Genomic DNA, 144179 nt, shown 5'->3' on the forward strand with positions numbered 1-144179 from the left:
CCCTCATCCTCGTCACTGCCAGCACTGGATGAACTGGCGGAGGGATTACTATCAAATCTATAATGTAGGTGAGAGGGGGGGAGGAGAAAACAAGTCAGGACAAAACAGGAACCTAATGCTCAGCAGCAGAGACGCAGCTACATTTACATAACTTACTCTTCCGCAACTTCATCTTCCTCCTCCCCAGGATTAAACGACTCGTCTACAGAAAGACAAACGCAGCAAATGTAAGAGGAGGAATCCAAAGTACATGTGACAGAGGGGACAGGTCGCAGCCTCACCGGTCTCGTCTCCAGAGTCATCGCTGTCCGCGTTCTCTCGGATCTTTCCTTCCTCCTTCATCCTCTCCAGGTAAGCGTCATGCTGCTGGTCGTCGTCAGAGTCAGCATAGTCGTCATACGCCTGCTTCACGCCCTAAAAGAGATGCAAGGGAAGGCCACAGAGTTATGGGAGTGAGACACCAAGGCCTACATCAAGCCCCGTGCACACAACGGTATGGGGGATAGTGATACGGGGACACCATCTGGGGTGCAAAGCGCTCATCCCCTCCTCCCGGCTGTGTGCATGAGGCCTGAGACTGGTCATTTTATTTAGGAGGGGTCACTGCACACCAAGTACTCAGCTATACTTTACATAGGACTGCACCTATTACTGCACACCAAGCCCTAAGCTGTACTTTACATGGGACTGCACTAGGGATTCATATTTCTCACCCGTTTTTAGCCTGAGGACGGGTGACTGCTTTACAGAAGAGGAGCAACATGGCCAATCTCCTGAGACGCAGATTATGAATGAGGAGATGGGAAAGGTCAGCTGCAATACCAGAAGGAGCCTGTGGACAGGGGAGGCGCTGCTCCTTTATACTAATCAGGTTGGAACCCTTTTATAGGTTGCACAACTGACTCTCCTTTGTAATGTTTGCACTTCCTGAATTCTCAGTAGGGATTTGTGTGAATGACATCATGAACCCCAGAGTTACCCCACATTTATGACCACAGGATGTGCACCCACACCCTGACCAAAGAGCTCTGCTTGCTGTCTGGGTAACGTCCTGGTGCAGGTCAGGTGAGTGCAGTGTTTAACGGTCTCATGGCCGTGTCCCTACACATGTAGTGCAATGCAGGAAAGCCGTGCAGCCATGCAGAAATCACAAAAATGTTCACAAAATCCACTTCTATGGGTCATGCAGGAATACTGGGACCTTTTGGGGACCTTGATGAGGCAGCAAGGTAGCAGTGCCCTCACACTACATGCGGACACACAGCAAACGTACAACCTGGGCCGGGGGGCGCTGACCTGTGACTTCTAACCCATGAGAGGAGAAGAGGAGACAAGGATGAGTACGGAGGAGCATGGGGGGCACCGGGGGCAGCCGCACCACCTGACACTCACCTCTTTCAAGCCTCTGTTCTTGATGTTCAGTTTCTTTGCATTAACAAAGTCAAAAAGTTTCCCGTATTCTTCCCTGGATGAGAGAAATCACTCAGGTTACGCAAGTGCTAAACATTAAACACAACAGCATAAAATTACTTCTGTAACAAATCTATCCTCACACTGCTGTGCTCTTCCTGCAGCCAGTGTATTGTCTTTTGTATATGTTTGTGTAAGGTATTAGTAGCTGCAGGGCTATGATATGTGAATTTATATACCGTATTTTTCGGACTAAAAGGCGCTCAAAAAATCCTTTGATTTTCTCAGAAATCAAAGGTGCGCCTTATATATGAACCATACTGACAGACAACAGCTCCCTTGAACTGTGCACAGGTCTGCCACCTGCTGGTCATTCATCCATATAATCAGGTGCGCCTTATATGTGAACCTAGACGTTTAGCAGGCATTTATTGATGGTGCGCCTTATAATCCGGTGCGCCTTATATATGAACCGAGACGTTTTAGCAGGCATTTATTGATGGTGCGCCTTATACTCCGGTGCGCCTTATAGTCCGAAAAACACTGTACCAGGAAAGTACATTCTCAAAGTACACTGAAGACGTGTCCTCACACTGCTGTGTTCTGTGCAGCCATTGTTATGTATTATCCCTGGAGAGATGTGTAATCATACATTTATGCATGTTGGTAGCAGTAAAAGGACTGTGAAATATGGATTTATGGTGCAGAATTTTAATGTTTGCAAATGCACTGGGAACATGACCTCACACTGCTGTGTTCTGTGTTCTCAGCAGTTAGTGTTATGATTACACATCTCTTAAGGGACAATGCATACCTTTGTGTATGTTGTAAGTAGCAATAGGACTGTAAAATGTAAATTTATGTACCAGGATTCTAGCTTCTCCAGGTACACTGGGGGTGTATCCTCACACTGCTGTGCTCTGTGCAGCCATTATTATGTATTGTCCCTGGAGAGATGTGTAATCAGACCTTTGTATGTGTTGTTGGTAACAGAAGGACTGAACAATGTATTAATATTTCAGGACATCAATGAAGCAAAATGGGGCACCCTCACACTTCTTTGCTCTTAGCACTGAACTGTTCCACATCGCTGACCCTCTAGTGTGCCAAAGCACAGAAGTGTGAGGACAAGGCCCATAGTGTGATCACACAGTTTGTTACAATCATAAAGCAACTCCGTAAGAAACCATAAGCGCTACCCGAAATATGCCCAAACTTATGCCAATTTAAACTGTAATGCAGGACGGTCGCCAGCAGGGCGGCTCTCATCTACAGAACAAAGTATGTATGTAATACCGTCTGCAGATCCTCAGCAATCAGGGCAGGCGTACCACGGAGGCTCACCGGAGCGGCGCGTGCAGGAACAATTAAGAAAAAGAAAGGATCCCCCAGCACAGCGTGTCTCCGATGTAAAACTTCAATTTTATTTGTATTACCTATAAGAACAGCATACATGGTCCAGACTGCCGCGTTTCGAGCGGAAGCTCTTAATCATAGTCTGAATGATTAGTTAAGAACATAAAATAAGTAGAAAAAAAAAAGTTGCTAAAAACAGCCAAAAGATTTCTATTACTAACAGGACATCACATATCAATTAGGTATCAGGTGTGGAAAAAACCATGGAAAAAAAGAATACGGAAAGGATTATAGAACATAGAACAAAAATACAAAGCGCTGAGCCCTGCGGATTATACAGAGTTCTAAATACAACTCACATATAAAAAAGTATATTAACAATAGTATCGATTCTTACAATGATAACATTGTGACCATCTAATAATATATAATATTTTTCTGAATTGTGTTTATTCCCCAAAAGTTCACAATCTAAACACAATTCAGAAAAATATTGTCTATAATTAGATGGTCACAATGTTATCATTGTAAGAATCGATACTATTGTTAATAATATACATTTTTATATGTGATGAGTTGTATTAAGAACTCTGTATTATCCATAGCGCATTGTATTTTTGTACTAGGTTCTATAATCCTGTCCGCATTCCCTTTTCTGTGTTTTTTTCCACACCCGATACCCAAATGATATGCGATGTCATGCTAGGCCTCATTCACACGCCCGTCTGTGAGGATGTATATGTGGCCGCAAATTTACATCCCCACATGTGTGGCACCGTTCCGCGCCCTACACCGGGAAAAGATAGAGCACGCCCTTAGTAATAGAACTCTATTGGCTCTTTTTAGCAACTTTTTTCTACTTCTACTATATGATGTTCTTAACTAAACACTCAGACTAGCCCTGTACGTAGGCAGTCTGGCCCATGTATGTGGTTCTTATCGGTAATACAAATAAAATTGAAGTTTCGCACGCAATGCAGAACATGCAATGTCACAGCTGATTATTATACAACTAGGGAAACCCTACAGGTCCATCTGTGAGTCGCCCCCTAGTGCTGAGCTGTGGTGCTGCAGCTATGGCTTTGGTCCACTTCACATCTCCATTAGGTCTTCAGTTATAGTGAGCCAAGTGCAGCAGTGGTGGAGCACAGAACCGGCCTCTCCATTATATCTTATGTCTGCAGTTACAGACCCGCAGCACACGCCGGCTCCAGCGCTTTCTCAGGGAGAGCATACGTCACAGACCAACACAAGAGCATATTCACACCAACCTCTCGATGTTGCTGAACGTGTACTGTGATCCTTGCTTTGTTTCGATTTCAAAGTCAAAAGAGCGAGTAGTTGTGGTGCCACGTGCAAAGTTCACACAATTTATTTCATCAAATCGGATGTGAACGGGGGGTTTGTGCACGTAGATGAACCCCCGCTCCAGGGGATACAGCAGTCCTGAGCTGGCCTTGTACGAGCAAGTGATGCACTGAGCTCCAGAGTGCCTGTAGAAAACAAAGAAGAGAGCATAAGGACGCTGCACTGGAACTAAGCATCTAAGAAGGGGACATGAGCACGCTGCACTGGAACCAAGCATCTGAGAAGGGGACATGAGCACGCTGCACTGGAACCAAGCATCTGAGAAGGGGACATGAGCACGCTGCACTGGAACCAAGCATCTGAGAAGGGGACATGAGTACGCTGCACTGGACCCAAGCATCTGAGAAGGGGCCATGAGCAAGCTGCACTGGACCCAAGCATCTGAGAAGGGGCCATGAGTACGCTGCACTGGAACCAAGCATCTAAGAAGAGAACATGAGCACGCTGCACTGGAACCAAGCAACTAAGAAGGGGCCCATGAGTACGCTGCACTGGAACTAAGCATCTAAAAAGGGGGCATCAGCACACTGCACTGGAAAATCACACTTAAGAAGGAGGCATGAGCACGCTGCACTAAAGATTTTTTTTTTTTAATGAAATTTGTGTGATCATTTTCTTAATGAGCTTATTTAGAATCCCCCTGCGAATACCACCCATTTTTAAAAGAACACTCGTCAAACTATTAAAAACTGTATTACGAAATTTTTTTAACCCTTTGAGCGCTGCAATTAAAATTGAAATTTAGAATAGTCCAATTTTGTGGGTAATACATTCATTCAGCCTTAAAATTTACACAAGATAAGAAATTTACCAAAAGATGAAAAGAGAAAAACAATCTAAAAACGTGTTATACAGAGACCCCACACTTGTGGATGTTACTTGTTGTATGGGCGCACAGCGAGGCGCAGGAGGGAAGGAGACCTTGCAGCTGCCAGTTTTGTCCCATAGAATGTAGTGGATTTTAGTTCTCATTGGCCCCTTTTGTAGGCTACAAAATTTTAGTTTTTCTGTTGGGGCCATGTCTGATACCCTTTTGGGGTGGCTGTGCCCCATTGCTGAAAGCGTGTCAACTATTTTTGGGTGGCGGAGGAGAAGAATATCATCAATTCTGTAATTGATTTCCGACTTTTTTTTGGTGTTCAACATATAGCCTACAAACCTTTTTGTCTTTAATCTATGTGTCAGCACGAAAATGTGGACACCATACTTTTATGTATAGATATTTGTTCTTACATTTTAATAAAATTGCTAAATAAAACACAACATGGGGAAAAAAATCTTTCGTTTTTGCATTGCCGTAACACTTATGTTTCATTTCTATAGAGTTGGATCATGGCTTGTTTTTTGTGGGACATGTTGTACTTTGCACCAATATCATTCTGGCATGCATCACTTTTTATCCCATTTTTTGTAGGATGAAATAGGTAAAAACGTATGTGTGGGTATTGTTATGATTTTAACTTTCACATTATGTCATTTTATGTGTTAAGGATTATGGGCATTTTTATTCATTATTTTATTTTTAATGACCCGACTTTACAGGCACTGCCTGTGGACAGCCCCGGGGTCCCAATCAGACCTCAGAGCTGCCACTGAAAGGATCACCGCCCCCTGAAGAGGGCGCAATCGTCGGGGAAGAGACCTACAGAAGGACATTTAAATGCCGCGCTCACGCTGACTGAGGCATTAAACAGGTTAAATACCCCCGAACAGAGCTTACTCCGACTGTGGGCGTTATAGCTGCCACCCAGTGTTTCAGCTCCGATTAGGAGATGAACAGTCATCAGCTCAGCGACAGATAAATATGTCACAGAGTGTTACTCTCCAGAGCTCAGTGACAGATTTATCTGTCGCTAAGCGCTAAGAGGTTAAGGGCAGAGGGTGATTGATCCCACTCCCTGCACCAAGGCTTTTGAGTGTGAGGATATAGTGATGGCAGCTGTTCACCCCGGGCATAGCAGGTAAAGGGTGTTCTAGTACCTCAAACACTGACTATTCATCAGACAAAAAGAAGAGATCCCAGGGGTTTTCCCACTGGGATCCAACGTTCAGAAAGAATGAATCGTCAGGATGAGCTGAGAGGAGGAATGGTGCCAAGGAGAGAGTTACATCAACCATTGGCCGCAATAAACACAAATCTAGAGATTGACAGCCATGGATCTGGGGGAAGAGAAGGGGAAAAAACCTGTAGACCCGAGTCCGAGCAGGAGCCTCTCCTCACCCTTGGAAGTTTCCTGGCACTGTGATCTTGCGGTTTACAAGAGCCTTCATGACGCGACTAACCATCTCATAGAGACAGCCAGACATGTTCTTCTTCAGCTTCCCTTCAAATCTCTTCTCAACTTCTTCTCTGAGGGGAAAGAGATTTATAAAAAAAAAAAAGGAATTAAATAGTAAAAGAAGCCTAGTGGAAAATATGGGAGCCTTACACATACAGGCGGTCCCCTACTTAAGAACACCTGACTTGCATACGATCCCTAGTTACAAACGGACCTCTGGATGTTGGTAATTTCCTGTACTTTAGCCTTAGGCTACAATAATCAGCTGTAACAGTTATCACAGGTGTCTGTAATGAAGCTTTAGTGTTAATCCTGGTTCTTATGACAATCCAACATTATTAAAATCCAATCGTCACAGAGACCAAAAAAAATTTGACTGGGGTTACAATAATAAAGTATACGGTTCCTACTTACATACAAACTCAACTTAAGAACACACCTACAGAACCTATCTTGTATGTAACCCGGGGACTGCCTGTATATAGTTAATGGCCTGCGCAGAGCATCCCCCCCATACACCATGCAGCGGCCTCCATTGACCAGCAGTGCAGATAACTAGAGCACTAGATAACTGGAGGTCATGGATACACATTGTAAAGAGCGATATTCTGCAGGCACAGCACATCGCATAGGACGTGTAACACTAGGACCGGCACTTACTCGCTCATGTTCAGGGTGAGGGTGATGTCCTCGTCTTTGGAGAAAAGCAGGATTAAGAAGTGATATCGCGTCTGCCCCTGCTTGATAGGAGGATCCAAGCTGATCTGTGGAGAAGAGATATTACAAGAACATTGTATTCTAGGTAGCCACAGAACATGCTCCTTAGTCGATAGGTTGCCCCAGCACATGCACCCCAGTAGATAGGTAGCCACAGCACATGCCCCTTAGTAGAAAGGTAGCCAACAGCACATGCCCCTTAGTAGAAAGGTAGCCACGGCACATGCCCCTTAGTAGAAAGGTAGCCACAGCACATGCCCCCAGTAGATAGGTAACCCCAGCACATGCCCCCCAGTAGATAGGTAACCCCAGCACATGCCCCCCAGTAGATAGGTAGCCACAGCACATGCCCCTTAGTAGAAAGGTAGCCACAGCACATGCCCCTTAGTAGAAAGGTAGCCACAGCACATGCCCCTTAGTAGAAAGGTAGCCACAGCACATGCCCCTTAGTAGAAAGGTAGCCACAGCACATGCCCCCAGTAGATAGGTAACCCCAGCACATGCCCCCCAGTAGATAGGTAACCCCAGCACATGCCCCCCAGTAGATAGGTAGCACCAGCACTTGCACCCAAGTAGATAGGTAGCACAGCACATGCTGCCCAATAGATAGGTATCCACAGCACATGCCCAAGGTAGATAGGTAGTCCTAACACATGCCCCCAGTAGGTAGGTAGCCACAGCAAATACCTCCCAGTAGATAGGTAGTGCCATAACATAATTGCCCCCAGTAGATAGGTAGCTCTGGTACATGACCCCAGTAGATAGGTAGTCACAGCAAGGGAATACTCACCTACCTGCTCTCCCTTCAGCGTCTTCTCATAACTCCTGCAGTCTTCTTTATGACTCAGACGCCACTGCCATCGTTGCTTGGATCATAGAGAAGAGTGGGTGCAGCTCTACTCTATGACACAGGTACTGTCACCTAAGCAATGGTGCGGCGATGGCACCTTGGTCACACAAAGGACGCAGGCAGTTGTAGCATCCCTGCCTGCATCCAGTGATCATTGTTGTGTGTGTCTTAGATGTACACACTGCTGATCGCTATTAATCAATGATTTGTCTGAGAGCCACATACAGCCATCAAAAGAGCCACATCTGGCTCCCGTTTATGGCTTTTACTCCGCGCTCCTCCTTTTTGGCACCTCCACTTTATTATTTAGGTCGGTAGAACCATTAGGGCACCAAATTTAAATAGGTTTTATTGTGTTTCAGTAGATTTTAAAAATTAAAACCTTTGGTCCACCAAAAAAATAAATCACTCATTTTGCCATATTCTGGGGCCGATTTCTGTTTCATACTTTGGTGTGGACGTGACAATGATATTTCACTGCTACTATTGTGGGACCGTACAACCTTTTTATTAAAAGTTTTCTAGGTTGCAAAATGGCAAGAAAGTCACGTTTCCGACATTTGGCGGGCATCATCTGTAACGCGGTTCACAGCCGAGAATGTCCGTTTTTATGTTTTGCTGAATTGGGCATTTTGAGTGTTGATGTACTCAACTTGTTTAAATTTTCCTCGGTTGTAAGGAGGTGGGGGATGGAGGGATTTGAGCCCTATGGTAGAAATTAATCCTGATATCTACTACTGTATTGCAGTATATGGGGATTTTCCTGCTGATCTATAAGAATGTGTCACCGGGACAATTATAGATTGTGCTGGATGATATACTGGGGAGTCACAGCAACAGATCATGCCCAAAATGGAAGCACCCACGTGCCGCTGGGATTTAAATGGTTAACTCTTATGATCAGTGCCAATACCAGTCGCGGGTGTTAGCTGTCTTCATACACTCACTGCAGCGCCATTGGTAAACATGATGCAGCACGAGATGTCCTGGGCCAGGAGCAGGTGACCTGTGTGGCCCATATACACAGACTTACCACAAAGAACATCTGGCGCTGGTCCTTATGCGGGAGGAGGAAGAGCCGCAGCACGGTGGTGTACGGGATTTTGTAGTCAAAGGTTTTCCCGTGCAGGTGGAGGAAGGTGGGGTAGATCCGGATGTCGTAGCGGCCACGAGGAGTCAGACACTGCAACTCGCGGAAAATGCAGACTGCATCGCCCGTCGCCTGGATGACGTCTGCCTTGGAGAGGACGTTTTTAGCAAAGGCCTAGAAGCAGAGGAGAAAAAAAAAATGTACTTAATCAGTAGAAATATGAGCCTAGTGAGTAATGAGATAAACATCCATGGAGTCATGTCATCCACCTACACTGCTACACACAAGGATTACAGAGGAGCTGCCCAGGACGTACAATACACGACCCCTCCTAAGGTGATCAAATGAAATCTCCCATCACAACCCATCACCAAAACCAGGGACATTACTCATATCTCCAGGCACTGGGACTGTGGTGTCTTCTTATATCTCTTATCCATGGCCTCCTTCCTTCTAAAACCAACTTCTAATATTATGCGAACAAGCCAGAAGGGGGGCCTAAAGGGGTATTTCCAGAACCCTCCGTGCTGTAGCTTCACAAGCTGTTACAATGTCCCCCCCCCTGCATTAGCAACCTGTGAAGGTGACAACCTATGAAGCCACAGCATGGAGCAGCTCAGGTAACACCCCCCAGAGCCCTACTGACTTATTAGTATTAATATTAGAAGGAAGGAGGCAAAAAGCCACCAGAGTCACAGCGCCTGGAGTAATGTCCCTGGTTTATCAGGATGGACTGTGATGTAGATTTCCACTATTACCAGTTTTTTACCCCAGAGAAAAAAGTATGAAAAGTACTTTCTCTAAAGTAAAATATTGCCATTTACCAATTGAAAACAAAAAAGTAATATGTAAATGAGCAGGAGAGTCCCTTTAGATGTGTCCACTACCACGCTCCCGCTTCTAACTAGTATAGAGCCAAGACAGAGACTTCACATAATAGAGGGAATTCTAGGAAGGACATTTCGTTTGTACCCGAGGGGCTGCTTGTAAGACCCCCCTGACCAGAATGTTATTCCCGATCCTGTAGAAAGATAAATTAATATGGGACGATCCTTTTTACGTCAAAACCTGTTGTTACCTCTACTGGATCTCCTCCATCCTCTTGCGTGGGGGGGACATAGAATCGAATCTCCATAAGGGAAACATCAGAATCGTCGTTCTGGTGGAACTCCAGCGTCACCTCGTTCTTCCCGGTGGTGCACTGAGACACGTTACTCAGCGGGAGCTCAAACGCCGGCTGTTCTCCAATATCAAAGGAGAGAAGCTGCCCTAAAGACAAGAGGAGGAAGAGTCTACACATACACGAGCTGGGGGTCCGCGGCAGCAATGTGACTACACGTCTAGTAACTCACCTCCAAACCTTGCACTGCCCCAGTTCCATCCCTTCACACACAGATCTTTCTCTACCAGGTCCACGTGGAAGTGCGTCTTGAAGAAGTCGGAAATCTTATCGTACTCCTGCAGTGATGAGACACAGCATGCAGGAGGTGAGGCACTTCCCAGATGGCACAGAGGGGGGCGCTGCATTTATAGTATCTAAAGACCATCAGTGCCATATGAAAGCATTACAGCTGCTTATACCACGTCTACCTACAGGCGTGCGACCTCATAGATCAATGGTACCAATACCCAGCAACCCCTCACTGCTCTTTCGCTGGCCGAGTATGATCGCGTTCTATACTATAGCAATGCTGGCACCTATAGGACTGTATAGTGGGATACGTCACAGCCTGCAGCAAGTAGGTGAAAGTCAGGGCTCCTCCCAATACACACGAAGCTTCTCCTACTCTGGGAGCACAATACAGTGAGCCATGAAATGTATAGGGTGACACAACAATGGACAGCGGGACGAGTCACACAAACAGAGTAGTCACATTAAGTTCACCTGTAAAGGTCAGAGGGGACTTTAGGCCAATCCTGAAATTTTACACACAAGCCAAATATCCTTAGCAGTGTGTCAGTGCAGTCCGGTATGTTGTATGATGTGTGTACTTACCCCCTCCCTGAAGCCGTCATACTTGAACACGTGACCTGCACGTGTCACTAGTTTAATTCCATGGCCAAGCGCTACCCGGCGCCATAGGCCCTCCGACAGATCCGCAGCAGCAATGTTCTCCACCTTCCCTGTCTTACTATTCTTGTACATGAGCCCGGCCTTGGAGAGACGGAGGCGGCCATCATTCTGTGACGGGAAGACAAGAGACAGGTGAGGGGACAGAATGTCATCGCTACAATGTCACAGCTGCCGGCAGTGCAGACAGAAGGCTACAATGCCACAAGTGACACACACACGGTGTCTATAGGTGGCGGCGCTCTACACACACACACACGGTGTCTATAGGTGGCGGCGCTCTACACACACACACACGGTGTCTATAGGTGGCGGCGCTCTACACACACACACACGGTGTCTATAGGTGGCGGCGCTCTACACACACACACACACGGTGTCTATAGGTGGCGGCGCTCTACACACACACGGTGTCTATAGGTGGCGGCGCTCTACACACACACACACGGTGTCTATAGGTGGCGGCGCTCTACACACACACACACGGTGTCTATAGGTGGCGGCGCTCTACACACACACACGGTGTCTATAGGTGGCGGCGCTCTACACACACACACGGTGTCTATAGGTGGCGGCGCTCTACACACACACACGGTGTCTATAGGTGGCGGCGCTCTACACACACACACGGTGTCTATAGGTGGCGGCGCTCTACACACACACACACGGTGTCTATAGGTGGCGGCGCTCTACACACACACACGGTGTCTATAGGTGGCGGCGCTCTACACACACACACGGTGTCTATAGGTGGCGGCGCTCTACACACACACACGGTGTCTATAGGTGGCGGCGCTCTACACACACACACGGTGTTTATAGGTGGCGGCGCTCTACACACACACACGGTGTCTATAGGTGGCGGCGCTCTACACACACACACACACACACACAAACACAGTGTTTATAGGTGGCGGCGCTCTACACACACACACGGTGTCTATAGGTGGCGGCGCTCTACACACACGTGTCTATAGGTGGCGGCGCTCTACACACACACACACACGTGTCTATAGGTGGCGGCGCTCTACACACACACGTGTCTATAGGTGGCGGCGCTCTACACACACACACGTGTCTATAGGTGGCGGCCCTTTACACACACACACGTGTCTATAGGTGGCGGCCCTTTACACACACACACAGTGTCTATAGCTGGCAGCGCTCTACACGCACACAGTCTTTAGCTGTCGGAGCTCTACACACACAGTCTATAGATGCCGGAGCTCTACATATACACTGTCTATGGGTGTTGGTGTTCTACACACACACCTATAGACAGTGTGTGTGTAGAGCGCAGGCACCTATAGACAGTGTGTGTGTAGAGCGCAGGCACCTATAGACAGTGTGTGTGTAGAGCGCAGGCACCTATAGACAGTGTGTGTGTAGAGCGCAGGCACCTATAGACAGTGTGTGTGTAGAGCGCAGGCACCTATAGACAGTGTGTGTGTAGAGCGCAGGCACCTATAGACAGTGTGTGTGTAGAGCGCAGGCACCTATAGACAGTGTGTGTGTGTAGAGCGCAGGCACCTATAGACAGTGTGTGTGTGTAGAGCGCAGGCACCTATAGACAGTGTGTGTGTGTAGAGCGCAGGCACCTATAGACAGTGTGTGTGTGTAGAGCGCAGGCACCTATAGACAGCGTGTGCGCGTAGAGGGCAGGCACCTATAGACAGCGTGGGCGCGTAGAGGGCAGGCACCTATAGACAGCGTGGGCGCGTAGAGGGCAGGCACCTATAGACAGCGTGGGCGCGTAGAGGGCAGGCACCTATAGACAGCGTGGGCGCGTAGAGGGCAGGCACCTATAGACAGCGTGGGCGCGTAGAGGGCAGGCACCTATAGACAGCGTGGGCGCGTAGAGCGCAGGCACCTATAGACAGCGTGGGCGCATAGCGCGCAGGCACCTATAGACAGCGTGGGCGCATAGCGCGCAGGCACCTATAGACAGCGTGGGCGCATAGCGCGCAGGCACCTATAGACAGCGTGGGCGCATAGCGCGCAGGCACCTATAGACAGCGTGGGCGCATAGCGCGCAGGCACCTATAGACAGCGTGGGCGCATAGCGCGCAGGCACCTATAGACAGCGTGGGCGCATAGCGCGCAGGCACCTATAGACAGCGTGGGCGCGTAGAGCGCAGGGACCTATAGACAGCGTGGGCGCGTAGAGCGTGGGTGGGTGTGCGCGCGTAGAGTGCAGGCACTTATAGACAATGTGTGCGTAGAGCGCAGGCACCTATATATAGTGTGGGTGGGCACGCGCGTAGAGCGCAGGCACCTATAGACAGTGTGGGTGTGTGCGCGTAGAGCGCAGGCACCCATAGACAGTGTGGGTGTAGAGTGCAGGCACCTATAGGTCGCGGGCGTAGAGCGCAGGCACCTATAGACAGTGTGGGTGTGTGCGCGTAGAGCGCAGGCACCCATAGACAGTGTGGGTGTAGAGTGCAGGCACCTATAGGTCGCGGGCGTAGAGCGCAGGCACCTATGGACCGTGTGGGTGTGCGCGCGTAGAGCCCAGGCACCTATAGACAGTGTGGGTGTAGAGTGCAGGCACCTATAGGTCGCGGGCGTAGAGCGCAGGCACCTATAGACAGCGGGTGTAGAGCACATATACAGTGTGTATACATAGCGCGCACACATAATATAGACATATGGCGTCGGTGATGACAGTACACGTCCTGCAGCCGCGGTGTACGGCTCTTACCATAGATCCCTTCACCTCCTGGTAGATGTCGTTAAACTCCAACGTGTCGGCCATTGTGTCACGTGCTCCGCGGCGCCGGGCCTCCCCTCACTTCTCTTCCCGCCAGCGCACGCACGGAGCTGCCGGAAGTGACGCTCCCGGAGAGTTCTCGGCCAGCAGCAAAGCCCGTGTCGTCACTTCCGCTCATAATGCACGCGGACAGCGGCGGCCATGTTGTGGTTGGAATCGTACGCCTCGCTTTACAAGGAGGACATTATCGTATCAGTCTCTGCTATACACTGGCATTTTTTATCTTCCACATAAGAACCTTCCAACTACCGTCATAGAATATGAGCACACCCCTTACACCTCAGTCCTTACTATCCCTAGAAAGATTTCCTTTAAAGACTCTTTTTTTTATTTTGCCTTCCCAGAAACACCCCTCATATTGTGCCCCCCTCTCTTATTTTGACACCCCAGAAACCCCGTTATTGTGGCATCACAGGACATTAATAAACACAACATATACTCACCTTTCCCGTTCCCTCTCAGCAGCTCCTTCTGCTGTGTGATATCAATACATAGCGGCTGCTACACACAGCACAGGCACATTCCTCCCCCCAGGCAGGACAGCGGGACAAGGCCCAAAAACCAGGACCATCCCACAGGAGGTGTGAATTATAGGTTGATATTATTATTATATAATTATTAGTTGAGTGTAAGGTGTAAATGTAGCCTTCACTCTTTTGTGTCACTGCAGTTTTCCTGCTCAGATTGTAGGAGCAGGACCTTGTCTCCAGCTGTTAGAGAGAAGCAGATTCTCGTGGGTTTATTAGAGCTGCTGGGCCTGATCAAGACACATGCCCCCAGGAGAGGTCATGTCACCCTGTAACTGGGACTCTTATAGATGGAAAACTTGGAAAAATAAATTAATACGGTATATAAGCCGACCTGAGTATAAGCTGAGGCCCCTAATTTTACCACCAAAAACTAGGAAAACCTATTGACTCGAGTATAAGCCGAGAGTGGGAAATGCATTGGTCACAGACTCCCAGTATATAGCTAGCCAGCCCCCAGTAGTATACAGCCAGCCTGCCCCATGTAGTATACAGCCAGCCTGCCCCCTGTAGTATACAGCCAGCCTGCCCCCTGTTGTATACAGCCAGCCCAGCCTGCCCCCTGTAGTATACAGCAAGCCCAGCCTGCCCCCAGTATTATACAGCCTGCCCAGCCTGTCCCCAGTAGTATACAGCCAGCCCAGCCTGCCCCCTGTGGTATACAGCCAGCCCAGCCTGCCCCCTGTGGTATACAGCCCAGCCTGCCCCCAGTAGTATACAGCCAGCGCAGCCTGCTGAAAAACTCGACTTATACACGAGTATATACGGTAAATAGAATTTTTTTAACAAAAAGTTTCAAATGTTTTTTTATCACCTCATTGAGGACATATAAAGTTAAAAAAAAACAGACTAAATATAAATTAATATATAAATATAGAGAAATAAGGTTCTGCTACACCACTCACTATGTCAGAGAGTATATATTATTTATTTAAAAGACGTACAATAAAGCTTTAAAATAAAAACCAGCTATACCATGTAGACTCGGCTATAAGCCCACCCAAGTATAAGCCGAGGCCCCTACTTTTACCACATAAAAAGTCTCCCCTCTTCCGGTTTTACTAAGAAAGGTTCATCATAGACTGCTTGAGGGGGTGACCCTCAGCAGATGGTTTGGTTAATATGGTTGGTTGGTAGCCACATCGGCTCTCGCCACTTGCCAGGAGGTTAGTGGCTTGTGGATATGGTAAGTGTGGCTTGCACGCTGAGCGTGATTTATGAGCAGTTTTTAATTACAGGCAGTCCCTGAGTTACGTACAAGATCGGTTCTGCAGGTTTGTTCTTATGTTGAATTTGTATGTAAGTCAGAACTGTATATTTTATCATTGTAACCCCAGCCAAATATTTTTTGGGTCTCTGTGATAATTGGATTTTAAAAATGTTGGGTTGTCATGAGAACGAGGAATAACAATGAAGCTTCATTACAGACACCTGTGATAACTGTTACATCTGATTATTGTAGCCTAAGGCTAAAGTACAATAGATTACAAACATCCAGAGGTCCGTTTGTAACTAGGAGTCGTCTGTAAGTCGGGTGTTCTTAAGTAGAGGACCGCCTGTATTTTGTTTGTAATTATGCCGGATTTAGATGTTGCTTGTTAATATCGAAAGTGATTTCCGCTCTGTTGTCATGTACTCGACCACTTCCTTTATATAAATGGATCGGTATTTGGAGAATTTCATGTTGTATATTTTATTATGTCCTAATAAAGTTTATGTTTTACAGATTTGTTACAAGAATAGAATAAAGCTGCGACCAGCACTTTTCCAACAAAAGTTGTCTGTGTACTTATTTAGTTAATGTTTTGGTAGGGAGGCCATTTCCCCCTAGTCTCAGCCCTGTCCTGGTCATGAAGTCAATGCAATAGGAACCATACAAGAAAGAAGACATAGAGAAAGATTACCAAATGCCAAGGCTGTGGGGAGGAAGTCAGAGCCCACACGTTTTATCACAGATGTGTGACTTCCTCAGGGGTAAGTGAGGTAGTACTGAGCATATCCCATATATATATATCATCCATGGTGGAGATCCCCCCACACCAAAAATTATCTCCTCCCCCTCCCTGTACAATGACCTCTATATACATAACACTGACCCATCATTACATCACTACTGACAATAGATGATGTCACAGCTTATCCCCTCCCCCTCCCTGTACAATGTCCTCTATATAGATAACACTGACCCATCATTACATCACTACTGACAATAGATGATGTCACAGCTTATCTCCTCCCCCTCCCTGTACAATGTCCTCTATATAGATAACACTGACCCATCATTACATCACTACTGACAATAGATGATGTCACAGCTTATCTCCTCCCCCTCCCTGTACAATGACCTCTATATAGATAACACTGACCCATCATTACATCACTACTGACAATAGATGATGTCACAGCTTATCTCCTCCCCCTCCCTGTACAATGACCTCTATATAGATAACACTGACCCATCATTACATCACTACTGACAATAGATGATGTCACAGCTTATCTCCTCCCCCTCCCTGTACAATGACCTCTATATAGATAACACTGATCCATCATTACATCACTACTGACAATAGATGATGTCACAGCTTATCTCCTCCTCCTCCCTGTACAATGACCTCTATATAGATAACACTGACCCATCATTACATCACTACTGACAATAGATGATGTCACAGCTTATCTCCTCCCCCTCCCTGTACAATGTCCTCTATATAGATAACACTGACCCATCATTACATCACTACTGACAATAGATGATGTCACAGCTTATCTCCCCCCCCCCCTCCCTGTACAATGACCTCTATATAGATAACACTGACCCATCATTACATCACTACTAACAATAGATGATGTCACAGCTTATCTCCTCCCCCTCCCTTTACAATGACCTCTATATAGATAACACTGACCCATCATTACATCACTACTGACAATAGATGATGTCACAGCTTATCTCCTCCTCCTCCCTGTACAATGCCCTCTAAATAGATAACACTAACCCATCATTACATCACTACTGACAATAGATGATGTCACAGCTTATCTCCTCCCCCTCCCTGTATAATGACCTCTATATACATAACACTGACCCATCATTACATCACTACTGACAATAGATGATGTCACAGCTTATCTCCCCCCCCCTCCCTGTACAATGACCTCTATATAGATAACACTGACCCATCATTACATCACTACTGACAATAGATGATGTCACAGCTTATCTCCTCCCCCTCCCTGTAAAATGACCTCTAAATAGATAACACTAACCCATCATTACATCACTACTGACAATAGATGATGTCACAGCTTATCTCCTCCCCCTCCCTGTATAATGACCTCTATATAGATAACACTGACCCATTATTACATCACTAATGACAATAGATGATGTCACAGCTTATCCCCTCCCCCTCCCTGTACAATGACCTCTATATAGATAACACTGACCCATCATTACATCACCACTGACAATAGATGATGCCACAGCTTATCTCCTCCCCCTCCCTGTACAATGACCTCTATATAGATAACACTGACCCATCATTACATCACTACTGACAATAGATGATGTCACAGCTTATCTCCTCCCCCTCCCTGTACAATGACCTCTATATAGATAACACTGACCCATCATTACATCACCACTGACAATAGATGATGTCACAGCTTATCTCCTCCCCCTCCCTGTACAATGACCTCTATATAGATAACACTGACCCATCATTACATCACTACTGACAATAGATGATGTCACAGCTTATCTCCTCCCCCTCCCTCCTGTGCAATGACCTCTATATAGATAACACTGACCCATCATTACATCACTACTGACAATAGATGATGTCACAGCTTATCCCCTCCCGCTCCCTGTACAATGACCTCTATATAGATAACACTGACCCATTATTACATCACTAATGACAATAGATGATGTCACAGCTTATCCCCTCCCCCTCCCTGTACAATGACCTCTATATAGATAACACTGACCCATTATTACATCACTAATGACAATAGATGATGTCACAGCTTATCTCCTCCCACACCCTGTACAATGACCTCTATATAGATAACACTGACCCATCATTACATCACTACTGACAATAGATGATGCCACAGCTTATCTCCTCCTCCTCCCTGTACAATGACCTCTATATAGATAACACTGACCCATCATTACATCACTACTGACAATAGATGATGTCACAGCTTATCTCCTCCCCCCTCCCTGTACAATGTCTTCCATATAGATAACACTGATCCATCATTACATCACTACTGACAATAGATGATGTCACAGCTCATCTCCTCCCCCCTCCCTGTACAATGACCTCTATATAGATAACACTGATCCATTATTACATCACTACTGACAATAGATGATGTCACAGCTTATCCCCTCCCCCTCCCTGTACAATGACCTCTATATAGATAACACTGACCCATTATTACATCACTAATGACAATAGATGATGTCACAGCTCATCTCCTCCCACACCCTGTACAATGACCTCTATATAGATAACACTGACCCATCATTACATCACTACTGACAACAGATGATGTCACAGCTTATCTCCTCCCCTCCCTGTACAATGACCTCTATATAGATAACACTGACCCATCATTACATCACTACTGACAATAGATGATGTCACAGCTTATCCCCTCCCCCTCCCTCCTGTGCAATGACCTCTATATAGATAACAATGACCCATCATTACATCACTACTGACAATAGATGATGTCACAGCTTATCTCCTCCCCCTCCCTGTACAATGACCTCTATATAGATAACACTGACCCATCATTACATCACTACTGACAATAGATGATGTCACAGCTTATCCCCTCCCCCTCCCTGTACAATGACCTCTATATAGATAACACTGACCCATCATTACATCACTACTGACAATAGATGATGTCACAGCTTATCTCCTCCCCCCTCCCTGTACAATGACCTCTATATAGATAACACTGATCCATCATTACATCACTACTGACAATAGATGATGTCACAGCTTATCTCCTCCCCCTCCCTGTACAATGACCTCTATATACATAACACTGACCCATCATTACATCACTACTGACAATAGATGATGTCACAGCTTATCCCCTCCCCCTCCCTGTACAATGACCTCTATATAGATAACACTGACCCATTATTACATCACTAATGACAATAGATGATGTCACAGCTTATCTCCTCCCCCTCCCTGTACAATGACCTCTATATAGATAACACTGACCCATCATTACATCACTACTGACAACAGATGATGTCACAGCTTATCCCCTTCCTCTCCCTGTACAATGACCTCTATATAGATAACACTGACCCATCATTACATCACTACTGACAATAGATGATGTCACAGCTCATCTCCTCCTCCTCCCTGTACAATGACCTCTATATAGATAACACTGATCCATCATTACATCACTACTGACAACAGATGATGTCACAGCTTATCCCCTCCCCCTCCCTGTACAATGACCTCTATATAGATAACACTGACAAATCATTACATCACTACTGACAATAGATGATGTCACAGCTTATCTCCTCCCCCCTCCCTGTACAATGTCCTCCATATAGATAACACTGATCCATCATTACATCACTACTGACAATAGATGATGTCACAGCCTATCTCTTCCTCCCTGTACAATGTCCTCTATATAGATAACAATGACCCATCATTACATCACTACTGACAATAGATGATGTCACAGCTTATCTCCTCCCCCCTCCCTGTACAATGACCTCTATATAGATAACACTGATCCATCATTACATCACTACTGACAATAGATGATGTCACAGCTTATCCCCTCCCTGTACAATGACCTCTATATAGATAACACTGACCCATCATTAAATCACTACTGACAATAGATGATGTCACAGCTTATCTCCTCCCCCCTCCCTGTACAATGTCCTCCATATAGATAACACTGATCCATCATTACATCACTACTGACAATAGATGATGTCACAGCTTATCTCCTCCCCCCTCTCTGTACAATGACCTCTATATAGATAACACTGATCCATCATTACATCACTACTGACAATAGATGATGTCACAGCTTATCCCCTCCCCCTCCCTGTACAATGACCTCTATATAGATAACACTGACCCATCATTACATCACTACTGACAATAGATGATGTCACAGCTTATCTCCTCCCCCTCCCTGTACAATGACCTCTATATGGATAACACTGACCCATCATTACATCACTACTGACAATAGATGATGTCACAGCTTATCTCCTCCTCCCCCTGTACAATGACCTCTATATAGATAACACTGACCCATCATTACATCACTACTGACAATAGATGATGTCACAGCTTATCTCCTCCCCCCTCCCTGTACAATGTCCTCCATATAGATAACACTGATCCATCATTACATCACTACTGACAATAGATGATGTCACAGCTCATCTCCTCCCCCCTCCCTGTACAATGACCTCTATATAGATAACACTGACCCATCATTACATCACTACTGATAATAGATGATGTCACAGCTTATCTTCTCCCCCTCCCTGTATAATGACCTCTATATAGATAACACTGACCCATCATTACATCACTACTGACAATAGATGATGTCACAGCTTATCCCCTCCCCCTCCCTGTACAATGACCTCTATATAGATAACACTGACCCATTATTACATCACTAATGACAATAGATGATGTCACAGCTTATCTCCTCCCACACCCTGTACAATGACCTCTATATAGATAACACTGACCCATCATTACATCACTACTGACAACAGATGATGTCACAGCTTATCTCCTCCCTCTCCCTGTACAATGACCTCTATATAGATAACACTGACCCATCATTACATCACTACTGACAATAGATGATGTCACAGCTTATCTCCTCCCCCTCCCTCCTGTGCAATGACCTCTATATAGATAACACTGACCCATCATTACATCACTACTGACAATAGATGATGTCACAGCTTATCTCCTCCCCCTCCCTGTACAATGACCTCTATATAGATAACACTGACCCATCATTACATCACTACTGACAATAGATGATGTCACAGCTTATCCCCTTCCCCTCCCTGTACAATGACCTCTATATAGATAACACTGACCCATCATTACATCACTACTGACAATAGATGATGTCACAGCTTATCTCCTCCCCCTCCCTGTACAATGTCCTCTATATAGATAACACTGACCCATCATTACATCACTACTGACAATAGATGATGTCACAGCTTATCTCCTCCCCCCTCTCTGTACAATGACCTCTATATAGATAACACTGACCCATCATTACATCACTACTGACAATAGATGATGTCACAGCTTATCTCCTCCCCCTCACTGTACAATGACCTCTATATACATAACACTGACCCATCATTACATCACTACTGACAATAGATGATGTCACAGCTTATCCCCTCCCCCTCCCTGTACAATGACTTCTATATAGATAACACTGACCCATTATTACATCACTAATGACAATAGATGATGTCACAGCTTATCTCCTCCCCCTCCCTGTACAATGACCTCTATATAGATAACACTGACCCATCATTACATCACTACTGACAACAGATGATGTCACAGCTTATCCCCTCCCCCTCCCTGTACAATGACCTCTATATAGATAACACTGATCCATCATTACATCACTACTGACAATAGATGATGTCACAGCTTATCCCCTCCCCCTCCCTGTACAATGACCTCTATATAGATAACACTGACCCATCATTACATCACTACTGACAATAGATGATGTCACAGCTCATCTCCTCCTCCTCCCTGTACAATGACCTCTATATAGATAACACTGACCCATCATTACATCACTACTGACAACAGATGATGTCAAAGCTTATCCCCTCCCCCTCCCTGTACAATGACCTCTATATAGATAACACTGACCCATCATTACATCACTACTGACAACAGATGATGTCAAAGCTTATCCCCTCCCCCTCCCTGTACAATGACCTCTATATAGATAACACTGATCCATCATTACATCACTACTGACAATAGATGATGTCACAGCTTATCTCCTCCCCCCTCTCTGTACAATGACCTCTATATAGATAACACTGATCCATCATTACATCACTACTGACAATAGATGATGTCACAGCTTATCCCCTCCCCCTCCCTGTACAATGACCTCTATATAGATAACACTGACCCATCATTACATCACTACTGACAATAGATGATGTCACAGCTTATTTCCTCCCCCTCCCTGTACAATGACCTCTATATGGATAACACTGACCCATCATTACATCACTACTGACAATAGATGATGTCACAGCTTATCTCCTCCTCCCCCTCCTGTACAATGACCTCTATATAGATAACACTGACCCATCATTACATCACTACTGACAAAAGATGATGTCACAGCTTATCTCCTCCTCCTCCCTGTACAATGACCTCTATATAGATAACACTGACCCATCATTACATCACTACTGACAATAGATGATGTCACAGCCTATCTCCTCCTCCCTGTACAATGTCCTCTTTATAGATAACACTGACCCATCATTACATCACTACTGACAATAGATGATGTCACAGCTCATCTCCTCCCCCCTCCCTGTACAATGACCTCTATATAGATAACACTGACCCATCATTACATCACTACTGATAATAGATGATGTCACAGCTTATCTCCTCCCCCTCCCTGTACAATGACCTCTATATAGATAACACTGACCCATCATTACATTACTACTGACAATAGATGATGCCACAGCTTATCTCCTCCCCCTCCCTGTATAATGACCTCTATATAGATAACAGTGACCCCTTATTACATCACTACTGACAATAGATGATGTCACAACTTATCCCCCCCCCTCCCTGTACAATGACCTCTATATAGATAACACTGACCCATCATTACATCACTACTGACAATAGATGATGTCATAGCTTATCTCCTCCTCCTCCCTGTACAATGACCTCTATATAGATAACACTGACCCATCATTACATCACTACTGACAATAGATGATGTCACAGCTTATCTACTCCCCCTCTCTGTACAATCACCTCTATATAGATAACACTGACCCATCATTACATCACTACTGACAATAGATGATGTCACAGCTTATCCCCTACCCCTCCCTGTACAATGACCTCTATATAGATAACACTGACCCATCATGACATCACTACTGACAATAGATGATGTCACAGCTTATCTCCTCCCCCCTCCCTGTACAATGTCCTCTATATAGATATTAGTGACCCATCATTACATCACTACTGACAATAGATGATGTCACAGCTTATCTCCTCCCCCTCCCTGTACAATGACCTCTATATAGATAACACTGACCCATCATTACATCACTACTGATAATAGATGATGTCACAGCTTATCTCCTCCCCCTCCCTGTACAATGACCTCTATATAGATAACACTGACCCATCATTACATCACTACTGACAATAGATGATGTCACAGCTTATCTCCTCCCCCCTCCCTGTACAATGTCCTCTATATAGATATTAGTGACCCATCATTACATCACTACTGACAATAGATGATGTCACAGCTTATCCCCTCCCCCTCCCTCTACAATGACCTCTATATAGATAACACTGACCCATCATTACATCACTACTGACAATAGATGATGTCACAGCTTATCTCCTCCCCCTCCCTCTACAATGTCCTCTATATAGATAACACTTACCCATTATTACATCACTACTGACAATAGATGATGTCACAGCTTATCTCCGCCTAAAAGGGTGCAATAATTGCACAAAAGCACGCCATTCCTTACCATGCATAGGAAAAGCAATGGTAAGATTTGTGCGTAATTAGTCCAAAAAAAAAAATCTGCATTTGATAAAGAGCCAAAACTACAAAAACAAATGAGGTGCAAAAAATAAAAGGCACCAAAAGAGCTCAGGGAAGGGGGAAATATTAAAAATGACTCCAAATAAATACAGGTTAGAAACTGTGATAGGTTTAACTCTCTGTTTTGAGGAGTAAAAATGTCAAAACTGCTTATACATTCCCTTTAAGTGCACTTTAGTTTATTCTTAATATCAATAAACATTTTTTTGGCATTGTAAAATCTATCACGAATATCTATCAAAGACACTTAATCATAGATCGTGGCACAGTGACTGTGGCTACTTCTAAAATCAACCTTTTAAATTATGCTACTGCAGCTTCACATGCTGTTACACTGTGCAGGTGCACTTCACGTTCTCCCACTTTGTGATGGAACTTCCTTTGCGGCATTGAGATTACATCAGACAGAGGTAGCAAGGGAAGGGGAAGACGGACTAACAGCCTGTGAATCTGCAGGATTCAGAGGGGCACTGGGAACACCCCCTGCAGCCCTTCAGGCTTGTTAGCATAATTTTAAAAGTTGATTTTAGAAGGAAGTAGGCCGCTGAAAAACAAATATATGAAGATACCAAAGTCCCAGTGCCTGGATCTATGAGTAATGTCCCTGGTTTATCAGGATGGATTTTTGATGGTGAATTTGGCAAGCTATGAAGTGATGGTGAGATGATTATAGATCGGCCTGTCCCTCCGTGTTATCTCTCAGACCGCTCTTCTTTCTCCATACCCGATAAACATTGACTGGGTGACCAAGCGTCAGGAACATCAGGATCATTAAAGAAATGTTGACCTAGAAAACGTAAAGGACACAATGATGAAGGACAAGTTGGAGATTTGTGGAGGCTACATCCTACATAATTGTATACGTACATAGAAGGGGTCTCCGTGCAGATACGTCCGAATGATAGAAAATGCAGGATACTGCAGTAGTGATACCACCGCCGACAGAGACATCACCAGTCCGTACAGCTTTCCAAAGTGTCTGGGGGGGAAGCTACAAAACACAAGAGGGGAGCATGAGAGAGGAAGCATAAGGATCCTGAGCCCCGGTGCAAAATCTATCCGAATTCCCCAACTATGTGGAATAGTCTTCTGATGTGGTGACAAGGGGCGTAACTAGGAGTGGCAGGGCCCTACAGCAGACTTCTAAATGGGGCTCCCCTTAAAAATATACATATCTTTATATACACACACACATATATATATACTTATATACACACAAATATGGCTCTACAAACATACTTACATGTATACACTCATATACACATTTACGTAAGCTCCTGTGATCAGGGCCCTCACTCCTGTTGTTCCATGTAGCTGTTTGTACTCTGTAATGTGACATTATACTTGTATATGACCCCTCTGATTTGTAAAGCTACGGAATATGATGGTGCACAAATACATACATGTATACAACCTCCTTGCCCAGGTATTTAAGAATAGTCAGCACCACATTTGTGTTGCACGCGGCCGCTTTGTGGCGCAGCTGCACTATGCGTCATGCTATACAAATTTCTGCACTGAAGGGGGCGTCACGACACATCTAACAAGCAAAGTCCGACAGCAATGTGTTGCACGCTCCGTGTTAAAGGTGCACTGAAAAAAGGTGGTGCACTCTTCTGGAGCAGTGCAGGTGCGCCAGATTTATGAAGAACAGGAACCAGAAATCCTGAGGCTGGCGCCCCCTGCGCTATACACAGGCAAACTGCACATAGTACAGACTGCACTGTTCTTAAATGTGCCCCACATATAGTTCTAACAAGGTCGGCTCCAGGTTTCAGTAGGCCCCTGGGCGACATACTGGCATGGTTATTTTATATAAATCCCCCTCACCCCCTATCAGTGGGGTAACTAGAAGCTGATGGTCCCCAGTGCAAAGGCCCCCGACTATAATGTATGGTTTATAGTAATAGTCTTCTCATATGGGAAAGTGACACCATAAGGGCCCCCTAAACCTCTTGGGCCCAGGTGCGATCGCAGCCTCTGCACCCCCTAAAGTTACGCCCCTGCCCCTTATGGATTCATTAGATACAGCCCCCCTATGTAGGCCCCCCGGCAGCTCTGGGCCCCTGCACTTGCACGGGTAAACCCAGTGCTGGCACCGGCCCTGAGTTTTAAACTATAGTTATACACAAATACATACTGTACATGTATACACTCTTATACACACATTTATATAATGTACTTATATACACACATACATGGTTCTACACTATAGTTATACACTTATACACTAACACTCATTTATTCACTTAAATGCACATATTTATGCAGTCATTATTGTACACACATATATTGTATATATATATATATATATATTATATATATATATATATATATATATATATATATATATATATATATATATTTTGTTGCACATCCAGCCTAAACACACACATACATACAGTAACATATACAGACATACATGTTGTGCACATGTTCATTGTTATATACATATTATAGTGTACAATGTGCAGCATAATATGTATATAATGTTGCATATCCTCCACTCTTTAGTGTGTCAGGTTGGATGATGGGCCCCCCTGACACTGCGGGCCCCATAGCAGCTGCTATGGCTGATACCGATGTAGTTATGCCCCTAGTGGTGACCATGGTCTAACATCACGCTTAAATAGCCAGACAAATATGGGTTAATGGTGACTTACGCTATCGATAAAAAGGCAGCATTTCCCCCATACAAGAAGGAGCGGTTGAGTACTTGGAGGATAAACGTGGGATACAGAGCCGGAAGCTGCGAGATGGAGGCGCAGAGAGAGAAGAGGATGCACTGGATGGTGGTCAGTAACAAGGAGAGGACCGAGGAGTGGAGGTCATCCAGGGAATCTGAAACTGAGGGATATAATACAAAATCTAAGAAGTTGGATTCAGGATGACAGTTCTCAATAACGAGACGGCTTATGGCGTGATTAAGGGACACAAAGCAATTTGTGGGACACATGAAAATACTATGCCCACATTTATTAAAGCCCCTGCTCCAGTTTTTTGTCACACATTCCTAACAGTATTTATACAAAACTCTGCACATAAAGGGTTGTTCAGTCGGACCGTGCGCCACATTTATCATACCGTGACCGACAGAATTGTGTCACACGCCCCATGTTAAAGGTGCACCAAAAAAAATTGGTGCATTCTGTGGGAGCAGTGCAGGGGGCGCCAGATTCATACAGAACCTGCACTAGAAATCCTGAATCTTAACGCCCCCTCCACACCACACAGGCCGAAGGAGCCATGTGAGGAGGTAGCTCCTCCCCTCAGCTGGCCCCAACACTCAGACGAGAGAAGAGGAAGTGGGACTGCTGTGGGGAACGGCGGAAAGTGAGTAACAGGGTTTTTTTTGCTTAATACCCTGGTATATGGGGACTAGGGACACAATACACAATACAGTATGAGGGAGGATGGAGGACAGGAGGCCACAATATGAGGGAGGATAGAGGACAGGATGCCACAACATGAGGGAGGATGGAGGACAGTAGGCAACAATATGCGGGAGGACAGGAGGCAACAGTATGAGGGAGGACAGGAGGACACAGTAAGAGGGAGGATAGAGGACAGGAGGCCACAATATGAGGGAGGACAGGAGGACACAATATGAGGAGGATGAAGGACAGGAGGCCACAATATGAGGGAGGATGGAGAACAGGAGGCCACAATATGAAGAGGGTGGAGGACAGGAGGCCACAATATGAGGAGGATGAAGGACAGGAGGCCACAATATGAGGGAGGATGGAGAACAGTAGGCAACAATATGAGGGAGGACAGGAGGACACAATATGAGGAGGATGAAGGACAGGAGGCCACAATATGATGGGGATAGAGGACTGGAGGCCACAATATGAGGGAGGATGGAGAACAGGAGGCCACAATATGAAGAGGGTGGAGGACAGGAGGCCACAATATGAGGAGGATGAAGGACAGGAGGCCACAATATGAGGGAGGATGGAGAACAGGAGGCCACAATATGAGGAGGATGGAGAACAGGAGGCCACATTATGAGAAAAATGGAGGACAGGAGGCCACAATATCAGAGGGATGGAGGACAACAGTAAGAGGAGAATAGAGGACAGGAGGCCACAATATGAGGGGGAAAGAGAACAGGGACCACACCATGTGAGGAGTAGTGGGGTTAGGAGAACAGATAGTATAAGTTTCAGGAGATAAATAAAAGTGAAAAAACAAATGTAAAGGGAGGATAAAATTAAAGAAGGGTTTTATATATTGCCCCATTGCATTAGGGGTTATTATACGGGACCATAGGGGGTTGGCCACAGTAAGGAGCCTTATATTATGTGCAGGTCAATTAAGGTTGATATTATAATATGCAGGTCTCACTGCTACAGAACATACCGTGAAACAGTGAGAGAGAGTTCTGTTATATCATTGGCTACTTTATGTCATGTGACCACGGTGATGTTGTCTAAGGTCCCGTTACATTTGCACTGTCTTTCCATGTTTGTGTCTTATTAATTATTCCCGGGGGTGATCACAGTAAGGGAAAATAGTTCCCAAATGTCTGAATCACCTTTGGTCATCTCATCCTGCAAAAAATGAGACCTTACACATCTCTGTAGAACTTGGCGAAAAGAAGACTTTTTTTGTACAAATAAAAATAATAAAACCTAAAAATTCAAATCATAAACATGTTAGGTATCACCGCCTCCCAAAATACTGTATATACTCGAGTATAAGCCGACCCAAGTATAAGCCGAGGCCCCTCATTTTACCACAAAAACCTGGTAAAACCTTCATTTTGTTTACTCGAGTATAAGCCGAGTTTGGGTTTTCAGCACATATTTTTGTGTTGAAAAACTAGGCTTATACTCGAGTATATAAGGTATCCCATCTAGCAAATATTACAGTTATTTCTGGCCTTGAACCCGTGACGGAAAAGAACACTCAAATTTCAGCGACACCATTTTTTCGACATTTTGCAACATATAAAAAAAAAAGTAACAAAAAGTGATCAAAAGTTTGTACAGTCCACAAAATAGTAGCAATGAAAACATCTCCGTACACCAAAGTATGAAAAAGTTATTGGCGTCAGAAGATAGCAAAACGAAAAAACAATTCTTCATACACAAGGTTTTTAATTGTTTTAAAACACAATAAAACTTGTATAAATTTTGTATCCCAGTGATTGCACTGAACCAAAGAATAAAGGTGAGGTGTATTTGGAAAGTTTTAAAAGCCGAGGCCACAAGAGAACAATGCAAATGCATTTTTTCACTGATTTCCCTGCAGTGCAAATCTGTCTTTGTGCCCTCTCTAAGCATTTGTATTACAATATTATTATGTTTTAAAGGGAACCTGCCCCCACCTTTGTGTATCTGTGATATGTACAGGAGCACAAAGGTGGGGGCTGAGAGCTGAGGAGTCTGCAGCACAGACAAGTCACATGTTATTTTTTGAAATGCATCAAAACCAAAGCCCAACCCCTGGGACTACACAGAGGATTCTGTCAGGGTGCAAGGTAAGTTATAACACACAATTATATTGTAATGCAAATGCTTAGAGAAAGCAGAAAGGCAGATGTGAACTGCAGGTGTGATGGGCTCCTGTAACCTGTCTTTCGTGAAAACGAGGTCCCTGGTGACAGGTTTCCTTTTAAAGGGGATGCAGCCGATCCCACACCTGCACACACGCTATAGCCTGAGCGGTCTCTGGAAATAGCACAGTTCAGTACAGCCAGCAGCAGGACACATCAGGTGGCCCAATCCTTCCGATGGATTCGGTGGGGGGGGAGGGTCGGCGCGTTCATCATACGCTGGTGCATGATGCATTGGTGTATCACAAAGGTCCCCCTCTGAGTGCCAAACTGAAATCTTTATGAGCTGCCCTCTTTACACATGATATGTGGGAAGAAGCAGTAATGGATTAAGTGTCCCATGGGCTCTGGACTGTTCACACGACTAGGGTCCCTCAAGCTTCCAAACCAACATCGTGCCCCAAGGCCTAATCACCCCTGCCCCGCCACCGACATCACCGTAGCCCATCTGGCCAAGGGGAGAAGAAACCGGAGGTGAGTATAGACCTGAAGCCGGAGGGGAGTACATAACCTGAAGCTATTTGGCTGCGGTGATCTTCATGAACCCCATGGGCACCCGCCAATAAGTGAGAGTATGAAGTGAAAGTATGATGGAGGACATACCTTTATTTTTCCTTTTGTGCCTGTCCATTATGAGTCCATTCCAAGGAGCACACAAAACCCCACAAAATTGTGATATGGCAAAAATGTTTGTATATTTACTCACTGAAATACAGAATATACAGATAACATCACATCTTCACTTGGAATGGTAGATGTCAATGACAATGTCCATAAAGTGCCACATATCATATTATACACACCGAGATGTGGGTCTCCTCCACTTAAGCGTGTAATTGTGGGGTTGAGGGTTCCTATGAATAAGTAGTGCCTCAGCTGCATAAGAGAAAGCCAGATCAGGTGCCACCCGAAAAGTGATGACAGGGCACAACTGCGAAAAGAGACCTCGTTGTCTGTATAAAGAAAAGACAATGGTTCATCTGCTCAAGATACTGTAATAGAATAGTATACAGGAATCATCTATGAGTGTTCTATGTCTGATCTATAGATTATTATCTACCGAATGCCCAATGATTTCTGTCACTCACGTATAAAGCATATGTGGTCCATTCCAGACCTGCGCCAAAACCAGTCCATGTCACCACTCATATCTCACAAGTCCATCTCAACAATCCCAGCTCACGAGCCCCATCTCACGAGTCCATCTCACCACTCATATCTCCTGAGTCCATCTTAACAGTCCCATCTTACTACGGTAGTTCCATCTCACTAGTCCATCTCACCAGTCTTATCTCACCATTCCCATCTCTCAAGTCCCCTCTCACTAGTCCCATCTCACCAATTCATCTCACCATTCCCATCTCTCAAATCCCATCTCTCCAGTTCCATCTCACCAGTTCCAGCTCACCATTCCCATTTCTCAAGTCCCATCTCACTAGCCCCATCTCACGAGTCCCATCTCACTAGTCCCGTCTCACTAGTCCCATCTCACTAGCCCCATCTCACTAGCCCCATCTCACTAGTCCCATCTCACTAGTCCCATCTCACTAGCCCCATCTCACTAGTCCCATCTCACTAGCCCCGTCTCACTAGTCCCGTCTCACTAGTCCCATCTCACTAGCCCCATCTCACTAGTCCCGTCTCACTAGTCCCGTCTCACTAGTCCCGTCTCACTAGCCCCATCTCACTAGCCCCATCTCACTAGCCCCATCTCACTAGCCCCATCTCACTAGTCCCAGCTCACGAGCCCCATCTCACGAGTCCATCTCACTAGCCCCATCTCACTAGTCCCGTCTCACTAGCCCCATCTCACTAGTCCCGTCTCACTAGCCCCATCTCACTAGCCCCATCTCACTAGTCCCATCTCACTAGCCCCATCTCACTAGCCCCATCTCACTAGTCCCATCTCACTAGTCCCATCTCACTAGCCGCATCTCACTAGCCCCATCTCACTAGCCCCATCTCACTAGTCCCATCTCACTAGTCCCATCTCACTAGTCCCATCTCACTAGCCCCATCTCACTAGTCCCATCTCACTAGTCCCATCTCACTAGCCCCATCTCACTAGCCCCATCTCACTAGTCCCATCTCACTAGCCCCATCTCACTAGCCCCATCTCACTAGTCCCATCTCACTAGTCCCATCTCACTAGCCCCATCTCACTAGTCCAATCTCACTAGCCCCATCTCACTAGTCCCATCTCACTAGTCCCATCTCACTAGTCCCATCTCACTAGCCCCATCTCACTAGTCCCGTCTCACTAGCCCCATCTCACTAGTCCCGTCTCACTAGCCCCATCTCACTAGTCCCGTCTCACTAGTCCCGTCTCACTAGTCCCATCTCACTAGTCCCATCTCACTAGTCCCATCTCACTAGTCCCATCTCACTAGTCCCGTCTCACTAGTCCCGTCTCACTAGCCCCATCTCACTAGTCCCATCTCACTAGTCCCGTCTCACTAGTCCCATCTCACTAGTCCCATCTCACTAGTCCCATCTCACTAGTCCCATCTCACTAGTCCCGTCTCACTAGCCCCATCTCACTAGTCCCATCTCACTAGTCCCATCTCACTAGTCCCCTCTCACTAGTCCCATCTCACTAGTCCCATCTCACTAGCCCCATCTCACTAGTCCCGTCTCACTAGCCCCATCTCACTAGTCCCATCTCACTAGTCCCATCTCACGAGTCCATCTCACTAGTCCCATCTCACTAGTCCCGTCTCACTAGTCCCATCTCACCATTCCCAAGAATCAGCCAGCATTTAACCTATAGTAATGTGCAATGACATCTTCTTCACTTTGGGACTGACGAAATCTGTTACTGGACCTCAGATCCAGCATCATTTTGGCCCCATAATACAAAATTATTATTGATTCTATTGAATTGCAATAAAGTCAACGGGATCCGATATATTTTGTTTTCATCTGTAAGAAAGATCTCTTAAGGATCAACCAGCCACAAAACCATGAGAAAACACTTGTACCTTTAATTGATATATAAAGCAAAAAAAGGGGAGAGAAATGCGCTTCTTGTGTAGTTCGGTTTTACTAACCCTTATTATAGATATCTTGGCTTGTTCACCTGCTGTGGTTGTGCTACTAGGCACATCCCCTGCAAACAGCCCTAGGGATATGGTCCTGCAGCCGCAGCCGCATCAGCTGATCCAACAGTGGTGAATTCAATAGAAGGTAATCTGTCTCCTCCAGACTCCTCTGTTTCCTCCGGACTTCTCTGTCTCCTCCAGACTCCTCTGTTCCTCTCCAGACCCCTCTGCGTTCCCCCAGTTCCCTAAATTCTTACTCCAGACCCCTCTGTCCTCCTTCAGACCCTTCTGTCTCCTCCAGAACCTTCTGTCCTTCCCCAGACCCCTCCATCACCTCCAGTCTCATCTTTCCCCTGACTCCTCTGTTTCATTCAGACTCCTCTGTCTCTTGCAGACACCTCTGTCTCCTCCAGACTCCACTGTCTCTTGCAGACCCCCCAGTCCTCCTGCAGACCCCTCAGTCCTCCTGCAGACCACTCTGTCTCCTCCAGACTCCTCTGTCTCCTCCAGACCCCTCTGTCTCCTCCAGACCCCTCTGTCTCCTCCAGACCCCTCTGTCTCCTCCAGACCCCTCTGTCTCCTCCAGACTCCTCTGTCTCCTCCAGACCCCTCTGTCTCCTCCAGACTTTTCTGTCTCCTCCAGACTCCTCTGTCTCCTCCAGACTCCTCTGTCTCCTCCAGACTCCTCTGTCTCCTCCAGACTCCTCTGTCTCCTCCAGACCCCTCTGTCTCCTCCAGACCTCTCTGTCTCCTCCAGACTTCTCTGTCTCCTCCAGACTTCTCTGTCTCCTCCAGACTCCTCTGTCTCCTCCAGACTCCTAGTGAATCTGCAGGAGTCTGCACTAGTGAATTCTTCTGATATTATCCTTTGGTTCCGGATGACACTTACCGTGGTTTTCGAGACTCTTGGTGGAAGTATTTCTTGTTTTCTGCACCGTTTCCTCCTTATTATGTCCAGGTTTTAGAGATTTGAATGTTTTATGACTAAGTTTTGCACATCCCACACTGAGGAGAACAATGAATACAGCTGGAGAAGATGACATCATAAGGGATGAGATTCCTTTACAAGGATGCTATATACATATATATATGTTCCACCTTCTAAGACAGCTGATCAGGTGATTGCCATTGTGAACCTACCTGATATTACATGGTCACTTGTCTACGGAGAAAATTCTTCACAGTTTCTTCTTCTAGACAGTCCTTCTATGCTGTGTAAGAGGCCTGCACTTTAGCTATGCACAAGCTCATCCTACAGATGTATCCACCATATACAGTATATGGCATGTAATTTCTTACATCCTCTCCCTTAGACAGTGATGGCGAACCTATGACACGCGTGTCAGCACTGACACGCGTAGCCATTTTTGGTGACACGCGGGCGGGTCCGCCTCCTTGTGTAATGTGCTGCCCCTGTGTTAATGTCCAGCATGGGCCCCTGTGTTTCTGCCCCCTGCTTACCTGTCTGGCGCCGCGTTGGTCCGCCCATCGTCTACAACTCCTCCGGCTCCTCCAGGCTGCAATGCGCGCTGCTCGTCACGTGACTGAGGCGACCTGACGTCAGTCACGTGACCCGAGACGTGCAATGTAACCTGGAGGAGCCGAGCCGCCATTATCGTCAGTAAAGCTACAGGGAAGAAGACATCACTGGGTAAGTATATAAGTTTATTATTATATTATATTTAAAGGGAGGCGGCTAGGGTATTTTAGTAGTAAAAGGAGGCGTCTAGGGGTATTTTAGTAGTAAAGGAAGGCCGATAGGGGCATTTTAATAGTAAAGGGAGGCAGCTGGGGCATTTTATTAGGAAAGGAAGGCCGCTGCTGGACATGTTATTAATAAGGGGAGGCCGCTGCTGGACATGTTATTAATAAGGGGAGGCCGCTGCTGGACATGTTATTAATAAGGGGAGGCCGCTGCTGGACATGTTATTAATAAGGGGAGGCCGCTGCTGGACATGTTATTAATAAGGGGAGGCCGCTGCTGGACATGTTATTAATAAGGGGAGGCCGCTGCTGGACATGTTATTAATAAGGGGAGGCCGCTGCTGGACATGTTATTAACCCCTAGGGGACTCAGCCTATTTTGGCCTAAAGGACGCGGCCCCATTTTACAAATCTGGCCTGTGTCACTATAAGTGGTTATAGCGTGGGAACGCTATGAGATATCCAGGGGATTTTGAGATTGTTTTCTCGTGACACATTGTACTTCAAATTAGTTTAAAAATTTGGATGAAATCTTTTGCGTTTAGTTATGAAAAAAACAAAATTTGGCAAAAATTTTGAAAAATTTTTTATTTTCAACGTTCTAAATTCTCTACTTTTGATGCAGATAGTCAAAGCACCCAAATAAATTCATAACTTACATTTCCCAAATGTCTGCTTTATGTTGCCATGGTTTTTTAAGATTCCACATATTTTACTAGAATGTTATGAGGCTCAGAATTTGGGTGCCATTTTTCACATTTTTTGTAAAATCGCCAAAACCCGTACTTAGATGGACCTGCTCAACTTCTAATTGACACTGAGAGGCCTAAATAATAGCTAGACTCATAAATTACCCCATTGTGGAAACTACACCCCTCAACGTATGAAAAACTACTTTTAAGAAGTTTGTTAACCCTTTACGTGTTTTATAGGGGTTAAAACAAAACGGAGGTGGAGTCTGCAAATTGTAATATTTTTTCACAATACACTCATTTTGGGTGGAAAATTAAACATTTAAAATGGATTAAATGAAAAAAGGCTCCACAAAGTTTGATACCCAATTTCTCCCGAGTACACGGATACCCCATATGTGCTGGTAACCTGCTGTATGGGCGCACGGCCGGGCATAGAGGGGAAGGAGGCGCCATCCAGATCAGATTTGCTATGTCACATTGTACAGGCTATAATTTTTTTCTTTTTTTTAATGAGGACCTATAGGGCTTATTTCTTTTGCCACATGAGATGCACTTTTCTAATACATAATTTTGGAGCCTCTATAGCTAATTGGTGAGATTTAATTAACTCTTTGTTGGTGGAGGAAATGAAAATCATCAATTTTTAGGAAAATTTCTATTTGTTTTTTTTTTTGGCCGTTAACCATACCATAAAAATAGTATATTATTTTTATTCTATGGGTCGCCACGATTATGAAAATACTTCATTTATATATATTTTTAATTTTTTACCATTTTTACTGAATAAAAAGTAATTTGGCAAAATTGTTGTTAATTTTAGCATCACCGTCTTTCATATGTATAACTTTTTTATTTTTCACCTCACAAATCTGTTTAAGGGCTTATTTTATGCGAGAATGATTGTTCTTTTTAGTGGTCTTATTTTAGATTGCGTAACTTTTTAAAATCAATTTTTTTAGAGCATTTTTAAAGGGCATTAATAAAAAATCATCTTTTTCAGAGAGTTTTTTTAGGTTGTTTTTTACGGGGTTCACTTTGCGGATCTAATAACGATTCTGTTTTATTATACAGATTGTCACGGACGCAGGGATACCAAATATGTGGGGGTTTTGTGTAATTTATTCAATTGTACTGAATAAAAACTAATTTGGAGAAAATCTTATTCATTTTAGCATCACCATCTTTTTATATGCATAACTTTTTTATTTTTTGGCTGACAAATCTTGTTAGGGGCTTATTTTTTGCGAGAACAGTTGTTCTTTTTAGTGGGCTTATTTTAGAGTGCATAAAATTTTTTAAATCACTTTTTAGAGCATTTTTATAGGGTATTAATAAAAAATTATCTTTTTTCGGAAAGTTTTTTGCGTTTTTTTCCTCCGGCGTTTACCGTGCGGGTCCAGTAACAATTCTGTTTTATTATGCAGATTGTTACGGACGCGGCAATACCAAATATGCGGGGGTTTTTTGTGTTTTTATGTTTTTTATACTTTATTAAGTTTTTTTATGGGAAAGTGACATTTTAGGGGCTTATATTTTATGTATTTATTTTTTATTTATTATAATGTGTAGTGTTAACTGTTTTTGCATTTTTTTACTTATACATACTTGAACTTAAACCAGTGATGCTCTGATACACTGCTTGCGCATGCTCAGACAGTTTGCAGTCAGACCCGGAAGGGATCTGGCTGCCATGGAGACCGGGCAGCTCCGGGGCACATGCCAGTCCTCGGAGCTGCCCGGAAGGGGATCGGATCCCCCAGTAAGCGGCACGGGGGATCCGATCCACAGCAGGAACACCCTTACACGCCGCGGTCATGCTTGACCGCGGCGTGTAAGGGGTTAACACCCGCGATCGGAGTCGGCTCCGATCGCGGTTCTTACAGCGCGGTGTCAGCTGTGATAGACAGCTGACAGCCGCTGCTTCTGGTACCAGCTCCGTTCGTGAGCCGGTCCCAGAAGCTGGACGTTATACTACGTCCCGGTGCGCTAAGTATCTAGCCCCGGGGACGTAGTATAACGTCGTGGTGCGCCTAGGAGTTAATAAGGGGAGGCCGCTGCTGGACATGTTATTAATAAGGGGAGGCCGCTGCTGGACATGTTATTAATAAGGGGAGGCCGCTGCTGGACAAGTTATTACAAAATTAGGTTTATTTCTAACGGTGACACAGCACCCGAGTTATGCTCGGTTATTTGGCGAATTTTGACACACCAAGCTCAAAAGGTTGCCCATCACTGCCCTTAGAGGTATTGAAGTTTTCTACGTCTTTCCATCCTGCCTTTTTCACCAATGTATAGTGGTCAAACGGAGGCAACAGCTATGCTTCTGTCTGCCGCTAAATGTCAACGTATGCGATCAGCATATCCTGAGCACTTCCCCCTCCCTCTGACTGCTGTAATCTCACATAGTAGAAGAGGAAAGTGTTTCCGCACAGTGTAACAGCTTGTGAAGCTGCAGCCCGAAAGAGCTGTGGTAACACCCAGGAGGCCATGGATAACAAACATAAGAAGATTACCACAGTCACAGTGCCTGGATCTATGAGTAATGTCCCTTGGTCATATTTTTAGATTGTGGTTAAATATATAAAAATAAACTACGATGATGAACTCACCCATATCTGTAACCTTCAGGAACAGGGAAAGGGATATGAGTGTCTGGCATCAAAAAAAGTGTCCTTAAAATGTGGAAAATGCTACAACATGATATAAACAGAAACAAATCCTGCAGCGAGATCCCATTCTGGTAGAGAACCTAGAACAGTACACAAGTTTAGATGACACCAATGATTGTTTTATGTATACAGCGCCAATGCAGACCGATGCTTCAGACCCTGTAGTCACATTCTATATGTAGGGGCATTATTTATGTACACAGCATAGGGTGGTCATATACATATAGGGGCATATTTAGAGACAGTGGGGCAGATTTACTTACCCGGTCCTGTCGCGATCCCCGAGGTGCGTTCTCCGGCGCGATTCTTGATGATCGTGCGTCCTTTTTCCTGCATGTGTCGCTTCCCCGCTCAGGTCCGCCGGAGTTCATCTTCTTCTTCCCAGTGTATGTGAATCCATGTCTTGTGACACAATTTGAATTGTAAATCCCGCGCTCAGTCCGAATCAGTCGAGTTGTCCGCCGGCCACGCCCCCCAATTTGTGTCGCATGCAAAATCTGATTGCGTGCACCAAAAACCACACTAAAATGCGTCGCAAATCGGAAATAGTCGGGAAACCCAACGAAAATGTGCCGTGCGGACCCTTAGTAAATGTGCCCCAGCAGGTTACTGTCCCCGTGCTGGGGCCCTCACTGCTGCCGCCGCCTCTGCTGTGAAAATGCAGCGGCGGGGCTATCATAAGATTCATACTAGCTGTAGATCCGACTGTCTGACTGTCTCTGTCACTGACCGTCTCTGCACTTACCACCTGTGTCTCCGACCATCTCTGTCTCTGACTGTCTCTAGGAGTGACTGTCAATGACCGTCTCTTTCTTTGACCTTATGACTGTCTCTTTTAGTGACTTTCTCCCACCGTCTCTTTCAGTGACGGTCTCTGCCTCTGACTGTCTTTTTAAGTTACTGACCTTCTCTGTCTCTGACCGTCTAATTTTCTACAGTATCTGTCTCTTTCCTTGACTGTCTTTGACCTTCTCTGTCTCTGAAGTCTCTTTTATTGACTACCTCTGACAGTCTCTTTCAGTGACAGTCTCTTAATCAGAGCTCACATTTCATTTATGCACAGCTGTTTATAAAATTACAGCTGATTGGTTTCGATGGGCAGTTTTACCTCAGACACTTCTGATAAATCTCCCCCCCCCCCCCTATCTCTGTATCCCTATCCATATTACCTCACACATAGGCATCTTATACTCATTGCCTATAGTAGCCAATCACAGCTCAGAGCCCATATTAATGACTTGTGGCAGAACAGCAACCAATCACGGCTCAGCTTCCAACTGCAACAGCAGCCGCAGACAATGGCTCCTGTATATGGTGGGTAATAAGTGGATTTTGGAAAGAGCAGGGTAAAAACCGAGTCTATGATGTTCCCTGAGTCACAGAGAGCGGCTGTGCAAAATTGGTTGATTCTAAACACAACAGTGCAGATTACTTTAGCGGACATGCTGTACATACACATACACCCACATACATACACACACATACATACACATACACCCACATACATACATACATACACATACATACATACATACACATACATACATACACACACATACATACATACACCCACATACATACACACATACACCCACATACACACACACACACACACACACATACATACATACACCCACATACATAGATACATACACCCACATACACATACATACACATACACCCACATACATACATACACACATATATACACACACATACATACATACATACACACACATACATACACACACACACACACATACATACATACATACATACATACACCCACATACACATACACCCACATACATACATACATACACACATATATACACACACATACACACATACATACATACATATACACCCACATACATACACACACATACATACATACACACACATACACATACACCCACATACATACACATACATACATACATACATACACACATACATACTCTCAGCTTTATATATTAGATTCTTCACTGATCACTCTCTTACCTTCACAACTAGAAATATGACAGAAGAAGAGTCAAACGCCCCATTGTACAGCGTTATTATGGTAGAGCGCTGAGATCCAAACAAATTTCCCACCTTTTGAAAGAGAAGAATGTTTATTCATTCATTGTTATTCTGTGGACATGTATCCTACAAATGTATTGAGGCATCAACAATCCTTTAATAATAATAATCTTTATATCTATAGCGCCATCAAATTCCATAGCGCTTTACAGATTATGGGGAACATACAAAGACATTACATAGACAAAACAACCTGTTTATTCAAATCTGTATACAGGCGGTCCCCTACTTAAGAACACCCGACTTACAGACAACCCCTAGTTACAAACGGACCTCTGGCTGTTGGTGATTACTGTACTTTAGACCAAGGATACAATAATCAGCTGTAACAGTTATCTCAGGCGTCTGTAATGAAGCTTTATTGTTAATCCTGGTTCTTATGACAACCCAACATTTTTAAAATCCAATTGTCACAGATACCCAAAAAAATTTGGCTTCGGTTACAATTATAAAATATACAGTTCCGACTTACATACAAATTCAACTTAAGAACAAACCTACAAAACCCATGCTGTACGTAACCCGGGGACTGCCTGTATTTAATTTAAAATGTAACTATATGACTAGTGCAGATGATAATCAAAAACTTTGTAATATACATCAGTGAAGAAATCCGTCCATGTGCCCTTTTTCTTCCCCTGCTTTTCTTCTTTGTGTAAGCAGTTTGTGTAAATCAGCTTTGCGTTCTGTATCCACTGACAGCAGATGGATAAGGAGAAGCTGATAAAGTTTCTAATGGCTTATCTCTTTATAGTCAGTCTACAACAGGAATCTACCTATTATAGGAAATCTACCACTAGTTGGTAGAAAAATGAAATTACACATACTTACCTATAGCTGTCTTCTCCACGATCCTGGAGCTGGTCTTCATTAATTCAGAATCACTTTAAAAAGCAGCTACAGAACGCAGGGCGCTTTTTAGAAGAAGACATGCGCAGTCGGTGCATGCGCAGTAGCTCTGGCTTTGGAGCAGTGACCGGGCAGCCACGGTCCTGCGTTCTGCACAAGCGCAGAACGTCGGCTTCACGGACGAGGGCGCACAGCTCCTCGTAGCTGCGCGCCAAAGATATGCCGGTAGGAGGATCAAAGAGGCTGCTGGGCCGTGGAGTAGCCGGGCCGTGTAGCCTCAGCTCCGGCTACTAGTAGCCTCTTTAGAAAATTAGCATATTAGGGCACTAAAAGTTAGAAAAAGATACAGGAAACGTGAGGATTAGCCCTTAAAAGAGCTATCCTCACGTCCAATCAAGGCACCTACCACCCGATCTACCTTAATAGGTAGATCCGTGGTGGTAGGTTTCCTATAAATACTGACACTAGGACGCTCATCCCTCCTCCTATCCAGCACATTGATGTGTGATCCCCCAGGCTACGGCCAGGCGAGCATACAACATTGTGAAGGTTCCCTAAGACTGCTATAGGTCCTGGGCTGTATGAATATTACAGCCCCTACAAGCTCCTATTCCTCCTACATCTGGTACTAGGATCAGCTTCTTGGAGAATGGAGGATGTGTCTCTTCTGGTTTCAATCTGCTGTTTCAGGACCTTTGATGGACCTTCCAAAGGTCCTGTAATGGCTCTTGTGTAAATGAGTATGGAGAGAAGAAACAGATATATGAGGATTTCATGAGTGATTGTTCTTCTCAGTATAAAATTTGGTGGGTGGTGCGGGCAGCCATGGTTCCCGAAGAAGACTAGTATCCCAGGGATACTGCCCAAATTGCCTAAATTCGAATCCACTACTTGGCTCAATATAGAAGCATACTAACCTGCATATTAGTCAAAATTAAGAAAATCCCACCAATTGCCAGCAAAGAAAGAGCAGGAAATATGAGCACCGCAGTATCTGGTGAGATAAACACATGAACAAGGGTTAAATGTGGTTAAAATCTGATAATTTTAAAGGGTCTTCCCAAATTTCAGGGTCTACCACGTTGTTCTGGGTGGTGGGATGTTGTCCCAGGTCACAACTAGTCTATCTAGTTTTGTCTCCCTGCTTCACCATTAGAGCAGATGCTAGCAGGCACAATGGGGCACATTTACTTACCCGGTACTATCGCGATTCTCGATCCGGACAGTCCGACAAGGAGTCACTAAGATCGTGCGTCCGATTTCCAGCATGTGTCGCTTCCCCGCTCAGGTCCGCCGGAGTTCACCATCTTCTTCCCGGTGTATGTAAGTGCATGGCTTGCGACACAAATTTAAATGTTAAATCCCGCGCTCAGTCCGAATCCGAATTGAATCATCCGACGGCACGCCCCCCCGCTTTGTGTCGCGTGAAAGCCGGCGCGATTGCGACACAAAACGATCGCATGCGGCACAATCCCCGGCGCGATCCCAGAAAAGTCGGGAAACCTGGCGAAAATGCGGCCGTGGGACTCTTAGTAAATAAGCCCCAATATGATGATGTCATCACGACTACCGGCTTCAGAGCCGCATACAGAAGCAGCTGAGACGCAAGCGGCACTGCTGCGGGGGAAGGGGGAAAGTTCCGAATTTTTATATTTAAATCTATTTCTTTTTTTAAATTCTACAGTATATAGGAAAGGGGGAGTTTAGAGGGGTAACAAGGGATTTGTGTGTGTTTTGGGGTTGTATACATAAAGAGATGGGATTATGAGTGAGGGGAGGGAAGAGTTAATAAAAGGGGGCAATTGACCCCTAGCAAAGGGGGCATTATAAGTGAGTGGCTACAAGGAGGAGCCACCTAAAAGGGTTGGTAGTAAATGGCCGTGACCACATGGTGGGGGCCCTTTGTCAGTCATAAATTTTGTAGGGTACCGGAAGGCCTTCACCTCTGGAACTTGTTTTCCAGGATTCCAGATCTTTAAATGGACGACATGAGATGATTTTTATTTTACATTAATTTGGAATAAAATGTGGAAGTGAAAGCAAAAGGGGTTACTATAGGAGAGGGCAACTTTATCATAGGCACATGACACCATGGGGTCAGTTATATTTAGTCTGGACATTTGTGAGGGTCATTTTCTATTTTGTCCGAGTTTTGGACTTTTTGTGGGTTTTTTGCAACTTTAAAAAGAAAAAAGTTGTACAAAAGTCACAAATTCTTCTGCAACCCCTTCTAAACTTTCTCCTATGCCCGCTCGAGAATGGAGTCAATTTGTGCACAAATTGCGACTTTGTCATTCATCCGCATCTGGATTTTTTTAATAAAAAGGCGCAACACTGAGAAACTCAATGGGGCTTATTTACTAAGGGTCCCTCAGACGCATTGTCATTGTTTTGCGCCGAATTGCCCTGGGAATTTAGCGCAAGCAGTCGGATTTTGGCGCATCGGTGCCGGCTTGCATCGGGGGAAATGCACCAAAAAAGCTGCAAATATAAGCAAAAAAGAGAACAGCCTAAGGCTATATTCACACTGCCGTTGCCCACCCGTACCGGACCGTAGCGGGCAACGGCAGTGCACGGGGAGAGGAGGAGGAGGTGAGCGCAGCTCACCCCCGCCCCTCTCTATAGGAAGTTATGGCGCACGGCGCCGTACTATGGAGAAAGATAGGACATGTATGGAGCCGTGCGCCCATTGACGTCTATGGGGGACGTATATCGGCCGTATATACGTCGGCCGTATATACGTCCCCCATACGGTAGTGTGAATGTAGCCTAAGATGAATTACCCCCAATGAGAATAAGCAGGGGGGTAGAGGTGATATAGGGGGTGTAGAGGTAGCAGAAGGTCCTAAAGCCCTTCTACCACATAATACCTCACTATACAGGCGGTCCCCTACTTAAGGACACCCGACTTACAGACAACCCATAGTTACAGACGGACCCCTCCGCCCACTGTGACCTCTGGTAAAGCTCTCTGGATGCTTTACTATAGTCCCAGACTGCAATGATCGGCTGTAAGGTGTCTGTAATGAAGCTTTATTGATAATCCTTGGTCCAATTACAGAAAAAATTTTGAAACTTCAATTGTCATTGGGACATAAGAAAAAAATGTGTCTAGAACTTCAATTATAAAATATACAGTTTCGACTTACATACAAATTCAACTTAAGAACAAACCTCCAGACCCTATCTTGTACGTAACCCGGGGACTGCCTGTATACTTTTATTGCACTAAATGGCCCAGATTGTCAGATTTTATACTTAGACAAGGTTACAGACTTACAACCTTATATAAACCATACATCTAGAATGACCTACCTGCTGTTGAAAATGCAATGAGGAGGGTGGCTGTAGTATATAGGCAACTAGAGAAGAAACAAACAGACTAGTAAGAGATATATTTGCTCCAAGATCATGCACAAAGGGAGTCCTGGGGCTAATTTGAATACAGACTTGAGATTCAGAAGCTGTACAGGGTACAAGTCTGTAGCATCAGGCTCTATTCACTCTGTATAGTGCCACCGCACGGCCACTATGGGATCCACCAAACCAATGGCTTCCAGCTCCATCCCCTGAATATGTTCCAACACTGCCTGGAACAATGGTGGACGCCCAGCAATATGATACTGATGCCCTATGCCCACTTCTTCTTATCATCTGTAGGATATACATAGACTGCTAGAAACATTTACTGTATATATTCGAGTATAAACCAACCTGATTATAAGCCAAGACCCCCAATTTTACCACAAAATAACTAGGAAAACTTATATAAACTTAGTATAAGTCTAGGGTGGATAATGCCGCCACTACAATATAATAAAATGCCCAGCAGAGCCCCCTGATCAATGAAGTGTCTAACAGAGCCTCCTTAGTAATAAAATACCCGGCAGATCCCCCTCAGCAATAAAGTGTCCAACAGAGCCCAACTCAGTAATAAAATGCCCGGCAAAGCACCCCTCATAGATAAAATGTCCAAAGGTAATGTCCTCTAAGTAATAAAATGTCCATCAGAACCACCCCAGTGATAAACCGCCCTGCAAAGGCCCCCCATTAATAAAATGTCCAACAGAGCCCCTCTAAGTAATAACATGGCCAGCAGAGCCCCCCTCAGTAATAAAATGTCCAGCAGAGGCCCCATAGTAATAAATTGCCCAGCAGAGACCCTCTGTAACCAAATGCCCAGAAGAGCCCCTCTCAGTAATAAAATGTCCATCAGAGCCCTCCCTAAAAATAATAAACTTAGTGCTTATCTCTGATGCTCCTTTTCTCCTTGCATGTAGCAGCTTCTTCTTCTTCTCCTGGCTCCCAGCATCCTTTTGGCAGTGCGGGCAGATCCATGTCTATGCATTCTGCCCACAAACATGCTATGATAACACGCCACGCATCATATTATGTGTGCAGGCACAGAGCATAGACGTGCCTCTGCCCGCACTGCCAAAAGGACGCCGGGAGCTGTGAGAAGAAGAAGCTGCGATACTCGAGGAGAAGAGGAGCTTTTAAAAAAAATATATATATATATATACACTCACCGGCCACTTTATTAGGTACACCTGTCCAACTGCTCGTTAACACTTAATTTCTAATCAGCCAATCACATGGCGGCAACTCAGTGCATTTAGGCATGTAGACGTGGTCAAGACAATCTCCTGCAGTTCTCCCGAGCCTCAGTATGGGGAAGAAAGGTGATTTGATGCCTTTGAACGTGGCATGGTTGTTGGTGCCAGAAGGGCTGGTCTGAGTATTTCAGAAACTGCTGATCTACTGGGATTTTCGCGCACAACCATCTCTAGGGTTTACAGAGAATGGTCCGAAAAAGAAAAAACATCCAGTGAGCGGCAGTTCTGTGGGCAGAAATGCCTTGTTGATGCCAGAGGTCAGAGGAGAATGGGCAGACTGGAACAAGCTGATAGAAAGGCAACAGTGACTCAAATCGTCACCCGTTACAACCAAGGTAGGCAGAAGAGCATCTCTGAACGCACAGTACGTCCAACTTTGAGGCAGATGGGCTACAGCAGCAGAAGACCACACCAGGTGCCACTCCTTTCAGCTAAGAACAGGAAACTGAGGCTACAATTTGCACAAGTTCATCGAAATTGGACAATAGAAGATTGGAAAAACGTTGCCTGGTCTGATGAGTCTCGATTTCTGCTGCGACATTCGGATGGTAGGGTCAGAATTTGGCGTCAACAACATGAAAGCATGGATCCATCCTGCCTTGTATCAGCGGCTCAGGCTGGTACAACACGACAGCCCCTTGGTACAACACCACAGCCTACCTGAGTATTGTTGCTGACCATGTCCATCCCTTTATGAGCACAATGTACCCTGTAACATCTGATGGCTACTTTCAGCAGGATAATGCGCCAGGTCATAAAGCTGGAATCATCTCAGACTGGTTTCTTGAACATGACAATGAGGTCACTGGACACAAATGGCTCCACAGTCACCAGATCTCAATCCAATAGAGCATCTTTGGGATGTGGGGGAACGGGAGATTCGCTTCATGGATGTGCAGCCGACAAATCTGCGGCAACTGTGTGATGCCATCATGTCAATATGGAGCAAAATCTCTGAGGAGCTTCCAGCACCTTGTTGTATCTATGCCACGAAGAATTGAGGCAGTTCTGAAGGCAAAAGGGGGTCCAACCCGTTACTAGCATAGTGTACCTAATAAAGTGGCCGGTGAGTGTATATATACTTGAGTATACGCTGAGTGGGGCATTTTCAATACAAAAATTGTGCCGAAATCTGAATATGTGCACTTAACGTTGGAAATGTGGGGACATCTAAGAGGACATGGAGAGAACTTCTTGAATTGTGACTTACATGGCAATAAACCTTGTCACCGCCGTCCCATATCGATCAAATATAAAACCGCCTGGGAAGGTCATAGCGCTGTTCATGAAAGCCGCCACCGTAAATATGAGGGAGAAACGCTCATCCTGAGGAGGGCAATCTAGAACAGAACGTATATTGTAAGCTTTATGTCTTCTATGACTGTCATAGATATGGACTGTGTATAGTTTCATCATATTATTTATACAGACAGTCCATGACTTACGTTTTTCTGCTTTGCATACGACCCCCATCTCTCCAGCGGTTCGCTGGTACCTTGCGCTGGTGTGATCCTCGTTCATGCGGCGTATTGTTCATCCAGTGCGGCGGCTTGTGTTTCTTCCTGCAAGTCGCTGCTGTCTGCACTCACAGGTTACCCGCGACACTTACGTGATCTTACCAGATAGCAGGGACTTTCAGGAGGTAATACAGGCCGCTGTACAGGGTATAAGCTTGCAGTGTATATAAGCAAACAGTATATATAAGTATACGGTGTATAAGCATACAGTATATATAAGTATACGGTGTATAAGTATACAGTATATATAAGTATACAGTTTATAAGCATACAGTATATATAAGTATACGGTGTATAAGCATATTATATATATAAGTATACAGTTTATAAGCATACAGTATATATAAGTATACGGTGTATAAGCATATTATATATATAAGTATACAGTTTATAAGCATACAGTATATGTAAGTATACGGTGTATAAGCATACAGTATATATACGTATACGGTGTATAAGCATATTATATATATAAGTATACAGTTTATAAGCATACAGTATATATACGTATACGGTGTATAAGCATATTATATATATAAGTATACAGTTTATAAGCATACAGTATATATACGTATACGGTGTATAAGCATATTATATATATAAGTATACAGTTTATAAGCATACAGTATATATACGTATACGGTGTATAAGCATACAGTATATATAAGTATATGGTGTATAAGCATACAGTATATATAAGTATACATTTTATAAGCATACAGTATATATAAGTATACGGTGTATGAGCATACAGTTTATAAGCATACAGTATATATAAGTATATGGTGTATGAGCATACAGTGTATAAGCATACAGTATATATAAGTATACAGTGTATAAGCATACAGTATATATAAGTATACGGTGTATGAGCATACAGTGTATAAGCATACAGTATATATAAGTATACAGTGTATAAGCATACAGTATATATAAGTATACGGTGTATGAGCATACAGTTTATAAGCATACAGTATATATACGTATACGGTGTATAAGCATACAGTATATATAAGTATATGGTGTATGAGCATACAGTATATATAAGTATACGGTGTATAAGCATACAGTATATATAAGTATACGGTGTATGAGCATACAGTATATATACGTATACGGTGTATAAGCATATTATATATATAAGTATACAGTTTATAAGCATACAGTATATGTAAGTATAGGTGTATGAGCATACAGTATATATAAGTATACGGTGTATAAGCATATTATATATATAAGTATACAGTTTATAAGCATACAGTATATATTAGTATACGGTGTATAAGCATACAGTATATATAAGTATACGGTGTATAAGCATATTATATATATAAGTATACAGTTTATAAGCATACAGTATATATAAGTATACGGTGTATGAGCATACAGTTTATAAGCATACAGTATATATAAGTATACGGTGTATGAGCATACAGTGTATAAGCATACAGTATATATAAGTATACAGTGTATAAGCATACAGTATATATAAGTATACGGTGTATGAGCATACAGTTTATAAGCATACAGTATATATACGTATACGGTGTATAAGCATACAGTATATATAAGTATATGGTGTATGAGCATACAGTATATATAAGTATACGGTGTATGAGCATACAGTATATATAAGTATACGGTGTATGAGCATACAGTATATATAAGTATACGGTGTATGAGCATACAGTATATATAAGTATACGGTGTATGAGCATACAGTATATATAAGTATACGGTGTATGAGCATACAGTATATATAAGTATACGGTGTATGAGCATACAGTATATATAAGTATACGGTGTATGAGCATACAGTATATATAAGTATACGGTGTATAAGCATACAGTATATATAAGTATACGGTGTATAAGCATACAGTATATATAAGTATATGGTGTATGAGCATACAGTATATATAAGTATACGGTGTATGAGCATACAGTATATATAAGTATACGGTGTATGAGCATACAGTATATATAAGTATACGGAGTATAAGCATACAGTATATATAAGTATACGGTGTATAAGCATACAGTGTATATATAATTATACGGTGTATTAGCATACGGTGTGTAAGCATACAGTATATATAAGCATACAGTGTATATATAAGTATACAGCATGTATAGGCATACATTGGGATACATCTGTGCCATATGTTGTAAGGACACGTCGGAATCCCCCTGATGTTTCCTTACAACGTATGGCACAAAGCATAATGTGAACCCATCCTTATTAGTGTATTTTTATAAATCATTTTTTACTACATTTCAGGCATTTAAAGCCTACAAAAGACATGTCCTCCATAAAGAAGAAGCGCCCAGCCCCCCAGTGTATTTCGTGTAACTCATGGCTACACAAGGGGTGGTTTTCCTTTAAGGGGTAATAAAAAGTTATAATTTGTGTTTGGTCAAATGTTTGCACTTTTTTTTTATGATATTTGTGTATTTTAGGCAAAAGATTTTATTAAGTAACAATGTTGCATCCATTGGCATCTAGAACCTAATATTTCATCAGACCTTAACCATTACTTCCTAAAAATAAAATCTTACATCCCCATAGAGGAGAAGGTTGTAGGTCCATGCGGGCGGCTGTTCTTATAGAAGGTCGGCCTAGGGGGAACTAATGTATATGGGGGCATCATAATCACTTCTTATAGGGCGTCTATCACCAGGATGAAGGACTGTATGCAAATGAGCCTGAGGGGCTCCCGCTTCCATAGGCGTTAATGGAGCCTGGAGCCCCTCAGGCTCATTTGCATACAGTCCTTCATCCTGGTGGTAGATGTCCTTTAAGTTAAGCAACATTAGGGGATTTCTGAATGTCCAAAGTGTCTGTAGGGGTTTGTTTGTGCCTCATTACAGGCAATCCCCGGGTTACATACAAGATAGGTTCTGTAGGTTTGTTCTTAAGTTGAATTTGTATGTAAGTCGGAACTGTATATTTTATCATTGTAATCCCAGCCAGAACTTTTTTGGCCTCTGTGACAATTGGATTTTAAAAATGTTGGATTGTCATAAGAACCAGGAGTAACACTAAAGCTTCATTACAGACACCTGTGATAACTGTTACAGCTGATTATTGTAGCCTAGGACTAAAGTACAATAATAACCAACTACCAGAGGTCCGTTTGTAACCGTTGTATGTAAGTCGAGTGTTCAAGTAGGGGACCGCCTGTATAGAAAAAGTGGGTCTGGACCTAGTATAAAGGGTGGATTTCAATATCCCAACAGATTCTCTATAATAATAATAATAATAATAATAATACAGGCGGTCCCCTACTTAAGGACACCCGACTTACAGACAACCCATAGTTACAGACAGACCCCTCTGACCTCTGGTGAAGCTTTCTGAATGCTTTATCATAGTCCCAGATTGCAATAATCAGCTGTAAGGTGTCTGTAATGAAGCTTTATTGATAATCCTTGGTCCAATTACAGCAAAAAATGTTTAAACTCCAATTGTCACTGGGGCCAAAAATTTTTTTGTCTGGAGCTACAATGATAAAATATACAGTTTCGACTTACATACAAATTCAACTTAAGTACAAACCTCCGGACCCTATCTTGTATGTAACCTGGGGACTGCCTGTACCAGGAATTGGCTTAAATGGTGCAATTGTAATATTACCATAAAGTGCCCAAATAATACACAGCCTCCATATAATAGTCCTGTCACCAGGTTTCACCCCATTAAACTCCCAGCCCCCTCAGGTCAGGGACGAAATGTCCTTTCTAGAATTCCTTCTTTTTGTGAAATTTCAGCCTTTTACCTATAAAAATATCTCCAAAGCCATGTGAAGATGAGCAGAGAAGAGCCATATTTGCCTAAGATGAGTCAAGTTTAGAGGCTGCAGGGGTAGCGTGAATTCAGACGCCCCTATCTTCTGTTATATAGTCCCTAGAAACAGGAAGCTGGTGTCATATTAAATATAATAATCTCACCTTACAGATCATATCAGGCAATACAAAAAATCTCCTGTCATGTTAAAATAAGCTGCATATGCCTGAGATAAGTCAAGTGTAGAGACTGGAGGGGAAGTGTCCGTTCAGTCGGATGATGTGATCTGATAGATGAGATCTTATCTTTAATATGACACCAAGAAGATACAAGGTTTCTAAACTTGACTCATCTCAGATAAAAAAAATTACTCTTCTCTGCTTTGCACATGACTTTGAACATGAATTGACATGCAATAAAATATTTCCAATGCCATTTTTCTATATGCAAGTATTTAATTTGGTTTTAACAACGTATAGGGGTGTGGATTTCCCAATTTATTAGAGTTTATTAGAATTTATACAGTTTGCTTCTTGAATTGGTGATTACCAGATTGGGGTCCACCCTGGCTGGACGCCGCGCACCCCTGTAATATATTATTCTACCTACCAGAAGTGGTGGCGTTGGTTGTCAGATTCCCGGTGGCTTCACACAGATCATCAAAGTAATTCTCCTTCTTTAGCACAAACACAAGGGACGCCCACCCAAAGGTGACCCCCGCAAAGCAGATGCACTCTATGAGTCCAGTGAATAGCGTCAGCACGTACTGGCACCGCATCGCTGCCGGAGACAAGAAGATGATATTTTAATGTCCGATTCTTAGTACATCCAAATCCGTAACATAATCCGTAATTGTTTCTGTGAGACAACCCCTTCGATTCTTAGTGATCATGCGGCAAATCACACGCTCATCAGTTAGACGCTACAGCTTCAGGGTTTCGGCAGATGTTTCTACAGGCGGTACAGATACTACTACACCTCATAATAGTACTGGATTATAATAGAGGCGGTTTGGGCAGTAGCCCGGGGCCCAAACCTTCTAGGGGGCCAATAGCTACTCAAACTACCCACCAAATTTTATACTGAGAAGGACCTTTACCCATGAAATCCTTGTACATCTCTTCCTGCTCTCAATACACATTTACACGAGCCAAAGCCATGTGGAGCCATATTTGCCTAAGATGAGTCAAGTTTAGAGGCTGTAGGGGTAGCGTCAATTCAGACACCCCTATCTTCTGTTATATAGTCTCTAGAAACAGGAAGCTGGTGTTGTATTAAATATAATAATCAGGGGCGTAACTTGACGGGGTGCACCAGGTTTAGGGGGCCCTTATGGTGTCACTTTCCCATATGAGAAGACTATTACTATATACCATACATTATAGTCGGGGGCCTGGCACAGACTTTGCACTGGGGCCCATCAGCTTCTAGTTACACCACTTGTAATAATCTCACCTTACAGATCATATCAGGCTATAAAAAAAAATCTCCTGTCATGTTAAAATAAGCTGCATATGCCTGAGATTAGTCAAGTGTAGAGACTGGAGGGGAAGTGTCTGTTCAGTCAGATGATGTGATCTAATAGAAGAGATTCTTTTCTTTAATATGACACCAAGAAGATACTAAGTTCTCTAAACTGCAGTCTCTTAACTTGACTCATCTCAGATTTAAAAAAATGACTCTTCTCTGCTTATTTGCACACCACTTTGGAGGGGAATTTACACATTTAAGCAAGAGCCATTTCGGGACCTTTTAAGGTCCTCCAAAGGTCCTGAAACCTAAGATTGAAAGCAGCAGAAGGGACACATCCTCCATTCTCCAAGAAGCTGATCCTAGTACCAGATGTAGGAAGTGATTCCAGATTTGTAAGGGGCTAAAATATTCATACAGCGCAGGGTACATGGACGTCCTAATCCACCCCTGACTTAAACCCAAACTTCTAGGGTGTAAGCATTGTAGGGGGCATTTATAACGGTACAAAAACTATATATAGATACAGATATTACATAGATACTATATATAGATACAAATAATTATTAATAATACTTAAACCTGTTTTCTAAGTCCGTCGCCTCTTTTCTGAAGTCCGATGTGAGCTGTAGAGAGGAAAGAAAGCTGTTACTTTAGTCATTGATAATATGTACGACTAGAGGAAACTAGTTATATATAAGTCACATATTCCCCACACAGCACAGCATAGAAGTGTATCCCGAGTTGTAATACCAGGTGCAGCCTATAGACAAGAGTGGCGCTATCACTCACTTAAACATAGGCCCCTTTTTACTAATCCATTCAAACTCAGTGGGGCCCATTTACTAAAGGTCCAAATGCCGCACTTTCAGGTCAGGTTACGCGATTATTTCAGTTTTGCGCCGAATTGCCCCAGGTTTTTGGCGCACGCGATGAGATTGTATGTGGCAGAAATCGGGGGCCGTCGGACAACCCGATGGATTCTGACAAACCGCAGAATTTAAAAACGGAATTGTGTCACTCACATGCACCAGGGAGAAGAAGGTGAACTCCGGCGGAATTCGGCACAGAAGCTATGGATGCAGGGACACGGGCGCACGATTTTAGTGCATCGCAGCAGACCCGAATCATCTTCCAAAAAACGCACCGCGGGATCGCGGCCGGAATCAGGTAAGTAAATCTGCCCCAGTGAGAGAACAATGAAATCACCCAAAAACTACATCAGCTGCCGTGTAATAACGGAGCTGTTTATACCCTGCAGCCCCCCCCCCCCCCCCCCCGTCGCCCATGTATATACTTCCCCCTCCAGACGCCACGCTCACCACTTTCTCTCACCGTCCGCAGGCTTCCCTTTTCTTGTCTACGTCTCAAGCTTTTATGAGTTACTTTTTTGCTGATCTTTGTTTTTTATATTTTCATTTTCACGAGTGCGAGTGTGACGAGGACCAGTGTGACCGGCACCGGTGGGAATGACCACACATGTCACCCGCTTCCTGTTTCTAGCAGCTGCCGCAGGCACGCACCGCACTTCCCTAATGTACACAATCATGTGAAATAATAAGGGCACCGCAGGTAATGGGGTTTTATCCTTTCCTATATGTGATGGAAGTGAAGAAAAAACACCAACAGACTTGACAAAACCTCCATCTTGGAAATATGTTTTGCAGGGTGGGATAAGGGAAGCCATCGTGAATATTGTGAGAGTAATGGTCAGAAGTAACATTTTCATGTGTATATTCATGTTATTATCTATCCTCCCAGTATAGGAATGTTGTCAGGGGCGTAACTACAGTGGTAGCGGCCATGGCGGCTGCTATGGGGCCCGCAGTGTCAGGGGGCCCTGTCATCCTACCTGACACAATAAAGAATGGTGGATTTGCACCATTATAAACATGTTATACTGCATAATATGTAAGTAAAAGTGCACATCTTCAATGGTACACAGCATGATATGTCAGGGGAGACGGAGGGGACAGCAGAATGACAAGCCTAAGGATCCTGCATCTGTAATTCCTGCTGTCTACTTCTCCCATGTAGTCAGCAGCTACTGAGACCGATCTGTGTAAGTGTATAAATGTATATAATGTATAAGCATAAACATATATATGTGTAGGGGGCCCCACTCAGAAGCCTGCCATGGGGCCCTGCCTTTCCTAGTTACACCAGATGCCAGATGCTCTGCATTCCTGTCCAGTTTTGGGTTTCCAGTTTCAGATAAATGAACTTTTCCAAATTCCGAACCACAATGGGGCAGATTTACTTACCCGATTCACTAACATCCGAGTTCCTGCAAGAGTCGCTGCTGCACGGAGGTCCGCCGGAGTTCACCTTCTTCTTCCTGGTGCATGTGAGTGCTGAACTTGCGACACAAATCCTTTTTTAAATTCCGCAGTTTGTCCGAATCCTTGTCCGGCGGCCACGTATGCAAATATATTTTCCAAGGTGTTAAGTGGAGAACAATGGGGCACTTTTACTTACCCGTCCAATCGTGATCCCCGAGATGCGTTGTCCGACAAGGATTCGGAGCTGCCGCGATTCACTAAGACCGTGCGTCCAATTTCCTGCATGTGTCGCTTCCCCGCTGAGGTCCGCCGGAGTTCACCGTCTTCTTCCCGGTGTATGTGAGTGCATTGTCTTGCGACACAATTTTGAATGTTAAATCCCGCGCTTAGTCTGAATCAGTTGGGTTGTCCGACGGCCATACCCCCCGATTTGCGTCACATGAAAGTCGTCGCGATTGCGCCAAAATCTGATTGCGTGCGCCAAAAACCCCAGTTAAATGCGGCGCAAAACTGAAAAAGTCGGGAAACCCAACAAAAATGCGGTCCGTCGATCCTTAGTAAATGTGCCCCAATGCCTCCTTTTGCTACCTTGAAAGGCAGCCCCCTTAACACCAAGTATGACCTATAAGAAGTCTAACAACATGATGTGGGATTTAGTCAAACCAATATATCTATTCCATAAGGAACAGACTCCCAGCTGTAGACAGTACTGTTTGGACCTGGTTGGGTTAGGGTTAGGGTACAGCGTAGGGAACTGGTTTGGCTGAGTGAGAGGCTATTGACTAGGGTCAGGAAGTAAGAGTTCTCCTTATGGAGAGTTTAAGGCCACCTTAAATAAATGATAAATTTGGCACTGTTAAACCATCTTAGCCCTTGAACAAACAACTGTTTTGATTATCTGTGTTCCCACAAGGCCACATTATATTGTATGGTATCATCCTCATGGCCCTTGTTTTCGTAGCCATGTGGGTGAGCCGACTGACCAAGCCACAAGACATAGAGCAGCTCCTATTCCCGCCCCGCTTTGCGTCTCAGGCAGTTTTCTTCTAGTGTCAGCAGCACATTGTCACGGGTGCTCCTGCGACTCATGTCTCGGGTTGCAGGTGCACCTTTGTACCTCTGTGTAATGGCATCTCTGTGCGGCGCCAGCAACGGCGCCTGCGGCCCATGTCCCTGCCCTCTATGCCGCACATGCGAAAGCTCTGTGAAATTTAAAGGGCCAGTGCACCGCTAATTGGCGCTGGCCGGCCGCTGCCCTGTTATGTAGCCTGCCTCTTCCTATGACTCCTGCCGGATCTTTGTGCCCAGTTGCCTTAGAGAAAGCGTTATTTTTGAGACTCTTGTGATTTATCCGTCGTGACCTCTGCTTCCTTTCCTGACTTCGATGCTCGGCCACCTGCCCTGACCGTCTGCTACGTTCCCGACTCAGATCCTGTGACGCTGGTCCTGACCTACTGCCGTCTCTGCACTTCGGCTTGGCCACTACCACGAGCAAGTCGCGCCTGTGGAGCAACCTGCTGGTATCCCGCTGCAGCGAGTCCAACCAATACCGGGTACCACTGCGCTCCCAGGTGTCGGTTTACTCCATCGCTTGCCGGGGTTCAGTGGATCCACCACCACCGATCCTGACACACATAAGCAGCACTCACCTTCCAGTCGCAAATAACGGCCCAGGGTGTATGTGGAGAGAGGCAGTACTACTGGCGTGCGCAGGTTCCCCAGTCCATAGAAGTCTTGATGTCTTAAATATGTGTTATTCAACTTTCCCTTTTTTAATTAATATAAGTTATTAGATGAATGAGCTGAGTATACAAAAAATCAGTTTCAGAATCCCTTTCCCCATTTGGAGGTGAGCTGACGTCCTGTGGATTGATTCCTTAAAAGGATTGGCCACCTTAGCTTAAAAATGAAAGAAATATGGTCATTTGTTCTTACAAAATGTACCCCGCTTCATGGCCAGTACTGGGTGAATTTAGTCCCTGTTGTGGCTCCAGAGCAGGTGGGAGTAGGCGGCATGAACCGCGCACCATCTTCTTAGTGAAGTAGCTCTGTGCATGCGCTGTGCTTCAGAGCTGTGCCCCAGCACTGGACTGGCTACGTCGTGGGAGCTCGCACAGGACACGAGGGTCGTCATGCGTTCCTCCGGTCTGTGGGCCGACCTGCAAGGGCAGCAAAGAGAAGAAGAAAGAAGATGGAGAAGAGGATGATGGATCGCCAAACAAGAACAGGACAACGTAATAAAGATAAATTAGAAAAATGTTGATAATCCTGCCTCCAGCAATGTATAGTTTGGAAGTAGTCAATCCCTTTCCCAAGAGCATGCGCAGGACAGATTACATATCCTGAAAAATCTATGATCCTGGAAAGTAGGTGCCTCTAGATAGTTTACTGCATGCAATAGCATTGGGGGAGGTATGGGTTGTCACCTGGGGCCCTGCATTCCTGGGGGGCCCATTGCCGTTCACATTGTGCTCATACACACACAGTCTGCCTGTGTTCCGATGAGCAGCAGAGGAGGTAAACTGTGACGGAGTGAAGCATAAAGATGGATTGCACAATAAAATCTGTGTGTACATAAATATATAATGCATGCTCATAAAGGACATAACACACAGACCAGTGGCGTAACTACCGTCGTAGCAGCTGTAGCAGCTGCTATGGGGCCCGTGAAGTTCAGGGGCCCGGGGATGCACGGATCCTGTGTGCAGTCCTTTGCCAAGTGGTCCAGGAATGCACTGCCGGGTGCCTGGCAGATCGTATCCCCGGTCCCCTCCCTCTTCCACCTCTCTCCTGGCGCACACACCTCTCCTGGATCGCCCAGTCCCTGAAACTCCCACCCGTCACCTCCCTGACCCGCCCCTCCGCTAGCCACCTCCCTGACCCGCCCGCCACCTCCCTGACCCGCCCCTCCACTAGCCACCTCCCTGACCCGCCCGCCACCTCCCTGACCCGCCCCTCCACTAGCCACCTCCCTGACCCGCCCGCCACCTCCCTGACCCGCCCGTCCGCAAGCCACCCCTCTTACCCTTAGCCGGCACAGGTGACCACGGCCCGCCTACCCCTCTGCATATCGGCAAAGCTGGCCGCTGACACATTCTACCGACGGCACAGTTATGTATTTATCACTGTGTATATAGTGTGTAAACTGTGTATATAGTGTATAAACTGCGTATATGTGTATATACGTATATATGTATATTCTGTGTATATTGAGTATAAATGCATATACTGATATACTGTGTATATATGCATAGATGCAAATGCTGTATTTATTGTATGTGTGTATATATATATTATGTATGTGTGATTTTGTATATGCTGTGCATATGGTATGTATATATTTGCTCTATATACTGAATGTGTGTGTGTTTTCCCCGTATGTGTGTGTATATGCTGTATATACTGAATGTGTGTGTTTTCCCCGTATGTGTGTGTATATGCTGTATATACTGAATGTGTGTGTATTTGCTGTATGTGTGTATATTCTGGATGTATATGCGGTATGTGTGTGTTTGGTCTTTTTATACTGTATGTATGTGTATATATGGTCAGTGTATATACTGTGTGAGTTTGTATACACTCTGTATTTGTGTATAAATGTATATGAGTGCATAAATGTGTGTGTGTGTATAAATGTATACTTGTATGCATATGGGTGCGACCATATACGTGTAGAACTTTATGTGTATATAAGTATATAAAGGTGTGTATGTATCAGTGTATAAATTTGTGTACTTGTAGAAATATGTCCGTGTAGGGGTCACTGGACACAAATGGCCTCCACAGTCACCAGATCTCAGTACAATAGAGCATCTTTGGGATGTGGTGGAACGGGAGATTCGCATCATGGATGTGCAGCCGACAAATCTGCGGCAACTGTGGGATGCCATCATGTCACTATGGACCAAAATCTCTGAGGAGCTTCCAGCACCTTGTTGTATCTATGCCACGAAGAATTGAGGCAGTTCTGAAGGCAAAAGGGGGTCCAACCCGTTACTAGCATGGTGGACCTAATAAAGTGGCCGGTGAGTGTACATCCCTCATAGGCGTCTATAGCGCCTCGGCTCGGTACGGTGAACACAATGAGTACTCACTGTTTCGAGCCGTGCCCGCAACAGAGATAGAGCATGAACTATCTATGGCCATAAGAACGACCATGCGGCTCTATTCTCTATGGAGAGGGGAGGGGTGAGCCGCGATCACCTCTCCTCCTCTCCACCGCGCCGATGTGTGCCTGCCAGGCAATAGCCGGGCGGGCATACGTTTATGTATAATTTTTTTAAGGGGAAGGGGGGCCATATGTAGAAATCTGCTATGGGGCCCAGTCTCTCCTAGTTACGCCACTGACACAGACACCACGGTCTCTAAGATTCTCTAATTTATTATTCATCTACAGAGTTAATATAGATCGTAGGGGTAGCCTTGCCCCCTAAGGATTATGCTTGGTTGTGATTTGTATCTTAAAGGGAACCTGTCATCAGAAATTGGCCTAATAAACCACTAGCAGTATGGTGTCAAGCAGCTGAGCAGCTCCCAGATGATGTTTCCTTCATGGTCCAGTGTGGTGGCATCATCCAGAAAATCAACTTTAAAGTTAGATGTAAAATGGTTTTATAAAGTCAAGGAGGCGGAGAGTTGAACCCTGAAGTCAAGCTTTTCATGCATTAAAACGTCCCCTTCACTGTATTTATGGTCCTGCATCCAGGGACATCATTGATCAGATCTCCTGAAGTTCTGCACATGATGTCAATCAAATGGGAGGAGGAGTTTGGAGGCAGGGAGAGCTTGACTTTAATGTTAAACTCTCCGCCCCCCTGACTTTATACATCTAACTTCAAAGTTGATTTTCTGGATGATGGTAACACACTGGGTCATGAAAGAAACAAAGACTAGAAGGTGTTCAACTGCTTGACAACATACTGGTAGTGGTTTATTGGGCCAATTTCTGATGACAGATTCCCTTTAATTTGTTCATACTTCCGCATCTGTGCAGATAAAAAATAGTGGGGGTCATTTACTAAGGGCCCGATTCGCATTTTCCCGATGTGTTACCCGAATATTTCCGATTTGCGGCGATTTCCCCTGAATTGCCCCGGGATTTTGGCGCACGCGATCGGATTGTGGCGCATCGGCGCCGGCATGCACTCGACGGAAACCGGGGAGCGTGGCCGAACGAAAACCTGAATGATTCGGAAAAATCGCCGCATTTAAAAGCAAAAAAAGTGTCGCGAAAATTGCACTTACCTTCACTAGGAATAGGCCGGTGAATTTGAGTGCATTCCGGGGAACTACCTTAGTGAATCCCGGCCGGACCCGAATCCACCGCAGAGAACACGCCGCTGGATCGCGAATGGGCCGGGTAAGTAAATCTGCCCCAATGTCACATCTACTTTACATGGTCATAGACAAGAATAGAGAGAGGGAGTCACTGAAAATGTGTTGTCTCTCTGGGGTCATTACAAAGGTGCCCCCTTAAATAATTTCACTAGAAAATATAGTCATATCCATAACAATATGAGTATATGTTTGTGTGTATAGAGAGGTACATGTATGTGTATATAGTGAGCTATATGTACACTAAGGTATATATGTATATATTGTAAGGTGTGCAGTTTATATTGAGGTGTATGTATGCATATATAGATAGGTACATCTATATATGTATTTGTGTATAGTAGTTATATATAGATTTGGGGTAGAGTGGGACAAATGGTAAATAGAATGAAACTTTTATTATTAATCTCATTAAAAAAAGCTTAAAGGGAACAGCTTAAAGGGAACCTGTCACCAGGGACATAATTTTCACTAAAGACAGATTACAGAAGCCCATTACAGCTACATTGCATATAAGCCTTTGTGCTTTCTCTAAGCTTTTGTATAATTGTGTGTTATAACTTACCTTGCACCCTGACAGAATCCTCTGTGTAGTCCCAGGGGTTGGGCTTTGGTTTGGATGCATTTCAAAAACAACATATGACTCATCAGTTCTCAGCCCCCACCTTTGTGATCCTGTGCAGCTCCTGCAGTCTGCAGACCATGTGCTCCCACCCACCAGGCTCCTGGTCAGGTGGTAGCACTCCTACATTCAGCTTCCAGCTTGCTTTTCAAGAACATCATTGGACAACAGCATTATGCATTGTCAACTCTTGCCTTACTAGACAGTAGCTTCTGGATGAGTTGCGCAGGCTCACAAGATAGACCCTGACAAGGAGAGGGCGCTATCCGCAACAACCACCTTGCCTATGCATCGGCAGGGGTGTTGCATACCCCCTTGGTAAATGAACAAGGCACCCATGGCTCTGTTATGGACCTGATCGGAATGTAGGCTGGAGCTGGCTAGAATTACACAGCCTCCAGATTTTCCACGCACACTACAACATGTAGGGGCACAAAAATAAAGTGCACTTTGGGTGAAGTGCTTGGCTATGTGCAGTGTAGGGGAGACAAACCGCCCACGGTCCTGGCTATAGGAACCGGGGTTGGTGTTGGACTATATGACATAAATGAGGACAATACAGTTGGTATCTATCGCCCATAAAACCAACAGTTTTCTTAGGAAAGATGTGGTGTCATGTCCTGTAATCCACTCCTTGCATCAAGGCCTGAAATTTGTCCAAAGACACATCACCTATGTGGCAGAATCATAGACATATAGGGGCTTATTTACTAAGCGTCCACGACTTTTTCAAGAATTGCACGACTGTGACAGGTAACCGAGGATTTTGTCGTACCCAATCGAATGTTGGCGCAGCTGCGCCGGCTTTCATGCGACAGAAATCCGGGGGACTTGCCGTCGGATGATCCAACTGATTCAGACTTCAGCGGGGTAGCGACACATGCAGGATATCGGGCGAACGATCTTAGTGAATCGCGGCACAGTGCATGTTCGTCAGACAATGCACTTTGGGTGAACTCCTCCGGACTGGTAAGTAAATGTGCCCCATATAGTACATAGAGTGAACATAGTATACCTGCCGTCTGACGGTCCCACCCTAGTGTATGTCACTGCTTAGACACCCCTGGTCCCCTAAAGTCCTGCAGTTAATAGAAGCCACACAAATACGAAGCTTCAGTTTGAGGTGTAAGCCTGTGGTCAGGATTTGACATAAATACTGATCAACGGTCCGACTATCTCCAGCAGAGATGGTCGTATCCAAGGACACAGTCTTGTTTCTAAGGCACCATATGACTACATTTATGAGAAAATATCTTCACACAGGAACATTTTTTTACTAACATCTAATTAAAGAAATGTTTATATATGGCAGATTCATGACACTGAATGTCAAAGCTTAGATGAGAGGAGAATACCCCTTTAAATCAGAATACAATAGAAATGAAATGTAGTGTCAAAGTATCGCACTCTGCAGGTGACACTCTATCTGCACATGCAAATGACACAGTCCAGATGTTGGGGTCCTTTTGCCGTGGATGTTGATGCACTTTTGCAACTTTAGTGCACTTAATTTCCTCAGTACTCTTGGAAACTCTTTAAGAACAATAGGCTACTCACAAATCCATGTAAGTGCACTCCAGGCTTCTGCATGTGGCTGCAGTGGTCAGGTACCTGGATGGTAATGGGGTGGCAGGCAGGTACCTTCTGTGTGGTAGATCTGGAGACCTCCTGGGGATCAGGCTGTGGTCTAGAGGTAAAGCTTCTCCTGCAGGTCCTCTCCTCTGTCCTTCTGCATACCTCCTCACAGTACCCCTTATCCCACTGCTGTACCTCATACCTCCTCACAGTACCCCTTATCCCACTGCTGTGCCTCATACCTCCTCACAGTACCCCTTATCCCACTGCTGTACCTCATACCTCCTCACAGTACCCCTTATCCCACTGCTGTACCTCATACCTCCTCACAGTACCCCTTATCCCACTGCTGTGCCTCATACCTCCTCACAGTACCCCTTATCCCACTGCTGTGCCTCATACCTCCTCACTGTACCCCTTAATCCATTGCCGTGCCTCATACCTCCTCACTGTACCCCTTATTCCATTGCTGTACCTCATACCTCCTCACTATACCCCTTATCCCACTGCTGTGCCTCATACCTCCTCACTGTTCCCCTTATCCCACTGCTGTGCCTCATACCTCCTCACTCTACCCCTTATTCCACTGCTGTGCCTCATACCTCCTCACTCTACCCCTTATTCCACCGCTGTGCCTCATACCTCCTCACAGTACCCCTTATCCCACTGCCGTGCCTCATACCTCCTCACTGCACCCCTTATCCCACTGCTGTGCCTCATACCTCCTCACTGTACCCCTTATCCCACTGCTGTGCCTCATACCTCCTCACAGTACCCCTTATCCCACTGCTGTACCTCATACCTCCTCACAGTACCCCTTATCCCACTGCTGTACCTCATACCTCCTCACAGTACCCCTTATCCCACTGCTGTGCCTCATACCTCCTCACAGTACCCCTTATCCCACTGCTGTGCCTCATACCTCCTCACTGTACCCCTTAATCCATTGCCGTGCCTCATACCTCCTCACTGTACCCCTTATCCCACTGCTGTGCCTCATACCTCCTCACTCTACCCCTTATTCCACTGCTGTGCCTCATACCTCCTCACTCTACCCCTTATTCCACCGCTGTGCCTCATACCTCCTCACTCTACCCCTTATTCCACTGCTGTGCCTCATACCTCCTCACTCTACCCCTTATTCCACCGCTGTGCCTCATACCTCCTCACTGCACCCCTTATCCCACTGCTGTGCCTCATACCTCCTCACTGTACCCCTTATCCCACTGCTGTGCCTCATACCTCCGCACTGTACCCCTTATCCCACTGCTGTGCCTCATACCTCCTCACTGTACCCCTTATCCCACTGCCGTGCCTAATACCTCCTCACTCTACCCCTTATCCCACTGCCGTGCCTCATACCTCCTCCCTGTGACCCTTATCCCACTGCTGTGCCTCATACCTCCTCCCTGTGACCCTTACCCCACTGCTGTGCCTCATACCTCCTCACTGTACCCCTTATCCCACTGCTGTGCCTCATACCTCCTCACTGTACCCCTTATCCCACTGCTGTGCCTCATACCTCCTCACTGTACCCCTTATCTCACTGCTGTGCCTCATACCTCCTCACTGTACCCCTTATCCCGCTGCTGTGGGTCACAGGGAGGAGGTATGAGGCACGGCAGTGGGATAAGGGGTACAGTGAGGAGGTATGAGGCACAGCAGTGGGATAAGGGGTACAGTGAGGAGGTATGAGGCACAGCAGTGGGATAAGGGGTACTGTGAGAAGGTATGAGGCACAGCAGTGGGATAAGGGGTACATTGAGGAGGAATGAGGCACAGCAGTGGGATAAGGGGTACAGTGAGGAGGTATGAGGCACAGCAGTGAGATAAGGGTCACAGTGAGGAGGTATGAGGCACGGCAGTGGGATAAGGGGTACAGTGAGGAGGTATGAGGCACAGCAGTGGGATAAGGGGTACAGTGAGGAGGTATGAGGCACAGCAGTGGGATAAGGGGTACAGTGAGGAGGTATGAGGCACAGCAGTGGGATAAGGGGTACAGTGAGGAGGTATGAGGCACAGCAGTGGGATAAGGGGTACAGTGAGGAGGTATGAGGCACGGCAGTGGGATAAGGGGTACAGTGAGGAGGTAGGAGGCACAGCAATGGAATAAGGGGTACAGTGAGGAGGTAGGAGGCACAGCAGTGGGATAAGGGGTACTGTGAGGAGGTATGAGGCACAGCAGTGGGATAAGGGGTACAGTGAGGAGGTATGAGGCACAGCAGTGGGATAAGGGGTACAGTGAGGAGGTATGAGGCACAGCAGTGGGATAAGGGGTACAGTGAGGAGGTATGAGGCACAGCAGAGGGATAAGGGGTACAGTGAGGAGGTATGAGGTACAGCAATGGAATAAGGGGTACAGTGAGGAAGTATGAGGCACGGCAGTGGGATAAGGGGTACAGTGAGGAGGTAGGAGGCACAGCAATGGAATAAGGGGTACAGTGAGGAGGTATGAGGCACAGCAATGGATTAAGGGGTGCAGTGAGGAGGTATGAGGCACGGCAGTGGGATAAGGGGTACAGTGAGGAGGTATGAGGCACAGCAGTGGGATAAGGGGTGCAGTGAGGAGGTATGAGGCACGGCAGTGGGATAAGGGGTAGAGTGAGGAGGTATGAGGCACAGCAGTGGGATAAGGGGTACAGTGAGGAGGTATGAGGCACAGCAATGGGATAAGGGGTACAGTGAGGAGGTATGAGGCACAGCAGTGGGATAAGGGGTGCAGTGAGGAGGTATGAGGCACGGCAGTGGGATAAGGGGTACAGTGAGGAGGTATGAGGCACAGCAGTACCACAGTACCCCTTATCCCACTGCCGTGCCTCATACCTCCTCACTGTACCCCTTATCCCACTGCTGTGCCTCATACCTTCTCACTGTACCCCTTATCCCGCTGCTGTGCCTCATACCTCCTCACTGTACCCCTTATCTCACTGCTGTACCTCATACCTCCTCACTGTACCCCTTATCACACTGCTGTGCCTCATACCTCCTCACTGTACCCCTTATCTCACTGCTGTGCCTCATACCTCCTCACTGTACCCCTTATCCCACTGCTGTGCCTCACAGCTCCTCACAGTACCCCTTATCCCACTGCTGTGCCTCATACCTCCTCACTGTACCCCTTATCCCACTGCTGTGCCTCATACCTCCTCACTGTACCCCTTATCCCACTGCTGTGCCTCATACCTCCTCACTGTACCCCTTATCCCACTGCTGTGCCTCCTACCTCCTCACTGTACCCCTTATCCCACTGCTGTGCCTCATACCTCCTCACTGTACCCCTTATCCCACTGCGGTGCCTCATACCTCCTCACTGTACCCCTTATCTGACTGCTGTGCCTCATACCTCCTCACTGTACCCCTTATCCTACTGCTGTGCCTCCTACCTCCTCACTGTACCCCTTATCCCACTGCTGTGCCTCACACCTCCTCACAGTACCCCTTATCCCACTGCTGTGCCTCATACCTCCTCACAGTACCCCTTATCCCACTGCTGTGCCTCACAGCTCCTCACAGTACCCCTTATCCCACTGCTGTGCCTCATACCTCCTCACTGTACCCCTTATCCCACTGCTGTGCCTCCTACCTCCTCACTGTACCCCTTATCACACTGCTGTGCCTCATACCTCCTCACTGTATCCCTTATCCCACTGCTGTGCCTCATACCTCCTCACTGTACCCCTTATCCCACTGCTGTGCCTCATACCTCCTCACTGTACCCATTATCCCACTGCTGTGCCTCATACCTCCTCACTGTACCCCTTATCCCACTGCTGTGCCTCATACCTCCTCACTGTACCCCTTATCTCACTGCTGTACCTCATACCTCCTCACTGTACCCCTTATCCCACTGCTGTGCCTCATACCTCCTCACTGTACCCCTTATCCCACTGCTGTGCCTCATACCTCCTCACTGTACCCCTTATCCCACTGCTGTACCTCATACCTCCGCACTGTACCCCTTATCCCACTGCCATGCCTCATACCTCCTCACAGTACCCCTTATCCCACTGCTGTGCCTCATACCTCCTCACAGTACCCCTTATCCCGCTTCTGTGCCTCATACCTCCTCACTGTACCCCTTATCCCACTGCTGTGCCTCATACCTCCTCACTATATCCCTTATCCCACTGCTGTGCCTCATACCTCCTCACTGTACCCCTTATCCCACTGCTGTGCCTCATACCTCCTCACTGTACCCCTTATCCCACTGCTGTGCCTCATACCTCCTCACTGTACCCCTTATCCCACTGCTGTGCCTCATACCTCCTCACTGTACCCCTTATCCCACTGCTGTGCCTCATACCTCCTCACTGTACCCCTTATCCCACTGCTGTGCCTCATACCTCCCCTCTTTTTTCATAGCCAATCATATTGCAGCTTACATTTCCATCCACTCATGCTCCTAGAAAGCAGGGCTGTGATTGGTTGCTATGGTCATCTATGACACGCCCTACATTCCATTTCCAACAGCCGTTTCTTCCAACTGTCTGATGGAGAAGGAGCAGACGAGCTTCAGCGGCCGCCACAATGAGACTCCTGCCTGGACCCCCAAATATGTGACGAAAACGCCCCGAAAATGTAAAGGTCAGATTCTGGGGCTCGAGGTTCAGTTCAGGATGAAAAGAAGAAAGGGGAGGGGCTAATAACAGATGAGGCGGAGCAGTGGGCGGGTCTAAGAGAGATATAGGATTTATATAGGGGAGGAGGGGCACAAGACATGGGTGTAGGTAGTATTTACATCACCCAGGGGAAGATTCGGATCAGTACCCGAGCCCCGTACCCTCTACATGCCATGGCCGAGCCTTGTGGATATTCAGAACTGGGTGTAACAGAACACAATAACCCCGCGCCACATTATACCCTAGACCTGAGTGTACCCCGGGGTATAAAATATCCTAACTATACCCCCCAGGCCAGAATCTACCCCTCTAACGTGGTACAGTCCGGCCCAGGCCACATTATACCCGGGGGGTAAACTCTATACCAGGGGGTGTAAGATTCACCTGTATAAGATGAAATTTACATAAAGTTTACATCATGTTGATATTAACCGTGTTTACGTAAACATAGTTTAAATGTCATGTTTACGCCAATTACACAGGGTTTGCTTAACCCCTTCCTTACTGCTGAGCCCTCAACATATATCTGTCATTCACCTCTGTATTACAGAGACTTGTATATTACTGTACATTCCCTTATACAAGGGTCGCCCCAAATACAATCTATACATCCATACACCAAGCTCATGACATAAGAAAGGTCACTATTAGACGGGAGTAATGTGTGCGCCATTGTATCAGCATTAGGACGCCATAACGTGTATAAATAATGGAGGGATCCTGTGAAATAAAAAACTTTATTCAGGAATGTGCGTTTTTCGTGTCACATGCGACTTCCTGGACAAGTTCTGGGTCGTGTTGTTTAATATCTTGTAATTGAAGAAATGTGCGAATTACACGACGTGTGTGACCAGAGGGGAAGAGCGCGCCACGTTTTATCCACTGGGGCGCCCCTTTAAGACTGCGTTCACACGCTCAGGTTTGCAGATGCAGTTTTTGATGTCCAAACCAGGAGAGGAGTAAAATAAGAGGCGGAGCCGCATCTCCATTATATGGTCTCACATATTAGGGTCCGGACCCGCTACAAAACTGCATCAGAAAACCTCAATGTGGGAACACAGCCCAACAGCGATGGTTCTGAGTTTGGAGATGGAAGATTTCAGTCGGATTGCTTTTTAAATTAAAGGGAACCTGTCATCAAACATTAACCCCCTAAACTACTAGATCCCTCAGGTAGGGTATGGGACGTCCTTCCTACAATTCCATCTTTTATGTGAAATCTCACCATTTACTGATAAAAAAAAATCTCCCCCAAAGTCTAGAGAATATGACTCTTCTCATCCTATTTTCGCATAAGATGAGTCAAGTTTAGTGGATGCAGGGGGAGAGTCACTTCAGATGCCCCTATCGTTCTAGCACCTAGAAACATGCTGTTGGTGTCATATTAAAGATAAGAATCTCATCTTTCAGATCCAATCTAACACTTCTATGATCTACAGAACTGGACATTTAGAAAATAGGCATAAACTTTATCTGCAGCTTTCATACCCAACTATGTATTTAGTTGGCTGTATCTTTGGTTCTGTAGCTCACAAAGCCATAAGCCTGATGGGATCTGAAAGATGAGATCTTTATCTTTAATGTAACACCAGTAGTTTCTAGGTGCTATAGAACAGAAGATAGGGGCTTCTGAACAACCTCTAAACTTGACTCGTCTCATGTGAAAATTGGATGAAAAAAACAGGTGAGATTTTATACAAAAGAGGGAATTCTAGAAAGGACATTTCATCCCTTACCTGAGGGGACTTGTAGTTTATTGGGATAAAACCTGGTGACAGGATCTCTTTAACTTATAATAGCTCAATCCCCAATAAGATGGTACTGTATCCAACTGGATGGTAACATAATAGCCCCGTGTAGTGGATCTATAAGGGTCTGTGTCGAGACAGAATAACCATGAATATTAACCCATCAAGCCCCGCCCACATGTCTTATATCCTCCATTACATCCCATGATGCATCATGTCCTTACAGCCATTTTTACTAATGTGCATTGTACCTGCCTGCAGTGTGTATGGTAAGACCTACAAGACGCTGCTGTACTTGGTGGAAGGTGGAAAGACACAACAGATTCCTGCCAAGAAACTGGTTTGTTAGTACAATACCAGCCAATAGCGACCCGAGTATGTTTATCTGATATGTGCAGGTTGTAAGTGGGTCCGGACAGAACTGACCCGGTTGTGTGAGGGTCCGGCTGTGAGTCTCCTGTCCTTTGAATGTGAAGGTTGCAAGTGGGTCCGGCCAGAAGTGACCCGGTTGTGTGAGGGTCCGGCTGTGAGTCTCCTGTCCTTTGAATGTGCGGGTTGTAAGTGGGTCCGGCCAGAAGTGATCCGGTTGTGTGAGGGTCCGGCTGTGAGTCTCCTGTCCTTTGAATGTGCGGGTTGTAAGTGGGTCAGGCCAGAAGTGACCCGGTTGTGTGAGGGTCCGGCTGTGAGTCTCCTGTCCTTTGAATGTGCGCGTTGTAAGTGGGTCAGGCCAGAAGTGACCCGGTTGTGTGAGGGTCCGGCTGTGAGTCTCCTGTCCTTTGAATGTGCAGGTTGTAAGTGGGTCCGGCCAGAAGTGACCCGGTTGTGTGAGTTTCCGGCTGTGAGTCTCCTGTCCTTTGAATGTGCAGGTTGTAAGTGGGTCCGGCCAGAAGTGATCCAGTTGTGTGAGGGTCCGGCTGCGAGTCTCCTGTCTTCTGAATGTGCGGGTTGTAAGTGGGTCAGGCCAGAAGTGATCCGGTTGTGTGAGTGTCTGGCTGTGAGTCTCCTGTCCTTTGAATGTGCGGGTTGTAAGTGGGTCCGGCCAGAAGTGACCCGGTTGTGTGAGGTTCTGGCTGTGCGTCTCCTGTCCTCTGAATGTGCGGGTTGTAAGTGGGTCAGGCCAGAAGTGACCCGGTTGTGTGAGGGTCCGGCTGCGAGTCTCCTGTCCTTTGAATGTGCGGGATGTAAGTGGGTCAGGCCAGAAGTGACCCAGTTGTGTGAGGGTCCGGCTGTGAGTCTCCTGTCCTTTGAATGTGAGAGTTGTAAGTGGGTCAGGCCAGAAGTGACCCGATTGTGTGAGGGTCCAGCTGTGAGTCTCCTGTCCTCTAAATGTGCGGGTTGTAAGTGGGTCCGGCCAGAAGTGACCCGATTGTGTGAGGGTCCAGCTGTGAGTCTCCTGTCCTTTGAATGTGCAGGATGTAAGTGGGTCAGGCCAGAAGTGACCCGATTGTGTGAGGGTCCGGCTGTGAGTCTCCTGTCCTTTGAATGTGCGGGTTGTAAGTGGGTCAGGCCAGAAGTGACCCGGTTGTGTGAGGGTCCGGCTGTGAGTCTCCTGTCTTCTGAATGTGCGGGTTGTAAGTGGGTCCGGCCAGAAGTGACCCGGTTGTGTGAGGTTCTGGCTGTGCGTCTCCTGTCCTCTGAATGTGCGGGTTGTAAGTGGGTCAGGCCAGAAGTGACCCGGTTGTGTGAGGGTTTGGCTGCGAGTCTCCTGTCCTTTGAATGTGCGGGATGTAAGTGGGTCAGGCCAGAAGTGACCCGGTTGTGTGAGGGTCCAGCTGTGAGTCTCCTGTCCTTTGAATGTGCGGGTTGTAAGTGGGTCCGGCCAGAAGTGACCCGATTGTGTGAGGGTCCAGCTGTGAGTCTCCTGTCCTCTGAATGTGCGGGTTGTATGTGGGTCCGGCCAGAAGTGACCCGGCTGTGTGAGGGTCCGCCTGTGAGTCTCCTGTCCTTTGAATGCGCGGGATGTAAGTGGGTCAGGCCAGAAGTGACCCGATTGTGTGAGGGTCCAGCTGTGAGTCTCCTGTCCTCTGAATGTGCGGGTTGTATGTGGGTCCGGCCAGAAGTGACCCGATTGTGTGAGGGTCCAGCTGTGAGTCTCCTGTCCTCTGAATGTGCGGGTTGTATGTGGGTCCGGCCAGAAGTGACCCGATTGTGTGAGGGTCCAGCTGTGAGTCTCCTGTCCTCTGAATGTGCGGGTTGTAAGTGGGTCCGGCCAGAAGTGACCCGATTGTGTGAGGGTCCGGCTGTGAGTCTCCTGTCCTTTGAATGCGCGGGATGTAAGTGGGTCCGGCCAGAAGTGACCCGGTTGTGTGAGGTTCGGGCTGTGAGTCTCCTGTCCTTTGAATGTGCGGGATTGTAAGTGGGTCAGGCCAGAAGTGATCCGGTTGTGTGAGGATCTGGCTGTAAGTCTCCTGTCCTTTGAATGTGCGGGTTGTAAGGGGGTCCAGCCAGAAGTGACCCGGTTGTGTGAGGGTCCAGCTGTGAGTCTCCTGTCCTTTGAATGTGCGGGTTGTAAGGGGGTCCAGCCAGAAGTGACCCGGTTGTGTGAGGGTCCGGCTGTGATTCTCCTGTCCTTTGAATGTGAAGGTTGTAAGTGGGTCAGGCCAGAAGTGACCCGGTTGTGTGAGGGTCCGGCTGTGAGTCTCCTGTCCTTTGAATGTGGGGGTTGTAAGTGGGTCAGGCCAGAAGTGACCCGGTTGTGTGAGGGTCCGGCTGTGAGTCTCCTGTCCTTTGAATGTGCGGGTTGTAAGTGGGTCAGGCCAGAAGTGACCCGGCTGTGTGAGGGTCCGGCTGTGAGTCTCCTTTCCTTTGAATGTGCGGGTTGTAAGTGGGTCCGGCCAGAAGTGACCCGGTTGTGTGAGGATCTGGCTGTAAGTCTCCTGTCCTTTGAATGTGCGGGTTGTAAGGGGGTCCAGCCAGAAGTGACCCGGTTGTGTGAGGGTCCGGCTGTGAGTCTCCTGTCCTTTGAATGTGCGGGATGTAAGTGGGTCAGGCCAAAAGTGACCCGGTTGTGTGAGGGTCCGGCTGTGAGTCTCCTGTCCTCTGAATGTGCGGGTTGTAAGGGGGTCCAGCCAGAAGTGACCCGGTTGTGTGAGTGTCCGGCTGTGAGTCTCCTGTCCTCTGAATGTGCGGGATGTAAGTGGGTCCGGCCAGAAGTGACCCGGTTGTGTGAGGGTCCGGCTGTGAGTCTCCTGTCCTCTGAATGTGCGGGTTGTAAGTGGGTCCGGCCAGAAGTGACCCGGTTGTGTGAGGGTCCGGCTGTGATTCTCCTGTCCTTTGAATGTGCGGGTTGTAAGTGGGTCAGGCCAGAAGTGACCCGGTGGTGTGAGGGTCCGGCTGTGAGTCTCCTGTCCTGTGAGTGTGCGGTCTGTAAGTTGATCTGACTAGATGACTCTGTTCATGTTCCAGCGGTTACTAATCTATGAAAGGCCAGTGGTGACCCGGCTTTTATAGATCCAGTCTGTGTGATCTTGATCCCCTAAATGCCAAGTCTGTGAGTGAGGAGGGATAGAAGTTATTCTGAGACTAGAGAATTAGATATCAGACACAGGTCTAATAATTACATGTAAATTGTCCCTAAGTCTTTATTCAATCCTTTTGTTTCTATTAGTAACAGTCCCCAGTCTCTCCTATAGGGGGCAGTGTGTGTTCTCTCTTTCAGCAGTGGAGATGAATAACGTTCGGCCTGCGGGGTCCAGAGGAGACGATGGTACCGGGAGCACCCCCCATGTTCTGCAGTACTGGATTATATTGTGGCCTTGGTCCAGGGTTTTAGTACCGATCGCCTTTTCCGGGGGTCAAGAAGGAATTTTTCCCTGATACACGAATTGTCCAGGTTTTTCGCCTTCTTCTGGATCAATAGGTTTAGGTACAGGACGAGGGTTGTATATAATAAACCACGTTTAACCCTCCACGTTCTTTGTCCTGTTATTTTTCAGTGATACAACTCTCAGGTCATTCTGAATAATGGTTCCTAGGCCTGTAACCCGTAGCAACGGCCATAGAGTGCCACACAGATACACGGGAGGGAATTATGGCGCAGGTCTATTATTCTGGCTGCACCAGTTCTCTGTCTGAACTTGCACTAGAAACAATGTACAAACTGGTTTCATATGTATTTAAAGGACATACACAACCAGTTCCACTGACGGTAGGTGCGCGGCACTTACCTGCGGGTTTCTTTATGCAATAAGTGGAACTGTTCTTAGTGATTAAAGAAAAATTTTAAGTAAAAAAAAAAGAAAAATTTGCACCTAAAGGGGATGTTAGCGCTTAGTTTGAGTTTGTGAGACATTTAATACAGAGACTCAACAGAATTGTGGTGGACGCTGTATAGTAAAGTTGGTGCCCACTTCCCGAGCAGCGCAGGGGGCGCCAGATAATTGGAGACTGTGCCCCTGTATACAATAATATTCTGCTGCACATTAGTGAGGCAAACTGCACTACTTTTGATAAATCTGGCCCTATGTGCAGTGGTGTATCTACTGTAGTGGAGTCCATTGGGCCAGCAAAATTCTTAACAGGGCCCCACATCAGGTTCCATCAGAATTGTTAACATTCTAGACAGATTTATGTCATGAAGGCCCCTAGAATTCCCTCCATTACCCTACTGCACCCCATTGGAGTCAATTGTAACAAAGCAGAGTGCTCTGGCCATGAAACATGACTGCCCCCAGGGCCGCCAGGGGGGTCTAGTGGGACTGTATTCAAAAATTTAGGGGGGACGGGGCAATTTGTATAATTAATGAAGTATAGTGTCCAGTACAGGCAGTCCCCTACTTAAGAACACCTGACTTACATACGACCCCTAGTTACAAGCGGACCACTGGATATTGGTAATGTACTGTACTTTAGTCCTAGGCTACAATAAACAGCTGTAACAGTTATCTCAGGCGTCTGTAATGAAGATTTATTGTTAATCCTGGTTCTTATGAGAATCCAACATTTTTAAAAATCCAGTTGTCACAGAGACCAAAAAAATTTGGACTGGGGTTACAATAATAAAGTATACGGTTCTGACTTACATACAAACTCAACTTAAGAAGAGACCTACAGACCCTATCTTGTATGTAACCCGGGGACTGCCTGTATATAAAATTCATCAGGGGACTCACTTACGAACGACTGAGCGCGAAAAAGTGGTGCCCTCTGATGGAGAAGTGCAGGAAGCGCCAGATTCATGCAGAACCTGCGCCAGAAATCCTGAATCTCCACAATAGTCATAGAGGACGGTCACATACAATTCAAAGTTATATATAATGAAAAGAGCTTATAAAAAATGACAGAAAACATGCAATATACAAACAAAATATATATATTTACAGGCGGTCCCCAGGTTACATACAAGATAGGGTCCATTGGTTTGTTCTTACGTTGAATTTGTATGTAAGTCGAAACTGTATATTTTATAATTGTAGCTCCAGACTTTTTTTTTTTTTTGCCCCACAGACTGACTGATCAGCTAGGGACCAGGGATTATCAATAAAACTTCATTACAGGCACCTTACAGCCGATCATTGAAGGCAGGGACCAAAGTAACATCCAGAGAGCTTCACCAGAGGTCATCGTGGGCAGAGGGGTTTGTCTTTAACTAGGGGTCATCTGTAAGTCGGGAGTGTCCTAAAGTAGGGGACTGCATATATGTAGTTGACAAGGTAAGCGGGCTCAAATGGATCGTGCCATGATGGCGGGGCCCTGGGCCACTGCTGTGCTACTGCGCATGCGCGAACCTGATAACTTCCGATGTCACTAGTCAGCTAATCCTAGCGCATGCGCAGTTATATAGCTGCACGGTCTAGATCTTTAGAACGCGAGGCATACGTTACATGGCCCTGGGCCAATGCCCATATAAGTGACCTGCATTCTAGTCTGCTGCAACCTGTGATCTAGAGCCCTCTCTATAGGCACCCTTGCCATCACCCCAGGGTAGAGTTTGCCAGACGGGACACAACGCTTCATGCAGTCCCAGGCAGCCCAGGACCCTAGAAGGAAGCTACAATGATGATCCAAACTTCTTCTCCTTCTTTGTACTGTATTGGTGTCCTCAAGGGCCTATACAATTTAAACCCTGGAAAGAGCAGGGCGTAATAAGTTATTGCTTAATTTGTCGCATTGGCACTTTGCGAAAAATACGTGGGTTTTGGTCTTAAAGGTTTCCCATCACTGCTCTATACGGTACTGTATAGGATGGTTCCTGAGCACATACTGTGTGTGTCATGACAGCTGTTTATGTCAGATCACTAAGACTCATTTATAACTTTGTCTTGACTTTTCACAGTATTTGACAAAGGCTTATATTTTAGCTGAAACGTTATACTTTGGATTTCCGCAATAAAACTTTGTTCATTAACTTAAACTTTGTGTGCCTGGATAGTCTTTCACCCTGAATGGCTAGAAGACCCCTTTATCACTAGGCTGAGTGAAACAGAACCTTATCAACCTAATTACACTGTCCCTTAATCAACGTATCGGTCTAAGAGTTTTATGACTCTTTGTCTCCTCTTGCCGCTCGAGACGCTGTGGCTGCAAAAGGTGTTAGTTAGGTGGGGGATTTGAGAAGGCCCCCTACTCCGCCTGGCCATATTTATCACAGGAGGTATAAGAGCAGAGGACTACAACTCCCAGCACATCCCGGCTGTTATTATATGATATCAGAGGACATTACAAGAGGATGTATAAGAGTACAGAAGAGGAGAGCACTACAACTCCCAGCATGCCCTGGCCGTTACGTGATATCAGAGGACATTATAGGAGTAGGTATAAGAGGAGAGGACTACAACTCCCAGCAGGCCCTGGCTGTTATGTGATATCAGACTACATTACAGGAGGAGGTATAAGAGAGCACTACAACTCCCAGTGTGTCCGGAGCTATAGTATAGGAGTTGGTCTAGGAACTACAACTCCCAGAATCTTTCATATTTGGTTTTGCAGTAAAAACACACTTGCACCCGGAGGCTGTAGTCACATGGTGCGGTTCTAAAGTGCAGTGAAAGCGCTGTGTGAACCCAGCCTAAAGCTTATCTAACCCTCCGGTTCGCCTCCATTCTTTCCCTTCCCTCCACACTATAGGAAATCATTACAGATCAGTTTATGCTTCCGCCATATTGTAGCCTAAAGCAGGTTCTGCTGCAGCTGCTTCCACAATGACTTGTTTATAGGTGCAGAAACTGCAGCCAGAGTCTTATTTATAGCTGCAGATCTGACTGATCACATGACGATGTCATCATTACAGGTCCTCATTATCCTCCGCCCCTTTGGGTTTCTGATCACATGACCATGACATCATCACAGGTCCTCAGTGTGTATCTGATCACATGACCATGACATCTACACAAATCCTCAGTGTGTGTCTGATCACATGACGATGACATCATCACAGGTCCTCAGTGTGTGTCTGATCACATGACGATGACATCATCACAGGTCCTCCGTGTGTGTCTGATCACATGACGATGACATCATCACAGGTCCTCAGTGTGTGTCTGACCACATGACGATGACATCATCACAGGTCCTCAGTGTGTGTCTGATCACATGACGATAACATTATCGCAGGTCCTCAGTGTCCTACACCCCTTTGTGTGTCTGATCACATGACGATGACATCATCGCAGGTCCTCAGTGTCCGTGTCTGATCACATGACGATGACCTCATCACAGGTCCTGCAGGCTCCTGGACTTAGCCTCTGGGGATCAGGTCCTGGTTGGGTGAGTACACGAGCACTATCACAGTGTTGTCTTCCGGTATCACACTACCTGCAGGAGCTGGAGGACTTCTTGTATTTAGCGGAGCCATCCTGGCCGTCGTGTCAGTCAGTGAGAAGGCACACAGGAGGATGGGTCCTGCAGGAAACATGAGCAGTGGCTGCTGCGCCGCTTATCTCTGTACAATCAGCTCTAACGGAAATTATTAAAAGTCCATTGAAATCTGTAGACATTTTACATGTCTGTTAGACTCACATAATACAGGCAGTCCCCGGGTTACGTGCAGGAGAGGTTCTGTAGGTTTGTTCTTAAGTTGAATTTGTATGTAAGTCGGAACTGTATATTTTATCATTGTAATCCCAGCCAGAACTTTTTTGGTCTCTGTGACAATTGGATTTTAAACATGTTGGGTTGTCATCAGAACCAGGATTAACTATAAATCTTAATTGCAGACACCTGCGATAACTGTTATAGCTGATCATTGTAGCCTAAGGCTAAAGTACAATAAATTACCAACATCCAGAGGTCCGTTTGTAACTAGGGTTCGTCTGTAAGTCGGGTGTTCTTAAGTAGGGGACCGCCTGTAATCAGTTTATACAAATAACAATTGCAGGAGCATTACATGAGATTACACTGCGCTAAAGATCCGGGGACCACAGAATCTGGGGGAACAAATGGCTGATAGGACGTATATTGCCACAAGTAGATCTATTCTTCTTTCTATTGCTCAGATATTTACAAACCAACAATCTTAAAACCATGTTAAAAACTTAAAAGCAAAAAAAAAAACCGCAAAACACACACAAGTAGTGAGAAATGCTTGGACTGAGTTCACACTCTGCTTAATGTGTGGTAACTGCACCTCAAGCGTTAGACAATTTATATGAAAGTCATTCATTCCACGGAGTCCAGACTCATACAGCACAGTGTGTGTCATAAGAGGTTTTGCATGGTATTAAAACATACAAGTCTCTCCTCCGGCAGCCCAAAGGTTTAATATATACGGGGTGTATGTTCCTACTGATGTCTCTCATTTGTCCTAGCCAGTATATTAACATTTTTTGGCATGCATGTTGGACACTTTCAAACTCGAAAGTCTATTCTTGTTCTTAGAAATGAGGGCTATACAAATTGCCAAATGGTGTGTACTACTTCCTTCAGAGGAGAGCACAAACAGGCTCTAACCTGAGCAGAAAGAAGTGGGAGGCCCCGCTGCACAACTAAGCAACAAGACAAGTGGGGGGCGGAGCTACGACCGGGATGTGAGAGGACGTGCGGCAGGTGAGCTCCCGCTGCTACCCCGATATACCGCCGTGCCCAGCCTGAACCCTGGTGTTAAGTGCCGCCATACCTGTACCCCAGATAGGGGAGACCATTCTGCAGCTGCCGGAGCCCCGAAACGCCGCGTCCACACATCGATATGCCGGGTGGCAGAGCCGGTAAGGGGATGAAGAGGGCCTCTCAAAATGGCGCTGAGGCTACGCCTGCCCGCGGTACACGTGCTGCTGAGGCAGCCAGAGGAGCTGCAGAGCGCCTGGGGCAGTTTGCCAGAAAACAGCCCAAAGCAAGAGGGGATCGCTGGTCTGGTCCCAACTACTATTCTCCTCGGAGAGCAGCAGCAGCAGCCAGGGGCCATTTTGGTGAGGAGGAGATGTCTGAGGCAGAGGGGGCAGAGGAAGAACAGTCTACCAGCCGTACATCTAATGCCCAACATGATAACTCTCCCTCTGATACAGAAGAACCCACGCTTAAGGACATTCTCAAGGCTGTCTCCCAATGTAATAAATCACTGGCAGCCCTCAACTTTAAAGTGGGCTCTATGGCGGAAGATATGTCTATAATGCGCCACGACTTCAAAAAGCTCTCAGAGCGTACTACGGCTTTGGAAGACAGAACATGTGATGTTGAGGATGCACTCCCGCCTATCCAGAGAGATGTTCAGACACACTCTAGAGCCCTAGACGCCATTCTAGCCAAACAGGATGATCTGGAAAATCGTCTAAGGCGAAATAATGTCCGCTTGGTAGGAGTGCCCGAAAAAGTAGAGGGGGCACGACCGACCGAATTTTTTGAAGAATGGCTGGTGGAGAAATTTGGCAAAGACACTCTAACCCCGCTGTTTGCAGTGGAACGGGCTCATAGGGTCCCTACTAGGCCATTTCCTCCCGGCGGCCCCCCCAGACCTGTGCTGGTTAAAGTTCTACACTACCGGGACCGTGACATCATACTTCGCAAGGCCAGAGATATGGAGGGGCTGTCAATCGATGGTCAACGAATATCCTTCTTTCCAGATTACTCAGCGGATGTACAGAAAAGAAGAGCGAAGTTTCTGGATATTAAGAGACGCCTGCGAAATCTACAAGTCTCCTACTCCATGATGTATCCGGCTCGCCTACGTGTTGCTGCCTTGGGCGCCACTCACTTCTTCAACTCCCCTCAAGAGGCGCTCAGTTGGCTCGACATGCATGAGCAACAGTTAAGAGATGACAACAACCAGCACCAGGAATAATCCGAAATTTCACTACTGCTCCTCAGAGGCCGGGTCGTGAGTATGGCCTAACTTATAGTTGTGGTCTATACCTGGACACTTTGTACTTAACACACGGAGGTGTAATATGACATGTATGTTACCAGGGGTACGCACAGCGGTTTGCTCACTGCTATTTTTGAAGAGTTTCTGTTTTTATTGTAGAAAGTTCTCTTCTATCTTTTTGCCTTTATTCTTACTTTACATGTTTCAGATTTACCAGCAATCTAGTTCAAGGTGTATTGTATTGCTAAGCTCCGCTCCCACTCTATCTAAGTAGCCTTGGGGGTTGAGGGGGTCTGCAGAGTAGATCTCCTCATCCCGCACCATAGTGTCTGCTGGATAGTGTTCCCTCACAAACAACGTAAGCGTAGATATTTCCGCCTGGGGGGTCCCTTGCCATCGGGACCTGTACTTTATTAGGCGACTACGGTTGCACACTGTGTGGGCATATGTGGGATGCTCTTGTTCTAGTTCTGTTAAAAGGTTGGGGGGTGGGAAATGGGGGGGGTAGACAAACGCTTGGTGGGGGTTAGAAAATATCACAAGTGCATTTGGCTATATATGACAGCTCTGGGCCCTGTTTATGGAGCGCTGCTGCCCTCTTGTGGGAATGGAGGGTATATCAGCCTAGACAAGATATATCTTGCTGCACATTTATGGCTTCACCCATAGCAATAATTACGTGGAATATACGGGGGGCAGGCGAGCCAAAAAAGAGGCAGGCAATTTTGGACACACTTAAAAATCATACCCCAGTGATCTGTTGTCTACAAGAAACGCATCTGATAAAAGACACCACAAAACATTTAAGCCCAAAGTGGGCTGGCCTATGCTACCACTCGGTGTATTCATCTTACTCTAGGGGGGTTAGTGTGCTTTTTCATAGGCAGGTACCATTTACTTGCCATGATTCAATGATTGACAAAGAAGGCCGTTTTATATGTTTGTATGGGGAACTTTACAATGTCCGCATTATAATAATGGCAGTATATATACCTCCACCCTACTCCGCTATAGTCCTACAGAAATTGTTATGTTATGTGGAAAAATATCCGGGTACCCCGTTTCTAATGTTGGGGGACTTCAATAATATACTTGATGCTGCCCTAGATAAACTTAGCAACACCTGCCCTTCATCTGTGTCTCACATGCCCACTCAATTTGGCCGCACAATAACTGATGTTGGATTGGTAGACGTATGGCGTATGTCGCACCCCACGGACAAACAATATTCCTGTCACTCCAAGTCGCACAATACACTATCCAGGATTGACTTGGCCCTGGGTAACTCGCTAATGATTCCTATGATCCTAGAAACCAAATATTTACCAAGACGTCTCTCAGATCACTCCCCACTCTTAGTACGGCTGAGGCCCCTGCTAGAACCTACCAGAGGATTGAGATGTAGACGCTTTAACCCGTTCTGGCTGACAGTGCTATCTGAAAAGGGCCGTATAATAGAACTGCAAACTGTACTTATGGATTTCCTTGAACGTAATGAGGGATCCACGTCTCCTCTCCTAGTGTGGGATTGCACTAAAGTTTGCTTTAAGGATAGCCTGGTTAGGGAGGTAGCTGGGGTGAAGCGTAAGTCTAGGGAATTTGGGGATGCTCTTGGCAAGGCTGTAACGACAACAGAAGAAGCATACATTCTCAATTCATCTGAGACTAACAAATTGTCATGGGAGGGGGCACAAACCCAGTTTTCTGAGCATCTATTAACTATGGCTGATAATAAACGCTTCTTTTGTAGGCAAAGGTTCTATGAGGAGGGGGAGAAGGCTGGACACCTTTTAGCTATTATGGCCTCAAATCAGAGGACTGCCACTCATATACCAGCAATCAGGAACCCAGATGGCAAGATAGTTACTCAGACTCAGGATATACTGAATAGTTTTACACTTTTTTACTCCTCCCTGTACTCATCTAAGGTCAACCCCACGCAGGAGCAATTAGACGGCTTTTTGGATGGTCTTAGGCTACCCAAATTAGATAGTGAACAAAGAATGACACTGGAAGCCCCGTTTACATTAGAAGAGCTAGAAATTACATTAGATTCTATGAATAATAATAAAGCCCCGGGTATAGATGGAATCCCAATAGAAATTTTTAAAACTTTCAAAGACATCCTTCTTCCTCGCCTACTCATTTTGTACAATGAGGCTTTAGATCTGGGTCAATTGTCGCCATCAATGAGAGAGGCGGTCATAGTAATTCTATTGAAGCCAGGGAAAGACCCGCTGGAAATGGACTCTTATCGTCCTATATCGCTCCTTACAGTCGACATTAAACTAATGGCCAAAATGCTAGCGACTAGAATGTCCAACGTCATCACATCAGTTATACATACTGACCAAGCAGGATTTATGCCGAATATGTCCACAGCTGTCAACCTACGCCGGCTGTATCTTAACATTCAGGTTTCCCGTAGCAAATTACCGGATGCGGCGGTCGTATCTTTCGATGCGGCCAAAGCATTTGATAGTGTGGAATGGCCATATCTATTTGCAGTACTCCGAAAACTTGGCTTCGGACCGAAATTTTTAGCATGGGTGCGCTTGCTATACTCCTCCCCAATGGCTAGACTGCAGATAAATTCGCTACTTTCCTCCCCATTTCCATTGCATAGAGGGACCCGCCAGGGGTGCCCACTGTCGCCACTACTATTTGCGGTTGCGGTGGAACCTCTGGCGGCCGCCCTACGATCTGCAGTAACCGTTAAGGGTTTCCAATATGGAAGACACCAAGAGAAAGTCGCATTATACGCTGATGATTTGTTGCTCTTTCTAGATGATTGGACCCCTTCTTTACATTCGGCAATAGATATAATAACATCTTTTGGGTCCCTATCCGGTTTTACTATTAACTGGACGAAATCAGTAGTAATGCCCCTATCCCCACAGGTGTGTCCTAGGCTACTGGCAGAACATGGCCTCTCAATGGTGTCAGTGTTTAAATATCTGGGAGTCCAAATATCGGCAAACCCCACTGAATTTATTGAGCTTAATGTTATACCTCTGATCTGTAGGTTCCAAACGAAAGTAAAGGACTGGTGTAAGCTGCCCCTTACTGTGATTGGCCGGGCCAATCTTATTAAGATGGTCATGATGCCGCAACTATTATACTTCCTTCACAATTCCCCCATTTGGATCCCAGTGAAATTATTCCATAAGGTTAATAGTATCGTTCGGGATTTGCTCTGGAAAAAAGGAATCCCGAGAATAAAGATGGCCACTTTACAGAGATCCAAGGAAGATGGCGGCCTATCATTGCCAAATCCGTGGTTGTATTTTATGGCAGCCCAGCTGCAGCATCTCCGGGGATGGGGTGACACAACTGCGGATTCGTCTTCCCAAAAACTGCTTTGCCATATCTTAAGTAAGGATAATTTATTGGAGGCATTGGAAGGTGGGCTATTCCAAAATGCAGATAGGGAATTGGTGACACTAAAGTGCATAAATAAATTGTGGTGGAAGATGCGCAGTCTGCTAGGGATGGAGGGATATATCCAACATACTCCCATATGGCCGAATGTCCAATACCCTGAACTAGGTAAGCTTGCTCCATTTCCTCAATGGATAAATAAGGGAATCACAACTATTGCCCAACTGTATGAGGATAATACTATGAAGTCCTTCGACCAGTTACGCTCTGAGTTCAACCTTCCACACTCGTGTTTCTATCAATTCCTCCAGGTGAGACATGCAATCACTCAGCAAGAACGCTCTAAACCAGTTAAGAAATCAACCCACAACATAGTAGTAGATATGATAAATAAAGCAGGAGACACAAGGGGTATAATCTCTATTAATTATTCATATCTGAGGGATGCACATATTAAAAAAAACCCTACTGATCTAAAATCTAAATGGGAGAAGGATGTGGGAGCCATTACTGAAGATCAGTGGCAGGAGGTCCTAGAGTCCGCACCCAAAGTGTCAGTTAGTGAGGCGCAGAGATTATCTAACCTGTATCTGCTACATAGAGTCTACTTTACTCCCGTTAGGTTGTTTAAAATGGGATATAGAAGTGATGATAGTTGTCCAAGATGTAACAGATCCGATGCAGACCTCATTCACCTGATGTGGAACTGCCCCAGGTTACGTCGCTATTGGCAAGAGGTTCTTGACTTGATTGATCGGACGTATTCTACTACCATTGCACGTGATCCTCTTGTATGTATCCTGGGTTATGTGGCTGAGGTGCAGTTGTCTGAGAGTCATAGACTGGCAGTGCTGAGACTACTTTACACGGCCAAGAAACTTATTGCTTTCCACTGGAAAGATACTGAGCCACCACAAATGTCTGAATTTATTTCTAGGGTTAACCTTTTGCTACGACTAGATAAATTTGTTTATCAAAAACGAAACGCACAACTACTTTTAAGTCATAGACTCTGTGTGTAAATGTACTTTTTGGACATTTTGCTCACCAAGCGGGGGAAGGGTGGGGGGAGGGGGAGGTTGGGGATTTTTAAGTCTTACTGTTTATGCTGTTAAATGTTTTTAAAAAAAAAATGGAAAACTATGTTGTTGGTTTTTCAATAAAAATTTATTTGATCAAAAAAAAAAAAGCAACAAGACAAGTACATTAGAGTCTGTAGTTTGAGCCTCACCGGTCCTCAACTGGAAGCTTCATTAAATAGAACTCACCAAATGCCAGTGTCACCCTCTACAGTGCAGAGGCGACTCCAGGATGCTGGTCTTCAGGGCAGAGGGGCAAAGAAAAAGCCATATCTGGGACTGACTAATAAAAGGAAAAGATTAATACAGTCGGTCCCCTACTTAAGGACACCCGACTTACAGACGACCCATAGTTACAGACAGACCCCTCTGCCCCCTCTGACCTCTGGTGACCTCTCTGGATGTTACTATAGTCCCAGGCTGCAATGATCAGCTGTAAGGAGTCTGTAATGAAGATTTATTGATAATCCTTGGTCCCATTACAGCAAAAAAATTAGAAACTCCAATTGTCACTGGGGCAAAAAAATATAATTTGTCTAGAACTATAGTTATAAAATATACAGTTTTGACTTGCATACAAATTCAACTTAAGAACAAACCTATGGACCCTATCTTGTATAACAAAGACATTAGACAGAGGAAGACTGGAAAAAAAAGCTAAGATAAGGACAGATAAATCTAATTTTGAAGTGTTTGGATCACACAGATGAACAACTGAAAAGATGCTGGAATTCCCAATATATTTTAAGGTAGCCTGAACGAGATGCCGTGCTGAGGGCAGCAACCTCTCCAAAATTTACTGAGCAGCGGATCCAAGATATGGGTACCTGGAGCCTTCCCCTCCCAGGACACTCCCTTGCATTACTTGCAACCTTATGGTAGATGGCGAGTGGATTACTGAAATGTAACGGCTTAAATAGTCATACAACAATGGATGGAACCATATTGGTTATTGAAAAATCTGGATGCTGGAAGACGCCATCTGTCAAGCATAGTGAAGGTCATGTGATGGTCTGGGGTAAAGTGGAAGATTTGTACAAGGTCAAAGGGATTGTGAATAAAGAAGGCTATGATTCCATGTTCCAATGCCAGGCCATTCCCTGTGGACAGTGCTTGATAGGATAATGGGGCACATTTACTTACCCGGTCCATTTGCGTTCCCGCAGCGGCTTCTCTGCCGAGCGTTCGGGTCTTCCGGCGATTCATGAAGGTCCTGCGCCCAATGTCCACCAGGTGGCGCTGCTGCGCCGAGGTGCCCCGGAGTTCATCGTGGTGCATGTGAGTATGGCCCGTGCGACCAATTTTTTTTTTTTTTAAATGCGGTGGTTTTTCCGAATCCGTCGGGTTACCGTTCGGCCACGCCTCCCGATTTCCGTCGCGTGCATGCCAGCGCCGTTGCGCCACAAACCGATCGCGTGCGCCAAAATCCCGGGGCAATTCAGGGAAAATCGGCGCAAATCGAAAATATTTGGGTAAAACATCGGGAAAACGCAAATAGGGCCCTTAGTAAATGACCCCCATTTAAGCAAAACGCCTCTAATTTATCCATGAACTATTTAGGGAAGAAGCCGAGAGCTGGTCTTCTACCTGTAATGAGTGGCCGCCCAGTCACCAGATCTCAGCCCCATTGAGTTGTTGTGGGAGCAGCTTGATCGTATGGTTCACAAAAAGTGCCCATCAAGCCGATCCAACTAGTGGGAGGAGCTTCTGGAAGCGGGGGGGGGGGGGGGTGACATTTCTCCAGATTACCTCAGCAAATTAACAGCTAGAGATGATCTGCAATGCTGGGACTTCAGCAAAGGGGACATTATTTAATGACAGCAAAGTCTGAAGGAGAAAATGATTGCAAATAGAAAAAACAAACCTTGTCAAAGTAGAAGTTTTCATGGAAAACACAAAACTGTCTGGGTGACCGCAGACTTTTGAGCGGCAGTGGATCTTTTGAAATTAATTTGGCATCTAGATCTGAATGAGGTGTCATCCCAGGAATGGAAAAATAACTTTTATTATGAGCCTCCAACTTATTATCTACTTGTTTAACACCGGTTTGGCCACTAATAAAATACCAGGGTACATACAAGAGCCTAAGAGGGTCACCCATATACTCCGTACCCTTGTAAAAATTGTCAGCCAGACTCGTGACTTCCTGTGATGTCATGGGTCCTGGCGGATGGAGGGGGTTAGGTGCTCATTATTGTACGCAGGCCCCCTCTGTCATAACCCATATCAGTGGTTGGAAGGACATGTGGATGTCATCGGCAGGCCACCACTGGCATGGGAGTCATTATCACTGAGGGAATAACCTTATCGAGTAAGTGAAGTAATCCACAGCTCTTTCTGTTGGTGAACAATCCCTTTAAGGTCAGTCACAGCAGATTTTTAGTCTCATTATTTTGGTTTTCTTTTTGATTTTTTTTATTGTGGTCCTCAACCCTCTCACTTTGAAGCTCCATTCCCTCATTATATTAGTCAATTGCACAAACACATGTAAAATATCCCGGTTTGCTGAGCCTTGGATCACACAATAACCACTAATCCGCTTCAGAGCCTGTGAACCAGTAGTGAGTATCTTAGAGCCTAGACAATACCTAATAATAGCTTATAGGACAGAACATTCTGCCTTTTATTTAGTCCACAAAGAAGTTTTTGGGGGGTTTAATTAATTTTTCATCATGGATTGTAAATCTTTCTTCGTGTCCCTGCATCACAGGTGCCATATGACCAGTGTTACCTTTCCAACCAACCTACTGAGGATGGACAAAAATGAGAAGACCCAGAGGATACTAAGCATTACCCTGGAGATCATTTACCTGTTGACCGGGGAGGTGAGGGATTATAGGAAGGGCATGACTTGAGAGGTGGAGGGTGTTGGAACAGGAGAGGTGAGGGTGTTCACAGGAACATAACTAGTAAGATGGGGGATTCAGGGAGGGACATGACAGGCGAGGGAAGACCGGAAGGACGGGACAGGCGAGGGGAGACGGGAAGGACGGGACAGGCGAGGGGAGACGGGAAGGACGGGACAGGCGAGGGGAGACGGGAAGGAAGGGACAGGCGAGGGGAGAGGGGAAGGAAGGGACAGGCGAGGGGAGAGGGGAAGGAAGGGACAGGCGAGGGGAGAGGGGAAGGAAGGGACAGGCGAGGGGAGAGGGGAAGGAAGGGACAGGCGAGGGGAGAGGGGAAGGAAGGGACAGGCGAGGGGAGAGGGGAAGGAAGGGACAGGCGAGGGGAGAGGGGAAGGAAGGGACAGGCGAGGGGAGAGGGGAAGGAAGGGACAGGCGAGGGGAGAGGGGAAGGAAGGGACAGGCGAGGGGAGAGGGGAAGGAAGGGACAGGCGAGGGGAGAGGGGAAGGAAGGGACAGGCGAGGGGAGAGGGGAAGGAAGGGACAGGCGAGGGGAGAGGGGAAGGAAGGGACAGGCGAGGGGAGAGGGGAAGGAAGGGACAGGCGAGGGGAGAGGGGAAGGAAGGGACAGGCGAGGGGAGAGGGGAAGGAAGGGACAGGCGAGGGGAGAGGGGAAGGAAGGGACAGGCGAGGGGAGAGGGGAAGGAAGGGACAGGCGAGGGGAGAGGGGAAGGAAGGGACAGGCGAGGGGAGAGGGGAAGGAAGGGACAGGCGAGGGGAGAGGGGAAGGAAGGGACAGGCGAGGGGAGAGGGGAAGGAAGGGACAGGCGAGGGGAGAGGGGAAGGAAGGGACAGGCGAGGGGAGAGGGGAAGGAAGGGACAGGCGAGGGGAGAGGGGAAGGAAGGGACAGGCGAGGGGAGAGGGGAAGGAAGGGACAGGCGAGGGGAGAGGGGAAGGAAGGGACAGGCGAGGGGAGAGGGGAAGGAAGGGACAGGCGAGGGGAGAGGGGAAGGAAGGGACAGGCGAGGGGAGAGGGGAAGGAAGGGACAGGCGAGGGGAGAGGGGAAGGAAGGGACAGGCGAGGGGAGAGGGGAAGGAAGGGACAGGCGAGGGGAGAGGGGAAGGAAGGGACAGGCGAGGGGAGAGGGGAAGGAAGGGACAGGCGAGGGGAGAGGGGAAGGAAGGGACAGGCGAGGGGAGAGGGGAAGGAAGGGACAGGCGAGGGGAGAGGGGAAGGAAGGGACAGGCGAGGGGAGAGGGGAAGGACGGGACAGGCGAGGGGAGAGGGGAAGGACGGGACAGGCGAGGGGAGAGGGGAAGGACGGGACAGGCGAGGGGAGAGGGGAAGGACGGGACAGGCGAGGGGAGAGGGGAAGGAAGGGACAGGCGAGGGGAGAGGGGAAGGAAGGGACAGGCGAGGGGAGAGGGGAAGGAAGGGACAGGCGAGGGGAGAGGGGAAGGAAGGGACAGGCGAGGGGAGAGGGGAAGGAAGGGACAGGCGAGGGGAGAGGGGAAGGAAGGGACAGGCGAGGGGAGAGGGGAAGGAAGGGAGAGGGGAAGGAAGGGACAGGCGAGGGGAGAGGGGAAGGAAGGGACAGGCGAGGGGAGAGGGGAAGGACGGGACAGGCGAGGGGAGACGGGAAGGACGGGACAGGCGAGGGGAGACGGGAAGGACGGGACAGGCGAGGGGAGACGGGAAGGACGGGACAGGCGAGGGGTGACGGGACAGGTGAGGGAAGGACGCGACAGGCGAGGTGAGACGGGAAGGACGGGACAGGTGAGGGGTGTCGGGACAGGTGAGGTGTGTCGGGACAGGTGAGGGAAGACAGGACAGGTGAGGGGTGACAGGATAGGTGAGGGAAGGCGGGAGGGACGGGACAGGTGAGGGAAGGCGGGAGGGACGGGACAGGTGAGGGAAGGCGGGAGGGACGGGACAGGTGAGGGAAGGCGGGAGGGACATGGCCAGTGAAGTGGTGTATTGATGATGAGTTTAGATAACCAGCTCCTCTTTTATTACGCAGGATTACACAGTGGTGAAGAAAACACCTGAAGATAGCGTGATCCTCAATAGACCTCCTGTCTCTGAGGGAAACCATCAGCAAAAGATTATAGAATTAACTTACGAGATAATTGAGCTGCTGACTGGTGAGGTGAGTGCCGCTGAGACCAGACTGTTACTGCTTCAGGTTGTAATAATAAGGTGTAAAGATGTTGTTATATCTGCATGCAGCAAGACATCAGTGTAGGAGTACACAAGGAAGCCATAAAGAAGACGTTCCAGACCCTCACGTTACAGAGTAAGAGACTTTCAATGGATGAAATGATTGGTTTCGAATGCCTCCTAGACGAGTGCATCCTAACCCTGTCACTTGTGTGTCACTTGTAGATACATCTAGTAGAAGTTCCACTCCAGAGACGAGCCCCAGCTCTCAACATATCAAAGACTGTGAGAAGAAGAATAAAGCAGGTCCCCCGGGTGATGGAGGCTTTCCCAATGTCAGAGTAGGTAGACGCTCGTATATTCTCGTAGCCGTTTATTAGATCAGTTTTTACTCATATGTGGCTTTGTTCTTGCATCTGCTAGCACAATGAGCTCTTTGTTGTAAAAGTGGAAGCCATAGAGGAAGATGAGATGTATATGAATGGTGGACAGATGTGCAAGGAGGAGAGCGTTACTACAGATATCAGTATAGGTAAGACAGATCTGGTAGGAATTTGTCTGAACTATTAAAGGGGTTATCCGAGTTAACTAATAATTTAGGACCAGGCTGGGGCAGGCTATTTAAAAATAAAAAACGTGCACTTACCTCCTCCAGCGGCGCTGATGTCCCGCGCTGGGGTCCGTCTGATCCGTGACCCTGTTTGTTTTCAGGGGCACAGAAGCCATGCAGTCAGCTCCCGGCCGGCTCCTCCCATGTGTCCCTATCTCTCCACATTGTAAGCGCTGGGAAATGGTGTCGGCCGGAAGCTCCCTGTGCGCCCTTGTAACCAAACCGGCGCACAGATCAGATGGACCGCGGCGGATCAGGAGGTAAGTACGCGTTTATTATTTTTAAGTAGCCCGCCCCAGCCTTGTCCTAAATTATTAGTAAACTCGGATAACCCCTTTAAATATAACATTCTGAAATCAGCATAAAAATCACAAAATTGTATTTTCAGACGAAGGATGCAGCGAGAGCTCGAGCGGACATCCGCTAACTGCAGATTCAGAAGCTGAGGATGATAACGTGATACAAGATCCTATGGGAACCAAATTCTTCATCCCCATCGTACATCCAGGGCTTTCTAATCTCAATGTGTCCTCTGAGGAACCCCCCGACAAGCGTGCTAAAAAATGTAAAAATCATAAAGGGCTTGAAATACTTCCTTGTTGCCAGTGTGGGAGGTTCTCTGCGTTTTCTTGTTCCAGTTGTGGCACACAAGGAACAACTATAACGCACGAGGAAATGAGGAAAAAGAAGCGCTCGTTTTCGTGTGACGAATGTAGTAAGACGTATACTCATAAATCGCATCTTATACAACACCAGCGGGTACACACCGGGGAGAAGCCGTATCCATGCGGTGAGTGCGAGAAGTGTTTTTCAAGGAAATCGCATCTTGTCGAACATCAGAGAACTCACACGGGTAAGAAGCCCTTCTCCTGCTCCGAATGCGGCAAGTGTTTTAGCAAGAAATCGAATCTGATTCAACACAAGAGAAGTCACACGGGGGAGAAGCCATTTTCATGTTCGGAATGTGGGAGATGTTTCACGGTAAAAGGAAACCTCGAGAGGCATCAGAGAACTCACAGGGATGAGAGGCTTTTCTCGTGTTCAGATTGCGGCAGGTTCTTTTCCCAGAAATCGCATCTCCTTGAGCACCAGAGAATTCACACGGGGGAGAAACTGTTTTCATGTCTGGATTGTGGAAAATGTTTTAATGAGAAATCTGATCTTGTCACACATCAGAGAATTCACATGGCGGAGGACGCGTTCCGGCTACCATCAGACGCCATCCTTTCACATTGCTTGGAATGAGCGCATTGTCCTCAATAAGACTGTTACGATAAAGGTAGAAATACACCCAGGGAACTTGTCAACAAGTCTGGAGGCCACTAAATCTGCCGCTAATGGGTGGATTTTGGCTTCCAAACCCTAGTTTAATGGAAGTGACAATTTTATTGGCAAAATCTACAACCCTAAACCCTAGCAGTATAACCACACAGAGGTTTAGTGACCCCCAAACACTGATTTACGGGCACTTAGAATTCAATTAGTAGCCCCCACAGTTGCTGAGATATCAATCCCAGTATCTGACCTCTGTAATCCTCCTGTCAGAGAGGAGAAGCTGGGAGGAGGCATATATATCATCTTCTGTTACACTGAGAAAAGCATAACATATGCCGCCTCCTCCTCTGCTCCAGCAACTCCTCTCTGACAGTGGAGAGGATACCAATGGTCAGATGCTGGGACTGATATCTCAGCAACTATGGGACTAAAATTCACAGTATCCCAGAATCTGTGTAGCAGCCCCTTTATCATGGTATCTTCATCCCCACATGTGTGAGGTGGTGAAAGGTCCACTTAAACCCTTAAATGTGGTTCCCTCAAACATGGGTAAGTGTGTTGTGTTTTTCTTTTCCATCTATTTCCTCTCGCCATGCAGTTTGGATTTTATAGTATAATGAAAGTGACCGCTAAGTGTTGGTAGATAATACATTTGTCATGAAGTTTTACATGTATATATATCAGAGCAGCTATAGATTCTATATGACTGACTGTGGACTCTGTGGCTTATATTACCTCCAAATCCTCTGCCAGTTCATATATGCAATCTCTTAAAGGGGTTTTTCCAAGACTGACAATTGATGGCCTCAGGATAGGAATTCACTGTACAGCTCTGACATTCAAGTAGTGGCCCTTCTGTGTGTTGCATCTTGAATCCTATTAATCAGGTTAAAGGGAACCTGTCACCAGTGACCTCATTTTCACTAAAGACAGGTTACAGAAGCCCATGACACCTGCAGTGCACATCTGCCTCTCTGCTTTCTCTAAGTATTTGCGTTACAATATAATTGTGTGTTATATCTTACCTTGCAACCTGACAGAATCCTCTGTTTAGTCCCAGGGGTTGGGCTTTGGTTTGGATGCATTTCGATAAACAACACATGACTTGTCTGTGCTGCCTTAAATGGAACCTGTCACCAGGGACCTAATTTTGACTAAAGAAAGGTTACAGAAGCCCATTACAGCTGCATTGCATGTGACTTGTCCGTGCTGCAGACTCCTCAGCTCTCAGCCCCCACCTTTGTGCTCTTGTACAGCTCCTCCCACTGATGTCATCTCACCAGGCTGTGAGCTCTGTGAAGGAGCAGGAGGGAGGAGCTGTACAGAAGCACAAAGGTGGGGGCTGAGAGCTGAGGATTCTGGAGCACAGACAAGTCACATGTTGTTTTTTTAAAATGCATCCAAACCAAAGACTCAGAGAAGGCAGAAAGACACGTTTGCAAGGCAGCTGTAATGGGCTTCTGTAACCTGTCTTGAAGGCTAGCTACACACAGAATTTTTTTTTTATAAGTCCACAAACTACAGCTCCCTTGGCCGTATGAGATAAAGGTCACACCTTCAGATCCGTGTTCATGGGGGCTCAGACTGTGTTCATCTATCATGAGTGCACACCTTAAAGGGACTTTGTCATTAAACTGCCAGCCTCTTTGGGAATGAAAAGTCATGTGACAGTGAGCAGAGAAGAGTCAAGTTTTACCTGAGTCAAGTTAAGAAGCTGCAGGGGTAGTTTTACTTCAGACACCTTGAAGATATCAGCCCCTGAACTTCACTTATCTGAGATAAAATCTAGCTCTTCTCTGCTCATTGTCACACGACTTTGGAGAAGAAGTTTTATAGGAAAACGGGTGAGATGTCACAAAAAAGAAGACAGTCATCAGAGGGCAGTCCCTACCTGAAGGTGCTTAGCTATTTTATCACATTTAACCTGTTCACGCTCCATGCTATACTAGTAAGGTGCGAGAGCTATGTTTACAACTGATGTCACCATGTCGCATGACGGTGAAACTCGGGTAACGGAGACAAAGAACCTCCTGCCCACCCGTCCAATCGTATCAATCCTGCCTCGGCAATCGCTGCGATTGGTCAGTCAAATCTGACTGGCCAACCGCAGCGTTTTTAATGTAAAAAAATATATATATAGTTTTAGCCTGATCCCACTCTCCATTTTACTTTAGTATCGCTGGAGAGAGGGTCTGAGCATCACAGTGTGACCCTACACAATCACTACACTACTACTACTACTCATCTCCCTTCCTGTGTATTCACTCTATGGCACTTTATCTATTTTTTCTGTATGTTATCTGTTTGCTCCGTCCATAAAGTTTGGTGCACGTTATATAATTTTTCTATGTGCCGTATATAAGGTGTACAATGTGTTGGAGGCATACAACATGCTGACCCCTGACACACAGCTAGAGGGGATGATGGCCCCTTTTTCCTTTCCTTCCAGTGACCTGGAAGAACCCCCCCAGGAAGGCACCTTAAAGGGAACCTGTCACCAGGAGACCCATTTTTAGCCCTCCCCCCGTCCCCACAGAGCATAGTACATGCACTGCCAAAGTGTTTTTGTATAAAAATAGGTTTTACAGAAAAAAAGATATGTTATATTGTACCTTTCATTAGCACCTGCTGTGTGACTTGGCAGTTGCCCACTGGGAGGGACTGGAAAGGAGCAGCCCCCCCCCCACCCTTGGGAAACATGTGACCTTTTCAAATATATGAATAACTCCCAACACTCGGGATTGGCTGTAGAGGAGCAGGGGGCGTCGCTAAGCTGAGTGATGGGTGTTTTCACATGGAGGAGCAGTTTCCCAAGGGTGGGTGGGGACTGCTCCTTTCCAGCCCCTCCCAGTGGGCAACTGCCTAGTCACACAGCAGATGCTAATGAAAGGTACAATATAAAATACCTTTTTTTCTGTAAAACCAATTTTTAATACAAAAACACTTTGGCAGTGTATGTACTACGCTCTGTGGGGACTGGGGGAGTGTTAAAAATGGGTCTCCTGGTGACAGGTTCCCTTTAAGATTTGTATGTGGAAAGTGCCTGGGACTTCTACTGACCTCACATTGGTAGCCCCAGATAATGATGCCCATGCCATGCAGATAGCACTGTATAATGCATACGTGCTACATTAATGTGCAGGCCAGAGGGGAACTTTCCTGAAATTTTAAGAGGTGGTCATTTATTTTTTGGAGACCAGGAAGGGGGGAGTGCTAGTACGTCTGTAAGCGAGGTCACATCATGCATTGTACTTTCCAGGAGAAGTTCCCCAAACAGTAAGGGAAGGACGGAGAAGAGGTGCAGGGTGTGCTCCAAAAGAGGTATTTGGAAAGACACCATTTACTATTGCAAAACATGCCCCGAAAAACCAGGACTATGTATGAAGGAAAATTTTAGGACATATCACATCACCCTGGATATTTAGATTATGCCCTGATACTCTGCACAGCTTATACATCATGCCAAATGTTCTCCACAACCCTAGATAAATTCTTTGAGGGGTGCAGTTTCCAAAATGGTGTCATCTTTGGGCGTTTTCTGTTGTGCCGGTACTTTAGGGGCTCTGCAAGTACACTGTGGTATCTGAAAATATTTAAAGACAAATCGACCCACCAAAAACCTCCGTCATCACTGTGTGCCAAAACAGCAGGTGACATCCACATGTCAGGTATTGCCTCACTGGGAAGAAACAGCCCAAAAATTTTAGGGTGTATTTCTACCCCTAATACGTTCTGAATGTGTACATTTTAGGGCTAAATGAGAATATTTTTAAAAATTTGAACCATAAAATTTCCAATCCATTTTTGTTTTTGATTCCTGTGAAAGAATTAAAGGGTTAACAGACTTCCCAAATGCTGAATTTGAATAATTTGAGATGTTAAGTTCGTAAAATACTGTTACTTGTGGCGGTTTATAATACATAAGCCTCTAAAAGGCACTTGCAAACTAAATTGGTCCCCATTCGAAACTTTGAAAGTTGTAATTTTTTAAAAGAATTTTTCCTAAATTCTTGCATTTGTACCCCCCAAAAAAACCTAACCAATCAGCAATATTATACTACTAAAAAAAACTGCAATGTGTCACGAGAAAATAGTCTCAAAATCACTGGGATAAGTTGAAGTGTTAAAAAGTTATTACCATGGGAAAAGACACTGGTCAGATTTAAGAAAATACGGCTGAGCCTAGCAAAATTGAATGGGGGTCATTTGCAATCCCCAGTCGCCGCAGCCTGAGATTATTCCTGTTCATTATCCTAATCTTTAGTTGCTCGTCACTGTGACTACAGGCGGTCCCCTACTTAAGGACACCCAACTTACAGACGACCCCTAGTTACAAACGGTAATTTCCTGTACTTTAGTCCTAGGCTGCAATAATCAGCTATGACAGATATCACAGGCGTCTGTAATGAAGCTTTATTGTAAATCCTGGTTCTTATGACAATCCAATGTTTTTAAAATCCGATTGTCACAGAGACCAAAAAAAAATTAGTCTGGATCTACAATTATAAAATATACAGTTCCGACTTACATACAAATTCAACTTAAGAACAAATCTTGTATGTAACCCGGGGACTGCCTGTCCTGTGCATAGTATTTTGACTGTACACAGACTCTGACTGCCTGCAGCAATCTATTTCTAGGTCAGTGTATTGGTTAAGGAATATGATGTGTTTTTGGTTTTCTAAAAATGTTATTAGATGTATAGAGGGAAAAAAAACCTAAACTAATTACATGTACAAATTACATCTTATTTCTGGTATATTGGGGCACGGATCGCCCCGGAAGCCATCTGTGGCCATAACATATACAGGTGAATTAAGTCTGTGACATATGGATTGTATGTTGTGTATATATATCTCACAATGTGGACTCCTAAGATTCATAGTCCTCCATGATGCTGTAAGTTACGGAGGCAGCACTAGTCCAGGAATTGTATCCGACATACAGTGGTTTATATCTCGCAGACTGCATACCCCCTTGTGAAGCTGCCTCTTATAGGGGTTGGCCACTTGTCAATAAATCTCTTCCATTAGACGTGTCTCTGCATGTACACATCCCTGTGTCTTTGCCTCCTTTGAGAGCTTCAGCCTTTCCCTGTTCTCTCCATGCTGCCCTCTACATATATACACAACTTCCTCTCTCACTGCTCTGGGCCCTCATGATGTCTCACTGACCGACACAGGGAGAGCAGGTTGTGTCGTATCTCCTGCTGCAGCTCCTCCTATTCATCAGAGCTCAGACATGTAAACAAAGATCCATGAGAAGTTTGCAGACCGCACTAAAGTGAGTAGCAGGACTGCTGAAAGACCTGAGCATTCAGGGATTATTATTAAAGGGAACCTGTCACCAGAGACTTCATTTTCACTAAAGACATATTGTAAAAGCCCATGACACCTGCAGTGCAAAAATGCTTCTCTACCTTTTCTAAGCATTTGTATTACAATATAAGTGTGTGCTGTAACCTACCTTGCACCCTGACAAAATCCTGGGGTAGTCACAGGGGTTGCACTTTGGTTTGGATGCATTTCAAAAAAACAACATGTGCCTTGTCTGAGCTGCAGGCTGCCTCCATCTTTGTGCTCCTGTACAGCTTGTTCCTCCCCCCCATTGATGTCAGGCTGACCAGGCTGTGACCTCTGAGAAGGAGCAGGAGGGAGGAGCTGTACAGGAGCACAAAGGTGGGGGCCAAGCTCTGAGTTAGTAACACAGACAAGTCACATGTTGTTTTTTGAAATGCATCCAAACCAAAGCCCAACCCCTGTGACTACCCCAGGATTTTGTCAGGGTGCAACAGTAAGTTATAACACACAATTATATTGTAATGCAAATGCTTGGAAAAGGCAGATAGGGTGATGGGCTTTTGCAACCTGTCTTTAGTGAAAATGAGGTCCCTGGTGACAGGTTCCCTTTAAGGCAGAAAAGTCACATGGACAACTTATGTAAATGAATGGCCAACCCCTCTTTAAGTCATTTTGCTTTGGTGAGCAGAAAGTGACTTGGGCTCCTGGATTGGTCCAGTATTGTCCCTATCCCTACATTAGGGCATTGGAGAGCAACCACTGAATGTGTTAAAATACAATGGGGCAGATTTATCAAGCTGTCTGAAAGTCAGAATATTTCTAGTTGCCCATGGCAACCAATAACAGCTCCCCTTTAAAATATTCATGAGCACTGGTAAAGTGAAAACTGAGCTGTGATAGGTTGCCATGGGCAACTGGAAATATTCTGACTTTCAGACAGCTTGATAAATCTGCCCCAATGTGTGAACCTTGCCTCAAATGAAATGTATGACTTCATTTTTTTACGAGCAATGTATACAGTGTAATATATTTTTGTAATAAATGTGAGGTTTTTTTGTATAGTATCTTTCATTTCAAACAGCACAATAAACTATATAATGGAAAGTTTAAAGCTGCCCAGACAGGTGAGATTGTGTATAATCTGCAGCTGCGGATTTAGATATTTTGGACACCAACTCAGACCTATCTACTATGCTCCCATTGAGAGTTATGTGTAATTCTTCATCCGAAGGTTCAAGCAGCATTTGTCCCCAGATTTCGGAGATGTATCGGGTTAGGAAACATAACTTTATAACAAATAAGACAACACTAAGGGGGAGGGGGTTGTCTTCTGTGTGACCCCCTTGCTATATACTTCACACATTTCTACCCATGTACCAGCACCGTACACTGTTAGCATTGAGGTTTTATATGTGTGTTAACCTCTAAAAGCAAATCTGTCAGAATCTATGGCTATGCTATTCTGTTTTTAAAAATCAGCTTTCTGAATCATTTCAGTACTTTATATAAGTTTATTTCACATTACCTGCGTTCCTGCCAGCAGTGTGTAGTGGGTCCCGGGGCACGAGTAGCTGCAGCCCATGTGTGCCTGTGTCAGTCTTCTCCACACTCATCCAGCTCCCTCTCCACCTCCTGTGCAGGAGAGGAGGATGCTGTGGAGGAGACCAGAAAGGCATGATGAGACACAGGCACTCCTCTTAACCTCTCCTGCCTCGATTGGTGTCTTACCCTTCCTGGTAGCTCTTCGGGAGAGATGTATGGAATCTTTGCCTTTGGCTCCTCTGAATCCAATATCGTCCCTCATGTACTTTTGGGCTCCCAGGCGGTGGAAGACATTATGCGTTCCAAAAGCTCTGATGGCAACTTTAACCCGTTCACGACCCGTGACGTAATAGCACGTCACGGGTCGGCCGCGGGTGCATGGAGAGGGCTCACGCGCTAAGCCCTCTCCATTGCTGGTAAGTCTTTGCTGCATATTGCAGCACCGATCGCGTGTGTTTTCACCTCGATCGCTGCCGGCATCTTTTCGAGAATCGCCGCTCCCCATGACGTCATCGGGGAGCGGCGATCCGTCGCCATGGTAACCTCGGGTCTCACGAAGACCCGAGGCTACTTCGGGTTAACCCATGCATTACAATGTGCTATCAGCACATTGTGATGTATGAGGAGTAAAATCCCCATATACTGCCATACTGCAGTATGGCAGTACATGATAGGATCGTGCAGACACCCTAGGGTTAAAGTACCCTAGGGAGTCTGAAAAGTACTAAAAATAAAAAGGAAAAAAAGTTTTAAAAAAAAAATTATAATAAAAAAACCCTAAAAACTCAAATCACCCCCCTTTCCCTAGAACTGATATAAATATAAATAAACAGTAAAAATCATAAACACATTAGGTATCGCTGCGTCCGAAAATGCCCGATCTATCAAAATATGATAACGGTTTTTCACTGCGTTTAATCCCGTAACGGAAAATCGCGCCCAAAGTCGAAAATGGCACTTTTTTTGTCATTTAAAAAAATTAAAAATTCTATAAAAAGTGATCACAAGGTCGAACAGTCCTAAAATTTATAACATTGTAAACGTCATCAAAATCCGCAAAAAACGACACCACCCACAGCTCCGTACACCAAAGTATAAAAAAGTTATTAGCGCCAGAAGATGGCAAAATCCCCAAAAAAAATTTTGTACAGGAGGTTTTAATTTTTTTAAATGTATGAAAACATTATAAAACCTATACAAATTTGGTATCCCCGTAATCGCACAGACCCAAAGAATAAAGTAGACCTGTCATTTGGGGCACACAGTGAAATCCGTAAGATCCAAGCCCACAAGAAGACGGCACAAATGCGGTTTTTTACCAATATCACTGCATTTGGAATTTTTTTCCCGCTTCCTAGTACACGGCATGGAATATTCAATACCATCTCTATGAAGTGCAATTTGTTACGCAGAAAATAAGCCATCACACAGCTCTGTACATGGAAAAATAAAAAAGTTATGGATTTTTGATCATGGGGAGTAAAAAATGAAAAAACAAAAAAGGGCCAGGTCCTGAAAGGGTTAACTTGCTGGGTCGCATTGGGAGTGTCGTGACTCTGGAGAACACATCCAGAACTCCTGAGCATCGAGCGGTAAGCTTTAAAAACTTAGTAGCGCCTGATTGAGGTTTCTTTCAGTTTCCAACAGTAGAGTTGCATGTGCTGGACATTTTACTCTGTTTTAATCTTAGGGGAGAGGGAAAGTGTAGGAGAAGTGGCAGTAAAATGTAACTTTTATTAATTATAATTAAAATTAAAAGTAGAAAATAGTTGTGAACGAATTTTAACAAATAGGAAAAGTTCAAGGGATGTTTTTCCCCTTCCATGCAGAGACTGACCCCTATAAATTGACTTGCATGGATTCCCTTAAATTGAGGGATTTATTTGAGGGTATCGTGATCCAACTTCAAGGATATTATTAATGGTGTGATATCCAGTGTTGATTGTGTTTATACTTTGTTCCTCATTCACAGTGTAACAATGTTGTGACTTGTTAGTTTCACAGCCTCTTATTGTGGATAGTTAGTCTGTTATTTTGCAACAGTGTTTGTTATAAACCAGGCATGCACAGACTATTGTCCTGCACACACCGTGTATGACAGTTGCAGCGTCTGGTGTTATATTAGTGTGGCATCGATCCCAAATGTTTTAGGAACGATGTTCACACAGCTAGTTTTGCTGCTCAGCTACTGCTGTGTCCCTAAAGACAGTCAGTGTAGCGGGGGATTACTGCATTGATGTGTTAATGAACCAGCAGCACTATCTCACTCTTTCTGTAAGTGTCCGATCACTGTGTAAGATCGCGGCTGTTTCTCTCCTGCTGCTCTTATATCCTTATCTGTCACTAGGATCACTCGCTATTTCTGTGAGTGTCAGGTCACTGTGTATGATTCCAGCTTAACTATTTCTCTCCTGCTGCTCCTATATCTTAGTCTAACACTGGATTCTCTCACTGCATTTCCCTCTTAGCATATGTAGAACTTTCCCTAGTAATACCCTACGGCCGTTTCGCCGCCATGTTGCGGCTTCATCTGGGGGCCCCCAGATAAGAGGCTGTGAAACTAACAAGTCGCAACATTGTTACACTGTGAATGAGGAACAAAGTATAAACACAATCAACACTGGATATCACACCATTAATAATATCCTTGAAGTTGGATCACGATACCCTCAAATAAATCCCTCAATTTAAGGGAATCCATGCAAGTCAATTTATAGGGGTCAGTCTCTGCATGGAAGGGGAAAAACATCCCTTGAACTTTTCCTATTTGTTAAAATTCGTTCACAACTATTTTCTACTTTTAATTTTAATTATAATTAATAAAAGTTACATTTTACTGCCACTTCTCCTACACTTTCCCTCTCCCCTAAGATTAAAACATACGTAACTTTGGTGGTGCACACCTGGCAGGAGATATATAATTAGAAGGAAAGAAAGAAAGATACAACGTTCATAAACTAATATTCTTCTGATATATCGGTCTGTTGGACATTTTACTCTGTATCCACAGGTTGGCGACTTACCGTAACTTAGATCTGACCTTTAGTCAGACTAGGGTTCTGGAGGTAGGTCCCCTATAATACCCCTAGCTTTGGCGCATTAGTCTCCTTCTCTCTTATATGCATATTTTTTTCACTGTACAGATTGAATGTAAAAAGGATTCAGACCAAAATCCCAAGCTTAGGTAAGTCCTATAGCAGTGATGGAGAACCTTTTAGAGACCGAGTGCCCAAACTACAACTAAAATCCACGTATTTACCGTGAAGTGCCAACATGGTATTTTAAGCAGTAACTTATCGCTACCTCTTCTTCCACATATTTAAATCGTATCAGCCCCTAAGGCCACCAATACAGATGAAAGAAGGAGGGAAAATTCAGACTGTATCATTGTAGCTTTTGCTCCAGAGGAAGAATGAAGGGCCTAGCATGAGGACCTCCAAAGATAATGCAGCCCCTTCCACACCTTCTTACTTTTCCCGCAGTTCCTAACAGCCAATGGAGTGTTGCTTTAAAATAGTGCTGAGAGCAGCATCTCTTAAGTTTCCTGGGACTACAGGAAGATTTGGTGGATTTGTTCCTTTCTGGTGAACTCTGTCCGGGGGTGAGAACCTGAGTGCCCACAGAAATGGCTCTGAGTGCCACCTCTGGCACCCGTGCCATAGGTTCGCCACCACTGTCCTATAGGATTCATTAGATACAAGACATTGAAAGGATGGAGGAGGAGGGGCTGCTCCTAACCCATGCTACTATTTCATCTCCTCCGAACTCCAACATTTTTGAGGGTGGGGGCAGGTGGATGCGTCGGGGCCAGTTACCGCCCTGCTTGCATCAGTGGCCTCCCATAGGTTGCAGCGCTCGTCAATTTCCGTCAGCTCCATAGAGATTAATGGAGCAGAACGGTCATGTGCGGCCGTCTACTCCATCAATCTGATGGAGCGATGAGGGGTCCGACAGTTTTTGTGATCTGTGGGGGTTTTAGACACAAATTCTGCATTTTGCAATTTGTACAAGATGTCCAAACAATAGGTAGAATCCAGTTTTGAAGTGGCTATTTTTGAGACTTATTTATAACATCAACTGGTATATAGGGGTCTCTATATGAATTTACAGAATGACCTGATATACACTGATATCTAGGTTTGCACCACGGAAGGTGAACTTTTCCACATTTCCATTTGAACTCAACATTTGGATAAATTTGTAATTCCTGTGATCGCACCGACCCAAAGAATGAAGTAAACATCTCAAATGCAAGCCCACAAGAAAATGTTGCAAATGCATTATTTCACTAATCTCATGAATATTAAATACTGTCACTCTAAAGTGCAATTTTTTACGCAGAAAACAAGTCCTCACACAGCTGGAAAAGTTATAGATTTTTGAAGGCGGGGAGTGAAAAATGGAAACGCAAAAAACAAAAGAAAAAAGGCCTAGTCATTAAAGGGATAATGGCACACAGTCCAAGGATGCAGCAGGTCACACACTGTGGAGCTTATTTACTAAGAGTTTGCCGCTGCACTTTCGTCAGTTTTTCAGTAGTTTTCGGGGTTTGCGTCGTTGTGACAGGTATTTAACTGGGGATTGTGTTGCACGCGATCGGATTGTGCCGCGGCTGCGCTGCTTCCATGCGAGGGGGGGTGTGCGGGCCGTCAGACGATCCGACTGATTCGGACTGAGCGCAGGATTTAACTTTCAAATTGTGTTGCAAGATCAAGAACTCACCTACACCGGAAAGAAGATGGTGAACTTTGTCAGACCTGAGCGGGGGAGTGTCACATGCAGGATATCGGGCGCACAATCTTAGTGACTCCCCGCACAGTGCTTTATACACAGAAAGTGCGCTTTCCGTGGACCAGGTAAGTAAATGTGCCCCTGTAAGCGTTCCTCTCTACAGTACAACCAAGGCGGTGAATGGGTTGGCTTTGGATCTTGAACCTCGGCTCTAGTCCTTGGGTAAGGGGCTGACTAGTAGGAGCCAAGATGGGTTCTGGAGAACTATCAGGTCCCCATTGCTTTAGCTAACTCATCATACCTTGCAGGGGGCTTCGGATAAAGTTTATATAAGGAAGCTCATTACAAGGCACCAGTCTTACTGCTACTGCTGTCCCCCTCAGGGGGACCCCTATAGACTACACCCAAATTTATGCTTTAACTCCAATAAAGGACTGGAGTGGGAATTCTCTGGTGAGTGCTGGATATAACTTCTTGGAAGTTGTAGGGGGTTCACAAGGCCTTCTGTGACTGTGACAATTGAGTGGCCTCCTTGGACGACGGTACAACAGAGGAAGCAATGTCCTCTGGAAAACGAGGTGACATCCTGTGACCAAGGCCCCCAAACTGGAAGTACCGGAGAGGGCTCAGTATGTAGCTTCTGTTTTTGGTTTCTTGCTCCGGCCTCCAGGGGGTTGTCCATATTCATGGAAACCCCCTTTAAACACAATGGCGGAGCAGGAGCCATCATCTTCCTTCTGGTGTCATCTGGAAGTCACACACGGCCATGAAGAAGGGGATACTCTGAAGGGGGGGGGGTGAGTGGGCACTACAGAAAGACTACTGGGGCACCAGAATGGGGCATTGTGAGTGAGGGGGCAATGACAGCAGAAAGGGGCAGTAGAGCGATTTGGCAAGTTCTGTGCAGCGCTGCGTAATCTGTGTGCGCTATATAAATAAAGAATTATTATTATTACTATGTGTGGGCCACCTATAGGAGGGTTAGACCATCATTTACCTGAAGATAAATGACCAACCCAAAATGGTCTCCACATCTTGTGCTACAAGAAAATGGCAGCCGGGTTGCGGTTCCTTTGTTTTATTTTTCCTACATTCGGGATTATCCTCAAAGAAGCTGTCGCCATGTTGGATACTGGCGCTGCCCGGACTCCGTGTACAGCAGTAAGCCAATCACAGGGCACAGCTGAATCACGTGTACGCCAGGAGGCCGGAAGTAATCGTTTAGTCCGGTAGGACTGTTTCCGGGACAGCACAGGATCGGTTGCTGGTGAGGAGAGAAGCGTCTGTGTGCGGTATGTACGGCAGAGCTGTGCCCGGGCTCATCACCTGCTCAGTGTCCGGGACCGGATGCGGGGGCCCAGGGGGCGGGGCTTCTTGTCTAGGACTCCAGGGATGAGGGCGCTGGACCTTGTCAGGAGGCGGCCATTGGCCACTGCCCGGCCTGTCACCCATCACTGGGACAGGAGAGAGCCCCCGTGCCCGGCCTGTCACCCATCACTAGGGCAGGAGACGCCCCACTACCCGGCCTGTCACCCCTAGGAGAGGAGAGCCCCCACTACCCGGCCTGTCACCCATCACTAGGACAGGAGAGACCCCACTGCCCGGCCTGTCACCCATCACTAGCACAGGAGGCACCCCACTGCCCGGCCTGTCACCCATCACTAGGACAGGAGAGACCCCACTGCCCGGCCTGTCACCCATCACTAGGACAGGAGAGACCCCACTGCCCGGCCTGTCACCCATCACTAGGACAGGAGACGCCCCACTGCCCGGCCTGTCACCATCACTAGGACAGGAGAGACCCCACTGCCCGGCCTGTCACCCATCACTAGGACAGGAGAGACCCCATTACCCGGCCTGTCACCCATCACTAGGACAGGAGAGACCCCACTGCCCGGCCTGTCACCCATCACTAGGACAGGAGAGACCCCACTGCCCGGCCTGTCACCCATCACTAGGACAGGAGAGACCCCATTACCCGGCCTGTCACCCATCACTAGGACAGGAGACGCCCCACTGCCCGGCCTGTCACCCATCACTAGGACAGGAGAGACCCCACTGCCCGGCCTGTCACCCATCACTAGGACAGGAGAGACCCCACTGCCCGGCCTGTCACCCATCACTAGGACAGGAGAGACCCCACTGCCCGGCCTGTCACCCATCACTAGGACAGGAGAGACCCCACTGCCCGGCCTGTCACCCATCACTAGGACAGGAGAGCCCCCACTACCCGGCCTGTCACCCATCACTAGGACAGGAGACGCCCCACTGCCCGGCCTGTCACCCATCACTAGGACAGGAGAGACCCCACTGCCCGGCCTGTCACCCATCACTAGGACAGGAGAGACCCCACTGCCCGGCCTGTCACCCATCACTAGGACAGGAGACGCCCCACTGCCCGGCCTGTCACCCATCACTAGGACAGGAGAGACCCCATTGTCCGGCCTGTCACCCATCACTAGGACAGGAGAGACCCCATTGTCCGGCCTGTCACCCATCACTAGGACAGGAGAGACCCCATTGTCCGGCCTGTCACCCATCACTAGGACAGGAGAGACCCCATTGTCCGGCCTGTCACCCATCACTAGGAAAGGGGACGCCCCACTGCCCGGCCTGTCACCATCACTAGGACAGGAGAGACCCCACTGCCCGGCCTGTCACCCATCACTAGGACAGGGGACGCCCCACTGCCCGGCCTGTCACCCATCACTAGGACAGGAGAGACCCCACTGCCCGGCCTGTCACCCATCACTAGCACAGGAGACGCCCCACTGCCCGGCCTGTCACCCATCACTAGGACAGGAGACGCCCCACTGCCTGGCCTGTCACCCATCACTAGGACAGGAGAGACCCCACTGCCCGGCCTGTCACCCATCACTAGGACAGGAGACGCCCCACTGCCTGGCCTGTCACCATCACTGGGACAGGAGAACCCCCCCGTGCCCGGCCTGTCACCCATCACTAGCACAGGAGAGACCCCACTGCCCGGCCTGTCACCCATCACTAGGGCAGGAGAGACCCCATTGCCCGGCCTGTCACCCATCACTAGGACAGGAGAGACCCCATTGCCCGGCCTGTCACCCATCACTAGGACAGGAGACGCCCCACTGCCCGGCCTGTCACCCATCACTAGGACAGGAGACGCCCCACTGCCCGGCCTGTCACCCATCACTAGGACAGGAGACGCCCCACTGCCCGGCCTGTCACCCATCACTAGGACAGGAGAGACCCCACTGCCCGGCCTGTCACCCATCACTAGGACAGGAGACGCCCCACTGCCCGGCCTGTCACCCATCACTAGGACAGGAGAGACCCCACTGCCCGGCCTGTCACCCATCACTAGGACAGGAGAGACCCCACTGCCCGGCCTGTCACCCATCACTAGGACAGGGGACGCCCCACTGCCCGGCCTGTCACCCCTAGGAGAGGAGAGCCCCCACTACCCGGCCTGTCACCCATCACTAGGACAGGGGGCGCCCCACTGCCCGGCCTGTCACCCATCACTAGGACAGGAGAGACCCCACTGCCCGGCCTGTCACCCATCACTAGGACAGGGGACGCCCCACTGCCCGGCCTGTCACCCATCACTAGGACAGGAGAGACCCCACTGCCCAGCCTGTCACCCATCACTAGGACAGGAGAGACCCCACTGCCCGGCCTGTCACCCATCACTAGGACAGGAGACGCCCCACTGCCCGGCCTGTCACCCATCACTAGGACAGGAGATGCCCCACTGCCCGGCCTGTCACCCATCACTGGGACAGGAGACGCCCCACTGCCCGGCCTGTCACCCATCACTAGGACAGGAGATGCCCCACTGCCCGGCCTGTCACCCATCACTAGGACAGGAGAGACCCCACTGCCCGGCCTGTCACCCATCACTAGGACAGGAGAGACCCCACTGCCCGGCCTGTCACCCATCACTAGCACAGGAGACGCCCCACTGCCCGGCCTGTCACCCATCACTAGGACAGGAGAGACCCCACTGCCCGGCCTGTCACCATCACTGGGACAGGAGAGCCCCCCCGTGCCCGGCCTGTCACCCATCACTAGGGCAGGAGAGACCCCACTACACGGCCTGTCACCCATCACTAGGGCAGGAGAGACCCCACTGCCCGGCCTGTCACCCATCACTAGGACAGGGGACGCCCCACTGCCCGGCCTGTCACCCATCACTAGGGCAGGAGAGACCCCACTGCCCGGCCTGTCACCCATCACTAGGACAGGGGATGCCCCACTGCCCGGCCTGTCACCCATCACTAGGACAGGAGACGCCCCACTGCCCGGCCTGTCACCATCACTAGCACAGGAGAGACCCCACTGCCCGGCCTGTCACCCATCACTAGGGCAGGAGAGACCCCACTGCCCGGCCTGTCACCCATCACTAGGGCAGGAGAGACCCCACTGCCCGGCCTGTCACCCATCACTAGGGCAGGAGAGACCCCACTGCCCGGCCTGTCACCCATCACTAGGGCAGGAGAGACCCCACTGCCCGGCCTGTCACCCATCACTAGGGCAGGAGAGACCCCACTGCCCGGCCTGTCACCCATCACTGGGACAGGAGAGCCCCCCCCGTGCCCGGCCTGTCACCCATTACTAGGGCAGGAGAGACCCCACTGCCCGGCCTGTCACCCATCACTAGCACAGGAGGCACCCCACTGCCCGGCCTGTCACCCATCACTAGGACAGGAGAGACCCCACTGCCCGGCCTGTCACCATCACTAGGACAGGAGAGACCCCACTGCCCGGCCTGTCACCCATCACTAGGACAGGAGAGACCCCACTGCCCGGCCTGTCACCCATCACTAGCACAGGAGAGACCCCACTGCCCGGCCTGTCACCCATCACTAGGACAGGAGAGACCCCACTGCCCGGCCTGTCACCCATCACTGGGACAGGAGACGCCCCACTGCCCGGCCTGTCACCCATCACTAGGACAGGAGAGACCCCACTGCCCGGCCTGTCACCCATCACTGGGACAGGAGACGCCCCACTGCCCGGCCTGTCACCCATCACTAGGGCAGGAGAGCCCCCCCCCGTGCCCGGCCTGTCACCCATCACTAGGGCAGGAGAGACCCCACTGCCCGGCCTGTCACCCATCACTAGGACAGGAGAGACCCCACTGCCCGGCCTGTCACCCATCACTGGGACAGGGGGCGCCCCACTGCCCGGCCTGTCACCATCACTAGCACAGGAGGCACCCCACTGCCCGGCCTGTCACCCATCACTAGGACAGGAGAGACCCCACTGCCCGGCCTGTCACCCATCACTGGGACAGGAGACGCCCCACTGCCCGGCCTGTCACCCATCACTAGGGCAGGAGAGACCCCACTACACGGCCTGTCACCCATCACTAGGGCAGGAGAGACCCCACTGCCCGGCCTGTCACCCATCACTAGGACAGGGGACGCCCCACTGCCCGGCCTGTCACCCATCACTAGGGCAGGAGAGACCCCACTGCCCGGCCTGTCACCCATCACTAGGACAGGGGATGCCCCACTGCCCGGCCTGTCACCCATCACTAGGACAGGAGACGCCCCACTGCCCGGCCTGTCACCATCACTAGCACAGGAGAGACCCCACTGCCCGGCCTGTCACCCATCACTAGGGCAGGAGAGACCCCACTGCCCGGCCTGTCACCCATCACTAGGGCAGGAGAGACCCCACTGCCCGGCCTGTCACCCATCACTAGGGCAGGAGAGACCCCACTGCCCGGCCTGTCACCCATCACTAGGGCAGGAGAGACCCCACTGCCCGGCCTGTCACCCATCACTAGGGCAGGAGAGACCCCACTGCCCGGCCTGTCACCCATCACTGGGACAGGAGAGCCCCCCCCGTGCCCGGCCTGTCACCCATTACTAGGGCAGGAGAGACCCCACTGCCCGGCCTGTCACCCATCACTAGCACAGGAGGCACCCCACTGCCCGGCCTGTCACCCATCACTAGGACAGGAGAGACCCCACTGCCCGGCCTGTCACCATCACTAGGACAGGAGAGACCCCACTGCCCGGCCTGTCACCCATCACTAGGACAGGAGAGACCCCACTGCCCGGCCTGTCACCCATCACTAGCACAGGAGAGACCCCACTGCCCGGCCTGTCACCCATCACTAGGACAGGAGAGACCCCACTGCCCGGCCTGTCACCCATCACTGGGACAGGAGACGCCCCACTGCCCGGCCTGTCACCCATCACTAGGACAGGAGAGACCCCACTGCCCGGCCTGTCACCCATCACTGGGACAGGAGACGCCCCACTGCCCGGCCTGTCACCCATCACTAGGGCAGGAGAGCCCCCCCCCGTGCCCGGCCTGTCACCCATCACTAGGGCAGGAGAGACCCCACTGCCCGGCCTGTCACCCATCACTAGGACAGGAGAGACCCCACTGCCCGGCCTGTCACCCATCACTGGGACAGGGGGCGCCCCACTGCCCGGCCTGTCACCATCACTAGCACAGGAGGCACCCCACTGCCCGGCCTGTCACCCATCACTAGGACAGGAGAGACCCCACTGCCCGGCCTGTCACCCATCACTGGGACAGGAGACGCCCCACTGCCCGGCCTGTCACCATCACTAGCACAGGAGGCACCCCACTGCCCGGCCTGTCACCCATCACTAGGACAGGAGAGACCCCACTGCACGGCCTGTCACCCATCACTAGGACAGGAGAGACCCCACTGCCCGGCCTGTCACCCATCACTAGGACAGGAGACGCCCCACTGCCCGGCCTGTCACCCATCACTAGGACAGGAGAGACCCCACTGCACGGCCTGTCACCTGCTTCAATGGGCCTGTCTAGAAGGAGGAGGAGAGATTTTGCGGTTGCTTCTGCAGTAATTTTGTGCTTGTGCAGGAGACTTTTCCCCTGCGGACTGGACGCTCTTCTGGCTTTGCCTTTCTGCAGGTTTTATAGTTTTCCCTCAGTGACTGCTCCCCTGGGTGCTGGATAGTTTGATCATGTGTGAGGTGCGGAGCTGTGTATGTACCCCCAACCACATTTATATGTGAGCAAAGATGGTCCTGCAGCGGAGGAGCTTTGGGTCCTGGATGGAGGTCCCTGCGGCCTTCTGATACCTTCGGAGTTGCTGCAGCACTGATATTCCTCGTGGTTTCTGCCCAGATACTGCGCAGGGGATGGAGCGTTTTGCTTCTTTCCATTGTCCCTTTCTGTTTCTCTGAATATGAAATTAGTGCGACTTCTGGTCCTCAAGGGGTTTTTGAGGCAAATGTGACAGATTGTGGAAATAATATTTTCAGAAGTCTTGTGATAACTGCAGCAGGTTTGAAAGTAGAATGGAAGAACTTGTTGAATGTGTTCTGGGCTTGTTCCACGCACCCAGGGCGTCTCTGCTGCAGCTGTGATTGACGGCTTGCTCTGCTGCGTTAATTCCTTTGGCTGTGCTGTGCTTTATGGAAAGCTGGGTGGTGTCATCTTGTTTCTGAGCTGGGTCGCAAGCGTCCTTGAAGTGATCTACGGCCTAATTAGTCAGCTGCTGGGGCGGCATCCAGGAATTCCATGAAGGCGCCTTGCCCACAAGCATTTTTCTTGTGCGAGTCCATTGCGATCTGTCATTTTATTGCTCTGACACTTAGCTGTTCAATGGATCTTTTCACACAACTGTTTTTTGTCTCTGTTTCGATGCATCAAAAGTAGAGCATGTCCTACATTCATACGAATCTGAGGAAAAAACATGTCCCTTATAGTCTATGCTTCAAAAACAACTGACCTCACTAGGATGCATCGTGATGCGGTCAGGTTTTCCTGCACGAATTTCCAGGAAGAAACTGAGAGCAGAGAAAATCTGACAGGGGTGAAGGATGTCTCTGTGCTACAAAAATATCACTTTGTTGCATCGCAATCAGACTGAACTCTGAGCTATGAAAAGCCACGAACACAAACTGCCTAAAATCTGCTGATACCCATATGATTTTCTACACGGTTCATGGGCTTGGATATACTGGTCTCTTGTTACTTCTTCCTCTTATGATACATTTGGATTTTGATCCTCGCTTAATTTTTTGACTATTCTTTGCCTTTGATTTTGTACCTCACCATCATCTTGGTTTTGCCTCGGTTGTCCTGACTCTTCCTGTGTCTGGTAATCTCTGTGTCTTCCTCTATCTTTGATTTGTAAACTGTTCTGGGCACATACTTTAAGTAGGGAACATCAACCAGATCTGTCCATGCAGAGACGGGGGGGTACTTGGTTAGCGATGGGTGACCGGGCCGTGACTTATCTTCTTGTCTTTCCCTGCAGGTGCTGTCTGTACTGGACCCTCACAAGACAATGGTGCGTTCCCCTACTGATCCATCAAAGATGAATGAGAACAAAAACCTCAAGATACTGAACCTCACCCTTGAGATCATCTGCCTACTGACCGGAGAGGTGAGGGATTCTGGGAAGTAAGTCACATGACATAACTAAAAATGCAAAAAAAACGGAATGGAAACTGGAAATGATATAACCCAACGCTGCAGTGAGGGATTCTGGGAGTGTATGTCTTATTGTCTGTCTGTAAACAGGATTACACAGTAGTAAAGAAGACGTCTTCAGAATGTGTGAGCGAGGAAGCAGAAGGACTCGGCGGCATACCGACTCCCATTATGGTACCACCTTCTCTATCACATGACAAAGACAACGGGCAGAAGATCCTGGAGATCACCAACAAGATCATCAAGCTGCTGTGCGGAGAGGTGAGCGCCGCGGGCGCTGCCTGGAGATGGAGGGGGGGGGGGGGTCACGTTCCTTTAACAAAGTCTTAATACATCCCGTGAATTCATGTTTTACACAGAGTCATTTGGAAGATCAGAATGAGGACTATAAGGATGTCACAACGGAGGAGCAGCAGCCCCTGACCTCCCCAGGTAAAGTGAATGTACCCTATAGACTATATGAGAGCAGGACACCTCAGTACTCATCATCTGACTGCTGGAAAGTGATCAGTTGCTGTGTGTGTCCTCGTACAGATGGATCCAGTAATAATACACCAGAGAGAAGTCCCAGTCCACATTATTCCCAGAATTGTCCAGTAGAGAATAACCCAGAAGAGAACCGGGAAGAGGTTGAGGTGCGCTCAAATCTTCTCTGGATGTTCTGTAAATCATTGGTTTAGATCTAATGACCTCATTTGTATTATTATTATTATTATGTTTTTAGGTTGAGGACCTTTTTATTATTAAAGTTGATGAAGTGGAGGAAGAAGAGATGTTTGTCGTCAATGATTATCCGGAGGGGAATGAAGTGAAGACCATCCTGCTAGGTAAGAGAGGAAGAAGAAAGCCCTCGGGCTGATTCACATTGTAACCTCTAGGGTTAGGCTATCACTGTAATAAATGTAATGCAGTTACCTCTAAACAAAACCTTCCAGCAGAAATCTACCTACTAAGGTGATAGTATAGTAATAGTTACTATTACCCTATTGAACCCTTTAAGGCCTTCAAAGCTAAACTTTATTCACCTAGAATGGTAATTTTCTGGAGAGGCTACTACACACCCCAATAGCCTCTGTGATCCCTTCTACCTTCACGGCGCATTCCTGACACTGCAGTGTTCCCAGCCCCATCAAGGCACATTGTCTATACACATGCGCGGCAGCACTGAAGCCGGAGCTACTTCGCATGCGCAGAACTTGATAGAACTGGGAGCGGTGTGAGGAGCGCGCTGTAAATACACAGGTAGGGGGGAACGCAGAGGCTACTGGGGCGTGGAGGATCCTTTGCTCTCAATGCCCGGAGAGGCTACTCTCCCCCCTTCCCCCCCCCCACCTAGTAACCTCACCAGAAATTGCATATTAGGGAGATAAACTTTATCTTCGTTTAAAAATCTTTATAGAATTTGGTAAAGATAGATTTGGGCTTAATAAGTTCAGCGGAACGTACATTCAGACCCACCTTAAAGGGGCTTTGCTGTCATAGCAAGTTTGGCCTTAGGGACTAACTTACTGATCGGTGGGGGTCTCCGTGATGGGACCCCCATCGGAACTTGAAAACGGGGTCCGTTTTACCCCTTTTGTGATGCAGAGAGCCATAGAGATGAATGGAGCAGCCGACACATGCGCTCCAGTCATCTTAAGTGCAACAGGGGTACAGTGGACCCCATTCTCGAAATCAACAGGGGTCCCATAAATTAGCAAGTTAGGCCTTATCCGCAGAGTAGCTTTAGTAGAACTTACTATGGTTTAGAACTCCTTTTATAGGGTAGATTTCTAATTGTAGATCTTTAAAGGAAATCTACCAACAGGATGAAGGATTGTAAACCAGGCACGCTTACATATTGGTGTGCGCCCCCTCTGCAAGGATCTGCTCTTCGCTTCTTATGCTCTTTGTTTTTGCATAAAATGCCTATCAAAATTCCGTAGATACCCCTGAGGGGCTCCAGGCTCAGGTATCTATCATTTCTTAAAAATACTAAACGTTTACTCACCTTCTCCGGGGTTGCTGTTGTCCCAACACCATCTCCCAGCGGCCTACAATGCTGAGAGATGGGGACAGATGGGCGTGGCAGGAAGCTCCCTGTGCGCGGCTTCTGTGCCCCTGTAAACAAACGAGGGCACGGATCAGACGCAGCGCGGTACAGGAAATCAGCAGCACCGGAGAAGATGAGTACACGTTTATTATTTTTAAAAAGCCCGGCCCTAAGTTATTTATTAATCTCGGATAACCCCTTTAAAGAAGAGCAGATCCTGCCAGTGGGGCACACAGCAGTATGTCTTTGTGGTTGGTTTATAATCCTTCATCCTGGTGGTAGATTTCCTTTAAGGGCAAGTCTAATGTATAAGTGAGAGGTTTTCTCCTAATCTCAATCTTTTGTATTGTGAGTTCCCTGTTTATGTTCCCTCCGCAGAACCAGAGCGGAAATATCCCTGTGAGCTGTGCATCAAATCTTTTACTCGGAAATCGCACCTTGTTGAACACCAGAAGACTCACACCGGGGAGAAGCCATTTATATGCTCCGAATGCGGCGATTGTTTCACCCTGAAAGGAAACCTGGAGAGACACAAGAGGATTCACAGAGACGAGCGGCCCTACCAGTGCCTGGATTGCGGCAAATGCTTTTTCCAGAAATCGGATCTTGTGGAACACCAGAGAATTCACACGGGGGAGAAGCCGTATCCGTGTTTGGAATGTGGAAAAGCTTTTATCAAAAAATCTGCTCTCGTGAAACACCAGAGAACTCACTCAACAGAGAAGCCGTTTTCGTGTTCTGAATGCGGGAAGTGTTTTAGCCAAAATACGGGGCTGGTAGAACATCAAAAAATTCATAGGAACGACAGACCGTTTTCATGTTCGTTTTGTAGTAAAAGTTTTACGCAGAAGGGAGGCCTGGCTGAGCACCAGAGAATGCACACGGGGGAGAAGCTTTTCTCCTGCTCAGAATGTGGCAAATCTTTTACCAAGAATTCGGCTCTAATCATTCATTACAGATTTCACACGGGAGAGAAACCGTTTACATGTTCCGTATGCGAGAAAGGCTTCACCCAGAAGTCAGATCTGGTCAAACATCTCCGAATCCACTCGGGAGAGAAGCCGTACTCATGTAGAGAGTGCGGGAAGCGTTTTACCCAGAAGCCGGATCTTATTGAACACGAGAGAATTCACACGGGGGAGAAGCCTTTCACATGTTTGGATTGTGGAAGACGTTTTACCCACAGATCAAACTTTGTCAAACATCAGGTGCTTCACACAGGCGCCATGTCAAAGCTGAAATAATCCGTCATCTCGCAGACTCCCTTTGTGTGGATACAAGTTAAACGTCCATTCGGGACCTTTGGGGTTCACAGGGTTTGGATGGGACTCGCGTGGGGAGCTAAAACCAAAAATGGCACTCCTCAACTTTTAGAAGTTTTATTTTTTTTTAAAGGGGTCCTCTATTTCGTTGCGTAGGCATCTTTTATGTGATCTGAACTCCATGATGTGACGCAGTGAGTGCCGACTCGGTGTAAGGGCTCACACGTGTGTTCTGCGTGGAGATAACTCAGGGCAAGATCCTGTTTGTGGTTGCGCCTTCCCATAGAAGTCTACGTGTGCGCAAAAAACTATGGACAGGCGTCATGGTGCAGTCCGTATTTGCAGATGACTTGCTGGGTAACACAGTCATTTTACCCTTCAAGGGTTGGGACCACCAGTGATGTTATTTGCCAGCCTTGCGTTTGGATCCAAAAATACGGATGAAACGGTTCAGGATTGGATTCCACGCTGATGACTTACGGGCTGTAAGAATGGTTTGAGTTAGCCCCAGCCGTGTGCTGTTCTCAGGACATCTGCATGCGTTACCGGTTCTTACCCGATTTTTACGTGTCGATTTTGGTGCGCTAAATCTGCCGCATTATACAGGAGCATCAAAGTGAATGTGATCTGGCAAATGTAATACAGACGATGCATTTGTTCCGCATGGGATTTGCTACTTAGTGCGGAAAATAAAATAATGATCCCATTACTTTTCTTGCGCTTCCTTGTGGATTTTGTACATTGAAGTCGATGGGATTTAATACAGATTTTTGTCTTAATGGGAACCTGTCGCCAGGGACCTCATTTTCACTAAAGACAGGTCGTAGAAGCCCATTACACCTGCAGTGCACATCTGCCTCTCTATCTTCTTTAATCAATTGCATTACAATATAATTGTACTTGCCTTGCACCCTGACAGAATCCTCAAAGCAGTCCCAGGGGTTGGGCTTTGGTTTGACTGCATTTAGAAAAACAACACATGACTTGCTCAACACATGCTCAGCCCCCACTTTTTGCTCCTGTACAGCTCCACCTCCTGCTTCTTCAGAGGTCACAGCCTGGTGAGCTGACATCAGTGGGGGAGGAGCTGTGCAGGAGCACAAAGGTGGGGGCTGAGAGCTGAGGAGTCTGCAGCACAGACAAGTCACTTGTTTTTTTTTAAATGCATCCAAACCAAAGCCCAACCCCTGGGACTACACAGTGGATTCTGTCGTGGTGCAAGGTAAGTTATAACACAATTACATTGTAATGCAAATGCTTAGAGAAAGAAGACAGACACATTTGCACTGCAGGTGTAATGGGCTTCTGAAACCCGTCTTTAGTGAAAATGAGGTCCCTGGTGACAGGTTCCCTTTAAAATGGTGCAACAGGTAAAAAAAAGTGCATAAATCAGCATAAAATAAATGGACTACAACTAACACAAATCTGGATCAAAACGTATCTGATGCCGATTTTCTACACGACAATCTGCAATGTGTGCAGGTAGCCTAAGGCCACGAGTCCACGTTGACCAAGTATCGGAGACTGATCCCCACTCCAGGATCCAGAAGAACTTCAGCTGGAACTTTGTACCACAGATTCTAAAATCTACACCATCAATCTTTATAAATGTGAAAGATGAATAGCTTAAAGTAATGAGGACGAATGATTGACTATAGATTAGACATTAATGGCCGTAGGGGGTGACGCGTGTGTCGCGTCTTGGTTGAGCCCATTTTAGGATACGTGTTATGTATGGATTTCAGCACAACTAAACTTTTGCCAAAGTTTATAAAGTACAGATGATAATAGAAAACTTTTTTTAAAAAAAAAGAATCTGTTCCTGTATGTTTTTTTTTCCTCTGCATTTCTTTCTTTTTTTAACCCTGACGTGATGGATATTTGCATCATTAACCCCTTTTTTATATTTCCCTGCTTCACGAGGGCCTGTTGTCCGCGTAACAAATTGCCCTTCCTAGCGATGGCATCACGCGTGTAACACTCCGTGTGCCGGGACTGGGAAGCGGGAAAACTTTTTCAAATGGGGTGAAATTGACAAAACACATTTGCCCCGTTTTCTTTTGGGTCCCGTTTTTAAGGCTTTAGTGTCATTTGCTCGCTACAAATGACACTTTATTCTTTGGGTCCGTACGATCATGAAGACACCAAATATATACGAGTATTGTTATGTTTTAGTACATTTTAGAAAAATGTACTCTTTTATACAAAAATAATCTTCATTCCTTTCATATTCCGAGGCCTATAACTTTTTTTTAATACTTTAGTGGACGGAGCGGGATTGTTTGCTGGTTGAGATGATGTTTTCCTTGCTCCTATTATGAGGACTGTATGACTTTTTTTTTTTTTTTCCATTTTGGGGATCAGCGCTGGGAATAACCGTTTTTATATGTTGATCTATCGGACATTTCGTGACTCCGAGATATCTGACATGTTTGCAATTTCATTTATTTTTGTATTAATTTTTAATGAGGGTGGGTGGTTTGAACGTTTAGGTTTTTATAAAAATATTTTTTGTAGCCTCTACTGTATTTTTATACCCCCTAGGGTAGTTTAAACCCTAGGTTGTCTAACTGAACTTGGCAGCATGCAGAGGACTTTTCTACTGATCTATAACAGTGTGCCACAGGCACACTGTCATAGATTGTGAGATTTCCAAGATTGTCATTCAGCACAAAGACTCTGGGTGATCAGTCCAGGATGGCGGCAGGTGGCAATCGCAGGTGTTTGCTGAATGTCATGATGTGGAAAGGGGTTAAGGGAGTAATGAAAGGACTCACAGACTAAACCCTCTCTGGGTGCTGTCACACGTCGCGTTTACCGCATGCGTTTAAAAACGCATTGCAATAGCTGGAGAGTGATTTGCCTAATTAAACAGCTGCTAACACCTGTGTTTACAAAACGCAACCGTTAACGCATTGTTAACGCATGCGTTAACATCGCGGTTAACGCATGCGTTTTGTACACACAAGTGTTAAGAGTTGTTTAATTAGGCAAATCACTCTCCAGCTATTCCAATGCGTTTTTTAACGCATTCAGTAAACGCGACGTGTGACCGCACCCTCTGGTGCTTGCTGCATAATTCATCTAACAGCACTAATTGCGGGTGGTAACTGTGTAAATGCAACAACTGCAGTTGTTGCATGTAGAGGGATTTTCCCACGAAGCAAAGTTAGACCCTATCCCTGGTATAGGGCCTAACTTTCTGATCAGTGGGGTCTCAACGCTGACCCCTTCGTCGATCTGTCAGAGTAATGGAGCAGACGGCCGCACATGACATTCTGCTCCATTAATCTATATGGAGCTGACGGAAATTGCCGAGCGCTGCGCTCACCGATCTCCATCACCTCCATAGAGATTAATGGAGCAGAACACTCATGTGCGGCCGTCTACTCCATTACTCTGACGGAGCAACGAGGGGTCCGATGGATCTGCAGGGATCGCTGCACTGAGACTCCCACTGATTAGCAAGTTAGTCCCGTGGATAGGGCCTAACTTTAATTAGTGGGAAAACCCCTCTAAATGACTGCATGGGCGCCCTACCTGTGACCTCATTGGCTGGCACCACGCGATTGCTACGATAGCTGAGAGTCCTGTGTCAGAAAGATTTATATTCAGACCCAGTAAACTTCCAATATTTAAAAAAAAAAATGAAATTGTTAAAATCGCCTCTCCTTTTCCTGGAACGGAAATCAAAATAATCCTAAACTTAATAGTTAAAATGTCTGATATATCAAGATACAAACACAATTCCTCTCTGCGGGGGGAAAAAAAACACCCGAGTTGGCACTTTTTTTTTTTTTTTACCATTTTTCTATAAGTAAAAGTTTGAATTAGAAAGTGAATCGGTTGTTGAGTAACAAAAAAATTAGCAATGTAAAGATCCCACAGAAGATGACGCGTCTCACAGCTCCAAAGGATGAAAAAGTGATCAGGATATTTCTTAAGGTTTTTTTTTTTTTTTTAACATAAATAAAGATATTAAAGCAGCCCTGACGTCGAGGGTGGGTGACCTCTTATGTCCTATGTAATTTCTTAATCTCGGTTAACCCCTTTAATGTTATCCTATATGCATTGAATTAGTTGGGGGAGGATAAAGTTATAAGTCACTTTGCTTAATAATTCGGATTACTATGGTTTTCTGACCAGTATAAGGGATTACTGCTGGGATCTGACCAGTGGGGGTCCTAATGATTGATCCAACCACGCCGGACCCCCCCAAACAATCTGACACTTGAAGCCTATACCATGGGTAGGAGATAAGTGCCTGTGGTGGTGGAGCTATACATAAGTGGCCGCCATTGCTGTGCGGTGTAATTCCTTGTTCTAGCTTTGGTCACTCTGCTCTATGATCACATTACATACAGAGTAAATGGATACAGTATATACTGATGGATTCAGTGATGTTCGGTATGTACAGAGCCCATTGGTCATTAGCAACTCGGGCAAAAGCCATCATCAAAGCAGTTGTATGATCCTCTCCTTACACACACTAGGGTCTTAGAGTGGAGTCATGATGGTGCACAGAGGCAACCCATAGGAATACAGGCAGTCCCCTACTTAAGGACACCCAACTTGCAGACGACCAATACTTAAAGACGGACCCCTCTGCCCCCTGTGACCTCTGGTGACCTCTCTGGATGTTACTATAGTCCCAGACTGCAATGATCATCTGTAAGGTGTCTGTAATGAAGCTTTATTTCCATTAACAGTAAAAAAATTTTGAAACTCTGATTCTCAGTGGGGCCAAAAATTTTTTAATCTGGATCTACAGTTAAAAAAATATACAGTTTCGACTTACATACAAATTTAACTTAAGAACAAACCTATGGAACCTATCTTTTATGTAACCAGGGGACTGTCTGTATTTAAGATGTCTATCACCATAGACAGGGGGCATCCTCTACACCTAGAGGAGAGGAGGTTCTACCATCACCATAGACAGGGGGCATCCTCGACACCTAGAGGAGAGGAGGTTCTACCATCACCATAGACAGGGGGCATCCTCTACACCTAGAGGAGAGGAGGTTCTACCATCACCATAGACAGGAGGCATCCTCTACACCTAGAGGAGAGGAGGTTCTACCATCACCATAGACAGGGGACATCCTCTACACCTAGAGGAGAAGAGGTTCTACCATCACCATAGACAGGGGGCATCCTCTACACCTAGAGGAGAGGAGGTTCTACCATCACCATAGACAGGGGGCATCCTCTACACCTAGAGGAGAGGAGGTTCTACCATCACCATAGACAGGGGACATCCTCTACACCTAGAGGAGAAGAGGTTCTACCATCACCATAGACAGGGGGCATCCTCTACACCTAGAGGAGAGGGGGTTCTACCATCACCATAGACAGGGGACATCCTCTACACCTAGAGGAGAGGAGGTTCTACCATCACCATAGACAGGGGGCATCCTCTACACCTAGAGGAGAGGAGGTTCTACCATCACCATAGACAGGGGGCATCCTCTACACCTAGAGGAGAGGAGGTTCTACCATCACCATAGACAGGAGGCATCCTCTACACCTAGAGGAGAGGAGGTTCTACCATCACCATAGACAGGGGGCATCCTCTACACCTAGAGAAGAGGAGGTTCTACCATCACCATAGACAGGGGGCATCCTCTACACCTAGAGGAGAGGAGGTTCTACCATCACCATAGACAGGGGGCATCCTCTACACCTAGAGGAGAGGAGGTTCTACCATCACCATAGACAGGAGGCATCCTCTACACCTAGAGGAGAGGAGGTTCTACCATCACCATAGACAGGGGACATCCTCTACACCTAGAGGAGAGGAGGTTCTACCATCACCATAGACAGGAGGCATCCTCTACACCTAGAGGAGAGGAGGTTCCACCATCTCCATAGACAGGGGGCATCCTCTACACCTAGAGGAGAGGAGGTTCTACCATCACCATAGACAGGGGACATCCTCTACACCTAGAGGAAAGGAGGTTCTACCATCACCATAGACAGGGGACATCCTCTACACCTAGAGGAGAGGAGGTTCTACCATCACCATAGACAGGGGGCATCCTCTACACCTAGAGGAGAGGAGGTTCTACCATCACCATAGACAGGGGGCATCCTCTACACCTAGAGGAGAGCAGGTTCTACCATCACCATAGACAGGGGACATCCTCTACACCTAGAGGAGAGGAGGTTCTACCATCACCATAGACAGGGGGCATCCTCTACACCTAGAGGAGAGGAGATTCTACCATCACCATAGACAGGGGACATCCTCTACACCTAGAGGAGAGGAGATTCTACCATCACCATAGACAGGGGGCATCCTCTACACCTAGAGAAGAAGGGGTTCTACCATCACCATAGACAGGAGGCATCCTCTACACCTAGAGGAGAGGAGGTTCTACCATCACCATAGACATGGGGCATCCTCTACACCTAGAGGAGAGGAGGTTCTACCATCACCATAGACAGGGGGCATCCTCTACACCTAGAGGAGAGGAGGTTCTACCATCACCATAGACAGGGGGCATCCTCTACACCTAGAGGAGAGGAGGTTCTACCATCACCATAGACAGGGGCATCCTCTACACCTAGAGGAGAGGCGGTTCTACCATCCCCATAGACAGGGGGCATCCTCTACACCTAGAGGAGAGAAGGTTCTACCATCACCATAGACAGGGGGCATCCTCTACACCTATAGGAGAGGAGGTTCTACCATCACCATAGACAGGGGACATCCTCTACACCTAGAGGAGAGGCGGTTCTACCATCACCATAGACCGGGGGCATCCTATACACCTAGAGGAGAGAAGGTTCTACCATCACCATAGACAGGGGGCATCCTCTACACCTAGAGGAGAGGAGGTTCTACCATCACCATAGACATGGGGCATCCTCTACACCTAGAGGACAGGAGGTTCTACCATCACCATAGACAGGGGGCATCCTCTACACCTAGAGGAGAGGAGGTTCTACCATCACCATAGACAGGGGGCATCCTCTACACCTATAGGAGAGGAGGTTCTACCATCACCATAGACAGGGAACATCCTCTACACCTATAGGAGAGGAGGTTCTACCATCACCATAGACAGGGAACATCCTCTACACCTAGAGGAGAGGAGGTTCTACCATCACCATAGACAGGGAACATCCTCTACACCTATAGGAGAGGAGGTTCTACCATCACCATAGACAGGGGGCATCCTCTACACCTAGAGGAGAGGAGGTTCTACCATCACCATAGACAGGGGACATCCTCTACACCTAGAGGAGAGGCGGTTCTACCATCACCATAGACAGGGGGCATCCTATACACCTAGAGGAGAGAAGGTTCTACCATCACCATAGACAGGGGGCATCCTCTACACCTATAGGACAGGAGGTTCTACCATCACCATAGACAGGAGGCATCCTCTACACCTATAGGAGAGGAGGTTCTACCATCACCATAGACAGGGGGCATCCTCTACACCTAGAGGAGAGGAGGTTCTACCATCACCATAGACAGGGGCATCCTCTACACCTAGAGGAGAGGCGGTGCTACCATCACCATAGACAGGGGGCATCCTCTACACCTAGAGGAGAGAAGGTTCTACCATCACCATAGACAGGGGGCATCCTTTACACCTATAGGACAGGAGGTTCTACCATCACCATAGACAGGAGGCATCCTCTACACCTATAGGAGAGGAGGTTCTACCATCACCATAGACAGGGGGCATCCTCTACACCTAGAGGAGAGGAGGTTCTACCATCACCATAGACAGGGGCATCCTCTACACCTAGAGGAGAGGCGGTTCTACCATCACCATAGACAGGGGGCATCCTCTACACCTAGAGGAGAGGAGGTTCTACCATCACCATAGACAGGGGGCATCCTCTACACCTAGAGGAGAGGAGGTTCTACCATCACCATAGACAGGGGACATCTGCTACACCTAGAAGAGAGGAGGTTCTACCATCACCATAGACAGGGGACATCCTCTACTCCTAGAGGAAAGGAGGTTTTACCATCACCATAGACAGGGGACATCCTCTACACCTAGAGGAGAGGAGGTTCTACCATCACCATAGACAGGGGGCATCCTCTACACCTAGAGGAGAGGCGGTTATGCCATCACCATAGACAGGGGGCATCCTCTACACCTAGAGGAGAGGAGGTTCTACCATCACCATAGACAGGGAGCATTCTCTACACCTAGAGGAGAGGAGGCTCTACCATCACCATAGACAGGGGGCATCCTCTACACCTAGAGGAGAGGCGGTTATGCCATCACCATAGACAGGGGGCATCCTCTACACCTAGAGGAGAGGAGGTTCTACCATCACCATAGACAGGGGACATCCTCTACACCTATAGGAGAGGAGGTTCTACCATCACCATAGACAGGGGACATCCTCTACACCTAGAGGAGAGGAGGTTCTACCATCACCATAGACAGGGGGCATCCTCTACACCTAGAGGAGAGGCGGTTATGCCATCACCATAGACAGGGGACATCCTCTACACCTAGAGGAAAGGAGGTTTTACCATCACCATAGACAGGGGACATCCTCTACACCTAGAGGAGAGGAGGTTCTACTATCACCATAGACAGGGGGCATCCTCTACACCTAGAGGAGAAGGGGTTCTACCATCACCATAGACAGGGGGCATCCTCTACACCTAGAGGAGAGGAGGTTCTACCATCACCATAGACAGGAGGCATCCTCTACACCTATAGGAGAGGAGGTTCTACCATCACCATAGACAGGGGACATCCTCTACACCTAGAGGAGAGGAGGTTCTACCATCACCATAGACAGGGGGCATCCTCTACACCTAGAGGAGAGGCGGTTATGCCATCACCATAGACAGGGGGCATCCTATACACCTAGAGGAGAGAAGGTTTTACCATCACCATAGACAGGGGGCATCCTCTACACCTATAGGAGAGGAGGTTCTACCATCACCATAGACAGGGGACATCCTCTACACCTAGAGGAGAAGAGGTTCTACCATCACCATAGACAGGGGGTATCCTCTACACCTAGAGGAGAGGCGGTTATGCCATCACCATAGACAGGGGGCATCCTCTACACCTAGAGGAGAGGAGGTTCTACCATCACCATAGACAGGGAGCATTCTCTACATCTAGAGGAGAGGAGGTTCTACCATCACCATAGACAGGAGGCATCCTCTACACCTATAGGAAAGGAGGTTCTACCATCACCATAGACAGGGGACATCCTCTACACCTAGAGGAGAGGAGGTTCTACCATCACCATAGACAGGGGGCATCCACTACACCTAGAGGAGAAGGGGTTCTACCATCACCATAGACAGGGGACATCCTCTACACCTAGAGGAGAAGGGGTTCTACCATCACCATAGACAGGGAGCATTCTCTACATCTAGAGGAGAGGCGGTTATGCCATCACAATAGACAGGGGGCATCCTCTACACCTAGAGGAGAGGAGGTTCTACCATCACCATAGAAAGGGGACATCTTCTACCCCTAGAGGAGAGGAGGCTCTACCATCACCATAGACAGGGGGCATCCTCTACACCTAGAGGAGAGGAGGTTCTACCATCACCATAGACAGGAGGCATCCTCTACACCTAGAGGAGAGGAGGTTCTACCATCACCATAGACAGGGGGCATCCTCTACACCTAGAGGAGAGGCGGTTATGCCATCACCATAGACAGGGGGCATCCTCTACACCTAGAGGAGAGGAGGTTCTACCATCACCATAGACAGGGAGCATTCTCTACACCTAGAGGAGAGGAGGCTCTACCATCACCATAGACAGGGGGCATCCTCTACACCTAGAGGAGAGGCGGTTATGCCATCACCATAGACAGGGGGCATCCTCTACACCTAGAGGAGAGGAGGTTCTACCATCACCATAGACAGGGGACATCCTCTACACCTATAGGAGAGGAGGTTCTACCATCACCATAGACAGGGGACATCCTCTACACCTAGAGGAGAGGAGGTTCTACCATCACCATAGACAGGGGGCATCCTCTACACCTAGAGGAGAGGCGGTTATGCCATCACCATAGACAGGGGACATCCTCTACACCTAGAGGAAAGGAGGTTTTACCATCACCATAGACAGGGGACATCCTCTACACCTAGAGGAGAGGAGGTTCTACTATCACCATAGACAGGGGGCATCCTCTACACCTAGAGGAGAAGGGGTTCTACCATCACCATAGACAGGGGGCATCCTCTACACCTAGAGGAGAGGAGGTTCTACCATCACCATAGACAGGAGGCATCCTCTACACCTATAGGAGAGGAGGTTCTACCATCACCATAGACAGGGGACATCCTCTACACCTAGAGGAGAGGAGGTTCTACCATCACCATAGACAGGGGGCATCCTCTACACCTAGAGGAGAGGCGGTTATGCCATCACCATAGACAGGGGGCATCCTATACACCTAGAGGAGAGAAGGTTCTACCATCACCATAGACAGGGGGCATCCTCTACACCTATAGGAGAGGAGGTTCTACCATCACCATAGACAGGGGACATCCTCTACACCTAGAGGAGAAGAGGTTCTACCATCACCATAGACAGGGGGTATCCTCTACACCTAGAGGAGAGGCGGTTATGCCATCACCATAGACAGGGGGCATCCTCTACACCTAGAGGAGAGGAGGTTCTACCATCACCATAGACAGGGAGCATTCTCTACATCTAGAGGAGAGGAGGTTCTACCATCACCATAGACAGGAGGCATCCTCTACACCTATAGGAAAGGAGGTTCTACCATCACCATAGACAGGGGACATCCTCTACACCTAGAGGAGAGGAGGTTCTACCATCACCATAGACAGGGGGCATCCACTTCACCTAGAGGAGAAGGGGTTCTACCATCACCATAGACAGGGGACATCCTCTACACCTAGAGGAGAAGGGGTTCTACCATCACCATAGACAGGGAGCATTCTCTACATCTAGAGGAGAGGCGGTTATGCCATCACAATAGACAGGGGGCATCCTCTACACCTAGAGGAGAGGAGGTTCTACCATCACCATAGAAAGGGGACATCTTCTACCCCTAGAGGAGAGGAGGCTCTACCATCACCATAGACAGGGGGCATCCTCTACACCTAGAGGAGAGGAGGTTCTACCATCACCATAGACAGGGGGCATCCTCTACACCTAGAGGAGAGGAGGTTCTACCATCACCATAGACAGGAGGCATCCTCTACACCTAGAGGAGAGGAGGTTCTACCATCACCATAGACAGGAGGCATCCTCTACACCTATAGGAGAGGAGGTTCTACCATCACCATAGACAGGGGACATCCTCTACACCTAGAGGAAAGGAGGTTCTACCATCACCATAGACAGGGGGCATCCTCTACACCTAGAGGAGAGGAGGTTCTACCATCACCATAGACAGGGGGCATCCTATACACCTAGAGGAGAGGAGGTTCTACCATCACCATAGACAGGGGGCATCCTCTACACCAAGAGGAGAGGAGGTTCTACTATCACCATAGACATGGGACATCCTCTACACCTAGAGGAGAGGAGGTTCTACCATCACCATAGACAAGGGGCATCCTCTACACCTAGAGGAGAGGAGGTTCTACCATCACCATAGACAGGGGGCATCCTCTACACCTAGAGGAGAGGTGGTTCTACCATCACCATAGACAGGAGGCATCCTCTACACCTAGAGGAGAGGAGGTTCTACCATCACCATAGACAGGGGGCATCCTCTACACCTAGAGGAGAGGAGGTACTACCATCACCATAGACAGGGGGCATCCTCTACACCTAGAGGAGAGGAGGTTCTACCATCACCATAGACAGGGGGCATCCTCTACACCTAGAGGAGAGGAGGTTCTACCATCACCATAGACAGGGGGCATCCTCTACACCTAGAGGAGAGGAGGTTCTACCATCACCATAGACAGGGGGCATCCTCTACACCTAGAGGAGAGGAGGTTCTACCATCACCATAGACAGGGGGCATCCTCCACACCTAGAGGAGAGGGGGTTCTACCATCAACATAGACAGGGGGCATCCTCTACACCTAGAGGAGAGGAGGTTCTACCATCACCATAGACAGGAGGCATCCTCTACACCTAGAGGAGAGGAGGTTCTACCATCACCATAGACAGGGGACATCCTCTACACCTAGAGGAGAGGAGGTTCTACCATCACCATAGACAGGGGGCATCCTCTACACCTAGAGGAGAGGAGGTTCTACCATCACCATAGACAGGGAGCATCCTCTACACCTAGAGGAGAGGAGGTTCTACCATCACCATAGACAGGAGGCATCCTCTACACCTAGAGGAGAGGAGGTTCTACCATCACCATAGACAGGGGGCATCCTCTACACCTAGAGGAGAGGAGGTTCTACCATCACCATAGACAGGGAGCATCCTCTACACCTAGAGGAGAGGAGGTTCTACCATCACCATAGACAGGAGGCATCCTCTACACCTAGAGGAGAGGAGGTTCTACCATCACCATAGACAGGGGGCATCCTCTACACCTAGAGGAGAGGAGGTTCTACCATCACCATAGACAGGAGTCATCCTCTACACCTAGAGGAGAGGAGGTTCTACCATCATCATAGACAGGGGCATCCTCTACACCTAGAGGAGAGGAGGTTCTACCATCACCATGGACAGGGGGCATCCTCTACACCTAGAGGAGAGGAGGTTCTACCATCACCATAGACAGGGGACATCCTCTACACCTAGAGGAGAGGAGGTTCTACCATCACCATAGACAGGGGGCATCCTCTACGCCTAGAGGAGAGGAGGTTCTACCATCACTATAGACAGGAGGCATCCTCTACACTTAGGCCCCTTCTACACTCGCAACGCGTGATAACCGGATCGCACGGCCTAAACACTGCAAACCAGAACTCAGCATGTCAGTTCATTTTCGGTTTGCAGCATTCCATGCGATCCAAGTAGCACGCGTTGTGAATGTGATGCGAGTTCATCGCATCACACTCGCGAGTGTAGAAGAGGCCTTAGAGGACATAAATCGTATAGATTTATATATTTCGACAACAAGATTAACAAGAATTTACACTCTCAAATGTGCTATAACAAAAAAGTGTACTGTGGGCGTGTCCGGGAACGGCCTTATATACCTGCCCATTCCCATGATACCTTGCTGGTTATTCTTCAATTCTTACTTGTGTATCTAGTGCTCTTGCTATCTTGTTTGGTATTCTGTGTTTTGTATCCGATTCTGTACCTTTGCAGCCATCTTGGTTTTGACCTGGTTTCTTTGTCTCCTCTTGTCTGCCAGTATCTTGACCTGACCTGTATATAACCCGTTTGATCTTGACCTGCCCTGTATATAACCCGCCTAGAGTCCTGTATCTGTTGTTTGTCCCTCAGTATTGTTTACCTCCTAGTGTTATCCCGCTTTCCCTGTCTCAGTCCTGTGTTAGTATTCTGTTACCAGTGTGAACACTGACCTATATCTGTATTCCGGTTACCTGTCCGCTCCACCATCCAGCAGCTGCCAGACAAAGTGAGTCTTCCTTGTCATCTTGTAGGGTCACTCAGGGACCGTCAGTTAGGTTCCTGATAGTGGGTTCGCCCTTGTCAGGGCGGCTTATCTGCTTTAGGCAGGGCCTTAGCCCGCAGGGACTTCGCAGGGTGAGTTCGCCACCACCTACCTAGTCTGACAGCTAGCGCCAAGCCTGGTTGTGGTTGCGCGTTTGCTGGACGGGTGCTGACAACCACCTTCATGCAACTTTGCAGCAAACTGTGATAAAATGCAAGTATTACCTGAAAATTCAAAATTTATACTAATATATGTACAAATCCACGCTATTTATATAAAGAAAATGTATGTTCCTAAATGACATTAAGATGTGAGGAGATCATACAGACCCCACATGCAGCAAAGGGAACGTTAAAACCACAGAAGGCGCCCTACTTTTTTTTTAAGGGAAATTATGCTGAGCCTCGCACCTCAGATATATTATTGTACACTCCCTTACACAAAAATCTATATATACATAAACCAAGCTGATAACAGAAGTCATATGAGCACCATTGTATTAGTAGCGCAATAACGAAACTTCCCGCAGTTGCTAAGAGTAATAACGCTATAACATAGGCATAAATAATGGAGGATGGTGTGAAATAAAAACTTTATTTAGGAATGTTTTTCTAAGGAATGTTTCTAAGTACCAGCGATTTGTATATATAAATATCGGAACCAAAATTGTCACTTTAAATGTGAATATATCTGTATCCCTGACATAGAGAAACACAATCATAGATTCTAGGTGCCAGGGATCCAAAGTTATGGCTCCAAAAATGTATCCCATCCTTAGTAATAAAAGGGTTAAAATGCCCCTCGTTGTCACTCCATTCTGTACTGAGCAGACTACAACATGGACATCAGGGGGAGCCCTACTACTGCCACAGCCAGGCGCTGATTGGTTTTCTTCAAATGATTGACTGACCATCTTATTGGTCACTCGGCAGTTGGGAGGCGGGATAAACTGATCGTCCTAGTAACCAGGATACCAGAGGCTGCGGTGATTGGCGGTAGTTGTCATCCATGTCCCATCACTATTGTGTGTGACCGACGCGTCTCACTAATCCCCACCCCCCCTTGTATCTTCTGGTTCTCTACCAGTCACATAAGACTACAGCAAGATGTCGTCGCCTGGACAGCCACATAATGCTACAAGAAAATGGCCACGCAGTAGATGTTAATGTGCCGCCGCCATATTTGATTTGGGCACCGCTCGGCGGAATGTGGTCTGAAGCCAAGACCCGGATCGCCTGGACAGTGATCGCAGGTGAGGAAGCGCCGTGTCTGGACGGGATCCGGGCTGAGTGTCCGCTCAGTGATTACATGCACCCGATGTGTGGGCGGGAAAGTGCGCCTCATAGTGCAGGATAACACTGGCCCGCTCACACCCTCCCTGCCCCAGCTGTGCCCCGCGCCTCTCCCCCCTGCCCCAGCTGTTCCACGGCCTCTCCCCCCTGCCCCAGCTGTGCCCGGCCTCTCCCCCCCCTGCCCCAGCTGTGCCCCGGCCTCTCCCCCCCCTGCCCCAGCTGTGCCCGGCCACCCCCCCCCCCCCTGCCCCAGCTGTGCCCCGGTCTCCCCCCCCCCCCCTGCCCCAGCTGTGCCCGGCCACCCCCCCCCCCCTGCCCCAGCTGTGCCCCGGCCTCTCCCCCCCCTGCCCCAGCTGTGCCCCGGTCTCCCCCCCCCCCCCCCCCTGCCCCAGCTGTGCCCGGCCACCCCCCCCCTGCCCCAGCTGTGCCCCGGCCTCTCCCCCCCCTGCCCCAGCTGTGCCCCGGTCTCCCCCCCCCCCCCCCTGCCCCAGCTGTGCCCGGCCACCCCCCCCCTGCCCCAGCTGTGCCCCGGCCTCTCCCCCCCCTGCCCCAGCCTCTCCCCCCCCCCTGCCCCAGCTGTGCCCCGCGCCTCTCCCCCCTGCCCCAGCTGTTCCACGGCCCTCTCCCCCCGTGCTGTCCCCCAGCGGCGGCCCTCTCCCCCAGCAGCGGCCCTCTCCCCCCGTGCCGTCCCCAGCGGCGGCCCTCTCCCCCAGCGGCGGCCCTCTCCCCCCGTGCCGTCCCCAGCGGCGGCCCTCTCCCCCAGCGGCGGCCCTCTCCCCCCGTGCCGTCCCCAGCGGCGGCCCTCTCCCCCAGTGGTGGCCCTCTCCCCCCGTGCTGTCCCCAGCGGCGGCCCTCTCCCCTTTCCCAGCCCTAGGGATGGAGAGCGACACTGATGATTTTCTCTCTACACAAAATGATGGACAGGACTGAAGGGGCCGGAATGTGATCAGTGATGGCTGAGAAATAGAACAAGATCCTGGAGCTGCTGAGCGGAGAGGTGAGCGCTGCAGGGGATGCTGGGACATTATACAAGGGGTGATGTGTCTGGGTGATGACTGTATCATTGTGGGTGTCAGGTCCCTATAAGACCCGAGGACATCGCAGTCTGCTTCTCTGTGGAGGATTGTGAGGACATAGAATGGAGGAGCACCAGCCCGTCACATCACCAGGTAAGAGGAGACTCCCATTGGTTGTGAAGCTTATGTAAGAATCGCACATGATCAACCTTGACCTTCAGCCATGTTCAGGCCTCATGTACACAACAATCTATCAGGGCCATGAGATAACCACACAAAAAGGTAATTTATGCGGGGGCCTGGCAGCACCATGACTGAGCCAGGCGGCCACTAACACCCCTCCCATGTCCACCTGACCGAAATGGGATGCAAGCTATCCCCAATTCGTGGCCTGTATCTGCATACGACCGTACGTGATGTACATGAGGCCTAGTGATACATACGTATATATCTTAGGCCCCTTTAACTCAAATGTTTTTCCCACTGTCCGCAGACTCGGGCTTGTATCTCCGGTTTTACATTTTTGTCCTTCACCAGTTTTTATCCTGTTTCCTCCTGAAATAAACCCGTGGTGTGTATCATGCGATTTTGCGGGACCTGGACCGAATCATGCCATTGGCTTCTTGCCTCTATTTAAATGTGGTCATGTGATGATTTTCCGGTCATGTATGTGTAACTAAGCAATAGAATGAAAGGATCGCAAAATGAGAGGATGAACCTCGATGCAATCCCCAATAAACGTGGGATCCATTGACTTCTGTGGGAAGACACTAGATGCAAAATCTGCTAAAAAAAAAAATAGACTACAGGCACACAAAGAAGCACAAGGAAAAAAACGGCAACAAGTTTGAATTATTCGGAGTAGAGGGGGCCTCGGAGACTTAAAATTCAATTGTTGAGTTTTCCCTCATTCTAACATTAAACCCTTAATACATAAGGAAGTACATGTACTCCGTAATGAGTTAAGGATGTACAGGCGGTCCCCTACTTAAGGACACCCGACTTACAGACAACCCATAGTTACAGACGGGCCACTGTGACCTCTGGTGACCTCTCTGGATGTTACTATAGTCCCAGACTGTAATAATCAGCTATAAGGTGTCTGTAATGAAGCTTTATTGATAATCCTTGGTCCAATTACAGCAAAAATTTTGAAACTCCAATTGTCACTGGGGCAAAAAAAAAAAAAATTTGTCTAGAATTTCAATTATAAAATATACAGTTCCAACTTACATACAAATTCAACTTAAGAACAAACCTTCGGACCATATATTGTATGTAACCCGGGGACTGCCTGTATGAAGATGGATCACAGGCTGGGCTCTTCATACATGGTGGGTGTTGTCTGCATTACACAGCAAACACCCACAGCTGGCACAGATAACGTGTTAACCATTTACCTGCCACTGGCTCATGGACGCTGCCATCTTGGGTTGGATTGTCACTCCTTGTGACATCATTGGGGAGCTCCGATCCATTGCCATGGCAGCCTGAAGTCTGTATGAGACTCCGGGACCTGTCATTGGCCAGAATCTATAACAGTGTGCCGGAGGCAGGAGGCCACAGACTGTAATACATCCATAGTAAACTTTCCCTATACTGCAGTACTGTAGCATAGCAGTATATGGTAGGAATGATCAGACACCCAAGGGTTAAAGTACCCTTGAGGATCTAAAAAGTAGTAAAATATTATATAAATCTATATATATTATTAAATATAATATATAAATTTTAAAAATTCTAATCTCCCCCCTTTCCGGAGAACTAATATAAAAATAAATAAAATCATAAACATGTCGGGTATCTCCGCCTCCCAAAAGTCACAATCTATCAACAAGGGTTATTCCCGACGGTGAACCCTGTAACCGAAAATAGCGAAAAACTGTCTGAAACGCCACTTTTTCACCATCTTGCAACATATAAAAAAACGTAACAAAAAGTGATCAAAGGGTAGCAAAGAAAACGTTCGATCGCCCTGCAAAAAGTGACTCCTCACGCAGCTCCGTGCCCCGAAGTATGAAAAAGTTATTAGCGTCAGAAAATGGAGAAACAAAGAAATGGTTTGTTTTTTGAGAAGGTTTTTACTTTTTTGAAATTGTATTTAAAACACAATAAAACCTGCCTACATTTAGTATCCCCGGGATCGCAACGACCCAAAGAGTAAAGGACATGTGTCATTTGGGGGCGCAGTGAAATCCGTAAAAAGTAAACACACAATGTTGCACAAAAATCCTGAGCAGAATCCTGGCCTCTGATTAAGGCCCTGAGTGTTTTTATGTTTTTTCCTGTTTTGACGGTCGTCACGTTTGTCTCCTTCAGGCGGCTCATGTAAAAGCCCCGCTCCTCTGCACCTCCAGGACTCTCCGGAAGAAGAGGACAATGTCTTGGAGAATCGTCGCTTACATCAAACCGAGGTCTGTGCGGATCTGCAGATGTGCGGATGTTATAAACTGATTTGTCAATTTGTTGTCTGAATCTTAATATATGAAAGGGAATCTGTCAGCAGTCTGGACCATGCAACATCTGCAGACAGCGTTTTATGTAGCTGCCTCCTGTGAAAAATGGAATAGTGTGCACAGGGGATGTGTCCTCACACTGCTGCGCTCTGTTCACTGGCCAGCTATGTCAGGGTCCTGGTTGGTAGTGGGTAAGAATATTGGGTGGCATAGTGCACAGAGCACAGCAGTGGGAGGATACACCACCAATCTACAAGGAGAAGCCACAATCCTAGAATATTGATACAGGCAGTCATCAGGTTACACACAAGATAGGTTCCGTTGGTTTGTACTTAAGTTGAATTTGTATGCATGTCGGAACTATATATTTAATAATTGTAGCTCCAGACAAAAATTTCTTTTCTCCCAGTGACAATTGAAATTTTAAAATTTTTTTGCTGTAATTGGACCAATGATTATCAATAAAGCTTCATTACAGACACTTTACAGCTGATCATTGCAGTCTGGGACTATAGTAACATCCAGAGAGGTCACCAGAGGTCACAGGGGGCAGAGGAGTTTGTCTGTAACTAGGGGTCGTCTGTAAGCCGGGTGTCCTTAAGTAGGGGACCGCCTTTCTATAGGTATTATTAAAGTTATGCATCAGCTGTCATTACTGCACAAGAAGGTCATTCGAGTAACACCTTATTGTCATGTGATGTACATGGTTTTATGGCAATGGCTCACAGGCTGGACCATCTTCATACAGGCGGGGTGTTTGCTGCATAATGCAGCAAGCACCCACTGGTAACATTCACAATCCATCTGTGTTAGCATGTTCCTTAGAGAGGGTTTTGCACAATATAAAACAAGGTTGTGCCAATAATAAAAGTAAAATGTAACCGTAGAAAGTGCCTACTGTGTACATGTGTAAAGGAACATCTGTACATGAAGAGTAATAGAAAGGTCTTATATTTCCCAAAATAGTAGAAATAAAATAACATCTAGTCTACCAAGAAAAGAAAAATCCAAAGATTTTTATTGTATTTAAATGGAACCTGCTGATTTAACTAATCCAACTAAACATCTACTATCTTTGCAAACTGCTTTAATACAGCAGTACAACTATCCCTATATTGCTCCTCCCCATGCCTGTAACGTTTCAGAGTCTGTTTGTAAACTTGACTCGCCATCTGTGAAAAAGACCCCGTGTCAGTCTGATCATCGTCTTTCCTTTAAACGGAATGCAGCATATTCCTGTCCTTCTTGCTCGGACACCCCTCTAGCTTCTTGACTGACAAGGGCTGTACTTGTTCTACAGCAGCTAAGGAACGAGGGATTTCTCTTCAGCAAATCACACACAGCCAGCTTCTTTCTCATTCAGGAGGGAGTGGGGTATGGTGAGTCACACTCGGCCTGCATCTCTCTCATTCCATAGGGGGAATGGAGAAGCTTATTTCTCTTCAGCAAGTTACACACAGCCAGCATCTCCCTCCTTTCTGAGGGAGGGGGGATAAAGGGAGCTTAGCTAGCTGACTTGGCTGAAGAGAAAGTAGGTCCCTAGTCAGTCAGGAAGCTGGAGGAGAAGTTGCTTTGGAAGAACATAAAGATGCATAGATGGCGAGTCAACCTTACGAACAGACTGTGGAACATCGCAGTCATGGGAAGGAACAATATAGGGATAGTTGTACTTCTTTATAATTTTAATTTTCAAAGATATGTTTAGTTTAGCAGGTTTTCTATAAGGCTTAAAGAAAAATTATATAGATTTGGTATCCCCCTAGATGACCCATAAGATATAAAGGTTGTGTCATTTGGACCTCACAGTGTCAGTCATAAAGAATTGTTGATAAAAAAAACATTCCACAACTTATTTTCTAAGCCAAAAAAAAGTGATGGCACCCGGAATGGAGAGAATGAAAAGCGGAAAAACAAAAAAGTGTTAAGCAGCTCTGCATTTTTTCGTGGTTTAGCTTCCTGCCGGATCTATACTGCATTTAACGTATTGTTTTATGATATAAAATGTATTTATGTAGACTGCTCAGCTTTCTCGGTGATGACATATTCCTTATTACGCTTCACTATTTTGTTGGTTTGAAGGCGGGAGATGAGTTGATCATTAAGGTTGAAGATGTAGAAGATGAACAAATATATGTTATGAGCGACGGCCGCTATAAAGAGGGTGGAAGTTCAGAAGACATCGGCACAGGTAAGGAAACCATTGACCAAGGCTCGGATACGATTGGGGCGTGTTCACACTTGCCGTTTTTTTTTCAAGCATTTTTAAAAGTAACCCAGAAACGCTTCCATCCAAAATACATGCATGTTGCCATGCGTCTGGCTGGTTTGAAAGAGCTTTTCCTCATTGCTGAAAGTGTAAGCAGTTGTCTTCCAGTGCCAACAGCCACTCGCACTTCCAGCAATAAGGTCAAACTCTTTCCTACCAGCCAAACGCAGGGTAAAGCGCATCAGTTATAAACACATCCATGATCACATGTGAACGCATGTCACAGCCGCACATAACTACTAAGAGTCATATATGTATACAGGTGGTCCCCTACTTAAGGACACTCAACTTACACACGACCCCTTGTTACAAACGGACCTCTGGATATTGGTAATTTATTGTACTTTAGCCCTAGGCTACAATAATCAGCTGTAACAGCTATCACAGGCGTCTGTAATGAAGCTTTAGTGTTATTCCTGATTCTTATGACAACCCAACATTTTTAAAATCCAATTGTCACAGAGACCAAAAAAGTTCTGGCTGTGATTACAATGATAAAATATGCAGTTCCGACTTACATACAAATTCAACTTAAGAACAAACCTACAGACCCTATCTTGTATGTAACCCGGGGACTGCCTGTACATTTTTACGAAGACAAGTTAGGCCCTGTCCACAGGAGAGGGCCTAACTTGCTGAACAGTGGGGTCCTGCAGACTGCGAGAACGAGGGGTCTGACCGACCCCTCACTGCTCCTCAGACTAATGGAGCAGACGGCCGCACATGACCGTTCTGCTCCATAGAATTGCCGATCTCTGCGCCCTTCGTTCTCCCGCGCCCTTCGTTCTCCCGCGCCCTTCGTTCTCCCGCGCCCTTCGTTCTCCCGCGCCCTTCGTTCTCCCGCGCCCTTCGTTCTCCCGCGCCCTTCGTTCTCCCGCGCCCTTCGTTCTCTGTCATCTACATAGGGATTAATGGAGCAGAACGCTCGTGTGCAGCCGCCTACTCCATTAGACTGAGAAGCGGCGAGGGGTCGCTCGGCACTGAAACCCCCACTGATCGGCAAGTTAGGCCATAACTTGTCTTCGTGGGAAAACCCCTTTTAATGATTTTTTTTTTTTTTTTTTTTTTTTTAATGGGCATTGTGACATTTTATGTTTTTCTGTTTGTTTTAGAAGCAAGAGAGACTTATTCCAATGTAGACAGCAGTCAGTCTGAGACGTCACGTCTTGAGGAACTTAAAAAAAGTCAAATGAAAAAGAAACCATTTGTATGTCCAGAATGTGGAGAGAGTTTCACCCTGAAAGGAAACCTGGAGAGACACAAGAGGATTCACAGGGACGATCGGCCCTACCAGTGCCTGGATTGCTGCAAATCTTTTTTCCACAGATCAGAACTTGTGGAACACCAGAGAATTCACACGGGGGAGAAGCCGTTCCCGTGTTTGGAATGTGGAAAAGCTTTTATAAAGAAATCTGTTCTCCTGAAGCACCAGAGAATTCACACAGTGGGGAAGCCCTTCTCATGTTCTGAATGCGGGAAGTGTTTTAGCCAGAAGACCAGCCTCTTGGCGCATCAAACCATTCATACCAACGACAGACCGTTTTCATGTTCATATTGTGGGAAAAGTTTTACGCACAAAGGAGGCCTGGCTGAGCACCAGAGAATGCACACGGGGGAGAAGCTTTTCTCCTGCTCAGAATGTGGCAAATCATTTACTAAGAATTCGGCTCTAATCATTCACCAGAGATTTCACACGGGAGAGAAACCATTTACATGTTCCGTATGCGAGAAAGGCTTCACCCAGAAGTCAGATCTGGTCAAACATCTCCGAATCCACTCGGGAGAGAAGCCGTATTCATGTAGAGAGTGCGGGAAGCGTTTTACCCAGAAGCCGGATCTTATTGAACACGAGAGAATTCACACGGGGGAGAAGCCTTATTCTTGTTTGAATTGTGGAAGAAGTTTTAACCACAGATCAAACTTTGTCAAACATCAGGTCCTTCATAAATAATAGGGGCACATTTACTTACCCGGTCCGCGGAGTTCACCAAAAGTGCATTGTCCGATGATAATGTGTCGCGATTCACTAAGATCGTGCGCCTGATGTGTCGCTTCCCCGCTCAGGTCCCCGGTGTTCACCTTCTTCTTCCAGGTGCATGTAAGCGCATTGTCTTGGGACACAATTTGAAAGTTAAATCCCGCGCTCAGTCCGAATCAGTCGATTCGTTCCCCAATCTCTGTCACATGGAAGCTGTGCCAAAAACTGATCGCGTGCGACACAAACCCAGCGCACACACCTGTTATATACCTTTCCAAGCCGAGTAATCTCCGAAAAGGGCAAACAGTCCGACGAAAGTGAGCAGTGCAACCCTTAGTAAATGAGCCCCATAATGTTTTTAACATATTTTTTTAATTTTCTAAATTTCTTTACTTCTACCTTTCTCTTAACCAGCTCCAAGTTCTTAAAATGTTTCTTCAAGCTCCTGAGATGGCATAAAATGTAACTGTTTCTCCATATCCTAGGGAAGGTTTTTTTGGCCAGGCTTGGATCACTTCTGCAGAGTTGCCTTACTTTATAAGAGAAGCCAATGCGTTACACCGGGGACTTCAGCAGTGACTCGCAAGGTTTTGCTGAGGGGGTCCAGGAACTTGATGGGAAATTCATGAGGTTAAAATGGAACTGAACATATAGTCACATTATATCGAGTACATGGTTGACTTTTAAAGTGCAAAATGTTTTTTTGTATTAAAGAATAATTCATTTTTCAACAATTTTTTTTTTTTTGTTTGTTTTGTTTTGCCTTATACCTCTCATCCCTCAATGGAAAAAACATCATGAAGTCCAGAGAGAACCACAGTTCAGCACTTTAAGGAGAAATTCTAATGAATAATTCTTCATATAGCGCACACAGATTACGCAGCGCTGCACAGAACTTTCCATATCAGTCCCTGTTCCCAATGGGGCTCACAATCCAATCACCTACCAGTATGTTTAGGAGTGTGGGAGGAAACCGGAGGAAATCCACGCAAACACGGAGAGAACATACAAACTCTTTGCAGATGTTGACCCTTGGACTCGAACCCAGGACCCCAGCGCTGCAAGGCTGCAATGCTATCCACTGAGCTGCCGTTATAACTGTTATAATTGATATAACAGTCAGTAGAAGATGTTTCAGGCCAGATGGATGATCCGGTGGAGCTACTAAAAGCTATTAGAATTACCATGGGTTTGTAATATCGGAGGATTAAGAGGAAGGACAATGTGAGTGTCCCCAGTGCATGAGAACTCGTTGGGACAATATTCAGGAAAGAGCCGCCATATCTGAAACCTCCAAGAGGAAATGCCCCAATGTTCAGACCAAATGCAGCAGCTACGTGTACAGTCCCATCTACCAATATTTAGATTGAACAATCAGAAGAACGTCTGGGGACGGGTCCTCCAAGAGAAGAGATAAAAACTTCCATTCTTCTAAGGAAAGCAAAGAACTATAAGTAGAATGAATAGGTTGGACTTATGGACCGATGTATTTTTCTAACCTTATTTACTATGATACTATATGGCAGATTTAGTAATGCTGTATGGTGGAGCCTCTGCCTCATCCAACACCAGAAAATGTACATGGAAGACATCCTGGCCAGGAGATGGAGGCAAGCAATGAATTGGGAAGAAGAACTTTTTAATTCGGGATTGATTGATACCATAGAAAAGTCCTCAGAAAAAGAAGAGACGAGACTTTACAACTGAGGACAGTGCAGAGCCAAAAAAGACAAATAGAGCAAACCTCTTCATCTTGGGTGTTAGTCATAATTAGTTTTATCCGTCCTCTCCTTTACTTTAGGTCCCTTTTGAATTGTCCACCTGTCAGTGGGTGCTAGAAAATAAGTCCCAATGAATTAAGAAAAAAAACACTTTAAACCCTTTTAGTTTCATGAAAGTTCGGAGAAAAAAAGTCCCTGTCATAAAAATATTTAGATCGATTTATGGTCAATGGTGGATTTGGATGATGGCTTTTACCGTGTCCTAATGCATCACAGCTCCCCAAATATTCTCAGGGTTGTAGCGTTTTCTCCCCTTGTGTGCAGGGTCTTTAGAGTCGGCCTTCCTGCACACACATGGTATACAGATCAATCCATCTCTAGACGCCTTTCTAGCTAAAGCCCAGTCTTAGGCTACATTCACACTACCGTATGGAGGACGTGTATACGGCCGATATACGTCCTCCATAGACGACAATGGGCGCACGGCGCCCTACAGAAGCGGTACGGTGCAGTACGGTACCGCTCCATACCCGGGAAAAAGATAGGACCTATCCTATCTTTTCCCATAATACGGCACCGTGCACCATAACTTCCTATGGAGAGGGGCGGGCAACGGCAGTGTGAATATATACTTAATCTCCAAACATGGCCATGGCTAGTAGCATGCATCAAATTTGCCAGATTGGCAATCCAGCAACACATCCAGGTCGAGGGGCCAAACCCGAACAGAAACTACAGGTCCGCTCATAATTATCCATCATTTCTGCTAGACCAGACATGACTTTGAACACCTTCTCACCCCTGGGATGACTTAGTAACGGGGAAATTGGAGCTATGGCCATCCGGACAGAAGTGCTTCCTGGGACTTATCTTGGACGCTCACAGTTTAATGTCTCTACTCCCTTAGGCTACATGCACACTGCTGTTGTTCGCCGTACCGTAGCGCAGACGGCAGCGCGCTGGGAGAGGAGGAGGAGGTGAGCGCTGCTTACCCCTGCCCCTCTCCATAGGAACATATGGACATGTCCTATCTTTTCCCGGGCTAGGGAGAGGTACGGTGCCGCACGTGTGCTGCATCGTACCGCTCACGTACAGGGCCGTGAGCCCATAGCGATATATGGGTGACAGCCTTAAAGAGAAAAATAAATAAATTCAATGTCACAATTAAAAAAAAATGCTCGATCCAGGCAAAGGAGCTACAGCAGGGTGTCATTCCCGATAACACTTTACAATTTCAGTCGAGTTCCTCCAATGCCACGCTACCGCTTCTCGGAATGCAAACGTTTCAGTCAACAAAGTTTTTCACCACACTCAATATCAATGAAGAAAGGTCCATATAGAACCATTACACCTTCTCCTTTATCGTGTTCGGAGGTTAAAAATCATGGCTCAAGGCTTTACCCAACAATCCCTTCATTGTGAACTTGCCACTATATTAGTAACTTTTTTCGATAGATCTATATTCTCATAGGAAAGGAAGTTATCGTAAATTATCACTGTGTTAGAAATGAAGATTAGGTTTGGCGCTCTTGTTTTGCGGGAAAGAAGTGTTGCTTTGTATCCTGTATCACAATGATGTCCTGTCACTGTAGTCATAGAATTGGGCCAGTGCACGGACCGGTATCTCTGGCCTCAGCCATTCAGGTTTATGGAGTAATGATCTGCGACGGCACCTTGGACTTCTTGACCGAGGCCCAGATTTACTTTGGCTGGTGGATAAACCATATAAATCTCCCTCTCTACGACCCGCACACCACTATTGGCATGTCAGGTTGTAGAACAAGCAGGCCAGGGTGGAACGCCTTGCCGTCACACCTACTATAGAAAGGTGGCGTAGGGTAGAGCAAAAGGGGCCTTTTGGTGAACATCGGTGCAGAACCGCCGTCGGGGAGAATTTTTTAGACTGCCGTTCTTAACTCCAGCCATAACAAATTCCCCCCTCAAAGTTGAATCCTCTGATTCGAGTGTGCTAGGATATGTGGATGAATTTGTTTAAAGATGTTGAAATACATCTGTGTTACAAAACTGAACATTTCCTGAATTGCAAAAAGAAACAAACCCCGTCACATGCTCAAAAAGTCCTATGTACAATAAGACCCCCACTTTGATTAGCAGAGTCTAACCTGCTGAGTTGTGGTAAACGAGTTACAACAGGAAAATGCACTTTTTTAGTTTTCATACCAATTATTCCAATTATTCCACATTACACAAACGAATGATTTAATTTTGTTCTGTTAAAAGAATATCACAGAAGAAATCAAGTATAAAGAAGATGTGTGCTTTTGCAAGTTAAACAGAAAAGTGTGACAAGCTTTTGTATTTAGCCCCTACCCCTCCCAGAGTAGGACCTCTTCTGCTGCCATGATAGATGCATACGTTTGTTGAGGCATACCAGCTTTGCACATGTAGAGGCTAGAACTTTTGTATATGGTTGCTGTTCTGCTAGAAGGTTTTCCTCTAACAAGGTTGCCCCATATTTAGTGCCATCTTTTTATCATCTTTGAGCATCGTTTCACATGGGAGAATGGTAGAACCTCCTTTCCTATAGGTGTAGAGGATGCCCCCTGTCTATGGTGATGGTAGAGCCTCCTCTCCTCTAGGTGTAGAGGATGCCCCCCGTCTATGGTGATGGTAGAACCTCCTTTCCTCTAGGTGTAGAGGATGCCCCCTGTCTATGGTGATGGTAGAACCTCCTCTCCTCTAGGTGTAGAGGATGCCCCCTGTCTATGGTGATGGTAGAACCTCCTCTTCTCTAGGTGTAGAGGATGCCCCCTGTCTATGGTGATGGTAGAACCTCCTCTCCTCTAGGTGTAGAGGATGCCCCCTGTCTATGGTGATGGTAGAACCTCCTCTCCTCTAGGTGTAGAGGATGCCCCCTGTCTATGGTGATGGTAGAACCTCCTCTCCACTAGGTGTAGAGGATGCCCCCTGTCTATGGTGATGGTAGAACCTCCTCACCTCTAGGTGTAGAGGATGCTCCCTGCCTATGGTGATGGTAGAACCTCCTCACCTCTAGGTGTAGAGGATGCCCCCTGTCTATGGTGATGGTAGAATCTACTCTCCTCTAGGTGTAGAGGATACCCCCTGTCTATGGTGATGGTAGAACCTCCTTTCCTCTAGGTGTAGAGGATGTCCCCTGTCTATGGTGATGGTAGAACCTCCTCTCCTCTAGGTGTAGAGGATGCCCCCTGTCTATGGTGATGGTAGAACCTCCTTTCCTCTAGGTGTAGAGGATGCCCCCTGTCTATGGTGATGGTAGAATCCCCTCTCCTCTAGGTGTAGAGGATGCCCCCTGTCTATGGTGATGGTAGAACCTCCTCACCTCTAGGTGTAGAGGATGCTCCCTGTCTATGGTGATGGTAGAACCTCCTTTCCTCTAGGTGTAGAGGATGCCCCCTGTCTATGGTGATGGTAGAACCTCCTCTCCTCTAGGTGTAGAGGATGCCCCCTGTCTATGGTGATGGTAGAACCTCCTCTCCTCTAGGTGTAGAGGATGCCCCCTGTCTATGGTGATGGTAGAACCTCCTCTTCTCTAGGTGTAGAGGATGCCCCCTGTCTATGGTGATGGTAGAATCTCCTCTCCTCTAGGTGTAGAGGATGCCTCCTGTCTATGGTGATGGTAGAACCACCTCTCCTCTAGGTGTAGAGGATGACCCCTGTCTATGGTGATGGTAGAACCTCCTCTCCTCTAGGTGTAGAGGATGTCCCCTGTCTATGGTGATGGTAGAATCTCCTCTCCTCTAGGTGTAGAGAATGCCTCCTGTCTATGGTGATACTAGAACCTCCTCTCCTCTAGGTGTAGAGGATGCCCCTGTCTATGGTGATGGTAGAACCCCCTCTTCTCTAGGTGTAGAGGATGGCCCCTGTCTATTGTGATGGTAGAACCTCCTCTCCTCTAGGTGTAGAGGATGCCCCCTGTCTATGGTGATGGTAGAATCTCCTCTCCTCTAGGTGTAGAGAATGCCTCCTGTCTATGGTGATAGTAGAACCTCCTCTCCTCTAGGTGTAGAGGATGCCCCTGTCTATGGTGATGGTAGAACCCCCTCTTCTCTAGGTGTAGAGGATGGCCCCTGTCTATGGTGATGGTAGAACCTCCTCTCCTCTAGGTGTAGAGGATGCCCCCTGTCTATGGTGATGGTAGAATCTCCTCTCCTCTAGGTGTAGAGGATGCCCCTGTCTATGGTGATGGTAGAACCCCCTCTTCTCTAGGTGTAGAGGATGTCCCCTGTCTATGGTGATGGTAGAACCTCCTCTCCTCTAGGTGTAGAGGATGCCCCCTGTCTATGGTGATGGTAGAACCTCCTCTCCTCTAGGTGTAGAGGATGCCCCCTGTCTATGGTGATGGTAGAATCTACTCTCCTCTAGGTGTAGAGGATGCCCCCTGTCTATGGTGATGGTAGAATCTCCTCTCCTCTAGGTGTAGAGGATGCCTCCTGTCTATAGTGATGGTAGAACCACCTCTCCTCTAGGTGTAGAGGATGACCCCTGTCTATGGTGATGGTAGAACCTCCTCTCCTCTAGGTGTAGAGGATGCCCCCTGTCTATGGTGATGGTAGAAGCTCCTCTCCTCTAGGTGTAGAGATGCCCTCTGTCTATGGTGATGGTAGAACCTCCTCTCCTCTAGGTGTAGAGGATGCCCCCTGTCTATGGTGCTGGTAGAACCTCCTCTCCTCTAGGTGTAGAGGATGACCCCTGTCTATGGTGATGGTAGAACCTCCTCTCCTCTAGGTGTAGAGGATGCCTCCTGTCTATGGTGATGGTAGAACCTCCTCTCCTCTAGGTGTAGAGGATGCCCCCTGTCTATGGTGATGGTAGAACCACCTCTCCTCTTGGTGTAGAGGATGCCCCCTGTCTATGGTGATGGTAGAATCTCCTCTCCTCTAGGTGTAGGGGATGCCCCCTGTCTATGGTGATGGTAGAACCTCCTCTCCTCTAGGTGTAGAGGATGCCCCCTGTCTATGGTGATGGTAGAACCTCCTCTCCTCTAGGTGTAGAGGATGCCCCCTGTCTATGGTGATGGTAGAACCTCCTCTCCTCTAGGTGTAGAGGATGCCCCCTGTCTATGTTGATGGTAGAACCTCCTCTCCTCTAGGCGTAGAGGATGCCCCCTTGTCCTGGTCACAGGCCTAGGTATAAAAAGATCTTTGGAGAGATCCTTGTACTGCCGGTTCTGGTATTTGTACATTGTAATGAGGTCTCCCCTCAGCCGTCTTCTTTTCTAAACTGAATAATCCCAAATTTTGTGGTCTGTCATTATATTTTAGTCCACCCAATCGCCTAATAATCTTGGTTGCTCTCCTCTGCACCTGTTCTGCTTCTACTATGTCTTTTTTTTTATACACTGGAACCCAAAAATGGTTTCTCAAATTGTCTGGGTCAATTTTTGCAGTTCTGCGCTTCTTTTAATGATGAGATGTCTGAAAAAGCTTTACATATCATAACAATTTTTACTTTTCATGACATTTGAGACTTTAACTTAATAGTTTTATTAAACTTATGTTTTCTTTGTAAAATTTGCTAATTATTGTCTACCGATGTAAACATTTTTAGCTTTTTTCCAATTAAAGTATTTTTTAAAAAAGTTGTAACTTTTACCAAAATATGTTATATGTGCAGCATTATTCCACCCTTCCCAGGTTAAGTTACAGATGCAGAGGGTGCATGTAGTCCTGCAAAGTGAAGGTTTTTCCTGCAGCTCCTCCTATATATTCTGCCTTTAGCCGACAGACTGGAGCGGGCTCATATACATCTCCTGAACCCTGGCACCTAGAGACACATTTAGCATAATAAACAGCAGTTTCAACTTCCATATGATATAAGGATTATCTATGTAGGCTTAACACTCTTAAAGTTACAATCGGAAATAGAAAGCTGTGCATAAAATCTAAATTTTTTAGTACAACTGTTAAGTATCTGTTTATCATACAAATCCTTTTTTTTTTTTTTTTTTGGTATATTGGCACCACATTCGATATGAGCCAGTCCTGTGGAACTGCACCAGTCCTTGGGGAATATTCAAATATTAAAAACAATGATCTATCACGGTACATGATTCACGCAGTACGGGGGGGGGGGGGGTGTCACGCAGTACCCGGGGGTGTATGCTATCTGGCCCAGGTGATTTATCTATCTTAGTGGTTGCGAAGCGGCGCCGTACCTCTTCCTGGGTTAAACTGTTGACATCCCAAAGAGAATTTGCAGTAGTCTTCATTATGTCTTCCCCCATGGGATTTTCCTGGGTAAAGACGGATGAGAAGGTGACAATGGATTATTAGCGCTTTCTTAAAGGGAACCTGTCACTGCTGTTTCAAAAAAATAATAATAATCTGAGACAGGTTCCCATAGAGCCCTTAAGTCCTCAACCAACCCCAGCGATGTTCACAAAAGTAGAAGATCAAGTTCTATTCCCTACCCATGTACCAGGTACATCAGCCAGCACATGCTTCTATCTTGCGTTTCCTACTCCCCCTGGCCGAGTTCCCGCGTGTGCACA

At 46.9% G+C, this 144179-nt stretch overlaps 4 protein-coding genes across 12 annotated transcripts in view; 2 read left to right on the forward strand and 2 right to left on the reverse strand.

The window, feature by feature from the left end:
• The window catches only part of SSRP1 (structure specific recognition protein 1), a 16458-nt gene extending 2456 nt beyond the window's left edge, over positions 1 to 14002 (reverse strand). Inside the window, exons 1-12 of the mRNA XM_072130224.1 lie at positions 13843 to 14002; positions 11067 to 11252; positions 10423 to 10528; positions 10149 to 10339; positions 9014 to 9244; positions 7074 to 7177; positions 6356 to 6484; positions 4038 to 4259; positions 1393 to 1465; positions 282 to 414; positions 157 to 202; positions 1 to 57 (exon numbers count right to left, since the gene is read on the reverse strand). The exon at positions 1 to 57 is cut by the window's left edge and continues 73 nt beyond it. Coding sequence (XP_071986325.1) covers positions 1 to 57; positions 157 to 202; positions 282 to 414; positions 1393 to 1465; positions 4038 to 4259; positions 6356 to 6484; positions 7074 to 7177; positions 9014 to 9244; positions 10149 to 10339; positions 10423 to 10528; positions 11067 to 11252; positions 13843 to 13896 — 1532 coding nt within the window. The 5' untranslated portion in view covers positions 13897 to 14002. The remainder of the gene's footprint in view (positions 58 to 156; positions 203 to 281; positions 415 to 1392; positions 1466 to 4037; positions 4260 to 6355; positions 6485 to 7073; positions 7178 to 9013; positions 9245 to 10148; positions 10340 to 10422; positions 10529 to 11066; positions 11253 to 13842) is intronic.
• Positions 14003 to 24525: 10523 nt separating this feature from the next.
• SLC43A3 (solute carrier family 43 member 3) lies at positions 24526 to 97071 on the reverse strand. Of its 7 annotated transcripts, none has more exons than XM_072130330.1 (14): positions 96951 to 97071; positions 52944 to 52987; positions 51501 to 51671; positions 46798 to 46927; positions 44287 to 44333; positions 41889 to 41965; positions 40042 to 40134; positions 37978 to 38117; positions 33859 to 33974; positions 30732 to 30881; positions 30532 to 30633; positions 27032 to 27215; positions 25236 to 25359; positions 24526 to 25155 (listed from the first exon to the last, which is right to left on the reverse strand). In XM_072130330.1, the coding sequence occupies exons 3-14, from the start codon at positions 51667 to 51669 to the stop codon at positions 25036 to 25038; spliced, it is 1452 nt and encodes a 483-aa protein (XP_071986431.1). In that variant the 5' UTR covers positions 51670 to 51671; positions 52944 to 52987; positions 96951 to 97071; the 3' UTR covers positions 24526 to 25035. The 7 variants fall into 7 exon arrangements, with proteins under 7 accessions (XP_071986431.1, XP_071986427.1, XP_071986429.1 ...); XM_072130326.1 differs by lacking the exon at positions 96951 to 97071 and adding an exon at positions 62157 to 62460; XM_072130328.1 differs by lacking the exon at positions 96951 to 97071 and adding an exon at positions 56588 to 56635.
• Positions 66655 to 92646, forward strand: LOC140106108 (uncharacterized). 3 transcript variants are annotated; one of them, XM_072130349.1, is made up of 7 exons: positions 66655 to 66758; positions 85946 to 86060; positions 88101 to 88229; positions 88310 to 88376; positions 88466 to 88581; positions 88664 to 88772; positions 89239 to 92646. In XM_072130349.1, exons 2-7 carry the CDS (start codon positions 85953 to 85955, stop codon positions 90093 to 90095), a joined length of 1386 nt encoding a protein of 461 aa, XP_071986450.1. In that variant the 5' UTR covers positions 66655 to 66758; positions 85946 to 85952; the 3' UTR covers positions 90096 to 92646. The 3 variants fall into 3 exon arrangements, with proteins under 3 accessions (XP_071986450.1, XP_071986448.1, XP_071986449.1); XM_072130347.1 differs by lacking the exon at positions 66655 to 66758 and adding an exon at positions 76109 to 76245; XM_072130348.1 differs by lacking the exon at positions 66655 to 66758 and adding an exon at positions 83888 to 84894.
• A 5797-nt stretch (positions 97072 to 102868) lies between the features above and the next one.
• Positions 102869 to 136699, forward strand: LOC140106173 (uncharacterized). The gene is made up of 8 exons (XM_072130447.1): positions 102869 to 102990; positions 109956 to 110084; positions 110222 to 110392; positions 110491 to 110563; positions 110666 to 110766; positions 110856 to 110958; positions 112542 to 113371; positions 135336 to 136699. Exons 2-8 carry the CDS (start codon positions 109986 to 109988, stop codon positions 135936 to 135938), a joined length of 1980 nt encoding a protein of 659 aa, XP_071986548.1. The 5' UTR covers positions 102869 to 102990; positions 109956 to 109985; the 3' UTR covers positions 135939 to 136699.
• The last annotated feature ends 7480 nt before the right edge of the window (positions 136700 to 144179 follow it).

This window comes from Engystomops pustulosus, chromosome 11 (genome assembly GCF_040894005.1).
Source record: "Engystomops pustulosus chromosome 11, aEngPut4.maternal, whole genome shotgun sequence".
Lineage (NCBI taxonomy): Eukaryota > Metazoa > Chordata > Amphibia > Anura > Leptodactylidae > Engystomops > Engystomops pustulosus.

Excerpts from the sequence above, each read along its gene's own strand:
- SLC43A3 (XM_072130330.1), bottom strand. The coding sequence starts at position 51,669 with ATGCGGTGCCAGTACGTGCTGACGCTATTCACTGGACTCATAGAGTGC. Across the intron at positions 33,975-37,977 it reads CCTGAAGGTTACAGATATGG|TGTGGGATGTGCAAAACTTA; the intron begins GTGAGTTCATCA and ends TGTTCTCCTCAG. Across the intron at positions 30,634-30,731 it reads TGGAGGAGACCCACATCTCG|TGAGTAAATATACAAACATT; the intron begins GTGTGTATAATA and ends TCTGTATTTCAG.
- LOC140106108 (XM_072130349.1), top strand. The coding sequence starts at position 85,953 with ATGACCAGTGTTACCTTTCCAACCAACCTACTGAGGATGGACAAAAAT. Across the intron at positions 88,377-88,465 it reads CCAGACCCTCACGTTACAGA|ATACATCTAGTAGAAGTTCC; the intron begins GTAAGAGACTTT and ends TGTCACTTGTAG. Across the intron at positions 88,582-88,663 it reads GAGGCTTTCCCAATGTCAGA|CACAATGAGCTCTTTGTTGT; the intron begins GTAGGTAGACGC and ends TGCATCTGCTAG.
- LOC140106173 (XM_072130447.1), top strand. The coding sequence starts at position 109,986 with ATGGTGCGTTCCCCTACTGATCCATCAAAGATGAATGAGAACAAAAAC. Across the intron at positions 110,959-112,541 it reads AGTGAAGACCATCCTGCTAG|AACCAGAGCGGAAATATCCC; the intron begins GTAAGAGAGGAA and ends TTCCCTCCGCAG. Across the intron at positions 113,372-135,335 it reads CAAACTTTGTCAAACATCAG|AGAATTCACACGGGGGAGAA; the intron begins GTGCTTCACACA and ends GTGGAACACCAG.